The sequence below is a fragment of the Carcharhinus amblyrhynchos genome, chromosome 18 (genome assembly GCF_965287045.1).
Source record: "Carcharhinus amblyrhynchos chromosome 18, sCarAmb.v2.hapA, whole genome shotgun sequence".
Lineage (NCBI taxonomy): Eukaryota > Metazoa > Chordata > Chondrichthyes > Carcharhiniformes > Carcharhinidae > Carcharhinus > Carcharhinus amblyrhynchos.
In genome coordinates this window covers 55,382,923-55,527,101 of record NC_137341.1, presented here as the reverse complement: position 1 = coordinate 55,527,101, position 144,179 = coordinate 55,382,923, and the positions used below count along the sequence as shown (strand labels likewise).

The 144,179-nt window shown below is 43.1% G+C and overlaps 1 protein-coding gene and 1 long non-coding RNA gene across 2 annotated transcripts; one reads left to right on the top strand and one right to left on the bottom strand.

Annotated features, from left to right (window-relative positions):
• Positions 1-33,477: 33,477 nt before the first annotated feature.
• Positions 33,478-54,148, bottom strand: LOC145355142 (uncharacterized). The gene is made up of 3 exons (XR_013888926.1): positions 54,066-54,148; positions 46,329-46,387; positions 33,478-34,908 (listed from the first exon to the last, which is right to left on the bottom strand). It is a non-coding gene; the product is annotated as an uncharacterized LOC145355142 (long non-coding RNA).
• On the top strand, positions 54,029-140,849 carry tmc7 (transmembrane channel like 7). The gene is made up of 16 exons (XM_080207053.1): positions 54,029-54,142; positions 79,200-79,422; positions 83,681-83,823; positions 89,627-89,794; positions 93,931-94,013; positions 98,046-98,191; positions 100,833-100,980; positions 103,295-103,468; positions 115,004-115,161; positions 115,743-115,860; positions 123,029-123,126; positions 124,830-125,013; positions 125,816-125,946; positions 131,081-131,236; positions 136,878-136,956; positions 139,275-140,849. Exons 1-16 carry the CDS (start codon positions 54,100-54,102, stop codon positions 139,362-139,364), a joined length of 2,142 nt encoding a protein of 713 aa, XP_080063179.1. The 5' UTR covers positions 54,029-54,099; the 3' UTR covers positions 139,365-140,849.
• The last annotated feature ends 3,330 nt before the right edge of the window (positions 140,850-144,179 follow it).

Below are 144,179 nucleotides of genomic sequence, written 5' to 3'. Positions count from 1 at the left end.
AATGATCTCTGGTGGAAATGGACATCCCTGAACCACCCCTTCCCCTCAGTATGCCTCCCCATCCACAATGTGGCCCAATTATTCCTCCTGGCCATTAGTTTTGTTTAGGCTGTTTATTGCATTTCCATGGGAGATGTACTGGTAATTAAATCTGACTCAGCCTGTAGTTTCATTCATTAGAATGATACACAGAGTAATAAATAATCTCAGCTCATGGATGGTGTTGATCTGAATAGGTTCTTGATTAATAAGGGGATCAGGGGTTATGGGGAAAAGGCAGGAAAATGGGGATAAAAAAAAAATCAGCCATGATAGAATGGCAGAGCAGACTCAATGGGCCGAGTGGCCTAATTCTGCTCCTATGTCTTATGGTGTTATGAATCTTTCAGAACAATTCCCTCTATAATTCTAATAGGAATCCAAATGTTAAAGTTAAATTAGAATTACACTTAGTATTAATTAAATCAGTATTACACTTGATAAGTTACACTGCGGCAAAATCATTCATTGAGAATGGGAAATGTACGTGAAAGGAAAACTCCTGATTCATCTAAATATTCAATCAACAGTAAAACAGCTGATCACAAGAAACAATTGTAAATAAATCACTCTTTATGTTATCACATTGACACTTCTCCTCTTCCAACCTTCCCAGTTCATTCTGGCTACAACTGGCACCTTATTCTCTAATCCCACCTGGCATGTTCTTTACCACAAGTTCAGTTCAAGCTAGTGATTATCTTTCACCTTATTTCAAACACACATGTCCCCTCATCCTCTGAGGGTGTCGTTCATCTCTCCCCTCCTCCCCAGTTCAAAATGATGCCCAGTTTCCCAAGCACCCACTGAGTTTAAACTGGAATGTATTCCCTCTTATCCACCCCAACTCCCCAGATTCATATTTATATAGAGTCAGACGTTTACAGCATGGAAACAGGCCCTTCAGCCCAACTTGTCCATGCTGCCCTTATTTTTTTTTTAAAAACCCTCTAAGCTAATTACAATTGTCTACATTTGGCCCATATCCCTCTATATCCATTGTATCCATGTAATTATCTAAATGCTTTTTAAAAGATAAAATTGTACCCGCCTCTACTACTACTTCTGGCAGCTTGTTCCACACACTCACCACCCTCTGTGTGAAAAAATTGCCCCTCTGGACACTTTTCTATCTCTCCCGTCTCACCTTAAACCTGTGCCCTGTAGTTTTAGACTCCCCTACCTTTGGGAAAAGATATTGACTATCTAACTTGTCTATGCCCCTCATTATTTTATTGACCTCGAGAAGGTCACCCCTCAGCTTCCTACACTCCAGAGAAAAAAGTCCCAGTCTATTCAGCCTCTCCTTATAACTCAATCCATCAAGTCCTGGTTGAATGCTACTAACTCTTTTCTGCACTCTTTCTAGATTAATAATATCCTTTCTATACTAGAATTGCACACAGTATTCCAAGTGTGGCCTTATCAATGTCTTGTACAACTTCAACAAGACGTCTGAACTCCTGTATTCAATGTTCTGACTGATGTTTCCTCCCCTCAGTTAATGCTGGTGTTCAGCATTCTCTCTCATCCAAAAACACCGCTCTCATATTCTAAACCCTGCCCTCTTGTCTTCGTCATCTCCTTTTTGCTTCCCTTCATTATCACCCAAAACTATTCATTCATTTCCTTCTCTGCCACCTTCTCATTGCTCATTTCTTTCCCCACTTCTCATTTTTCCTATTTGGAATTCTGTAAGTGTATCCAAGAGAGTTTTATTTTAAGCCAGCATGTGGAAAATCCTACAGGAGAGGTACCGGACCTGATTTTAGGGAATGAAGCCAGGTAGGGGGTGTCAGTGAGGGAGAATTTCGGTGAGTGACCATAAACTCAATAAGGTTTAAGGTGGTCATGGGAAAGATGGACCAGAAATAAAGGGGCTGAATTGGGGGAAGGCCAATTTTAATCAGAAAGCTGGATCCAGACAAAGTGGGAGAAATTACTTGCAGGAAAATCCACAACAGAGCAGTGGGAATAAAGCAAAAAGAAAATAGGGAGAGCACAGAGCCAGTGGGCCTGATTTTACCAACAATCGGCTGCCGTCGGTGGTGGTGGAGGCGAACTCACTGGGGTCTTTTAAAAGACTTCTGGATGAGTACATGGGATTTAATGGGATTGAGAGATATAGATAGGCCTGATAGGTATGGATATGATCGGCGCAGCTTGTGGGCCGAAGGGCCTGTTTGTGCTGTAGTGTTCTATGTTCTATATTCTAATTTGCACCTGTTTTCAGGTGTGAAATCGTGATAAAGTCAGGTGTGAGGCCTTTATCACGATCTGCACCCGAGTCCGCGCAGATTGCGACTTCACCGAGTCCCAGCAATGGCGGGGATCCGTTCTGCACCCAAATTGGGTACAACGATGATTTAAATGTATTTGCATGCATTTAAATTGAATTAATGAACTGCCCGCCCAACACTATCAGCATTTCCCCCTTTACTGCCGCATTTACCAATCCGAAACCGTGCTTTTATGGACATAGAAACCATAGAAAATTACAGCTCAGAAACAGGCCTTTTGGCCCTTCTTGTCTGTGCTGAACCATTTTTTGCCTAGTCCCACTGACCTGCACTTGGACCATATCCCTCCACACCTCTCTCATCCATGAATCCGTCCAAGTTTTTCTTAATGTTAAAAGTGAGCCCGTATTTACCACTTTATCCAGCAGCTCATTCCACACTCCCACCACTCTCTGCGTGAAGAAGCCCCCCCTAATATTCCCTTTAAATTTTTCTCCTTTCACCCTTAACCCATGCCCTCTGGTTTTTTTCTCCCCTAGCCTCAGTGAAAAAAGCGTGCTTGCATTCACTCTATCCATACCCATCAAAATCTTATACACCTCTATCAAATCTCTCCTCATTCTTCTACGCTCCAGGGAATAAAGTCCTAACCTATTCAATCTCTCTCTGTAACTCAGTTTCTCAAGTCCCAGCAACATCCTTGTGAACCTTCTCTGCACTCTTTCAACCTTATTGACATCCTTCCTGTAATTAGGTGACCAAAACTGTACACAATGCTCTAAATTCAACCTCACCAATGCCTTATACAACCTCACCATAACACTCCAACTCTGATACTCAATACTTTGATTTATAAAGGCCAATGTTCCAAAAGCACTCTTTACGACCCTATCCACCTATGATGTCACTTTTAGGGAATTATGTATCTGTATTCCCAGCTCCCTCTGTTCTACTACACTCTTCAGTGTCCTACCATTTACCTTGTATGTTCTACCTTGGTTTGTCCTTCCAAAGTGCAATACCTCACACTTCTCTGCATTAAACTCCATCTGCCATTTTTCAGCCCATTTTTCTAGCTGGTCCAAATCCCTCTGCAAGCTTTGAAAACCTTCCTCACTGTCCACTACTCCGTGATAATGAAATGAGTGCTCTGTATCTGTGCTCACTGTGGAGAAGGATGATGTGGGGGTTAGAAATCAGGGAGGGGCATTAAACAAATTAGTATTGGGACGGAGGAATATTGACAATTTTAGTGGCCTTAATGTGAATAAATTCCCAGGTAATATGTATCCCAGGCTGCTGTGGGAGGCAAGGGAGAAAATAGACACTAATTTTCAAATCCTTTCTAGCCATAGGAGAGGTAAACACAGTAAAAGTCTTACAACACCAGGTTCAAGTCCAACATGTTAGTTTGGTAGCAAAAGCCACTAGCTTTCGGGACTCTGCCCCTTTGTCACTCACCTGACGAAGGAGCAGTGCTCTGAAAGCGAGTGGCTTTTGCTACCAAATAAACCTATTGGACTTTAACCTGGTGTTGTGAGACTTCTTACTGTGTTTACCCCAGTCCAACACCGGCATCTCCACACAGGAGAGGTGCCAGAGGCATTTGGGGACAGCGAACGTGATATCATTATTCAAGAATGGAATTCGAGATAAACCACGTAATTACAGGCCAGTGAGTCTAACATCAGTGGTCGGGAAATTATAGAAGAGATTTCTGAGCTGCAGAATTAATCTCCGCTTGGATTAATCTAGAATAGTCAGTGTGGCATTGGCAGGGGGAGATCATGTCTTACAAATTTGATTGACTTTTTCTAGGACGTGACTGGGCGTCACGTGGGTGACTAGATGAGGGCAGTGCAGTTGATGTCGTCGACATGGACTTCAGTAAGGCTTTGACAAGGTCCCACATTGCAGACTGATCAAGAAGGTACGAGCCCATGGGACTCATGGCAATTTAACAAATTGGATCCAAAATGGCTGAGTGGCAGGAGGCAGAGGGTGATGGTCAATGGTTGTTTTTGTGACTGCCCAGTGGTGTTCTGAAGGGATTGGTGCTGGGTCCCTTGCTGTTTGTAGCGTGCATTAATGATCTAGACATGAAAATAGGAGGTATGATCAGTAACTTCACAGATGGCATGGAAATTGGTTATGTGGTAATCGGTGAGAAGGGAAGTCTTATATTACAGAGTGCCACGGACGGGCTTGTCAGAGGGGAGGACAGTGGCAAATGGAATTTGGAGGGACTAACAAGGCAAGGGAATACACAATGAACAGTAGGATGCTAGGGAGTACAGAGGATCAGATTGACTTTGGTGTGCATGCCCAAAGGTGCCTGAAGGCAGTAGGACAGATAGATAATTTAGATAAGGCTTTACTGAGCACCTTCGTCTATGCACAATCAGGACCCTGACCTTCCGGTTGCTTGCTATTTTAGCACACGATCCTGCTCCCATGTCCACATATCTGTCCTTGCTGTAATGTTCCAGTGAAGCTCAACGCAAACTGGAGGAACAGCATCTCATCGTCCAGCTGGGCACTTTACAGCCTTCCGGTCTCAACATTGAATTCAACAATGTCAGATGATTTGCCCTACCCCACTGCGACCCCTTTGTGTTCATTCTATTTTGTTTAATCTTTTACTGTTCTCTACCTTTCATTTCTTTATTATCTTTCTTCATCTTTTTCTCCCCCCCCAATCTTTCCCTACTTTATGCCCCTTCCCTTACCTTTTCTCCCCCTTTGCTTCTCCTCTTCTAAATTTTCCCTCTGTCCCTTCCATCCCCCAACACACCCCCCTCTCAAAAGCTTCATTTTCGTTTCTCTACTGTTTGGCCATTCACACCCTTTATTCTCTCTATGGGCTGCCATTAGCAGCCTTTCCCCTGGTTTCTGTGGCTATGACTCATCTTTCATTCCCTCTCCCTGCAGTATAAATATCTTCCACTTTCTATGCCTTTTAGCTTTGACAAAGTTCATCTAGACATGAAACATCAGCTCTTTTCTGTCCTTACAGATGCTGCCAGACCTGCTGAGATTTTCCAGCATTTTCTCTTTTGGAGGTAGATAAGGTGGTTGAGATGACAAATGGGATACTTTACTTCATTAGCTGAGGCATAGAATACAAGAGCAGGGAGGTTGTGATGGAATTGTATAAAACATAGCTGAGGCCACAGCCGGAGTTTTCTGGTCACCACACCATGGGAAGGATATGATTGGAGGGGGTGCAGAGGAGATTCACCAGGATGCTGCCTGGGATGGAGTGTTTCAGCTCTGAAGAGAGGCTGGTTGGGCTGGGATTGTTTTCCTTCGAGCAGAGAAGGCTGAGGGGGGAACCTGATTGAAAATTATGAGGAACATAGATAGGGTAGATAGGAAAGAACCTTTTCTCTTAATAGACAAATCAATAACCAGGGGCAGAGATTTAGAGGGGATTTGAGAAAAAAACCTTTTCACCGAGAGGGTGGTGGGAATCTGGAACTCACTGCCTGAAAGGGTGGCAGAGGAATCCTCACAACACTGAAGAATTATTTAGATGAGCATTTGAAAGGTTATAACATATAAGGCTATGGGTGAAGTGTTGGAAAGTGGAATTAGAATATAGAAGTGTTTGATGGCTAGTACAGGCACAATGGGCCAAAGGGCCCCTTTTTGTGCTGTGACTGTGCAGAGGGACCTCGGGGTCCTTGTGCATGAGTCGCAAAAACCCAGCTTGCAGGTGCAGCAGGTGGTCAGGAAGGCGAATGGGATGCTGGCCTTCATAGCGAGGGGGATTGAATATAAAAGTAGGGAGGTCTTGCTGCAGCTGTATAGGGCATTGGTGAGGCCGCAGCTGGAGTACTGTGTGCAGTTTTGGGCGCCGCACCTGCGCAAGGATATTTTGGCCTTGGAGGGAGTGCAGAGGAGGTTTACTAGGCTGATTCCGGAGTTGAGGGGGTTGAGCTATGAGGAGAGGCTGAATAAACTAGGCTTGTACTCGTTAGAGTTTAGAAGAATGAGGGGAGATCTCATTGAGACATATAAGATGATGAATGGGATGGATAGGATAGAGGTGGAGAGACTCTTCCCGCTCAAAAAAGACAGTAGGACTAGGGGGCACAGCCTCAAGATAAAGGGGGGGCGGTTTAGAACGGAGTTGAGGAGGAACTTCTTCACTCAAAGGGTGGTGAATCTCTGGAATTCTCTGCCCGTTGAAGTGGTGGAGGCTACCTCGCTAAATATTTTTAAGACGCGGGTTGATGGGTTTTTGATAAGAGAGGGGATTAAGGGTTATGGGGAGAGGGCGGGAAAGTGGAACTGAGCCACGACAGGTCAGCCATGATCTTATTGAATGGCGGGGCAGGCTCGAAGGGCTAGATGGCCTACTCCTGCTCCTATTTCTTATGTTCTTATGTTCTTATGACTCTATTGTCTCTTGCCCTCTCGTTTGTGGAACCATCTATTTTCCTTTCATTACTATTGATTCCCACCTCTTTTTATTCACCACCATTCTTCCCCTCATTGGCAAAGTGTTCCCCCTTTTTCTACCCTCATTAAATTGCCATTTATTCCATTTGAGGCCTGCCTGTTCCTGAAATGGATGGGGGGGGGGGTGTTGTGGGGGTGGGGATGGATTTTACACTTCATTCACTGTCAGCAAGAACGGCGACATGGCACAAAATCCTGTGAGAATCACCAGCAAGGTTGCCTTACAAATTTTAATATTATTGTCAAGTCCTTCCCCCACATCATCCCCCCTCACTGAATATTCACACCTCTCTGACATAACATCAAATGGGCGAGGTTTACAACAGGTATATGGAGGCGTGACCCAGTCAGGGGGATCCCCCCGCTGGGGGTGCAATCTGGCACTGGCAGCCTGTGCCAGAGGGAAATGTCAGGCTGCCTGGGAAAGTTTCTACTCTGTTGATCTGGGCACCTCGATTTCCGTGGGGCTAGCTTCGCCAAACTGATGGAGTACAAAGAACAGTACAGTACAGGAACAGACCCTTCGGCCCTCCCAGCCTGTGCCCATCATGATGCCCCAACTAAACTAAAAAATACCATCTGCCCTTACTCAGTCCGTATCCCTCTATTCCCTCCCTATTCATGTACCCATCCAGATGCCTCTTCAATGTTGCTAATGTGTCTGCTTTCACCATCTCCTCTGGCAGCACGTTCCAGGCACCCACCACTCTCTGCATGAGGTAAACTACACCCCAGATTTATTTTTGTCAGAGTGACTCAAGATCTGGTCTGAAATTTGAAAACTCGGCAGTGTGCCTGAAGAGATACACACCAGTTCTCAGTTAAAGCCTGACTTTGACAAGTTATGGGAAAATTCCACCCAGGGCTTCCCCTCCTCAGTGGTATTCCTGTTAACAATGGTAATGACTGAACACTCTCAGTGGGAATTCTTGGTGTCCTGGTCATTCCCTCCTACAATACACACCAGAATCCATTAGCGACATGAGTGAAAGGGTCTGAAACTGACCCATTGGACATGGATAGGGACGGGCTAGGTGCGATACTCAGAGAGGAGCTCACCCTCCCAGAAAGCAGAGGGAAATTGGGACAGGAAAAGTCACAATATTCTGAATAAACAATATTACAACAGTTGAAAGAAAGGGCATCAGCAAAATTGGGCAATTAACGGAAACACCTACGGATGAAGACTAAAGATGCAAGGTTGGTATTTCCTACATATCTCCGAATGCCAGTGTACAACAATACTTTGATGAGGTCAGAGGGTGTGACAAAGGTAAAGTTATTATAACTGGAAATTTTAATAGACTAGAAAACATCAAGCAGCTTACTTTGACAAGCAATAACGTACTGGAAAGTACCTAGAACTGTTTTAATATGGTTTGGAATCAACAAGGGAAAGGCCTTCCGGGATCAATTAATAACCCAACAGCAATGAAACTTCGTGCAAACAGAGGTTATAAAATCGTAACGTTTGACATCAGTTTGTGAAGGAGAGAGGTCAGACACAAGCCCAGGTTTCAAACTGGATCAAAACTGATTTTGAATCACAGAATCGTACAGTGCAGAAGAGGTCCTTTGGCCTATCGAATTCACACCAACACATTAGAAACACCTGAACTCCTACCTAATCCTATTTATCAGCACTTGGCCCATCGCCCAGAATGTTATGATGGGCCAAGTGCTCATCCAGGTACTTTTTAAAGATGTGAGGCATCCCGCCTCCACCGCCCTCCCAGGCGGCGCATTCCAGATCCTCACCGCCCTCTGGGTTAAAAAGATTTTCCTCACATCCCCCCAAACCTCCTGCCCCTCACCTTGAGCCTATGTCCCCTCATGACTGACCCTTCAACTGAGGGGAACAGCTGCTCCTTCTCCACCCTGTCCATACCCCTCATAATGTTCTACACCTTGATCAGGTCACCCCTCAGTCTTCTCTGCTCCAATGAAAACAACCCAAGCCTATCCAATCTCTCTTCATAACTGAAATGTTCCATCCCAGGCAGCATCCTGGTGAATCCCCTCTGCACCCCCTCCAGTGCAATCACATCCTTCCCATAATGTGGTGACCAGAACTGTACACAGTGCTCCAGCTGTGGCCTCATGGAGTTCTATATAACTCCAACATGACTTCCCTGCTTATGTAAACTATACCCTGATTGATAAAGGCAAGTGCCCCATATACCTTTTTCACCATCTTACTAACATGTCCTTCTGCTTTCAGAGATCAGTGGACAAACACACTAATGGCCCTTTATTTCACAGAACTTCTTAGTGTCCTACCATACCTTTTTGTCAAATTACTCCTTCCAAGGTGTATCACCTCACTTTTCAGGATTAAATTCCATCTGCCCATTGGAGCATTCTATCTATATCTTCTAGTAGCCCAAGCCACTTTGTCTCACCGTTAACCACCCAGCCAATCTTTGTGTCATCTGTGAACTTACCAATCCTATCCCCCACATAGTCATCAATGTCATTTAAATAAATGACAAAGAATAGGGGGCCCAACATAGATCCCTTTGGTATGCCACTGGACACGGGATTCCACTCACTAAAGCAGCTTTCTGTCATCACCCTCTGTCCCTTACAACTGAGCCAATTTTGAATCCATTTTATCAAATTATCCTGTATCCCATGTGAATCTGCCTTCTTTACAAGTCTCCCATATGGGACTGTTTACTGAAATCCAGATAAACTACATTGACTGCACCACCCTTGTCTACACACCTGGTCACCTCAGAAAACTCAATCAAATTTGTTAGGCATGACCTCCCTCTGAAGAAGCCATGCTGACTCTCCCTGATCAAACATTGCCTCTCCAAATGGAGATAGGTTCTCTCCTTCAAATGTTTCTCTAATAGTTTCCCTACCACTGACATGAAACTCACTGGTCTGTAGCTCCCTGGTTTATCTCTACAATCCTTTTTAAATAGCAGAATCACATTAACTGTTCTCCAGTCCTCCGGCACCTCCCCTGTGGCCAGAGAGGAATTGGAAGTTTGGGTCAGAGCCCCTGCAATCTCCTCCCTTGCCTCCCACAGCAGTCTGGAGCATAATTCATCTGGACCTGGAGATTTATCCAAATTTAAGGCTGCCAACATCTCCATATTGAAGAATAGGTGTCTTATTTTGAAGAAATATGACACAAAATGAACATGCTATATTATGTTAATCTGTTAATAAGTAAACCTACAGAAACCAGGGGATAGTAATCGAATAATAAAGTTCAATACAAAGACAATACATATTCCTGAAGAACGAGGCTTTGGTCAGTAACACTGAAAGAAGTTGCTCTGATTGGTGTGCTATGAACCTCATTTGCAACTTCAACTTTTCAACATATTTATTAACAACTGGGGTGCTGAAACTGAAGAGATGGAGATCCAAATTTGCAGATAAGATTAAATCAGGAGTGCCTCATGTTACGCAGATAGTGGCAGGCATTGCAAAATGTTCACAGACAGATGTGAGTGGGAGAAACGATAGCAATTGGAGTGTAATTATGGGCAAGTGAAGGGTCGTCCACTTTGGACCCAAGAGAGGCAAATTTGACAATTTTCTAATTGGTGAAGCTGGAAACCGTAGAGGGGCAAAGAGATCCGGGGGTCCAGGTACACAAATCATTAATAGAAGCAACGTAGGCACAAAACACAATTAAAAAAAAAGAAAATGTGGCCCTGATTAGAATAGAGCTGGACTTCAGAAAGGACAGTTACCTTGGAAGGAGCACCGTGCTGATTTCTCAGGATGATACCAGGGTTTCAAAATGTTCAAAAGATGAGGACTGATCGCACAAACTCAGTTTATATTTCTTAGAGTATGGAGGACTGAGGAACATAGGAATTAGGAGCAGCAGTCGGCAAATTCAGCCTTGCGAGCCTGCTCCACCCTTCAATCAGACCATGGCTGATCTCTCCCTGGTCTCAAATCCACCTCCCCACTTGTTCCCCATATCCCTACATCCCATGTTTTATTAGAAAAAATGATCCAGTTGAGGAGTTTTCAATGTTAAAAGCATTTGGTAGAGTAAACATGGAGGAGTGGCACAGTGGTTAGCACTGCTCCCTCACAGCACCGGGGACCCAGGGTGGCACAGAGGTTAGCACTGCTCCCTCACAGCACTGGGGACCCAGGGTGGCACAGAGGTTAGCACTGCTCCCTCACAGCACTGGGGACCCGGGGTGGCACAGTGGTTAGCACTGGGGACCCGGGGTGGCACAGTGGTTAGCACTGGGGACCCGGGGTGGCACAGTGGTTAGCACTGCTCCCTCACAGCGCCGGGGACCCAGGGTGGCACAGTGGTTAGCACTGCTCCCTCACAGCACCGGGGACCCAGGGTGGCACAGTGGTTAGCACCGGGGACCCAGGGTGGCACAGTGGTTAGCACTGCTCCCTCACAGCACCGGGGACCCAGGGTGGCACAGTGGTTAGCACTGCTCCCTCACAGCACCGGGGACCCAGGGTGGCACAGTGGTTAGCACCGGGGACCCAGGGTGGCACAGTGGTTAGCACTGCTCCCTCACAGCGCCAGGGAACCAGGTTCGATTCCTGGCTCGGGTCACTGTCTGTGTGGAGTTTGCACATTGTCCTTGTGTCTCTGTGGGTTTCCTCTGGATGCTCCAGTTTCGTCCCACAGACCAAAGATGCGTGGGTTAGGTGGATTGGCTGTGCTAATGATGGGGACTAGCTAGGGTAAAATGCACGAGGTGATGAGAATAGGGCCCGAGTGGGATTGCGGTCGGTGTGGACTCAATGGGCCAAATGGCCTCCTTCTGCACTGTAGGATTCTGAACTATTTCTATACTGGGTGAATCAAACACAAGGGCCATAATCTTAAAATCAGAACTAAGTCAATTGACAGATCGGCGCATGTGCAGTGGTGCACTCAGCGTTACGCTGCCAGCTTCTCCAGCAGGAATAGGTTCTGTACACCACATTTCAGCGTGAATCACTCTGAGGCTTTCTGCATTGTGCAGTGACAGAGATTCGTTCTGGTAAGTACGCCCAAAACAATGTGTGGGAAATACTCCAGTCTTCCTGCCCATTGGGCACTTAGTTCTGTTTTGGAAGAATCCTGGCCATAATGTTTCAATGATTATTTTCAGATGCTTTGAAAATCATTGATAATAGTTGCAATAAGTCAGTATATTCTATTGTTCATTTTGCTGGTAGGTGAATGCTGAATGATATTGAATTGCTGAAGCTTTGTTTGCTTTAGAAGGATCTTATTCAAGTTGCAGTCCAAATAATCACATTGGAACAAACTGATAGCATTCCACATCTCTCCTGTATTTCAGTTCAGTAACTGGGTCCGAGTGGCTCCCGCTAACAGTTTACAGATCAGCTCAAATTTTCCAAATTTGTCAGTGACTGGTTTTGAGGTTGGCGTGAGTGAAAAATTTGGAATGATGCCAGAAGTCAGATTGTCGCAGGTGGAAAATTGACATTTCCCCTTGCCACTTTCATGGCGGGATGGCGACTGGTCAACTTTCCTGCTGACTTGTGTTGGGAATTCGATTTGCACGTATTAGCATCCCATAAATACTCATTAAAAATACCACCCATCAGAATCACTCTCCCTTCCCATGCCAGACCTGCAGAGACTCAGACAGAGTTGAGAACACAACCGGGTATCAGTGTGAAGCCTTCCACTCTCACCTCACTTGTGATTTTGAGTTATGTGTAACAGTGCTGCTGCCATTCCTCAGTGTTGCCCACACCATGGGGCTGTGGGTTGGGTTGCTCAGTGTGGCTGTCTCTTGCACTGAGCTGGGCTGTTCACCCTGGTTTCCACAGCACTCCAGCAGGACAGCATTGTGCACTAGGAGTGACAGGCAGGGCTACACTCTATAGATCAGCCTGGGCAGAGGCATGCTGGAAGATGACATGAACATGGAAAGAGCTTGGTAGGATTGAGCGGAGGGAAGGAGATACTGACAGAGATACGAGGGCAGAGGGACTGGGAGTGGGGAACAATGGCAGGCAGAGGGAAGATTGGGGTTGGGAAGTTGGAGCCTGACATGGAACAGTGGATAGCAGACAGGTTTGCTGAGAGAGATCTAATAAATTCCATTAGGAAGTGTCACTTTCTTGTGATGACAAAAACAATACAGGCCTCTCCAGGAGACTCATTTTCTCCAAAAAAAATCTCAAACACATTTGCTTGACTTTGAAATGGACTTGTGAATAATAATGGACAGGTCACTTTAATTTCAATATCTACATTATGTGAAGCAATTTGAGTCAGATTAATCTGATACAGGTCCACTGAGGTTATGCTGAAGATTTTCCACCCATGTGTAATTAAACTAAGATTTTTTAATCCGTGTTGTAAGATTCTTATAAAATAATATTGGACACCAAGCCAAATGAGGTGATTTGGGGAGGATGGCTAAAAGCTTGGTCAAAAACGTAGTTTTTAAGAAACATTTTAAAGGGAGATAAGGAGTTGGAGAAACAAAGGCAGGTCATTGCAGAGCTGAGGCCCCAGGCAGCTGAATGCATGGTCATCAATATAGGCGATTCTTCAGGCATTAGAACTAGGAGCAGGAGTAGGCCATCTGGCCCCTCGAGCCTGCTCCGCCATTCAATAAGATCTTTCTGTGGGCTCAGCTTCACTTACCCGCCCAAACACCATAACCCTTAATTCCTTTACTGTTCAAAATTTATCTATCCTTGCCTTAAAAACATTCAATGAGGGAGCCTCAACTGCTTCACTGGGCAGGGAATTCCACAGATTCACAACCCTTTGTGTGAAGAAGTTCCTCCTCAACTCAGTCCTAAATCTGCTCCCCCTTACTTTGAGGCTATGCCCCCTAGTTCTAGTTTCACCCACCAGTGGAAACAACTTCCCTGCTTCTGTCTTATCTATTCCCTCCATAATCTTATATGTTTCTATAAGATCTCCTCTCATTCTTCTGAGTTCCAATGAGTATAGTCCCAGTCAAGCTGTTTTGAACTAAGCCGAAAGAATGTCTGCTAATGCTGTTATTCAGCATAAAACCCGATATGAATGATACCCATATCTGCATGCCTCACAAGTCTCTCCTCATAAGCCAACCCTCTCAACTCCGGAATTAACCTAGTGAATCTCCTCTGCACCCCCTCCAGTGCCAGGATATCTTTTCTCAAGTAAGGAGACCAAAACCATACACAGTACTCCAGGTGTGGCCTCACCAGTATATCGGGAGCTAACAAACGAGTGTAGACACAACCTTCAAAAGCTAGTATTAGAATTAAACTTTCTCAGATTGAAACGGAACGAGATTGAGAATATTCATCAATTTATCTCGATTTATGACATTTCTGCAATTTCAGTTTTTAATTGTATAAGAAGTCACCAGCAACTATTTTTAACCAAAATGGAATAAAGATATAAAACAAAATGTCCCCTTCTCCAAGTACACATTCTACTTCTCGTCAGATCCAAGGAAGAATCATTACAACTTGAAACGTTGACTCTATTCTGTTTCCATAGAGGCTGTGATGTGGATATGCCGGCGTTGGACTGGGGTAAACACAGTAAAAAGTCTGACAACACCAGGTTGTCTGACCTTCAGGTAAGCATTCTCCAAGGCGGCCTTCACGAGACACGACAGCGCAGAGTCGCTGAGCAGAGACTGATAGCCAAGTTCCACACACATGAGGACGATCTCAACAGGGATCTTGGGTTCACGTCGCACTATCTGTAACCCCCGTGACTTGCCTGGGTTTGCAAAACCTCACTCACTGTGCTGTCTGGAAACAATACACATCTCTTTAACCTGTGATCAGTGCTCCTTCCACACACATTGTCGGCCACTTTAGGACTTGAACAGCAGGTTAGGTGTAAATATTCGCATTCTAAGCAGTAATCTATAAACTGTCTGTGCTTTATATGCTCTGTCTGAGGCCAGAACTCTCCATTCACCTGACGAAGAGGGAAACCCCTCGAAAGCTAGTGAGTTTACTATCAAATAAATCGGTTGGACTAAAACCTGGTGTTGTCAGACTTTTTACTGTCCATAGAGGCTGCCAGATCTGCTGAGTTTATTCTGCATTTTCTGTTTTTGTTTCAGATTCCAGCATCCACAGTATTTTGCTTTTACTTTAGTGTTTAAGTCACTGCCATTTCTCTTCCACCTGACCCTCCATCTCTATTTTCTTTAATTAGTTTTTAATTTGGGTTTTAATTTTTTTAAATTATTTATCTCCTCATTACCTCAGTCTCAATGCAATTTCTAATCAGTAATTTAAATGGGTTTTCAAATTTAGTACAGTTCCCAGTTAGCCAATCAAATCACAGCCCTCCTGTGGTTAAATTTTTTGTTAGTCCTGTTAGAATTAGATAGTCCTCATTCTTCTAAACTCCATTCTAACTGGCTCAATCTCTACTCATGTTAGTCCTGCCATCCCAGGAATCAGTCCGGTAAACCTTCGCTGTACTCCTTCTATAAGAAGAATATCCTTCCTCAGATAAAAGGACACCAAAACTGCACACAATGTTCCAGTTGTGGCCTTGCCAAGGCCCTGTATAACTGCAGCAAGACACACCTGCTCCTGTATTCGAACCATCTCTCTATGAAGGCCAACACACCATTTATCTTTTTTACTGCTTGCTACACTTGCATGCTTACCTTCAGCGACTGGTGTACGAAATAAAGTTGGAGAGAGACAGGGAGCAGAAAAGAAAAGCAAAGGCAAAACAATGGAAGACAGATAAAAATGACAGCAATTAGAGATCAGGAAAGAATGAGAGACACGTGCAAGAAATGACAGACTTTTTTAAATCTCCTTGAGTCACATTTTAGGGCATTAACTGTGTCATAAATTACAGATTGGATACAATAATCCTTCTATGGTCATAGAATACTGAATCACCATAAACAATGTTACAGATCGTTTCTAATCCTATCACGCCAATTATAAAACCTTCTCAGGTTACTTCCTTATTATTACCCACCACCTAATCCTTTCTCCCTCCCAACTCTACTTCCTGTTGCTTCTCCCCGAGGGAAAAATCTCTCTCTCAAATTACTTACATCATAACTTTCAAATTACTGATTGCAATTTGTCCCGTGATCCACCACATTGATAACTGTACAAACTATCTGCTTAATCACATTCTCATCTCCACCTTTGGTGACGCTGTCTCCAATAAAACCATTACCTTCCCTCACCTTGGTTGTTCCTCTGGTGCAGTTCTTAAATCAAAGGAATGGAGACTTGAACACGTGTATTGGATGGTTGATTTGTCCATTCTTCACCAGAACTGCCACCAGACACAGTTGGGTTAGCACCGCTGCCTCACAGCACCAGGGACCCGGGGTCAATTCCCGGCTTGGGTCGCTGTCTGTGTGGAGTTTGCATGTTATCCCCATGTCTGTGTGGGTTTCCTCTGGGTGCTCCAGTTTCCTCCCACTGTCTGAAAGACATGCTGGTTAGATGTATTGGCCGTGCTAAATTCTCCCTCTGTGTCCCCAACCAGGTGCTGGAGTCTGGTGACTAGGGGATTTTCACAGAAACTTCATTACAGTGTTAATACAAGCCTCCTTGTGACTAACAAATAAATAATAAAATACAATTGGCTGCACACAGAAAGCACTGTCAGGTCAAAACCTCCCCCTCCCCGCTAAACTGCTCCTAATCTGAGATCATCCCGGATACAGAGATAATTCTTGGCTGCTCCTCAATGCTACAAACCAGCTTCTTCAGTCTCTTCCCCCGCCTCCTCCATCTGTGGGGGGTAGGACCAGGGTGAGGGAGAGGGGGAGTGGGGGGAGGGCGAAGCTGGCATGCAGGAAAGTATGGGGGGAGGGTGTAAGGGGTGTCCTGTGCAGGGTTCAGTCTCGCTCTTTCAAATATTACTCTGAAATTAGAATTTTTTTTCTACCTCGTTCAGAGTAACTATGAGGGTAAAACTGGTAGAGCCATTCAAACTCATGATACCAACTAAACTTGTTGGACTTTAACCTGATGTTGTGAGACTTCTTACTGTGCCCACCCCAGTCCAACGCCAGCATCTCCACATCAGAGCCAGCCAAATGGGCAATTTAAATCCCAGCCCAGCACCACTCCATCTGCTCCAAGGGAAGGTTAGCTCTTCTGGACAACTAACTGCTGAGTAAACCCCTAAGTGGGAATTTCCAATTGGGATTCCCCAGGGCATCGCTAGGGTACCCCCAAATGCGATGTTGGGGGCCGGGAGGTTATGGGCTTACTAGTCAGCCGATCTCTCTCCCTGGGGTCCTCAGTCTCTACCTTCAAATATCTAACCTGGGGAATCTCACCAAAAGTCATTCCAATTGAGGTGGCATCACCACCTTAAAGGTTTCAATCACATTTCCTGAGATTCCATTCCCCAAATATACACTCAACCAACTCACAAACACAACTCCAGCTTTTCAGCTGCATTGAGCAGAATACTGCAGCGTCAGAGTGGAACCTGGGTCCCAGCGGCCTGCATCACAGTGTCACTATCCTTTGACTGCCTTCCTGCATCTTCAGGACTTCTCCCGAGACTTCTTCACTTCTCTTCGCAGCTCTTTTCCTCTTTGGAATCTGTTACTCTGCTACTTCCCTTTTACCTGAGCTGGGACCTCTTCCTGTCCTTGCCCAGTCTTTGGGTCCTCTCCCTTGTCTGGGACACTTGGCTGAATTGGAGCTCTACACCTGGTCACATGACCCAGGTTTTCTCAGCTATTTTTGTTTTTTCTGTACAGGTGCCCTGGGCTTGAAGAGACTGCTCTGTAGGACTGCACATTGGAAAAGCTCCAAGACCCACTGGCAGTTCTCGACTTCCAATGAGCTAGGTATCATTTTCAAAACTGCTAATGAGACATCCAGAAGGGTGGAATATTCTTATTGAGGAATTGCATGTCTTTCACAGAGACAAATACAGAATCACAACTCATGATTACCATCCACAATCCAACCTGTAACATTAACAATCACATCAACAGTGATCTCACCATGTTAGATTTCCCCAAGGTTTTTGAACCACACATGAAGCTTTTAAATAAACTAGACCATTATGACATTGGAGGAAATATCAAGTAATGGATTAAATCATTTCTTATCAAATAGGAAGAAAGAGTCACTGTGAATGGGGGAACCTCAAACTGGGAAGCAGCATGCCCCAAGATCCCTCCCTGGGCCCATATTAATTCCTCTCTTTCTAAATGAGTCAAATCAGACTCTTTATAGATGATTGGCTCAACTATAGAGCCATTAGTGAAGCAGCAGATGAGGTTAGCCTTCAAAAAGATCTAAATAATCCCAGCAAATATGCCAATACTTGGGGAAAGAGATTCAACACAGAGAAATGCCTCATCATCTAAATCGACTGTACCCTGTTGTCCACTAGCACCCCATTATACTGTGCAGCAGTTCCTCCCTTCAGTTAGTAAATGATGCCATTAATTAGGAACCTACACCAGAATAGTTTAAAGAGGAATGTTCAAAGTCAAAGTCAAATGTTCAGAATCACACCTCATGCTTACCATCTCCAATCTGACCTGTAACATTAACAATCACATCAGCAGTGATCTCGCTGTTAGATTTCCAAGATTTTTGACAGTACACCACACACTCAAGCTACGAGAAAACTGGGTGGCCAGTGAGGTAGGGAGCAAACCACTTGTTGGTGCTGCATTTGCTACAAGATCTTTGCATTGCTCTATATTATGGATGGCCTTGTTTTTGACGCAGCAATGGACTGCAGAGTCACTGACACTGACATTACACACACGGCTGTGTGTGTGCTGAGTGAGTCCCCACTGCAAACAACTGTAAAGTCTGCACTCTCTTGTTTCCTTCTCTATGAACGGTATGCTTTATCTGTATAGCGTGCAAGAAACAATACTTTTCACTGTATGTTAATACATGTGATAATAAATAAAATCAAATAAAGGAAGTGCTGTATACGACATTGGCTCGAACACTCTCAGAGCACAGCTTGCCTGCTTGGGATATATCAACTGTTTAAATGATTGGTCACATCACTCACAGGCAGTCTCCAGAACAAAAGAAAAGCCCATTGTTTGAAATGCCTTTATAAAATATATAAATATACTGAATGAATAAATCGATATTTTTAAACAGCACCTTAAAGTGACTGAGCTCCCAGAGTTACTGTTTAACCGGGTCACTGTTTCTGATAAGGGGTCACCCACTTAAGACAGAGTTGAAGAGAATGTTTTCTCTCTCAGTGGGACTTTGAAACTTCCTTCCTCCAAAGGCCATTGAAGCAGATTCTGAATATTTTTAGGGTAGAGGTAGATAGATTCTTGTTAAACACGGGGCGAGAGATTATCGGGGGGAGGGCGGGGGGACTACAGTGAAACCAGTCAGGGTCTAATTAAATAGAGGGGTAGGTTGGAAGGGCCGACTGGCCTATCCCTAATCTGTATGTAGATTGGTATGTTAGTTAACAGGCTGACCGTAAACAGCCGGATATTCTCCAACCCTCCGCCGCTCCCCCCCGAACAGCTAAGGACTGGAGCAATCTTCCCCCATCTCCGAACTTCACAGCAGCTCATGAATGTGAGCAAGGGGTTTATTCAGTGTGAGTTTCCTGTGTGTGCTGGAGGGGAGGGGTGCAGGTACACAAGTCCAAAGGCAGCCCCGAACATTTCAATAACCTCAGCTTGTACTTAGCTGCTTGCAAAGGGCAGATTCAGAGACTTTCTCTGAACAGATTCCAGATAAATCTTGGTGCAAGTAGATAAGTTTCGGTGTAGATACTAACATCGGCTGATTAATAACCACAGGAATGTGTTTATTCCCCTGACAGATACACGGATCCGTGAGAAGATTCCGATGTACAATCCCCAATATCCCCAATCTCATCATCACTAACTGACTGGATTTCAGATGAGTAGAGAAATAAAGAGCAGTGTTACCTTAAACCTTCATTCCCCGGCTTGAAGTTACTATTTCCACTCGCTCCTAATCGCGCTACAGTTTAACACAGCAGCTCCGGCACTTTGGAACTAACCGGTTGTTGAGGAGATTCTCCTCCCCCCCGGAACACAGTCCATCCTCCTCCACCTGTGCAACATCTCCCTGCCCTGCAACACACCGAGCTGGAGAAACACACAACAGCAATTACAGATTGTTTCAGGCAGAAAATTCAATCCATTTGCACTAACTGTATTTAGTATATACAGCGCCAGGGACCCGGGTTCGATTCCCGGCTTGGGTCACTGTGGAGACTGCACGTTCTCCCCGTGTCTGTGTGGGTTTCCTCCGGGTGCTCCGGTTTCCTCCCACAGTCTGAAAGACGTGCTGGTTAGGGTGCATTGACCATGCTAAATTCTCCCTCAGTGTACCCAAACAGGCACCGAAGTGCGGCGACGAGGGGATTTTCACAGTAACTTCATTGCAGTGTTAATATAAACTGACTCGTGACACTAATAAATAAACTTTAAACTTAAACTTAGGTGAGTACTGGAAATATCATAACATTCAAAGATATGGGACAAGGGCTGGAAAACACAATCAGCCATGATTGTAACACTACATTCTGCACCCTCTCCTTTCCTTCTCTATGAATGGTATGCTTTGTATAGCACACAAGAAACAATACTTTTCACTGTATGTTAATACATGTGACAATAATAAATCAAACCAAATCAAATCAAGTGTGACTTTAGTGGTAGTTATTGTTGGTGCAGACTCAATGGGCCGAAGGGCCTTTTCTGTGCTAAATAACTCTATGGGTGGGATTTTCCAGATGTGGCGATGCATACACATCTCTTTGACCTGTGCTTAACCCTCTCTCCACTCATATTGTCTGCACCTTTAAGACTTGATTATTTTGTAAATTGAGTTTGTGTCTTTATATGCCCTGTTTGTGAACAGAACTCGCATTTACCTGATGAAGGAGCAGTGCTCCGAAAGCTAGTGGCTTGTGTTACCAAATAAACCTGTTGGACTTTAACCTGGTGTTGTGAGACTTACTGGGATTTTCCAGCCATGGTTACCCCAAGACCAGAAAATGCTGCCCAAGATCAGTGGATCTTTGTATGGTCCCTGTCCCACCCAGTACGAGTCCTGTGGTGGACAGGACGGGAATATTCCATCCTATAACTCTGACTCTGTGTTACTGCAGGAGGAAGGTCAAGAGAAGGATACAGTTTATGTGTGTGTGGACATTCTCCTATCTGAGTTGGAAAACTCACCTCTCCACTTCTGTCATCTCTTCTCTTTGCCCCATTTGATTCTTTTCCCAATATTGCTCTGCATCTGTTTGTCGTCTTTTTCTTCTTATTGACCTTAAACAATAATCCAACATGAATATCAATCACCTAGCAGAGAGAAAATGTTCCAGTTGTGTTTTATTTCTGACAAGTTGAGTATGAAATAAATGTCATTGTCATTCCCAGACCCTTTGACGAGAATGGATTTATCAGCATGTATCGTTCCAGCCTCCTTTTACATAAGAACATAAGAAATAGGAGCAGGAGTAGGCCATCTAGCCCTTCGAGCCTGCCCCGCCATTCAATAAGATCATGGCTGATCTGTCGTGGCTCAGTTCCACTTTCCCGCCCTCTCCCCATAACCCTTAATCCCCTAGCTTATCAAAAACCCATCAACCTGCGTCTTAAAAATATTTAGCGAGGCAGCCTCCACCACTTCAACGGGCAGAGAATTCCAGAGATTCACCACCCTTTGAGTGAAGAAGTTCCTCCTCAACTCCGTTCTAAACCGCCCCCCCTTTATCTTGAGGCTGTGATGTGCACGGTCTGACAGCAGATTCTACTAACACGATGGACTGACTTTTCCAATCAGACGCAGACCACGCAATGGTCCATTGACCCTGCGAGGGATTTTTTGGTCTTGGGGTGAGTGGTGGCAGTAAAATCTCACCCGATATATCTGTTGCAAATTAAACCTGCATTTGTACTGCTACACTGAACCAATATAATCAAGATTTGCAAAACTGACTCTGATTGGGATAAATGCCCTAATTGTAGTAATGCACATTGATACACAATACAAAAACAGATTATGCATGTCCAAAGTAAACAGAATACTGGGACTCAGCAGATCTGGAAGTATCTGTGGAGAGAGAGACAGACAGCCAAATTTTCCCAACAAATTTCTCAGTGTCATAACAGCAATAATGATGGAATGATCTGTGCGGGTCTCTCAGATGCAATCCTCACCGCAATCCTCCCACACTCAGTCACTCCTTTGGGGAGTGGGGAGTTGGGAGTTTCATTCCACTATTGGGGGTGGGTGGGAGGGGCGGGGGGAGGTGCAGGGCCTGAACACACAGGTGAGCACAGCTTCAGAGTGCTCTGTGCTGTTCTGCAAGGTGCCTCGATTTCACAGCACAATGGGACACCCCTTCCCACCCCCATGGACATCAACATTCCCCTTATTGGTGAAAGTTTCTCCACCTCTCCCTTAACATGGGTCATCAGCATCAGGGTGTCGGGGTCCTCCCACTGCCTGACCCCTGATATACCCTCCCCATCATGACCCCCAACAGAGTCCACCCCTGCATAACCCACGCCCACCCACATAACCCCCCATCATAGCCCCGCTCATCCCCTTGGCATTGCCCTGCCACACTGGCAGTATCTAACTGGCACTCTGGCTGTGTCCAGTGGCCACTGTTGGGAGACACTGCCAGTGTGTCAGATGGGCATCACCAGGTGGACTCTGCCCGATGGATACTGCCCAGCCAGCTGGGAGCTTCAATGGTTTCTGATCTTCCCAGTATGACCATCACACCAGGTCTCTGCGGAGAACAGCGGTGATTTTCGCCATCATTGCGCCCGAAGGCCGGTGAACTGCACGCACAGGGATTTAAATGGGATATGCATATTTAAATGCTATTTTAAATATACTAATCGGCTTTGTGCCGTTCCTGGGTGTGATTCAGTTCGTGCTATTAGGAAGGGGCCAGGAGACTCGCAAAGGTTTGGAGTCGTTTTATACATACTGCTACTTCTGGTTTCAGTAGCTTTTTCACTACTTGAAGAGTAGCTTGCAGGGTGACATTAATCTTTGTCTGGACTACTCTTCCTGCCTTCAGTCAGTCTGTTCTTCTGCACAAGGATTGCCTTGTTTATATCTCTGCCGGATTGCTCGAGTACCCGACGAACCCTTTGACGATTTCCAGTGCTGCTTTAGCCTTTCCATTCATCTGGGGATAGTGCAGAGATGATGTACAGTGTGAATCTCCCAGTCCTTTATGAAATGGCTGAATTCTTCACTCATGAACTGAGGGCCAATGTCACTCATCAGAATGTCTGGAATGCCATTGCAAACACAGCGTGCTTTCAGGCATCCTAATATTTCTCTCATTGTTGCTGAGGTCAGCTAGTCTAACTCCCAATAGTCAGGATAGTAGCTTACCATGACAAGAGAATCAGTCCCTGCCAAAGTGAAATGGTTTACTCCCAGCTTCATCCATGGTCCGTCCAGGATGGTGCTCCAGCTTGTTTAGCTAGCTACTCATTAAAGGCATTGTACTGGCAAATGTGATCTTGAAGGGAGTGCAGAGGAGGTTTACTAGGCTGATACCGGAGTTGAGGGGGTTGAACTATGAGGAGAGGCTGAATAAACTAGGCTTGTACTCGTTAGAGTTTAGAAGAATGAGGGGAGATCTCATTGAGACATATAAGATGTTGAATGGGATGGATAGGATAGAGGTGGAGAGGCTCTTCCCGCTCAGAAAGGACAGTAGGAGTAGAGGGCACAGCCTCAAGATAAGGGGGGGGCAGTTTAGAACGGAGTTGAGGAGGAACTTCTTCACTCAAAGGGTGGTGAATCTCTGGAATTCTCTGCCCGTTGAAGTGGTGGAGGCTGCCTCACTAAATATATTTAAGACGCGGGTAGATAGGTTTTTGATAGGTAAGGGGATTAAGGGTTATGGGGAGAGGGCAGGAAAGTGGAACTGAGCCACGACAGATCAGCCATGATCTTATTGAATGGTGGGGCAGGCTCGAAGGGCTAGATGGCCTACTCCTGCTCCTATTTCTTATGTTCTTAACTTAATTGCTCGTGTTTAGCCAATGGAATAGCCCCTCTTTAATCTTTCTCATAGTCAATTTAATTTTTTTCTTCATCTGTGGGACATGGGCCTGATTAGCTGGCCAGCATTTATTGCCCATCCCTAGTTGCCCTTGGGGGAGGCTGTTCAGAGTCAACCACATTGCTGTGGCTCTGGAGTCACATGTAGGCCAGACCAAGTAAGGATGGCAGATTCCCTTCCCTAAAGGACATCAGTGAACCAGATGAGTTTTTCTGACAATTGACAATGATTTCATGGTCATCAGTAGATTCTTAATTCCAGATTTTTTAAATTGAATTCAAATTTCACCAGCTGCCGTGGCAGGATTTGAACCTGAGTCCCCAGAACATTAGCTGAGTTTCCGGGTTAATAGTCTAGTGATAATACCACAAGACCATCAGCTCCCTTTAATTCCTTAATGACTTGTTTGGATGTGTTCCAGCATCTTTCCTCTCATCTCCTTTGGGAAGACAACTCTGGTTCCATTGTACAAGGTGCCAGATTGGGCTGCTGATTCATCTCAGTATGCTCAAGATGCTCTTGTGACCACAAGATTGTCCTACTCTCAGGCCATCCTTTCATCATCGTGCTTGTGAACTTGCATCTTGTTGGGTAGTTTGCTTGGCCTGAGCAAGGTGCGAGTCTGTCAGCTTTCATGCCTTGGCTGGGTTAATGGTTTCCACATCACATTGAGCTGCAGCTTCAGGTTGAATCCGGAAGATGTTGCATTCTTTTGCAGCCTCTTCAGGGGAAGCACAGCTTTCTATAGTACGGCTGCAATGTGCATCTGTTTCCCGTGCTTGTACATCACCTGCAGATGATATTTTATAAATGAAGTGACACTCTTTGTCGTCAATTTGGAGAAGATGGGATTGCAAAGTCCAAATACTTTATTTCCATTGCCTTTTCAGGAAGAGTTCCAAAGACTCACAGCCTTTTGAACAGAAAATCAAATCTATTCTCCATTTTAAACCGTTTATTTTTAAACAGCGGCCCTCAGCTTAGTCTGAAATGATCTGTCCCTTATCCTGAGACTGTGCTCCCACATTTTAAAATGCCAACCAATAGAAACAATCTCTGATCAATCATCCAACACATCAAGCTCCTTCTTGTGTGTTTCAATGAGATCACCTCATTAAGTTACAGAGAAAATAGACCCAATTTGCACAGTCTCACATTATAGGACAAACTCTTTGTCCCCAGGATCAAATGAGTGAACATTTTCTGTACTGCCTCCAATGCAGGACATTAGGGAAGCAGATGGGTTTTTCCGACAATCAACAATGGTTTCATGTTTATCAGTAAATTCTAATTCAGATTTTTTTAAAATTGAATTCAAATTCCACCATCTGCCGTTGTGGGTTTTGAACCCAATTCCCCAGAACGTTAGCTGAGTTTTTGGATTAACAGTCTAGCGATAATACCACTCGGCCATTGTTTCCCCATTTCTGGTGCATCAAGTTTACACCAGACTTGATTGCTTTTGTGTGGCAATCACGAAGTGTTCGTGCATATACCATCAAAAATGTGTCTTTTACGTAGACTAGTGAATCTCCCAGAACATTGTTCTGAGGTTGTGCTTTAAAAAATAAATCACTGCAGGATATACATGTCCGTTTCACCCATACGGCTGCTGGTAATCTGAGGAATTTTCTATTCCAGTGCACTACTGATACTCAGTCATTTTCAAGACAGAGATTGATAGATTTTTAAGTGTAAGATATATTTCCATGATCCTCATGGAGACAGATAACTTTTTAAAAGATTCCCAAATGGCCAAAGGAATGAGCCAGGCTGTGGAATAATGACGTGGAGATGCCGGTGTTGGACTGGGGTAAACACAGTAAAAAGTCTGACAACACCAGGTTTAAGTCCAACCGATTTACTTGATAGTAAACTCACAAGCTTTCGAGGTTAAGCTCTTCTTCAGGTGAATCAAGAAGAGCCTGAAGAAGAGTTTAACCTCGAAAGCTTGTGAGTTTACTACCAAATAAATCGGTCGGACTTAAACCTGGTGTTGTTAGACTTTTTACTGTGGAATAATGGGCAGGGGAGAGGGAGGGGGCAGGGAATTCAAACATCTCCCTCTCCCACAACCCACTCCATCCCAAATAAAGACCAACATTTTCTGCTCGAGAAAAACAAATCTCTTCTCCGTAAGATAAGATTTCACATTTTAAGACTTTTACTGTAACAAAGAAACACAAATCGACAGAAATCAAGCATAATTGCTCAGTCAATTAATATACTGAACTAAAGGAAACATATTTTTGCATTAAAAAGCCAACATAATTGAGATATGTTTTGCAGCTCTTTATGCTGGCAGACGTACAGCATTCCAAGACCAAATCCAAAGTTACTGCCCTGTCTTCAGCAGGGTCATTTCGCCTGCCATACTGAATTAAACTTCTGGAGGAACTTCTTCACTCAAAGGGTGGTGAATCTCTGGAATTCTCTGCCCAATGAAGTGGTGGAGGCTACCTCGCTAAATATATTTAAGTCACGGGTAGGTAGGTTTTTGACAGACAAGGGGATTAAGGGTTATGGGGAGAGGGCGGGAAGTGGAACTGAGCCACGACAGATCAGCCATGATCTTATTGAATGGCGGGGCAGGCTCGAAGGGCTAGATGGCCTACTCCTGCTCCTATTTCTTATGTTCTTATGGTGTCCTTTGAAAATCATTCCCGTCAGGTTTTTGAGTCTTCCTGATCCGACTTCCACCAGTCATAAGAACATAAGAACATAAGAAATAGGAGCAGAAGTAGGCCATCTGGCCCTTCGAGCCTGCCCCGCCATTCAATAAGATCATGGCTGATCTGTCGTGGCTCAGTTCCACTTTCCCGCCCTCTCCCCATAACCCTTAATCCCTTCTCTTATCAAAAACCCATCAACCCGCTTCTTAAAAATATTTAGCGAGGCAGCCTCCACCACTTCAACGGGCAGAGAATTCCAGAGATTCACCACCCTTTGAGTGAAGAAGTTCCTCCTCAACTCCGTTCTGAACCGCCCCCCCTTTATCTTGAGGCTGTGCCCCCTAGTCCTACTGTCTTTTTTGAGCGGGAAGAGTCTTTCCACCTCTATCCTATCCATCCCATTCATCATCTTATACGTCTCAATGAGATCTCCCCTCATTCTTCTAAACTCTAACGAGTACAAGCCTAGTTTATTCAGCCTCTCCTCATAGCTCAACCCCCTCAACTCCGGTATCAGCCTAGTAAACCTCCTCTGCACTCCCTCCAAGGCCAAAATATCCTTGCGCAGGTGCGGCGCCCAAAACTGCACACAGTACTCCAGCTGCGGCCTCACCAATGCCCTATACAGCTGCAGCAAGACCTCCCTACTTTTATATTCAATCCCCCTCGCTATGAAGGCCAGCATCCCATTCGCCTTCCTGACCACCTGCTGCACCTGCACGCTGGGTTTTTGCGACTCATGCACAAGGACCCCGAGGTCCCTCTGCACCGTCGCCTGCTGCAGTTTTTCGCCACGTAAGTAATAGTCCTTCCTACCATTCTTCCTACCAAAGTGGACCACCTCACACTTGCCAACATTAAATTCCATTTGCCATTTCCTGGCCCATTCGCCCAGCCTATCTAGATCCTTCTGCAGACTCTCCACACCCTCCGCACAATTTGCCTTTCCCCCAATCTTGGTGTCATCAGCAAATTTCGACACCCTACACTCGGTTCCCTCCTCCAGATCATCTATATAAATGGTAAATAGCTGAGGCCCCAGCACCGACCCCTGGGGCACCCCACTAGTCACCAACCGCCAATCCGAATAGCACCCATTGACCCCCACTCTCTGCCTCCTATTTGACAACCAATCCTCTATCCACGCTAACACCCTACCCCCAACTCCATGTCCTCTGACCTTCTGCAGTAACCTCTTGTGAGGTACCTTATCAAACGCCTTCTGAAAATCCAGAAAGACCACATCCACCGGCTCTCCTCTATCCACCGCCCTAGACACATCCTCATAGAACTCCAGTAAATTTGTCAGACACGACTTCCCTTTAATGAAACCGTGTTGCGTCTGCCCTATCAAGCAATTCCCTTCAAGATGCCTCGCAATTTCCTCCTTAATGACGGATTCTAACATTTTACCTACCACAGACGTTAAACTAACCGGCCTGTAATTCCCCGCCTTTTGCCTGGCACCCTTCTTAAACAACGGCGTAACATTAGCCGTTTTCCAATCCTCCGGCACTTCCCCGGAATCCAGCGACGTCTGGAAAATAACCACCAAGGCATCCACTATCACCTCCGCCATTTCTTTCAGAACCCTCGGATGCATTCCATCCGGTCCTGGGGACTTGTCCACAATCAGCCCCTCCAGTCTGTTGCGCACCACCTCTCTAGTAACAGTAATGTCATTAAGACCCTCCAGTCCTACCACCTTTCCATCGCTAACACCCGGCAAATTATTCACGTCCTCCTCCGTGAAGACAGAAACAAAAAAGTTATTCAAGACCTTAGCCATATCCCCATCCCCTACCACTAGGTCCCCTTTCTCATCCGCTAAGGGACCAACGTTCACCCTAGCCAGCCTCTTCCTTTTTATGTATTTATAAAAACTCTTGCTATCCTTTTTTATATTAAGCGCTAGCCCAGCTTCATAGCTTCTTCTACCCTCCTTTATCAACTTTTTTGTCAATCTTTGTTGACATTTAAACCTCTCCCAATCCTCTTCTCGCCCACTGCTCTTAGCTACTCTAAATTCCTCCGCTTTTAATTTAACACTTTCCTTCACCTCCTTCGTTATCCACGGCTTATTACCTCTCTTCCTACTGTCCTTTTTAACCATCGGAATAAGTCACCTCGATGACTCCTTGTTCTTTCAATTTCTAGAAGTCTTGTTAGTTCTGTCCCCTTCCTTTCAATTTTCCAACTTTCATCAGCATCCTGCTTATCTTTTAACACAAACAGTTCTTCTCTGAACAACACAGCAGCTGGTGCTTTGATGATCCATATAGCAGTAGTTACTTTGTCTCTTTCTCTATGATTCACACAGTGGCTGTCTCTTTACTGTGAATTACTATGGAAGCTTCACTTTATATTACAATAGACTTCTGGTTGAATTATTTCCCTATGACAGCTCTACTACAAGCGCCTGTCTCTGAATAGAGACAGAACAGGGGGGTTGACCTCACCAACCCCTTTCCAGATGTTCCATTGACTCTTAAGTTAAGAGGTGGAGATGCTGGCATTGGACTGGGATGGGAACAGTAAGAACTCTCACAACACCAGATTAAAATCCAACAGGTTTATTTGGTAGCACAAACTTTCAAAGTGCTGCTCCTTCATCAGATGAGTGAGGAGACATTTTAAAACGTAAACACCTTGTAAAGTCTGGTATTTGTGACAATTGGTATAGGGAAGGAAAATAGAATTGACGCAGATGCTCATTCATAACCTTACTGAGTGACGCAGCAGGTTTAAGGAGCTGTAGGACTTTGTGGTTGCTCCTCTTTCTTGTGTTCTTGTGCTGGCTGTGCCATTGAGAAGGTGGTGGTAAACCTTTTACCTGAATTGCTGCTGTCCCGAGTGGTGAAGGTACTCCCATCGCACTGTTAGATAGGATGTCTCAGGATTGGGACCCAGTAACAATGAAGAAATGACAATAGAAGCTGTATGACTTGGAGAGGGACCTCCACACACTGCTGTCCCCTGCACCTGTTGCCAGCCATATAACTAGGGAAGTAGAAAAGGTTTTAAACTAAAGTGTGGCGCAAGGGATCAAATTTGAGATGATATGGTAAACCAAAGAATAGACACAATGGCAAGAGGGAAAGGTATGAATATGGAAAATAATAAACAGACAGGGAGGAACAGAGAGTATAAAATTAAAAGGCTCGATATTTGAGTGCACACAGTATTCAAAAAACAAACAGAGCGCAAATAGAAAATAAGTAAGCGATAATTGTTACACAGCATGGCTACAAAATGGCATAGATTGGGACTTGAATACTGAAAGGTGGGTGAAATTTCAGAAGGACAGAAAGTTAGGAGAAGGTGCAGGGTATTTCTGTTAATTAATGATAGCATTAACACATTACAGAGGGAAGACCAAAGTTCAGAAAACCAGGAAACCAGGACGTCGAAAGAAGTTTAGGTTGAAATGAGAAATGATAAAGGCAAGAAGGGAGTGGTATACAGACCTTCACATTGTAACTAAATTGTAGGACAGAGCATAAGTGGGAGCTTGTCAGAAAGTTACGGTGATAATCTCCATATAGACTGGAATAATCGGTTGGGCAAAGGTAGCCTAGACAAAGAGTTGACTGAATGTTTTCTGGATAGTTTCTTAGAACAACATATTCTGCAGCCAACCAGAGAACAGGCTATACTCAGCCTGGTACTGTGCAATAAGAATGGATTAATCAATAACAGTGTCGATGATGAAGGCACCCCGAGGTCGCAGCAATCATAAATACCATTGAATTTTACGGTCAGTTAGAGGAAGAGAAGAGTGGGTCCAAGACTTTAAAATTTAAATCAGGGCAATTATGAACGCATGAAAGCAGGAAAAGCTAAAGTGAACTCACAAATCAGATTAAGGGATTGGTCAATAGCGAGCAAGTGGCAGAAATTTAAAGGGAGAATTCAGCATATGCAGAATAGATACATTCCAATGAGAAAGAAAAAGATTCACCAGAGGAAGACCCATCACTCATGGTTAACTAATAAAACTGCAAAGGAAAAGCATGTACGTGTGCAAAAGGGGTGGCAGGTCAGAAGACTGGACAGAATATAAAGAACAGTAAATAATGACAAAATCATTACTAAGGAGGGAAAAATTAGAGTACAAGGAGAAACTTGCTACAAACGTAAAGATGGATAGAAGGAGTTTCTATATATATTTCAATTAAAAAAAGTTAACAAAGTGAGTCTGAGGAATTAGTCATGGTAAATAAGGAGATGGCAAATAAATTGAAGAGGTATTTTGCATCGGTCTTCACTATAGAGGAGACAAGTAACATCCCAAAAACAACTGTATGTTGGGAAATGGAAGGGAGGGAGTGACAATGTCAGAAATGTGAGTCCGTTTAAGAATAAATCAGGTCTTGTTTCAGAGTGAAATGCTCATTGAATTTTTTACTTGAGGTTTGGATTTTTTCCCAGTTGGAGTTGTGCTTCTGGAAAGTTGTGAACCTTCAACATTTCTTTGACTGTCTAATTCAGTAAATGGATAGTCACTGTTTAACCTGAAGGCAGAGAATTTGAAGCAACTCATGAGACAGACAGTTCTGACCATGAAGATGATAAGAAAGAACAGCAGAGAGACAAAAACTTAACGCAGTCCATGAGTATCTTGGTTGCTAATTCATTTAATTGTGCTGTAGTAGATAGTGACTGAGCCTCAACAGTGTCGAGGGTTGATTGGCTAAACTGTTATTTGGAAACACTTGACACAAAGCAGACAAAAAGAGTCAAGGAAAATGAAAGCACTACCTGCTTCCACATCAGGGAAGATACCCTATCATCTTTAAAGAGAGTTGTCCACTCTGAAATTGTGGGAATGTGTCATTTCATTAGCACTGATGTGGTTCAGAATGACATACCGTTATTATTCAGTACGATGCATTTGGACATGGAGAATGATAAAACATTTGTCTTTGGTAAAGTGGTGAATTTATAGTTCACTGGATCCAGATATTACTGTATTCTGCTGAGGAAACCAGGAGTTTCCTGTCCAAAAGCTCAAGAAGTACTGTTGACCTCTGGGGTTGAGAGAATCATCTGGAAATTGCATAAAGTTTGTCCATCCTACATCACAGAGTTAAAGCTATTGCTACAGGCTGCTGGATTTGTGGATAAAGAATTTGGATCCCTTGTAGAACAGATCACAATGTGACATGTGTATTAAATATCAGAAGACACTGCCTCGCCTGGCTGCAAATGTCCTATTAGTTCGAGAATTTGATGAAGTGGTAGCCATGGACCTGAAGATGTGGGACAAAGATTTGAGTATTTCTCAGTCTATTTTGTAGCTGTGGCAGCCAGGCTCAGCATGTCAACAGCAATATACAACAAGGACAATAGTGGGTAACATCGTGGAAACATGAGTCAGCACAAATCTTGGGTCACCAACAAAATCCTGAATAGATAATAGAAGTGAATTTCTGAATGAAGAGTTTAGGGTCATGTCGTAGAGTCATACAGCACAGAAAAGGCCCTTCCGCCCATCAAGTCTGCCCCAAAAATAACTACCACTAAACATAAGAACATAAGAAATAGGAGCAGGAGTAGGCCATCTAGCCCTTCGAGCCTGCCCCGCCATTCAATAAGATCATGGCTGATCTGTCGCTGCTCAGTTCCACTTTCCCGCTTTCTCCCCATAACCCTTAATCCCCTCTCTTATCAAAAACCCATCAACCCGCTTCTTAAAAATATTTAGCGAGGCAGCCTCCACCACTTCAACGGGCAGAGAATTCCAGAGATTCACCACCCTTTGAGTGAAGAAGTTCCTCCTCAACTCCGTTCTAAACCGCCCCCTTTTATCTTGAGGCTGTGCCCCCTAGTCCTACTGTCTTTTTTGAGCGGGAAGAGTCTCTCCACCTCTATCCTATCCATCCCATTCATCATCTTATACGTCTCAATGAGATCTCCCCTCATTCTTCTAAACTCTAACGAGTACAAGCCCAGTTTATTCAGCCTCTCCTCATAGCTCAACCCCCTCAACTCCGGTATCAGCCTAGTAAACCTCCTCTGCACTCCCTCCAAGGCCAAAATATCTTTGCGCAGGTGCGGCACCCAAAACTGCACACAGTACTCCAGCTGCGGCCTCACCAATGCCCTATACAGCTACAGCAAGACCTCCCTACTTTTATATTCAATCCCCCTCGCTATGAAGGCCAGCATCCCATTCGCCTTCCTGACCACCTGCTGCACCTGCAAGCTGGGTTTTTGCGACTCATGCACAAGGACCCTGAGGTCCCTCTGCACCGTCGCCTGCTGCAGTTTTTCGCCACGTAAGTAATAGTCCTTCCTACCAAAGTGGACCACCTCACACTTGCCAACATTAAATTCCATTTGCCATTTCCTGGCCCATTCGCCCAGCCTATCTAGATCCTTCTGCAGACTCTCCACACCCTCCGCACAATTTGCCGTTCCCCCAATCTTGGTGTCATCAGCAAATTTCGACATCCTACACTCGGTTCCCTCCTCCAGATCATCTATATAAATGGTAAATAGCTAAAGGCACACTAATCCCACATTCCTGCATTTGTCCCAAATCCTTGAATGTTAGGATATTTCAAGAGCTCATTCAAATATTTTTTCAAGGTTGGAAGGTTTCCAGCCTCCACTCCTTCCCAGGCAGAACATTCCAGATATCCACCACCCTCTGAGTGAAAAGGTTTTTTCTCAAATCTCCTCTGAATCTCCTGCTCCTTATCCTAAAACTCTGCCCCCTCGTGATTGACCCCTCAACCAAGGGGAACAGTTGCTCCCCACTCACCCTGTCCATAGCCCTCATAATCATAATGATGTGGAGTTGCTGGTGTTGGATTGGGGTGGGCATAGTAAGAAGCCTCACAACACCAGGTTAAAGTCCAAATAAACCTGTTGGACTTTAAACTAAAGTGTGGCACAAGGAATCAAATTTGGGATGATGTGGTAAACCAAAGAATAGACACAAGTCAAGAGGGAAAGGTATGAATATAGAAAATAATAAACAGACAGAGAGTATAAAACTGAAAGGCTCTATATTTGAGTGCACACAACATTCAAAAAACAGACAAACTCAGACTCAATCTGACACTGTTCCCCGTGATTTTAACCCCCTGGTGAAACTAGTTTCTGGCACTGAGCAACAATTCTATCAAAATGTTCAGTTAAATATGACAAGCACACACATGGTTAATGTCCATCCTGGCTGGTCTTCATCGATCTCACTGCTATAAACCAGCAGTTTCAGTGCTGCAGAAGGAACTGTATTCGGCAGCAGCACAGATAACACGATTCTGCTTAGTGTGATCTTTCCAGCAGGGGTCGCTGGTGGCAATCAAGAATGGAAATCCTGGCTGATTTTCTTTTAGTAAGAAGTCTCACAACACCAGATTAAAGTCCAACAGGTCTATTTGGTACCACAAGCTTTCGGAACTCTGCTCTGAAGATGTTCATCTTCATCAATGTCATGTTGAAGGCTTGGAGAAGATGTTGTAGCTTCTCTGCGCCGGGGAAGTGCTGGACGATGAAGGGTACTCTGTCCACCGTGTCCCGTGATTTTCTCCTGAGGAGGTTGGTGTGGTTTTTCGCTGTGGTGCATCGGAACAATTGATCAATGAGTCGAGTGCCATATCTTGTTCTTATGAGAGTGTTTTTCAATATTATCCACATCATGACTTTATTTTACCATTCCAACACATGTTGGGGGTACAGTCTTTGTCATTTGACTTGGGATGTCTAACTAAGCCTGGGGGATCTAAACAGGGAACTTCTGTGAAAGCATCACACTGATCTGGTTTATCCAGCAATTCATGAATGGTAGCCTGCATATCTGCCCGTGTTACCCAACAGACGATGCCAATATCAGCATCCTGTAAAACAGGAAGTACTGCTATGCATTGTTTCGGCTATACTGCTTTGATTCTTGTAACTAAATGTAGTTACATTTTGACTTTACCTTTACAGCTCAGGGATCTAACTGGGACACATCATGTTAACTATATTTAAATAAATACAGGTGGGGGGAATTAACTGGAGATTCATTCAGTCAAAAAGGAACAGATTGAAACTTGTTTTTGGACAAGAGTGGACATGTTTGTAATGCATTTCTTTGTAAAATAAATTTCGATAGAGGTTTGTAAAGATTAGCTCCATTTCCGGATTTCACCACCTGGCTTTCTGGATTATAACAATAGTATCTGTAATATTTGGAGGTGACTTGATGTGGCTCCAACAACAAGAAGGGTTTATTAAACTATATCAACTATTAAGGGGCTGACAGAACGTATGCACAGGTCTTCTGTCTTCTCTTCCCAAGCTCCAACTGAGATTCTCCCAGTCCCAGAACGTGTGGCCTTGCTGCTGACTGGCTTGGCTTCCCTCACGCCTGTTCTATTGGGCCTGGCCCAATCATATAGCCCCGCATGGGAGCCCCGCTTAAAGGGACCACATTACCACTCTCCATCCCCCAACAAGAGTCCACCTATGCACGAAAACAAAAGAGAAACAACATCACACACAGGCACACAGACACAATAACACATTAGGGAGACCAAAGGAAAATCCATTCACAAAGTCAGTCGATCTGGAGACTCCTGGACTGGAATGCTGCAACTCAATACAGGATGCCTCAGCAACCACTGAACCCAGACCGCCAGAGGCAAACATCAGCTCAGGGTCCGCATCTTTCCCGATGGCTTCTCCCTCCTTGGCTACAGAAGCCAGAGGCTGCCTCAGCCCCACACAAGTTGCGGGTATCCCTGGTTCCATACCTGGTAAATGAGTCTGCAGAGAGAACGCCCCTTTGGTTCACTGGATCAGGCTCAGCTCCCTTCCTCAAATAATCCACATGGTTTTTTTTACAGTGACCTTGTACTTCTAACGTGTATGAAACTAGTCTCATTCTCTCTACAATTCTTCCTGACATCCAGGCCGGTCCATTGCCAAACGTTCTCATCATAACAAGATCATTGACCTCAAAGGCTCGGTCTCCGGTCTCCCAGTCATGGTCCATCTTCTTTCTGGGAGATTTGTCCAGCCTCTTTTCTCCCTGATAAATCTGGAAACATCAAATCCAAGTGGGTTTGTGGGCATCGCCCTCATTAATAATTCAGCTGATGTAACCCTGGTGGTCACATTCAGAGCAGTATTATAGAACAAGAAACCTGCCAAGTATAAAGTTAGTGTCCTCTGAGTTTGCTTCTTCAGAGAAGCTTTAAATGTCTGTACGGCTCGCTCTGTTAAGCCATTTGAGATTGGGTGTTAAGGGGTTGATCAAACATGGCGTATCCCATTTGACCTGACAAACTGGTGGAACTCCTCAGCTGTAAATGTTGTGCCATTGCTGGACACTAAAGGTAAATGACCATAGGCTAGTCTCCCCTTTGAAGGGGATAGCTGACTGGTTGTGATTTAATCTGAGGATTACCACACCTCAGAAGAGGGGCAGGACCTTCATGAATAACCTCAGCCGGTATGGGAATTGAACCCATGCTGGTGGGGTCTCACTGTGTCATAAACCAGCTGTCCAATCGACTGAGCTAAGTCAGACACTCAGACATTACAGCTGCGATCTTTTGACCTCGTCCCATCTAAATGTCAGCAAGGCAAGGTGGTAAGATCGGGTGGAAGGCAAAAATTCAGAAATGCGCCCAGTTTTCCGACTCTCCCAATCTTATCGGCTTTGTTTTGTTGCTGAAATCAGCCCAGAAAGAGTGTCAACCAACTTAAATATTAATGGCATAGTTTACATGTCATTAATGAGTCGTGAACACACTCACTCAGTCTGTGTGTGGGGGGGAGGAGGGTGGGGGAGGAAGGTGGGGGGGAAGAGTAGGCAGATTCCCTTCCCTAAAGGACATTAATGAATCAGATGAGTTTTTCCAACAATTGACAATGGTTTTATGGTCATCAGTAGATTCTTAATTCCAGATATTTTTTATTCAGTTCAAACTCCACCATCAGCCACGGCGAGATTCAAATCTGGCTCCCCAGAATATTAGCTGAATTTCTGGATTGATAGTCTAGTGATAACATAGAAACTAGAAGCAGGATTTATGTGAGAATGGTATTGGAGAAAGAGTAGAGGGAAATGGATAGCAGTCAACAGGAAAGGATGGAGAGGAAGGTCATTTAAGTTAAGTTTTAAAAAATCAGGGAAAGTTAAAAAATTAGAAAAAGCTAAAGACTTTATGTGAAGAGGACTTGGATTTTTTTGGCACAGCCATAAAAACACAGAAACCAGAAGCAGGAGGCCATTCGGCCCTTCGACCCTGCTCCACCATTCATCTTCATCATGGCTGATCATCCAATTCAATGTCCTAATCCCCTCTTCCCCCCCATATCTCTTGATCTCTTTAGCCCCTTTAGCGATATCTAATTTCTTCTTGAAATCACACAATGTTTTGGCCTCAACTACTTTCTGTGGGACTGAATTCCACACATCCACCACCCTCTGGGTGAAGAAATTTCTCCTCACCTCAGTTCTAAAAGGTTTATCCCTTATCCTCAAACTCTGATCCTGTGGTTCTGGGCACCCCCACCAATGGGCACATTCTTTGTGAATCTACCCTGTCTAGTCCTGTTAGAATTTTATAAGTTTCTATGAGATCCCTCTCACTCTTCTAAACTCCAGTGAGTATAATCCTAACCAATTTAGTCTCTTCTCATATGACAGACCTGCCATCCCAGGAATCAGCCTGGTAAACCTTTATTGCAGTCCCTCAGTAACAAGCACATCCTTCCTCAGATAAGGACACCAAAACTGCACACAATACTCCAGGTGTGGTCTCACCAACACCCTGAACAATTGCAGCAAAACATCCCTATCTCTATACTCAAATCCTCTCGCTATGAAGGCCAACATACCATTTGCCTTTTTTACTGCCTGCTGTACCTGCATGTTTTCAGTGACTGATGCATAAGGACACCCAAGGTCTTGCTGAGTATCCACCTCTCTCATTTGCACCCATTCAAGTAATAATCTGTCTTCCTATTATTGTTACCAAAGTGGATAACCTCACATTTATTCACATTATACTGCATCTGCCATGCAGATGTCCACACACTCAGCCTGTCCAAATTACACTGAAGCATCGCTACATCCTCGTCACAGCTCACCCTCCCAACCAACTTTGTACCATCTGCAAATTTGGTGAAAATACATTCAGTTCCTACTTCCAAATCATTAATATACAACGTGAACAGTTGGGATCCGTGCACAGATCCCTGCGGAACCCTATTAGTCACTGACTGCCAATCAGAAAAAGACCCATTTATGCCAATTCTTTGCTTCCTATCTGCTAACCAGCTTTCTATCCATCTCAAAACATTACCTGCTATCCCATGTGCTTTAACTTTACATGAAGATCATTGTTCGCATTAGCCAAAGGCAGAATTCCACAAGGTATGATGGTAAAGGGCATTCAGAAAGAACCACATTCTCAGGGAATAATAAAACCTTGGAAATATGTATGTTTTATCAGCAGAGTATCTAATGGTGTAACACTCAGGGCAACTTTATGAATAGGCTTATTCACTGTCTAGATAAGATGGATGCATGCCTGGATGTGGGATCATGTGTTAGTTTGAGTTGACAGTGACCTGAAGGGAAATTTGTGGGAATGTTAATTTTGAACTTAGTGCCCAGGCATCTGGTTACTAAGGGATACAAGATGTTGAGTTAGCCAAAATGGGAAATTACATCTGGATTTTATAGCAAAAGAAATACCATTATACCAGAAGATAAGGTGCAATTGGCTAGAGTATATGACGGACATTATTGTTGATTTGTGTACATTGAACACGAAAACTAATGAAACTAATGAAAGGCAGATGTATCTGATAAGAAAATATACAATTGATCTAAGTTGAACTGTATACATCAGAACTTATTAGAGACATCTTGCTACTCTGCGTCTCAAGGGGCCTAGGACTCTTTGATAATTTCTCCCTATAATCGTTAAAGGAAGTCATGTTTTTAAAATGAAACACTTGCTTTCATGAGTTTTGTAACGTCAGAAATTTCGGCAATACCTGGCTACCTTACAAACCCCCTATAGGGACCTACATTCTTTTTTGGCAATCTTTTTCTCCTTACATACCTATAAAAATTTTATAATCTATTTTTATGTTCCTCGCTAACTTACTTTCATACTCTATTTTTCCCTTCTTAATCGGTACCTTGGTCCCCCTTTGCTGAATTTTAAACTGCTCCCAATCCTCAGACCTATTATCTTTTCTTGCCAATTAGTATTAGATTCAAAGAAGAAGCATACTATCTCTAATTTCCCTTGTAAGCCATGGTTTGGCCACAATTCCCTTACCACTCTTGTGCCAACCAGGAATAAACAGCTTCTGGAGTTCACCTATTTGTTTTTTAAATGCCTGCCGTTGCCTGTCCACTGTCTTTCCTTTCAGTAATGTTTCCTAGTCCATCACGGCTAATTCATGCCTCATACCATCATAGTTACCTTTATTGAGATTCAGGACCCTGGTCTCAGAATCAACTACATCACTATCCACCTTGACATAGAATTCTACTACATTATGGTCACTTGTTCCCCATGGGTTCTCTCACAACTAGATTGCCAACTAATCCTTTCTCATTGCATAATAGCCAGTCCAAGATGGCCTGCTCCCTTGTTGGTTCCTCAGTATTGCTCCAGAGAACCATCCCGTATGCATGGATCTGGCTTGTGAGCTGGTGCTGACCATAATCCAGAACCCCAGAGAAGGAATCTCAAAAGGCAAGACTGAACCCTGTGGATGGACCATTATTAAACCTCTGAGAAGGAGTGAATTTTTATTGCAAATTCCAAAGCAAGATCTCCAAAGGAGATTTGAAACCCTTGTGAAAAAGACAAAGTCACACTGGGACTAACACCTGGGTGATTTGTTGAAAAATCCATGGTTGCATCTGTCATTTATTCTGTCATATGATGTGTCCATTTCTGCAGCTGTGTGGATGATAACCAGCTTTTCTCCACCCTTTTCATGTAAGACTGCTTATCTGACAATCAATGCATTGGTGTGGTTAAATCTGACGGCTATACGTACAAGGTTTTCAGAAGCTGAAGTGGCAGAGGTAAACAATGTCATTCAGGCAAAAGTAGGCTGGCTTTATGATTGAAAGAAGATGGGATCAGAAACTCAGTTCTGGGTTGAATAAAGTAATATGCTTGTAAAGAATCTGATGCAACCTGACAGGCTCATTGTGGAGGTTTGAAGGAACAGAACTTTTTGCCGGAGGTAGAGACCATGATCTTGGGCTTCTTAATATTTAGTTGGAAGATGCTAAGTTGCAACAAATCTACAGTGTTTTGACAAACTCGAATTTTCACAGCACTTTTCCAAGAATGACTATGTTGGAAAATAAGAACTTCATAGGCTACAAAATCTCTGAGATATCCTGAGGTCATGGAATATTGTACATAAATGAAACTTCTTTCCTTCCTTAACCCTATATTTTCCATTTTAGCCCTTAAAATTCATGGTGCTACATCATCCCTGTGTTTTCTTCTGAGCAGAAGAGTTACAAGATCAGAAGAGGTGGAAACCCAAATGAGGGGAGAGGCAAAGCAATCATCCAAAATGTTGGCAGCTTTATTTCAGAACATGGTGTTTCCTTATTGTAGGGAATGAAGGAGACAGAGCCAAGAGTATTAGACACAGGAGTATTAGCATGGATAGAAGTTTGGCTATCTAACAAAAAACAGAGTGTAGAGATAAACAACTCATTTGAGAAGTGACGGGAGGTATGCCACAGGAATCAGTACTGGGGCTTCAACTCTTTTACAATTTATATAAATAATTTAGATGAAAGTAAATTGTGAAGAAAACCAAGAGTCTGCAAAGGGATTTAGATAGATTAGTTGAGTGATAAAGATCTGGCAAATCATATAATTGCTACAGTGCAGAAGGAGGCTATTTGGCCCATTGAGTCGGCACCGACCACAATCCCACCTAGGCTCTATTCTCATAACCCCTCACATTTACCCTGCTTATCCCCCTGACACGAGGGTCAATTTAGCATGTCCAATTAACCTAACCTGCACATCTTTGGACTGTGGGAGGATACCAGAGCATCTGGAGGAAACGCACACAATGTGGAGAACATGCAAACTCCACACAGTGACCCAAGGCCAGAATTGAACCAAGGTCTCTGATGATGTGAGGCAGCAGTGCTAACCATTGTGCCACGATGCCACCCACAGAGTATAATGTGGGAAAATATGATGATGCCCATTTTGGCGGGATGAATAAAAAAAGGGTCATGTTATCTAAACAGTGAGAGATTGCAGAGTTCTGAGATGCAGGGGGATCTGGATGTCCTAATTCATGAATCACAATAGAATGCAGCTGCTGCATACTGGGGAAGCAGTGGCATAGTGTTAATGTCACTGGATTAATAATCCAGGGCAACGCTCTAGGGACCTGAGTTCGAATCCTACCATGTCTGACAGCAAAATTTGAATTCAATAAAAGTCTGGTATTAAAAATCTAATAAGGACTATGATTTATTGTGAAAAAACCTACCAGGTTCACTAACGTCCTTCAGGGAAGGAAATCTGCCATCCTGAAGTCATATGGAATCCATGGTGAACTGGTAAGATGGATACCAAACAGGCTTGGGCAGAGAAAGCAGAGAGTAGCTGTAGAAGGATACTTTTCTAACTGGAGGTCTGTGACAAGTGGTGTTCCACAAGGATCAGTGTTGGGGCCTCTATTGTTTGTAATATGTATAAATGATTTGGGGGAAAATGTAGGTGGTCTGATAAGTAAATTTGCAGATAATACAAAATTGGGGAGTAATGGACAGCAAGGAGGATTGTCAGAGGATATAGCAGGATATAAATTGCTGGAGACCTGGGCCGAAGGATGGCAGATGGAAATTTAACCTGGACAAATGTGAGATGATGCAATTTGGAAGGTCTACTGCAGAAGGAAAGTACACAGTAAATGGTAGAACCCTTAGAAATATTAACACACAGAGGGATCTAGATGTGCAGATCCACAGTTCCCTGATGGTGGCAACTCAGGTGGACAAGGTGGTCAAGAAATCGTATGGCATGCTGGCCTTCATCGGTCGGGGCATTGAGTATAGGAATGGGAAAATCATGTTCCCATTGTTCCTGAGGAGCAGCATCGAGAGGCAGCGATTTTTGAGCGTGTGAGGAGGCCGCAAGAAAGGTACATTTTCTGTTTATATTTTTTAACTTGTTATTTCTAGTTTAAAGTCGCGAGTATCGGCGGTTTTTTTTAAAATTAGTTAGAAACCGGAAGTCGTCACTAGGACGCTTACCGGTAGTTGTAGTTTTTATTTCTCGGGTCCCTGACCCTATAAATTAGTGCAGAGAGGATACCCGATCCTCTACACTGGTAGAGAATCCCACCCTCCCACCTCCTCTAACCTATTTATAAGTGTGTGGGAAGTTTTTTTTTATTTTTTTTTCTGCTGGTAATTGTTTCAGGGATGGCAGTTCGGGCAGTAAGCTGCATCTCCTGTGGGATGTATGTAGTGAGGGACACCAGTAGTGTTTCTGGTGATTTTACCTGTAGGAAGTGTGTTCGATTGCAGCTTCTGGAGGAGCGTGTTAAGGAGCTGGAGGTGGAATTAGAGGAACACCGCATAATTTGGGAGGCAGAGGCGGACATCGATAGGAGTTATAAGAAGACAGTCAGTCCTAGAAATGAGTCTTGGGTAACTGCCAGGAAGAGGGGAAAGAAGCAATTGGGGGGACAATCCCCTGGGGCTGTTCCCCTCCAAAATAGGTTTTCGGTCCTGGAGGCTACAGTTGAGGAGGAATCAACTGGGGATAGCCAAAGGGAGCAGGTCTCTGGAGGTGAGCCTGTTGTGAAGGCTCAGGTGGTTAGGGGATGTAAAAGATTGGGTCTAGTGATTGGGGACTCCACAGTTAGGGGGACAGATAGGAGAGTCAGAGGTAATGGTAGGGACCCAGGGCTGGTGTGTTGCCTCCCAGAAGCTGGGGTCCGGGATGTATCGGAAAGGGTATTCAGGACTCTTAGGGGAGAGGGAGATCAACCCCAAGTTATAGTTCATGTGGGGACGCGTGACATAGGGAGGTTAAGGGAAGGGGATATTAAGCAGAAATTTATGGAGTTGGGGTGGAAACTAAAGGCCAAGTCAGAAAGAGTGGTTATCTCGGGACTCTTGCCTGTGCCACGGGATAGTTTAGAGCGGAATAGAGAGAGGGAAAGTTTGAACTCGTGGCTGGGGGGATGGTGCAGGAGGGAGGGGTTCAGGTACTTGAGCAATTGGGGCTCATTCTGGGGAAGGTGGGACCTCTACAGGAGTGATGGTCTACACCTGAATCAAAGGGGGACCAATATCCTGGGGGGTAAATTTGCAAAGGCTATGCAGGGAGGTTTAAACTGATTTGGAGGGGGGGTGGGATCCTGAGTAGAGGGGGTGAAAGTGAGGGGGGCATAGATGGGGACTGCAATGCAAGGCATCGTGGGGGTGGGGCGGAGCAGGGTTTGAAATGCGTATACTTTAATGCGAGGAGTATTCGCAATAAAGTGGATGAACTTGCAGCGTGGATCAGTACCTGGGACTTTGATGTTGTGGCCATTTCAGAGACATGGATAGAGCAGGGTCAGGAATGGTTGTTGCAGGTTCCGGGGTTCAAATGCTTCAGTCGGAGTAGAGAAGGAGGTAGAAGGGGGGGAGGGGTAGCATTATTAGTCAAGGATTGTATCACAGTGTCAGAGAGGAAGTTTGATGAGGACTTGTCTGTTGAGGTAGTATGGGCTGAGATTAGAAATAGGAGAGGAGAGGTCACCCTGTTGGGAGTCTTTTATAGACCTCCTAAAAGTTCTAGAGAGGTTGAGGAAAGGATTGCGGAGACGATCCTGGTTAGGAGTGAAAGTAATAGGGTAATTGTTATGGGGGACTTTAATTTTACTAATATTGATTGGAATTGCTATAGCTCTAGCTCGTTAGAGGGGTCAGTTTTTGTACAAAGCGTGCAGGAAGGTTTTTTGACTCAGTATGTAGATAGGCCAACTAGAGGTGAGGCTATATTGGATTTGGTGCTGGGAAATGAGCCAGACCAGGTGCTAGACTTGGAAGTTGGTGTGCATTTTGGTGATAGTGACCACAATTTGGTTACGTTCACCTTAGTGATGGAAAGGGATAGGCATGAACCTTGGGTCAGTAGTTTTAGCTGGGGGAAGGGTAATTATGAGGCTATTAGGAGAGAATTAGGAAGCATAGGTTGGACTAGGAGACTACAGGGACTGGGAACGTCCGAAATGTGGAGTTTTTTCAAGGAGCAGCTACTGCGAGTCCTTGATAGGTATGTCCCTGTCAGGCAAGGAGGAATTGGTAGAGCTAGGGAACCGTGGTGCACTAAAAAAGTTGATTCGTTGGTTAAAAAGAAAAAGGAGGCTTATGTTCGGATGAGACTTGAGGGCTCAGGTAGTGCACTAGGAAGTTTTGATTGGCTAGGAGGGAGTTGAAGAGTGAGTTAAGAAGGGCTAAAAGAGGACATGAGAAGACTTTGGCTGATAGGATTAAGGAGAATCCTAAGGCATTCTATAGGTATGTTAAGAACAGAAGGTTGGTTAGGGCAAGATTAGGGCCAGTTACAGACAGCAGAGGGAAGTTGTGTGTGGAACCGGAAGAGATTGGAGAGGCATTGAACCAATATTTCTCTTCGGTGTTCAGGCAGGGGGACATGAATGTAGCTGAGGAGAACACTGGGTTACAGGGGTGTAAACTAGACAGTATTGCAGTTGATAAGGGGGATGTGCTGGATACTCTTGAGGGTTTGAAAATAGATAAGTCCCCTGGTCCGGACGGGATTTACCCTAGGATTCTCTGGGAGGCAAGAGAGGTGATTGCAGAGCCTCTGGCTCTGATCTTCAGGTCGTCGTTGGTCTCAGGTATAGTGCCGGAAGATTGGAGGATAGCGAATGTTGTCCCATTGTTTAAGAAGGGGAACAGAGACTTCCCTGGGAATTATAGACCGGTGAGTCTTACTTCTGTTGTGGGCAAGGTTTTAGAAAAAATTATTAGGGATAGGATTTATAGTTATTTGGAGAGTAATGAATTGATTGGAGATAGTCAGCATGGTTTTGTAGCGGGTAGGTCGTGCCTTACTAACCTTATTGAGTTTTTTGAGAAAGTGACCAAAGAGGTGGATGGGGGTAAGGCAGTTGACGTGGTATATATGGATTTTAGTAAGGCGTTTGATAAGGTTCACCATGGTAGGCTTCTGCAGAAAATGCAGATGGGATTGAGGGTAATCTAGGAAATTGGATCAGGAATTGACTAGCAGATAGGAGACAGAGGGTGGTGGTTGATGGTAAATATTCGTCATGGAGTTCAGTTACGAGTGGTGTGCCTCAGGGATCTGTTTTGGGGCCACTGCTGTTTGTAATTTTTATTAATGATCTGGATGAGGGTATAGTTGGGTGGATTAGTAAATTTGCTGATGACACCAAAGTCGGAGGTGTGGTAGATTGTGAGGAAGGGTGTCATAGTTTGCAGGGAGACTTAGACAGGTTGCAGAGCTGGGCCGAGAGGTGGCGGATGGAGTTTAATGCGGAGAAGTGTGAGGTAATTCACTTTGGTAGGAATAACAGATGTGTTGAGTATAGGGCTAACGGGAGGACTCTGAATAGTGTGGATGAACAGAGGGATCTAGGTGTATGTGTACATAGATCCCTGAAAGTTGGGAATCAAGTAGATAAGGTTGTTAAGAAGGTATACGGTGTCTTGGCGTTTATTGGTAGGGGGATTGAATTTAGGAGTCGCAGCGTCATGTTGCAACTGTACACAACTCTGGTGCGGCCGCACTTGGAGTATTGTGTGCAGTTCTGGTCCCCACATTATAGGAAGGATGTGGAGGCTTTGGAGAGGGTGCAGAGGAGGTTTACCAAGATGTTGCCTGGTATGGAGGGGAGGTCCTATGAGGAGAGACTGAGGGATTTGGGGTTGTTTTCGCTAGAAAGAAGGCGGCTGAGAGGGGATCTTATTGAAACATATAAGATGATTAGAGGTTTAGATAGGGTGGATAGTGATAGCCTTTTTCCTCGGATGGAGAAAGCTAGCACGAGGGGGCATGGCTTTAAATTAAGGGGGGGTAGTTATAGGACGGATGTCAGGGGTAGGTTCTTTACCCAGAGGGTGGTGAGGGATTGGAATGCCCTGCCTGCTGCAGTTGTAAATGCGCCTAGTTTGGGGGCGTTTAACAGATCCGTGGGTAGGTTTATGGATGAAAAGGGATTGGTTTAGGTTAGAGGGTCATTGTTTTTTAACTGGTCGGCGCAACATCGTGGGCCGAAGGGCCTGTTCTGCGCTGTAATGTTCTATATTCTATGTTGCAGCTGTATAAGATTTTGGTTAGGCTGCAGTTGGAGTATTGTGTACAATTCTGGTCGCTGCGCTCGCAGAAAGATGTTGATGCATTGGAAAGAGTGCAGAAGTGATTTACCAGGATGTTGCCTGGTTTGGAGGATATGGACTATGAAGAAAGTTTGGATAAACTTGGATTGTTTTCACTGGAACATCGGAGGATGAGGGAGGACCTGATAGAGGTTTACAAGATTATGAGAGGCTTGGATAGGGTGGATAGTCAGTCTTTTTCCCAGGGTCAAAGGGTCAAATACTAAGGCGCATAGGTTGAGTGAGAGGGGGAAAGCTTAAAAGAAATGAAAGGGGCAAGTTTTTCCACACAGAGGGCGGTGAATGTCTGGAACGCACTAATGGAGGAGGTGGTGGAAGCAGATTCTATAACAACATTCAAAGAGGCATCTGGATAGATACATGAATAGGCAGAGAATAGAGGGATATGGACCACGTAGAGGTGAGGAAACATTCAATACGAGACTTGGTGGGCCAAAGGGCCTGTTTCTGTACTGTTCTTTGTTCCTTACCTGATCTGGTCTACATTTGACTCCTGGTCCACAGAAATGTGGCCGTTACTGTATTCCATCTGAAACCCAGTTCAAGAGCAAGCAATTAAAATTGGGCAATAAATGCTGGCCCAGCCAGTGATGCCCACATCCTATCAATAAACTAAAAAGTAATTAACAAAGTTAATAGAATGCTACTGTTAATTGTGAGGGAGATTAAATACAAGAGTGGACAGATATAGGGGAATGGTAAGATCACATCTGGAGTGAATACAGTATTGGTCTCCTTATTTGCTTCTGAGCTGTAAATTTTCTATGGTTTCTAGGAAAGATGTAAATGAATTTTGAGCAGTTCGGAGAAGGTTTACTAGATTTTTTGGAAGGCTGAAGGGAAGCTCGTTTAAACCCTTTCTGCCAGCGAAGTCTGTGTTTCTCTGGAGTCTGCATGTTTAGTTGAATTCAGTGTTTAGCTGTAGCCAGTATGTTTTTAGCTTTTGATTTGATTTATTATTGTCACATTTATTGGTATACAGTGAAAGTTTTTTTTTGCACACTATTTAAAGCATACCATTCACAGAGAAGGAAAGTAGACAGTGCAGAATGTAGTATTACAGTCGTAGCTAGGGTGTAGAAAAAGATCACTTTAGTTGAGGTAGGTCCATTCAAAAGTCTGATGGCAGCAGGGAAGAAACTGTTCTTGAATTGGTTGGTACACATCCTGAGACTTTTGTATCTTTTTCCCAATGGAAGAAGGTGGAAGACTATGGCCAGGTTGCATGGAGTAGTTAATTATGCTGGCTGCTTTTCCAAGGCAATGAAAGTATAGACAGTGTCAATGGGTGGGAGGCTGGTTTGGGTGATGGACTGGGCTTTGTTCATGACCCTTTGTAGTTTCTTGCAATTTTGAACAGAACAGGAACTAGAGTCCCAGGTCAGCCACATGGACTCCCGCCAACTATGGCAAATTCTGCAAGACATAACAGGCGTTATGAAGGTGTGTAATATCGCCAGCTCCAACACACCTCTCCCTGGTGAGCTCAATGCATTCGATACCCATTTTGAGCAAGAGGTCAGTGAGAACACGCCCTCGGCCCGAGATGAACCTGTATGAGGTTATCATTGCAGATGTCAGGGCAGCTTTCTCGAATGTCAACCCACGGAAAGCAACTGGCCTGGATGGGGTACCTGGACAAGCACCCAGATTCTGCACGGATCAGCTGGCAGGGGATTCGCAGACATCTTCAACCTCTCTTTACAACAATCTGAGGTCCCTATCTGCTTCAAGAAGGCAATCAGGATCCTGGTACTAAAGAAAAGCCAAGCAGTGTGCCTTATAACATAGAATACAGAACACAGCACAGTACAGGCCCTTTGGCCCTTGATGTTGTGCCAAGCTATGTCCGAACCCTAGATCAAGCTATTCCACTCCCTATCATTCTGGTGTGTTCCATGTGCCTATTCAATAACCGCTTGAAAGTTCCTAAAGTGTCCGACTCCACCATCACAGCAGACAGTCCATTTCACACTCCAACCACTCTCTGAGTAAAGAATCTACCTCGGATATCCCTCCTATATCTCCCACCATGAACCTTATAGTTATGCCCCCTAGTAACAGCTACATCCACCCGAGGAATAGTCTTTGCACGTCCACTCTATCAATCCCTCTCATCATCTTATAAACCTCTAAGTCACCTCTCATCCTCCTCTGCCCTAAAGAGAAAAGCCCCAGCTCTTTCAACCTTTTCTCATAAGACTTACCCTCCAAACCAGGCAGCATCCTGGCAAATCTCCTCTGCACTCTCTCCAATGCTTCCACATCCTTCTTACAGTGAGGTGACCAGCACGGCACACAATATTCCAAATGTGGTCTCACCAAGGTCCTGTACAGTTGCAGTACAACCCCATGACTCAACTTCAAACCCCCTGTTAATAAACGCTAACACACAATAAGCCTTCTTCACGACTCTATCCACCTTCAGAGATCTGTGGATATGAACCCCAAGACCTCTGTTCCTCCACATTCCTCAGAACCCTGCCATTGACCCTGTAATCTGCATTCAAATTTGTCCTACCAAAATGAATCACCTCACACTTATCAGGGTTAAACTCCACCAGCCACTTTTCTGCCCAGCTCTGCATCCTATTAATGTCTCTTTGCAGCCTACAAGAGCCCTCCACCTCATCCACTACTCCACCAATCTTGGTGTCATCAGAAAAATTTACAAACCCACCCTTTAGCCCCCTCTTCCAAGTCATTGATAAAAATCAAAAATAGCAGAGGACCCAGCACTGACCCCTGTGGTACACCGCTGGTAACTGGCCTCCAGTCTGAAAATTTTCCTTCTACCACCACCCTCTGTCTTCTATGAGACAGACAGTTACTTATCCAATCCGCTAAATTTCCTTCTATTCCACACCTCCTTACTTTCTTCATGAGCCTACCATGGGGAACCTTATCAAACGTCTTACTAAAATCCATGTATATGACATCAACTGCTTTACCTTTGTCTACACATTTAGTTACCTCCTCAAAGAATTCAATCAAATTTGTGAGGCAGGAGTTACCCCTCACGAAACCATGCTGAGAATCCCGGATTAAACTGCATTTTTCCAAATGATCATAAATCCTATCCCTCAGGACCCTTTCCATTAACTTACCAACCACCAAAGTAAGACTAACCGGCCTATAATCACCAGGGTCATTCCTGTTTCCTTTCTTGAAGACGGGAACAACATTTGCCACTCTCCAGTCCTCTGGCACAATCCCCATGGACAGTGAGGACCCAAAGATCAAAGCTAAAGGCTCCGCATCTCATCCCTTGCCTCCCAAAGTATCCTAGGATGTATCCCATCTAGCTTTATTGACCCTCAGGTTTTTCAAAATTGTTAATACATCTTCCCTCAGAACATCTACCTCCTCCATCCTATCAGCCTGTATCACACACTCATCCTCAAAATCATGGCCCCTCTCCTTAGTGAGCACTGAAAAGTATTCATTCAATGCCTCACCCATCTCTTCTGACTCCATGCACAAGTTCCACGACTATCCTTGACTGGCCCTAACCTCACCCTGGTCATTCTTTTATTTCTCACATAAGAGTAAAAAGCCTTGGGGCTTTCCTTGAGTGTCAATGGGTGCTATTCGGATTGGCGGTTGGTGACTAGTGGGGTGCCCCAGGGGTCGGTGCTGGGGCCTCAGCTATTTACCATTTATATAGATGATCTGGAGGAGGGAACCGAGTGTAGGGTGTCGAAATTTGCTGATGACACCAAGATTGGGGGAAAGGCAAATTGTGCGGAGGGTGTGGAGAGTCTGCAGAAGGATCTAGATAGGCTGGGCGAATGGGCCAGGAAATGGCAAATGGAATTTAATGTTGGCAAGTGTGAGGTGGTCCACTTTGGTAGGAAGAATGGTAGGAAGGACTATTACTTACGTGGCGAAAAACTGCAGCAGGCGACGGTGCAGAGGGACCTCGGGGTCCTTGTGCATGAGTCGCAAAAACCCAGCCTGCAGGTGCAGCAGGTGGTCAGGAAGGCGAATGGGATGCTGGCCTTCATAGCGAAGGGGATTGAATATAAAAGTAGGGAGGTCTTGCTGCAGCTGTATAGGGCATTGGTGAGGCCGCAGCTGGAGTACTGTGTGCAGTTTTGGGCGCCGCACCTGCGCAAGGATATTTTGGCCTTGGAGGGAGTGCAGAGGAGGTTTACTAGGCTGATACCGGAGTTGAGGGGGTTGAGCTATGAGGAGAGGCTGAATAAACTAGGCTTGTACTCGTTAGAGTTTAGAAGAATGAGGGGAGATCTCATTGAGACGTATAAGATGATGAATGGGATGGATAGGATAGAGGTGGAAAGACTCTTCCCGCTCAAAAAAGACAGTAGGACTAGGGGGCACAGCCTCAAGATAAAGGGGGGGCGGTTCAGAACGGAGTTGAGGAGGAACTTCTTCACTCAAAGGGTGGTGAATCTCTGGAATTCTCTGCCTGTTGAAGTGGTGGAGGCTGCCTCGCTAAATATTTTTAAGAAGCGGGTTGATGGGTTTTTGATAAGAGAAGGGATTAAGGGTTATGGGGAGAGGGCGGGAAAGTGGAACTGAGCCACGACAGATCAGCCATGATCTTATTGAATGGCGGGGCAGGCTCGAAGGGCCAGATGGCCTACTTCTGCTCCTATTTCTTATGTTCTTATGTTGATGTGTCCTGCCAAGGACTTCTCATGCCTCCTCCTAGCTCTCCTAAGCCCTTTTTTTAAACTCATTCCTAGCTACCTTGTAACCCTCAAGCGACCCAACTGAACCTTGTTTTCTCATCCTTACAATATGCTTCCTTTTTCCTTTCAAAAAGGCATTCAACCTCCTTTGTGAACCATGGTTCCCTCACTCGGCCATTTCCTCCCTGCCTGACAGGGACATACCTATCAGGGACATGCAGCATTTGTTCCTTGAAAAAGCTCCACTTTTAGTTTGTGCCCATACCTGAGTTTCTGTTTCCATCTTATGCTCCCTAGTTCTTCCCTAATTGCATCATAATTACCCCTGCCCCAATTATAAGCCTTGCCCTGCCGTGTGACCCTATCCCTCGTCATTGCAATAATGAAGGACACTGAATTGTGGTCACTATCTCCAAAGTGCTCCCCCACAAACAAATTTAACACTTGGCCCAGTTCATTACCCAGTAGTGAGTCCAATGTAGCTCCACCTCGTTGTCTTATCCACATATTGTGTCAGGAAACCCTCCTGCACACTCTGTACAAAAAGGTCCCATTCGAACTATTCAACCTATAAAGGTTCCAATCAATATTTGGAAAGTTAAAATCACCCATGATAACTACCCTGTGACCTCCACACCAATCCATTATCTGCTTTGCCATTTCCCCCTCCACATCTCTAAAACTATTTGGAGGCCTATAGAAAACTCCTGACAATGTGACCGATCCTTTCCTATTTCTAACTTCAGCCCATATTACCTCAGTAGACAGATCCCCCTCGAAATGCCTCTCAGCAGCTGTTAAACTATCCTTGATTAACAATGCTACTCCTCCAGCTTTTTTTAAATACCTTCCCTACTCTTACTGAAACATCTATACTCCGGAACTACCAACAACCATTCGTTAATGACTGTTGTCTGGTGGCTCTGACATCCATCACTACGGATTGCTTCAGAAGGTTAGTTGTGGCACAAATTAATTCCAGTCTCCCAGACTGCCTGGACCCACTACAGTTCAATTAGTGCTGCAACAGGTCCACAGTTCTGCACCAACCCTGGAACACGTAGATAACAAAGACCTATGTCAGACTCCCATTTATTGACTAAAGCTCAGCTTTCAACACCATTATTCCTATGAAACTCATCTCCAAACTCCATTGCCTGGGCCTTGGCTCCTCCCTCAGCGACTGGATGTTGAACTTCCGAACTTGCAGAGCACAAACAATAAGGAGAGGCAACACCTCTTCCACGATCATCCACAACACCAGTGCCCCACAAGGTTATGTTCTCAGCCCCCAACTATATTCTTATACACCTGTGTGTGACCAAATTCCCCTCCAACTCGATATTCAACTGTGCTGACAACACCACCGTAGTGGGTCAGATTGCAAACCATGACAAGACAGAGTACAGGAATGAAATAGAGAATCTGATGAATTGGTGCAACGACAATAATCCCTCCCTCAACGTCAACAAAACAAAGGAGGTTGTCATCAACTTCAGGAAGTATAAAGGAGAACATGCCCCTGTCTACATCAATGGGGACGAAGTAGAAAGGGTCGAGAGTTTCAAGTTTTTAGGTGTCCAGATCACCAACAACCTGTTCTAGTTCCCCCCATGCCGACGCTATAGTTAAGAAAGCCCACCAATGCTTTTACTTTCTCAGAAGACTAAAGAAATTTTGCATGTTACTTCCAACTCTCACCAACGTTTACAGATACACCACAGAAAGCATTCTTTCTGGTTATATCACAGCTTGGTATGGGCTCCTGCTGTGCCCAAGACCGCAAGAAATTACAAAAGATTGTGAATGTAGCCCAATCCATCACGCAAACCAGCCTCCCATCCATTGACTCTGTCTACATTTCCCACTGCTTGGCAAAGCAACCAGCATAATTAAGGATCTCATGCACCCCGGACATTCCCTCTTCCACCTTCTTCAGCCAGGAAAAAGATACAAAAGTCTGAGGTCACGTACCAACAGACTCAAGAACAGCTTCTTCCCTGCTGCTGTCAGACTTTTGAACGGACCTACCTCGCAGTAAGTTGATCTTTCTCTACACCCTCGCTGTGACTGTAACACTACATTCTGCACCTTGCCCTTTTTACCTTTGGGTAATGAACCAGACCAGACCAGGTGTTAGACTTGAAGGTAGGTGAGCACTTTGGTGATAGTGACCACAATTCAGTTACGTTTACCTTAGCGATGGAAAGGGATAAGCATATACCGAAGGGCAGAAGTTATAGCTGGGGAAAAGGTTTAGTCAGTGTGAGGTACAGTGAGTGTGAGTTGAGTCGGTGTGAGGTACAGTGAGTGTGAGTTTAGTCGGTGTGAGGGACAGTGAGTGTGAGTTGAGTCGGTGTGAGGTACAGTGAGTGTGTTTAGTCGGTGTGAGGTACAGTGAGTGAGTTTAGTCGGTGTGAGGGACAGTGAGTGTGAGTTGAGTCAGTGTGAGGTACAGTGAGTGTGTTTAGTCGGTGTGAGGTACAGTGAGTGAGTTTAGTCGGTGTGAGGTACAGTGAGTGAGTTTAGTCGGTGTGAGGGACAGTGAGTGTGAGTTGAGTCAGTGTGAGGTACAGTGAGTGTGAGTTGAGTCAGTGTGAGGTACAGTGAGTGTGAGTTTAGTCGGTGTGAGGGACAGTGAGTGTGAGTTGAGTCAGTGTGAGTTTAGTCAGTGTGAGGGACAGTGAGTGTGAGTTGAGTCAGTGTGAGGGACAGTGAGTGTGAGTTTAGTCGGTGTGAGGGACAGTGAGTGTGAGTTGAGTCAGTGTGAGTTTAGTCAGTGTGAGGGACAGTGAGTGTGAGTTGAGTCAGTGTGAGGGACAGTGAGTGTGAGTTTAGTCAGTGTGAGGTACAGTGAGTGTGAGTTTAGTCGGTGTGAGGTACAGTGAGTGTGAGTTTAGTCGGTGTGAGGTACAGTGAGTGTGAGTTTAGTCAGTGTGAGGTACAGTGAGTGTGAGTTGAGTGGGTGTGAGGTACAGTGATTGTGAGTTTAGTCGGTGTGAGGGACAGTGAGTGTGAGTTGAGTCGGTGTGAGGTACAGTGAGTGTGTTTAGTCGGTGTGAGGTACAGTGAGTGAGTTTAGTCGGTGTGAGGTACAGTGAGTGTGAGTTGAGTCGGTGTGAGGTACAGTGAGTGTGAGTTTAGTCGGTGTGAGGGACAGTGAGTGTGAGTTGAGTCAGTGTGAGTTTAGTCGGTGTGAGGGACAGTGAGTGTGAGGGACAGTGAGTGTGAGTTGAGTCAGTGTGAGGTACAGTGAGTGTGAGTTTAGTCGGTGTGAGGGACAGTGAGTGTGAGTTGAGTGAGTGTGAGGGACAATGAGTGTGAGTTGAGTCAGTGTGAGGTACAGTGAGTGTGAGTTTAGTCGGTGTGAGGGACAGTGAGTGTGAGTTGAGTGAGTGTGAGGGACAATGAGTGTGAGTTGAGTCAGTGTGAGGTACAGTGAGTGTGAGTTGAGTCGGTGTGAGGGACAGTGAGTGTGAGGGTCCGGAGCGGTTGTGAGCCGCTGTTCTCGAGCTGACCGGAAAAGGGCGGCTTCACCTGAGCACCTACCTGAGGGAGAGGGAGCGGATCTCAACCCGGCGCCATGCAGGGCAATCAGGGCCCCTCAAAGATCGGCAAGAGCTCCGGTGAGTGAGGCGCCGGGCGGGGGGGACTGGCCGGAGTGAGCGGGGGGGGGACCGGCCGGAGTGAGCGGGGGGACCGGCCGGAGCGGGCGGGCGGACGGACTGTCCCGGGCCTGGGCCTGGCGGCAGGAAGGTTCTGGAAGCGGCCTGGGCGAGCGGGAAGCGCCGGCCCGGGAAGGAGTTGAGGAATGTTCCTCCCGGAGGGAGGGGAACTCCGGGAAAAGTGTCCCTCAGCATTCCCCAAATCCCGGGGAATAACCACCGCCTGGGCAGGGAATGTTCTCATGGAGCTTCCCTCAAACTCCAATCCAGTCTGGTCTCAGTGTAAATTACTTCAAAATTCGGGGATTAAAACCAGTCAGCAAGAGTGTTTGATCAGCACTCAGTGCTGAATAACATCTTTCAGCTTGTCTGTGGTTAGTGGTAAACAATTGGCATCATTAGAACAACATTTAAAAAATCCCCTCTGGGATTTTATTAAACTGTTAAAACAAACACAGGGTCTGGGAGCTGTGTGTGTGTGAACAATACCAACATCTTTAATCTATATTAAACACAGGGAATGGGAGCTGTGTGTGTGTGAACAATACCAACATCTTTAATCTATATTAAACACAGGGAATGGGAGCTGTGTGTGTGTGAACAATACCAACATCTTTAATCTATATTAAACACAGGGAATGGGAGCTGTGTGTGTGTGAACAATACCAACATCTTTAATCTATATTAAACACAGGGAATGGGAGCTGTGTGTGTGTGAACAATACCAACATCTTTAATCTATATTAAACACAGGGAATGGGAGCTGTGTGTGTGTGAACAATACCAACATCTTTAATCTATATTAAACACAGGGAATGGGAGCTGTGTGTGTGTGAACAATACCAACATCTTTAATCTATATTAAACACAGGGAATGGGAGCTGTGTCTGTATGAACAATACCAACATCTTTAATCTATATTAAACACAGGGACTGGGAGCTGTGTGTGTGTGAACAATACCAACATCTTTAATCTATATTAAACACAGGGAATGGGAGCTGTGTGTATGAACAATACCAACATCTTTAATCTATATTAAACACAGGGACTGGGAGCTGTGTGTGTGTGAACGATACCAACATCTTTAATCTATATTAAACACAGGGACTGGGAGCTGTGTGTGTGTGAACAATACCAACATCTTTAATCTATATTAAACACAGGGAATGGGAGCTGTGTGTGTGTGAACAATACAAACATCTTTAATCTATATTAAACACAGGGACTGGGAGCTGTGTGTGTGAACAATACCAACATCGTTAATCTATATTAAACACAGGGAATGGGAGCTGTGTGTGTGTGAACAATACCAACATCTTTAATCTATATTAAACACAGGGAATGGGAGCTGTGTGTGTGTGAACAATACCAACATCTTTAATCTATATTAAACACAGGGAATGGGAGCTGTGTGTGTGTGAACAATACCAACATCTTTAATCTATATTAAACACAGGGAATGGGAGCTGTGTGTGTGTGAACAATACAAACATCTTTAATCTATATTAAACAGAGTGACTGGGAGCTGTGTGTGTGTGTGAACAATACCAACATCTTTAATCTATATTAAACACAGGGAATGGGAGCTGTGTGTGTGTGAACAATACCAACATCTTTAATCTATATTAAACACAGGGAATGGGAGCTGTGTGTGTGTGAACAATACCAACATCTTTAATCTATATTAAACACAGGGAATGGGAGCTGTGTGTATGAACAATACCAACATCTTTAATCTATATTAAACACAGGGAATGGGAGCTGTGTGTGTGTGAACAATACCAACATCTTTAATCTATATTAAACACAGGGAATGGGAGCTGTGTGTGTGTGAACAATACAAACATCTTTAATCTATATTAAACACAGGGACTGGGAGCTGTGTGTGTGTGAACAATACCAACATCTTTAATCTATATTAAACACAGGGAATGGGAGCTGTGTGTGTGTGAACAATACCAACATCTTTAATCTATATTAAACACAGGGAATGGGAGCTGTGTGTGTGTGAACAATACCAACATCTTTAATCTATATTAAACACAGGGAATGGGAGCTGTGTGTATGAACAATACCAACATCTTTAATCTATATTAAACACAGGGACTGGGAGCTGTGTGTGTGTGAACAATACCAACATCTTTAATCTATATTAAACACAGGGACTGGGAGCTGTGTGTGTGTGAACAATACCAACATCTTTAATCTATATTAAACACAGGGAATGGGAGCTGTGTCTGTATGAACAATACCAACATCTTTAATCTATATTAAACACAGGGTCTGGGAGTTGTGTGTGTGTATGAACAATACCAACATCTTTAATCTATATTAAACACAGGGAATGGGAGCTGTGTGTGTGTATGAACAATACCAACATCTTTAATCTATATTAAACACAGGGAATGGGAGCTGTGTGTGTGTGAACAATACCAACATCTTTAATTTATATTAAACACAGGGAATGGGAGCTGTGTGTGTGTGAACAATACCAACATCTTTAATCTATATTAAACACAGGGTCTGGGAGTTGTGTGTGTGTGAACAATACCAACATCTTTAATCTATATTAAACACAGGGACTGGGAGCTGTGTGTGTGTGAACAATACCAACATCTTTAATCTATATTAAACACAGGGAATGGGAGCTGTGTCTGTATGAACAATACCAACATCTTTAATCTATATTAAACACAGGGTCTGGGAGTTGTGTGTGTGTATGAACAATACCAACATCTTTAATCTATATTAAACACAGGGAATGGGAGCTGTGTGTGTGTATGAACAATACCAACATCTTTAATCTATATTAAACACAGGGAATGGGAGCTGTGTGTGTGTGAACAATACCAACATCGTTAATCTATATTAAACACAGGGACTGGGAGCTGTGTGTGTGTGAACAATACCAACATCTTTAATCTATATTAAACACAGGGACTGGGAGCTGTGTGTGTGTGAACAATACCAACATCTTTAATCTATATTAAACACAGGGAATGGGAGCTGTGTCTGTATGAACAATACCAACATCTTTAATCTATATTAAACACAGGGTCTGGGAGTTGTGTGTGTGTATGAACAATACCAACATCTTTAATCTATATTAAACACAGGGAATGGGAGCTGTGTGTGTGTATGAACAATACCAACATCTTTAATCTATATTAAACACAGGGAATGGGAGCTGTGTGTGTGTGAACAATACCAACATCTTTAATTTATATTAAACACAGGGAATGGGAGCTGTGTGTGTGTGAACAATACCAACATCTTTAATCTATATTAAACACAGGGTCTGGGAGTTGTGTGTGTGTGAACAATACCAACATCGTTAATCTATATTAAACACAGGGAATGGGAGCTGTGTGTATGAACAATACCAACATCTTTAATCTATATTAAACACAGGGACTGGGAGCTGTGTGTGTGTGAACAATACCAACATCTTTAATCTATATTAAACACAGGGAATGGGAGCTGTGTGTGTGTGTGAACAATACCAACATCTTTAATCTATATTAAACACAGGGACTGGGAGCTGTGTGTGTGTGAACAATACCAACATCTTTAATCTATATTAAACACAGGGACTGGGAGCTGTGTGTGTGTGAACAATACCAACATCTTTAATCTATATTAAACAGAGTGACTGGGAGCTGTGTGTGTGTGAACAATACCAACATCTTTAATCTACAATTAAACACAGGGAATGGGAGCTGTGTGTGTGAACAATACCAACATCTTTAATCTATACTAAACACAGGGACTGGGAGCTGTGTCTGTGTGAACAATGTAAGATGTCTCACAACATCAGGTTAAAGTTTGTTGTGAGACTTCTTACTGTGCTTACCCCAGTTCAACACCAGCGTCTCCACGTCATGTGTGAACAATACCAACATCTTTAATCTATATTAACCAATCTGTATTCAGACACAGTCTAAATCTGAAAGTATGAACTGGGATATCTATTCATGCCAAACCTGCGCAACAAAGAGAGGAAATGAGAGATATTGTTATGAGGCACAAAGGGAAAAAAATCCTGAAAGTAATCTCGATAGGCTGGGCGAATGGGCCAGGAACTGGCAAATGGAATTTAATGTTGGCAAGTGCGAGGTGGTCCACTTTGGTAGGAATAATGGTAGGAAGGACTATTACTTACGGGGCGAAAAACTGCAGCATGCGACGGTGCAGAGGGACCTCGGGGTCCTTGTGCATGAGTCGCAAAAACCCAGCCTGCAGGTGCAGCAGGTGATCAGGAAGGCGAATGGGATGCTGGCCTTCATAGCGAGGGGGATTGAATATAAAAGTAGGGAGGTCTTGCTGCGGCTGTATAGGGCATTGGTGAGGCCGCAGCTGGAGTACTGTGTGCAGTTTTGGTCGCCGTACTTACGCAAGGATATTTTGGCCTTGGAGGGAGTGCAGAGGAGGTTTACTAGGCTGATACCGGAGTTGAGGGGGTTCAGCTATGAGGAGAGGCTGAATAAACTAGGCTTGTACTTGTTAGAGTTTAGAAGAATGAGGGGAGATCTCATTGAGACGTATAAGATGATGAATGGGATGGATAGGATAGAGGTGGAGAGGCTCTTCCCACTCAGAAAGGACAGTAGGACTAGGGGGCACAGCCTCAAGATAAAGGGGGGGGCGGTTTAGAACGGAGTTGAGGAGGAACTTCTTCACTCAAAGGGTGGTGAATCTCTGGAATTCTCTGCCCATTGAAGTGGTGGAGGCTACCTCGCTAAATATTTTTAAGACGCGGGTTGATGGGTTTTTGATAAGCGAGGGGATTAAGGGTTATGGGGAGAGGGCGGGAAAGTGGAACCGAGCCACGACAGATCAGCCATGATCTTATTGAATGGCGGGGCAGGCTCGAAGGGCTGGATGGCCTACTCCTGCTCCTATTTCTTATGTTCTTATGTTTATGTTCTTATGTTCTAATAATATAGATGATCTGGAGGAGGGGGCTGAGTGTAGGGTGACAAAATTTGCTGATGACACGAAGATGAGTGGGAAAGCAAATTGTGCGGAGGGTGTGGAAAATCTGCAGAGGGATCTGGATAGGCTGAGCGAGTGGGCGAGGACCTGGCAGATGGAGTATAATGTTAGCAAGTGTGAGGTTATCCACTTTGGCAGAAATAATAGTAGGAGGGATTACTGTTTAAAAGGTGAAAAGCTGCAGCATGCTACAGTGCAGAGGGACCTGGGGGTCCTTGTGCACGAGTCGCAAAAACCCAGTCTGCAGGTGCAGCAGGTGATCAAGAAGGCGAATGGGATGCTGGCCTTTATAGCGAGGGGGATAGAATATAAAAGCAGGGAGGTCTTGCTGCAACTGTACAGGGCACTGGTGAGGCTGCAGCTGGAGTACTGTGTGCAGTTTTGGTTGCCGCACTTGTGGAAGGATGTATTGGCCTTAGAGGGAGTGCAGAGGAGGTTCACTAGGCTGATACCGGAGATGAGGGGGTTGGCCTATGAAGAGAGACTAAATAGACTGGGTCTGTACTCGTTGGAGTTTAGAAGGATGAGAGGGGATCTTATTGAGACGTATAAGATAATGAAGGGGATGGATAGGGTAGAGGTAGAGAGATTCTTCCCGTTTAGAAAGGATAGCAGGACTAGAGGACACAGCCTCAAGATCAGTCGGGGGGCAGTTTAGATCGGAGTTGAGGAGGAACTTCTTCACTCAAAGGGTGGTGAATCTCTGGAATTCTCTGCCCATTGAAGTGGTGGAGGCTACCTTGCTAAATATATTTAAGTCACGGGTAGATAGGTTTCTGATAGACAGAGGAATTAAGGGTTATGGGGAGAAAGCGGGAAAGTGGAACTGATCCACTTCAGATCAGCCATGATCTTATTGAATGGCAGGGCAGGCTCGAAGGGTTAGATGGCCTACTCCTGCTCCTATTTCTTATGTTCTTATGACAATCTGAAGGAATGGCACTTCCACACTTGTTAAATTTCAGTGCCAGTGAAGCTATTTGGCAATAGTTATTGTGGTGTTGAGAATTAGAGAGTCATAGAGGTTTAGAGAATTAGAGAGTCATAGAGAATTAGAGAGTCATAGATAAGGTTGTTAAGAAGGCATACGGTGTCTTGGCGTTTATTGGTAGGGGGATTGAATTTAGGAGTCGCAGCGTCATGTTGCAACTGTACAAAACTCTGGTGCGGCCGCACTTGGAGTACTGTGTGCAGTTCTGGTCCCCACATTATAGGAAGGATGTGGAGGCTTTGGAGAGGGTGCAGAGGAGGTTTACCAGGATGTTGCCTGGTATGGAGGGGAGGTCCTATGAGGAGAGACTGAGGGATTTGGGGTTGTTTTCGCTAGAAAGAAGGCGGCTAAGAGGGGATCTTATTGAAACATATAAGATGATTAGAGGTTTAGATAGGGTGGATAGTGATAGCCTTTTTCCTCGGATGGAGAAAGCTAGCACGAGGGGGCATGGCTTTAAATTAAGGGGGGGTAGTTATAGGACTGATGTCAGGGGTAGGTTCTTTACCCAGAGGGTGGTGAGGGATTGGAATGCCCTGCCTGCTGCAGTTGTAAATGCGCCTAGTTTGGGGGCGTTTAAGAGATCCGTGGATAGGTTTATGGACGAAAAGGGATTGGTTTAGATTAGTGGGTCATTGTTTTTTAACTGGTCGGTGCAACATCGTGGGCCGAAGGGCCTGTTCTGCGCTGTAATGTTCTATGTTCTATGTTTACAGCATGGAAACAGGCCCTTCGGCCCAACTTGTCCATGCCACCTTTTTTTTAAATCTCTAAGCTAATACTAGTTGCCCCCATCTGGCCCATATCCCTCTATACCCATCATATCCATGTAACTATCTAAATGCTTGTTAAAAGACAAAATTGTACCCGTCTTTATTACTACCTCTGGGAGCTTGTTTCAGACACTCACCACCCTCTGGACACTTTAGGATCTCTCCCCTCTCAGCTTAAACCTATGTCCTCTTATTTTAGACTCCCCTACCTTTTGGAAAAGATATTGACTATCTACCTAGTCAATGCCCCTCATTATTTTATAGACCTCTATAAGATCACCCCTTAGCCTTCTACGTTCCAGAGAAAGAAGTCCAGTCTACTCAACCTCCTCTTATAACTCAATCCATCAAGTCCCGATAGCATCCTAGTAAATCTTTTCTGCACTCTTTCTAGTTTAATAATATACTTTCTATAATAGGGTGACCAGAATTGCACACAGTATTCCAAGTGTGGCCTTACCAATGTCTTGTACAACTTTAGCAAGTCGTCCCAACTCCTGTATTCAGTATTCTGACCAATGAAACCAAGCATGCCAAATGCACTCTTCACTACTCTGTCTACCTGTGACTCCACTTTCAAGGTGCTATGAACATGTAGTTCTACACGGGCACCACAACAGCTCAGTGACTATCACTGCTAGCTGTGCAGATACATGGATTTGGGCCAGTGTCTGTGGGAGTTTGTGCATTCTCCCTGTGGTTGCGTGGGTTTCCTCCGGGTGCTCCGGTTTCCTCCCACACCCCAAAGATGTGCTCTTAGGCTGATTGGTGTACCAAATTGACCCTACACTATTCTCCCCTGAATCTGGTTACAATAGGGGTACCATTCGCATACACGCGAGGCAAGGTAGGTGTAGGAAAATGCTTTGTTAAGATGGCGGCACGGGCTTGTTGGGCCGAAGGGCCTGTTTCCCGTGCTGGGTTGTTCTTTGTTCTTATGTACCCCTAGATCTCGTTGTTCTGTAACACTGCCCAACGCCCTACCATTAACTGAGTAAGTCCTGCTCTGGTTCAGTCTACCAAAATGCATTATCTTGCATTTGTCAAAACTAAACTCCATCTGCCATTCATCAGCCCACTGGCACAATTGATCAAGATACTGCCGTAATTGGAGATAACTTTCCTCACTGGCCACCATGCCACCAATCTTGGTGTCATCTGCAAACTTACTAACCATGCCTCCTATATTCTCATCCAAATCATTAATATAAATGACAAATAACAGTGGGCCTAGCAGTGATCCCTGAGGCACATCGCTGGTCACAGGCCTCCAGTTTGAAAAACAACTCTCTACAACCACCCTCTGGCTTCTGTCAATAAGCCAATTTTGTATCCATTTAGATACCTCACCCCTGGATCCTGTGAGATTTAACTTTATGCAACACCTACCATGCGGTGCCTTGTCAAAGGCCTTGCTAAAGTCCATGTAGACAACATCAACTGTACTGCCCTCGTCTATGTTCTTGATTACCCCTTCAAAAAACTCAATTAAATTTGTGAGACATGATTTTCCACTCACAAGGCCATGTTGACTGTTCCTAATCAGTCCTTTAATCTCTAAATTCCTTTATACTTGAATGGACAAGCTTTTAGCTTCTTTCTGACTTGTTGAATGTTTGTGTTGTGCGAATGCCAGAAATTCATCATCTTCCAAGGAATTTGCATGTCTGAGCATAATTTTTATTGTGAACCTTGTCCAGAAGTGGAGCGACTTCCTGATTTCAACTTTTAACTATGTAGTGCAAAAGTTATCCAGTTTATTGCTTGATCCTCACCATCATTCTTATCACAAAAAAATGGGTCAGTATATTTTCAGGATTTTTTTTCTTTGTGCCTCATAATGACATCCCTCATGTCCTCTCTTTGTAAATCCATGCTCCTTATACTCTTTGAGATGCTGCACAGATACAACCAGACCAACTGAGTTTTTTGAAAATTTTCTGTTTTCTTTGATCCCCTATAAAAGTGAATACAGTTGTGAGGTCACATTTATTGTTCTCCAACATTGTAGACATTTCAAACACAAAAACAGAAAATGCTGGAAACACTCGGCAGGCCTGACAGTATCTGTGGAGAGAGGATAGAGCCAATGTTTCGAGTCAGGTTGAGCCTGCTTTCAGACCTGCTAAGTTTTTCTAGCATTTTCTGTTTTTGTTTCAGATTCCAGCATGCGCAGTATTTTGCCTTTTTTGTAGATATTTCATCCTGGCAACGTATCAATGACTTTGGGAGGAAAAGGAATGAGGAAAACAGACTTTAGGGAGCTAGGAAGGAGTTTGAAAAACAGGATATCTAAAGCAATAATCTCAGGTTTATTCCTAGTCCCATATGCAGGCGAGTCTAGGTAAAGGAGAATTGAGCTGGTGTGGGAGAGATGGCACCAGAATCTAAGGCATTGGACCAGTTATGGGGAAGGTGGGACCTGTACAAGCTGGACTCTGGCTATGACTGTAACACTAAATTCTGCACCCCCTTATTTCCTTCTCCCCAATGTACTCTATAAGTAGTACATTTTGTCTGTTTAGCGCACAAGAAACAATACTTTTCACTGTACCCCAATGTGTGTGACAAATTAAAACACTACACCGGAATTACATTAGGGGGCCAACGTCCTTGCAGATAGGTTTGCCACTGCTGTCGGGAGGAGTTTAAGCTAGTTTTGCAGGGTGAGGGAAACAGAGCATTAGTAAAATCGTGACGCATCATGATAGAGTAAAGGAAGCAAGTCAGAGAGTTCAGTTGTGTGTCAGGAGAGTAAGGCAAGGCTGGATGGTCTTTACATTAATGTTAGGAGTGTAATGACGGTGCAGAGGGACCTCGGGGTCCTTGTGCATGAGTCGCAAAAACCCAGCCTGCAGGTGCAGCAGGTGGTCAGGAAGGCGAATGGGATGCTGGCCTTCATAGCGAGGGGGATTGAATATAAAAGTAGGGAGGTCTTGCTGCAGCTGTATAGGGCATTGGTGAGGCTGCAGCTGGAGTACTGTGTGCAGTTTTGGGCGCCGCACCTGCGCAAGGATATTTTGGCCTTGGAGGGAGTGCAGAGGAGGTTTACTAGGCTGATACCGGAGTTGAGGGGGTTGAGCTATGAGGAGAGGCTGAATAAACTAGGCTTGTACTCGTTAGAGTTTAGAAGAATGAGGGGAGATCTCATTGAGACGTATAAGATGATGAATGGGATGGATAGGATAGAGGTGGAAAGACTCTTCCCGCTCAAAAAAGACAGTAGGACTAGGGGGCACAGCCTCAAGATAAAGGGGGGGCGGTTCAGAACGGAGTTGAGGAGGAACTTCTTCACTCAAAGGGTGGTGAATCTCTGGAATTCTCTGCCCGTTGAAGTGGTGGAGGCTGCCTCGCTAAATATTTTTAAGAAGCGGGTTGATGGGTTTTTGATAAGAGAGGGGATTAAGGGTTATGGGGAGAGGGCGGGAAAGTGGAACTGAGCCACGACAGATCAGCCATGATCTTATTGAATGGCGGGGCAGGCTCGAGGGGCCAGATGGCCTACTCCTGCTCCTATTTCTTATGTTCTTATGTTCTTATGTAATAGGTAAGACCGATGAGTTAAGGGTGTGGATTGACACAGGGAAATGTGATATTGTCACTATCACAGAAATGTGTTGAGGGAATGGAATCTCAACATTCTGGGGTATAGGATATTTAGGCAAGACAGAGGAGAGTGTAAAAAGGGTGGTTGTTAATATTATTAATTAAGTCAGTTACTGCAATAAGGGAAGATGATCTCTTGGAAGGGTGTTCAAACAAGGTTTTGTCGATAGAATTTAGGAATATAAAGGGGGTGTATATTATTGGCCCCCACAGAGTCAGCAGGAAATAGGGGAGCAGATGTGTCGACAATTCACTGAGGTGTGTGAGGATAATATTTGGATAATTATACTATTCAACTTCCCCTACATTAATTGGGATAGTCATTGTGTAAAGGGTCCCGAGGGGAAGATTTCTTGAAATGTACTCAGGGGAGTTTTTTGCTGGAAAATCTACAGCAGAGCAATGGGGGCTGTAGGAGCTTTTCATCGACCTGTGCATTCTGCTGGCTTGCATGTGAGAGATTTCCCTTTATTAATTACAGCTCAGCTAACACAAAGGACTGACGGATACAGTAATTCTGGTTGAGGAAGTACTTTATTGTTGCCCAGGCTGGGATCACACGCGTAGGAGAACAATTTGGGGCAGCCCAAGTTATTCTGAATTGCATTATTATCGGTAATACAGTGATAATTTTTCAAAAATCATTTGCCTATCTCTGCTCATCCGAGCCGGATGTGAGCCAATCAGTTTAGAATGAATCATTTACCTTGGCCAATAACATTTCATGCTCTGGCAGCATGAGAAGATATAAATTTGTAGAGTTGAAAAGTTCTTTTCTGGCTGTCCACTCAGCAACCCTTTATCAGGAAAACATAAGATAAGAAACAGGAGTAGGCCATCTAGCCCTTCGAGCCTGTCCCACCATTCAATAAGATCATGGCTGATCTGAAGTGGATCAGTTCCACTTTCCCGCTTTGTCCCCATAACCCTTAATTCCCTTGTCTATCAGAAACCTATCTACCCGTGACTTAAATATATTCAGCGAGGTAGCCTCCACCACTTCAATGGGCAGAGAATTCCAGAGATTCACCACCCTTTGAGTGAAGAAGTTCCTCCTCAACTCCGAACTAAACTGCCTGCCCCCCCCCCCCCCCCCCCCCTCCCTCCCTTATCTTGAGGCTGTGTCCCCTAGTCCAGCTATCCTTTCTAAGTGGGAAGAATCTCTCTACCTCTACCCTATCCATCCCCTTCATTATCTTATACGTCTTTATACGATCCCCCTCATCCTTCTAAACTCCAACGAGTACAGACCCAGTCTATTCAGTCTCTCTTCATAGTCCAACCTCCTCATCTCCGGTATCAGCCTAGTGAACCTTCTCTGCACTCCCTCCAAGGCCAATATATCCTTCTGCAAGTGCGGCGACCAAAACTGCACATAGTACTCCAGCTGCGGCCTCACCAGTACCCTGTACAGTTGCAGCAAGACCTCCCTGCTTTTATATTCTATCCCCCTCACTTCTAAGCCAGCATTCCATTCACCTTCTTGATCACCTGCTGCACCTGCAGACTGGGTTTTTGCGACTCGTGCACGAGGACCCCCAGGTCCCTCTGCACTGTAGCATGCTGCAGCTTTTTGCCTTTTAAATAGTAATTCCTCCTACTATTGTTTCTGCCAAAGTGGATAACCTCACATTTGCTAACATTATACTCAATCTGCCAGGTCCTTGTCCACTCGCTCAGCCTATCCAGATCTCTCTGCAGACTTTCCACACCCTCCACGCAATTTGCTTTTCCATTCATCTTCGTGTCATCAGCAAATTTCGTCACCCAGCCCCCTCCTCCAGACCATCTATATAAATGGTAAATAGTTGAGGCCCCAGCGCCGATCCCTGCGGCACTCCACTAGTCATCAACCACCAATCAGAATAGCACCCATTGATACCAACTCTCTGCTTCAGATTAGACAGCCAATCCTCTACCCACGCTAACACCTTACCCCCAACTCCATGCGCCCTAACCTTCTGTAGCAACCTTTTATGAGGCTTGAATCATTCCATTGAATCATTCCATTGAATCATTCCATTGAATCATTCCATTGAATCATTCCATTGAATCATTCTATTGAATCATTCTATTGAATTATTCTATTGAATCATGAGGCTTGAATCAAATTGAATCATTCTATTCATTCTACTGTTTGGGAACCTTGCACTTTCTTGGTCTTAAGATAAAGGAGCAGAATTAGGCCATTCAGCCCATCGAGTCTGCTCTGCCATTCACTCATGGCTGATATGATTCTCATTCCCATTCTCTTGCTTTTCCCCTTATCCTTTGATTCCCTTATTGATCAAGAACCTGTCTCTCTCTGTCTTAAAGACACGTGGTGACCTGCCCTCCACAACTCTTTGGCAGTGAGTTCCACAGATTCACCACCCTCTGGCTGAAGAAAGTCCTTCTCACCTGAGATTTAAAGGTGCGCCCCTTCGCTCTGAGGTTGTGCCCTCGAGTTCTAGTCATTCCCACTAGTGGAAACATTCTCTCCATGTCCAGTCTGACCAGGCCTCTGTGTATTCTATAAATCTTGATTGGATTCCCCCTCATCCTTCTGAACTCCACCGAGTAAAGACCCAGACCCCTCAACCGCTCTTCATATGACAAGCCCTTCATTCCTGGGATCATTCTTATGAACCTCTTCTGGACTCTGTCCAAGGCCAGAACATCCTTTCTTAGGTTTGGTGCCCAAAACTGCTCACAATATTCCATATGTGGTCTCACCAGAGCCTTATATAGCATAATCCCTGCTCTTGTATTCTAGCCCTCCAGAAATGAATTTGCTTTCCTAATTGCTAACTCAACCTGCATCTTAACCTTGAGAGAGTCTTGAACCAGGACTCCCAAGTCCCTTTGTGTTTCAGAATACTGAAGCCTTCCTCCATTTGGAAAGTGGTCCATGCCTCTATTCTTTCTACTAAAGTGCATAACATCACACTTTCCCACATTGTCTTCCATCTGCCACTTTGCCCACTCTCCTAGCCTGTCCAGGTCATTCTGCAGTCTCCCCATTTCCTCAACATTATCTGTCCCTCTACGTATCTTTGTATCATCCGCAAATGTAGCAACAATGCCCTTAGTTCCATTTTCCAGATCACCAATGTATATCGTGAAAAGTTGTGTTCCCAACACTGACCCCTGTGGAACACCACTAGCGAAGGTACCCCTTCTCTCCACTCTGTCTTTTGTCTGTCAGCCAATCTTCTATCCATGCATTCTATCCATAAGGTCCCCCACAGTAAGCTATTGCAGAAGATACGGAGGCATAGGATTGAGGGTGAAAAAGCAGTTTGGATCAGAAATTGGCTAGCTGTAAGAAGACAGAGGATGATGGTTGATGGGAAATGTTCATCCTGGAGTTCAGTTACTAGTGTACCGCAAGGATCTGTTTTGGGGCCACTGCCGTTTGTCATTTTTATAAATGACCTGGATGAGGGTGTAGAAGGATGGTTTAGTAAATTTGCAGATGACACTAAAGTTGGTGGAGTTGTTGACAGTGCAGAAGGATGTTGCAGGTTGCAGAGGGACATAGATAAGCTGCAGAGCTGGGCTGAGAGGTGGCAAATGGAGTTTAATGTGGAAAAGTGTGAAGTGATTCACTTTGGAAGGAGTAACAGAAATACAGAGTACTGGGCTAATGGTAAGTTACTTGGTAGTGTGGATGAGCAGAGAGATCTTGGTGTCCATGTGCATAGATCCCTGATTGATAGGGTTGTTAAGAAGGTGTATGGTGTGTTAGCTTTTATTGGTAGAGGGATTGAGTTTCGGAGCCATGAGGTCGTGTTGCAGCTGTACGAAACTCTGGTGCGGCTGCAGTTGGAGTATTACATACAGTTCTGGTCACTGCATTGTAGGAAAGATGTGGAAGCATTGGAAAGGGTACAGAGAGGATTTGCCAGGATGTTGCCTGGTATGGTGGGAAGGTCTTATGAAGAAAGGCTGAGGGACTTGAGGCTGTTTTCGTTAGAGAGAAAAAGATTAAGAGGGACTTAATAGAGGCATATAAGATGATCAGAAGATTAGATAGGGTGGACAGTGAGAGTCTTTTTCCTTGGATGGAGATGACTAGCACAAAGGGATATAGGTTTAAATTGAGGGTGATAGATATAGGACAGATGTTAGAGGTAGGTTCTTTACTCAGAGAGTAATAAGGACGTGGAATGTCCTGCCTGCAACAATAGTGGACATGCCAACATTAAGGGCATTTAAACGGTCATTGGATAAACATATGGATGATATTGGAATAGTGTAGGTTAGATGGGCTTTAGATTGGTTTCACAGGTCGGCGCAACATTGAGGGCTGAAGGGCCTGTACTGCGCTGTAATGTTCTATGTGCTGTGTTCTATGCCAATACCTTGCCTCTAACACTATTGGCTCTTAGCAGCCTCCTCTAACGCACTTTGTCAGACGTTTTGGAACTCCAAATAAATCATGTCCACTGGCTTTCCTTTGTCTAACTTTTGACAAGCTAATAGTTCTCAGAAGCTGTATTGTTCTCAGGGAATATGGTTCTTCTTGCTCAGCTGTATCCCATCATGCCCTTGAGTGTCATTAGCCAAAGTTTATGCCTTTAACACAATACAGTATGTTTTTAAAAAATACACATTTACATTTTCAAACAATGGTTATATGTTGTTCTATGCAAACCTTTGTGACTACAGGTACTTTGTACTTTTTCTAATACTATATTTATTCTAAATTAGTTTGTCTTAATCCATTAGTCTTTTTAGTCCCAGGTTATCCTAAACCCCTCTAATGGGGCATTCAAAAAGGAATTAGGGAGAATACAGGTCCAATATGTTCCTTCTAGGGGGAAATGTACGAGCAGTAAGCTCAGAGAACCCTAGATGTCTAGGACAATTCAGGACTGGATAAGGAAAAAGAGAAATGCTTTTAGCAAGTCCAAAGGGAGCAATTCAGTTGCAGTCTGAGAGGAATATAGGAAGCGTAAGAGGGAATTTAAGAAAGCAAAAAGGAGCATACAAAAGTTCTTGCAAATGAGATTAGGGAGAACTCTGAGATATTCTATAAATAATTAAGAGAAAGAGGTTAACCAGGAAAAGAATGGGACCCATTCGAGACCAGAGTGGCAATCTGTGGGTGAAGTTGTAGGATATTGGAAGGGTGTATATTGCATACTCCATATCGCTCTTCACTCAGGAGAAGGAGAATGTAGATACAGAATTCAGGAAAAGGGTCTGTGAAGACCTTTGAGCAGTTGGACATAGAAAGTGAGGAGGTTTTGATGGGGTTTAAAAATGGACAAATCCCCAAGCTCTGCTGAATTACATGCCAGGCTGTTGTGGGAAGGGAGGCGGGAAATTGCTGAGAATCTGACGCAAATTCTTAATTCCTCTCTGGCCACAAGGGAGAAGTGATGTGGAGTTGCTGGCATTGGACTGGGGTAAGCACCGTAAGAAGTCTCAAACATTAGGTTAAAGTCCAACAGGTTTATTTGGTAGCACAAGCTTTCGGAGCGCTGCTCCTTCATCAGAGGAGTAGGAGTTGTGTTCACAAACAGGACATATGTAGACACAAACTCAATTTACAAGATGATGGTTGGAATGCGAGTCTTTACAGGTAATCAAGTCTTAAAGGTACAGACAATGTGAGTGGAGAGCGGGTTAAGCACAGGCTAAAGAGGTGTGTATTGTCTCCAGCCAGGACAGTTAGTGAGATTTTGCTAGCCCAGGCAAATTGTGGGGTTACAGATAATGTGACATGAACCCAAGATCCCAGTTGAGGCCGTTCTCTTGTGTGTGGAACTTGGCTATCAGTCTCTGTTCAGCGATTCTGCATTGTCGTGTGTCGTGAAGGCTGCCTTGGAGAACACTTAACTGAAGACCAGAAGCTGAATCCCCATGACTACTGAAGTCTTCTCCGATTGGAAGTGAACACTCATATCTGGTGATTGTTGAGCAGTATTCATTCATCCGTTGTCCTAGCGCTTGCATGGCTCCCCAGTGTACCATGCCTCGGGATATCCTTTCCTGCAGCGTATCAGGTAACAATGTTGGCCGAGTCATAACTGTATCTCCAGATGCAATTCTACAACTCATCCGCTTCATCCTGGACCACAACGTCTTCACCTTCAACAACCAGTTAATCATCCACACACACGGATCTGCCATGGAGACCAAATTCACATATGCCAACATCTTTATGCATAGGTTCGAACAAGACCTCTTCACCGCACAGGACCTTCAACCAACACTATACACGAGATACATTTTCTTCCTTTGCCCTCATGGTGAACAATCATTGAAACAACTGTATGATAACATCAACAAGTTCTATCCCACCATCAGATTCACCATGGACTACTGTCCAGAATCGGTTGCATTCTTGGACACACGCATCTCCATCAAGGACGGTCACCTCAGCACTTTACTGTATCACAAGCCCACAGATAACCTCACAATGCTCCATTTCTCCAGCTTCCACCCTAAACACATTAAAGAAGCCATCCCCTCCGGACAAGCGCTCCGTGTACACAGGATCTGCTCAGATGAGGAAGATTGTGACAGACACCTACACATGGTGAAAGGTGCCCTCACAAGAACAGGATATGGTGCTCGACTCATCAATGGACAGTTCCAATGTGTCACAGCGAAAAACCGCACTGATCTCCTCAGAAGACAAACATGGGACATGTCGGACAGAATACCCTTCATCGTCCAGCACTTCTCCAGAGTGGAGAAGCTACGACATCTTCTCCGGAGACTTCAACACATCATTAATGAAGATGAACATCTCGCCAAGACCATCCCTACACCCCCACTTCTTGCCTTCAAACAACTGCACAACCTCAAACAGACCATTGTTCGCAGTAAACTACCCAGCCTTCAGGAGAACAGTGACCACGACACCACACAACCCTGCCACAGCAACCTCTGCAAGACACGCTGGATCATCGGATGCCATCACCTCATGTGAGAACACCATCCACCAGGTACACAGTACATACTCTTGTGACTTGGCCAACGTTGTTTACCTGACACGCTGCAGGAAAGGATGTCCCGAGGCATGGTACGTGCTACGACAACAGATGAATGAACTCCACTCGACAATCACCAGGCAGGAGTGTTCCCTTCCAGTCGGGGAATACTCCAGCAGTCATGGGCATTCAAGGTGGCCTTCATGACACATGACAATGCGGAATTGCTGAACAGAAACTATATAGCCACATTCCGCACACATGAGGATGGCCTCAACTGGGATCTTGCGTTCATGTCGCAATCACGTTACTATCTGTAACCCCCCAACTTGCCTGGGCTTGCAAAATCTCACTAACTGTCCTGGCTGGAGATAATCTACACCTCTTTAATCTGTGCTTAACCCTCTCTCCACTCACATTGTCTGTACCTTTAAGAATTGATTACCTGTAAAGACTCGCATTCCAACCTTCATCTTGTAAATTGAGTTTGTGTCTGTATTTGTGCTGTTTGTGAACACGAGTCCTCATTCATCTGATGAATGGGCAGTGCTCCAGAAGCTTGTGCTGCCAGATAAACTTGTTGGACTTTAACCTGGTGTTGTGAGACTTCTTACTACACAGAGGAGAAGTGCCAGAGGACCTGAAGATCGCTAGCGTGGTTCCACTTTTCAAGAAGGGTTGGTAGAGATGAATTACAGACCAGTGAGTCTCACATCAGTGGTAGGGAAACTGTTGGAGAAAAATCTCCACTTGGCACTGATAATCAACATGGCTTTGTCAGAGAGAGGCCATGCCTAACAAATTTGCTAGAATTTTTCAAAAAAGTGATTGTGTGTGTGTAGATGAGGGAAGTGCAGTTGATGTAGTTTATATGGATTTTAGCAATGTCTTTGACGAGGTCCCACATGGGAGGCAGGTTGAGAAGTTTGAAGCACACGGAATTCAGGGAAATTTGGCGAGACGGATCTGAAACTGGCCTAGTAATAAGACATAAAAGGTAGTGGTATAAGGCTGTTAGTGTGACTAGAGGCCGATATCCAGTGGCGTACCATGGGGATCAGTGCCAGGCCTCTTATCGTTTGTTATACACATTAATGATGTAGATGAAAATTTGAGGGAATGATAAGTAAGTCTGCAGATGACACCAAAATTGGTAGGGTGCTTAATAGTGAAGAAGAAGGTTATATGTTATAAGAGGATATGGATGGGTTGGTCAGATGGACAGGGCAGTGGCAGATGGTATTTAACCTTGATAAATGTGAGATGATGCACTTTGGAAGAGGAAACAAGATAAGGGAGTATTTAACAAATGGCAAGGTACTGGGTAGCTCAAAGGAACAGAGGGATTGTGGAGTACTTATTCACAGATCCCTGAAGGCAGGAGAATAGGTGCTCAAAGTGCTAGATGGCCTACTCCTGCTCCTATTTCTTATGTTCTTATGTTCACAGGGTAGCTAAAGAAGGCATATAGGACACTGACTGTTCTCATTCATGGCATAGAATATAAAAGGAAGGAATTTATGTTGGAGCTGGACTGAACATTGGTGAGGCCACAGCTGGCATACTGTGCGCAGTTCTGATCACCTCACTGTAGGAAGGTTGTGATATCAGTAGCGGGGTTACCGAGGAGACTCACCCGGATGTTGCCTGGGATGAAGCACTTGAGCTATAAGGCGAGACTGGATGGACTTGTATTGCTTTCTTTAGAACAGAGAAGGCTGAGGGGGGACGTGATTGAGGTGTATAAGATAATGAGGGGTATGGATAGGGTGAATGGGGAATAACTGCTTCCTTGGTTGAGGGGTCATAGTTTTAGGGTGAAGGGCCGGAGATTAAGATTTGAGAAAAGAAACAATTTATTGACTGTTGAGAATCTGAATGCACTGCCTGGGAAGGTGGTCACAGCTGGAAACCTTACAACCTTCAAAAAGTATTTGGATGAGCACTTATATCATAATATTCAAGGATGCAAGGGCAGGAAAATGGGATTAGCGTGCCTTTAATGGTAGTTATTGTCGCTGCAGACTTGATGGTATTGGAGCTACTGTACGTTAAAGGCATTTTAAATCATGTTCTCTGCAGTTATAAGCAGGCATTGAGATGTCTGCTTAGAAATCCTTTTATTGCTGCTTAAATGTTTTAAATGGGGATTTATTTATTTTTATTCAGGCAGTGTCCAGCATTTTATGACCTTTTGAATTGTTAGGGGGAAGAATGATTGACAGGTCAGGTGACAGGAGTTATTTTCTTTTCAGTTTGGTTCAGAATCAGAGGCTATCTCGGTTTTCAAACTACAGGCAAGTTTTCTTTCTTTCTCTGGTATTATAAATTCTGCTGGCTAGCTGGAAGCAGGTCTTCTTGCCTTCCTGGAGTGAACATTCTGCTGTTGGTGTTTGTTGGCTGAAAGCTGGAGGCCAGCAGCAGCATTACCTCTACCTCGAGGTCTGCTGGCGGTTAGGCGCTTTTAATTTCATGCTGGATACAGTGTTCTGTCTCTCTCTACCCAGTGTTTTGGGAAGCTGTTCTGATTTCAAGTTTGTCTGGGTGAGTGTGTCAAGACAGCTAAAAATCCAACCAAAGGACTAAGTTCCAGTAAGTGGCAGGGGTATTAGTTTATAGGGCTTGTTTAGTTGAAACAGTATTTAGCTGTTAAGGTTTATACACTTATGTTGTTAGCTTTTCTTGTCACAGCTGGAAACCTTACAACCTTCAAAACGTATTTGGATGAGCACTTGAAATATCATAACATTCAAGGATGCAAGGGCAGGAAAATGGGATTAGCGTGCCTTTAATGGTAGTTATTGTCGCTGCAGACTTGATGGTATTGAAGCTACTGTACTGTGCTAGCAATAAAGTTATTGCTAATTTTCTTTCTACATATATAAACTGTATTCTTCAATAAATCTCATTCGATAAAAACTCCCTATCAGGTCATTTCAATCATACCAGCAGTGAAGCATCTCACGCTTACCCTTGCCAAATTCACGTTGCAAATCTTATGATCCAGATGGACTTCATAAAATACTTTGGAGTTTTTAAACTTGGATTATAACAATGGGCTGAATGGTCTTTTCCACACTGTACAACTCTGATTCTGAACAGGACTCAGGTGACCATCCTCTCGGAGAGATTTGCTAGTGCTGTTTCATGGCAGTGGGATGGGAACCTGAGGGCAAATTTAGAGCAGGAGATGGGAGAAGAAGAATTAGTGAGTAATTCTGAAAGACAGAAGCAGCACAGGTTAAAAAGTGTACAGCATAGGAATTTGGCAGTGTTAAAAGGTGTAAATGTAAATGCAAAGAGCATAGTGAATGAAACCAATGAGCTGAGGGCACAGACACATGGCAGCGTGATGAAAACCTGGCTTAAAGAGGGTCAAAAGTGTCAGCTCAACATCCCTGGAGATGGTTTTCAGGTAGGTTAGGGAGGGGGAGAATAAAAGGTGGGGTGTACTTTATTGGTTAAAGAATCAATTATAGCTATGAGGAAGATTGACATATTAAATGAAGCCAGATGGGTTGAGCTCAGAATAAAAAAAGGGGTAGCCACACTGCTAGGTCTGTACCAAATAATAGAAGGGCATTAGAAGAGCAAGTAGGTGGACAGATTTCTGAAAACAATGTGGCAGTAATTGTCGGGATTTCAACTACCTTAATATCAATTGGGATATGAAAAGTGAGGGCGCAGAGGGCAGAAAATTCTTGAACTGCTTTTTAGCCAGCACGTAACAATGTCAACGAGAGAGAGTGCAATTCTAAATTTAGTCTGAGGAAATTAAGCTGGACAAATGGATGAAGTAGCAATGGGGAGCATTTTGGAAGTAGTGACCATAATATAGTTTGATTTAGCACCATTATAGAGAAGGACAAAGACAGGACAGGAATAAAAATTGTAAATTGGTAGAGGACAATTATTGGGTTTCAGAGTGAGGTGTTGTCTTAGAACATTGTACACATTTGTGAATCTTAGGGTGGAGTGAAGGAGTACTGTGTTGTAGTGGGGAATCCTATTTTGGTAGCTGGTTTACTTTAGAAATACTAAAAAGTAATTCTGTTTGATAACTTTTGCAAAGGTGAATGAAACTCGGATTTAAAGCGTACTTAAATTTAATTCCAAAACTGGTGTTGTTAGAAAACATAAGAACATAAGAAATAGCAGGAGTAGGCCATCTAGCCCTTCGAGCCTGCCCTGCCATTCAATAAGATCATGGCTGATCTGATGTGGCTCAGTTCCACAGTCCCGCCCTCTCCCCATAACCCTTAATCCCCTCGCTTATCAAAAACCCATCAACCCGCGTCTTAAAAATATTTAGCGAGGCAGCCTCCACCACGTCATATGCAAACAATACAAAGAACAAAAGACATACATTAGACAAATACAATGGTAGAATACTTTGATTGAAAGGGAATCTGGTGATGTGACAGCACCTTAAGTTTCCTCCGCAGATCTTAACTTTTGTGCCAAAAACCTGAGCAATTTTATTCAATTTGGTTATCTTAGATACAGCCCAGCAATTAACTTAAATGATTTCATTTAATATTCAACTTGTCAATCTATTCATGACAACATTCTCAAATCAAGTTATGATCTGACACCTTAAATAATGGTTTGCCATTTGTTCATTCAACTATCAGAAGTATATTTGTCAATAAAAAGTCACTTAGCAATACAAAGCTATATTTTTAACTTATTGGGCACTTTTGTGAGATGGTTAGAACTGGTATTTCTGCTGGATGTGGGTGCAGTCATCTGGCAGAATTTCCAGACAGAGCTCCCTGTTCTTGAATACAAATTTAATACAAATTTATAGAATTGTTCTTTTAAACAATGCATGGCTTCATAACTGTACCATGTTTAAGTTACATTGTAATTGAGTCTTCATGTTTTAGTCAATTCACTGATACAATTAATCCTTGGGTTCTACAATTAATTATTGGCAAACCTATTAGTTTTACATTTACGATTCTAATGCCTATTTATTTTCAAAACCTTGTATTAAAATATTAGCTTGGATATTTGGGTATTATATGATTCATTTCCCTTCATCTTTTGTCACAATCAAACTGTTCATGTTTTGTTTATTTTTTGTTGTTAAACTAATTAGCAGTCCTGGGACTCTGCTCCCATATATATTTTTTTTAAAAAAGTAGAAGTTGCAGTCTTGGTTTGTTCTGGAATGTTCTTGTCCAGTAGTGACATCAACTCAGATAGTAACAGTACGACTTTCTGTCTCCTCCTTTTCTTGAATATAGGTGATACATTTGTGGTTTTCCAATCTGCTGGGACCTATCCAGAATCTAGTGAATTTTTGAAAATTATAACTAAGGCCTCCACTATCTTTGCATCCATATCTTTTAACACCTGCAAATGCAGGGCATCAGGTCGATGGGACTTGTTAGTCTTTAGCCCCATTAGTTTCCTTAGTACTTTTTCTCTTGTGATCGTAACTATTAAAGCTCCTCCCATCCCCGTCAGCTTTCTGCTGCTTGACTTTCTATTATTTCTCATTGGTCTTTGCATCTTTTACCATGAAGACAGATATAAAATATGTGATTCTGCTTTCCATTATTAATTCCCCAGTCTCATTTCCTAAAAGATCAAAAATAGTAGCTTTTGCTATATTTTTATATACTTGTAGAAACTCTTATAGTCGAATCTACTTTATCACTTTTCAATTCTTTTTATATTACCTTTTTTAATACCTAAAATTTTCCCAATTCCCTGGCCTGCCCACCACTCTTTGCAGCATTTTATATCTTTCCATTCAATTTGCTACTACCTTTAATTCCCTTATTTAGCTATGGATGATGCATCCTTCTCATTAGCGTCATTCTTTCTCAATGGAATATATCTTAGCTCCTTAAATATCTGTTTCTTACTGTCTTACCTATTTTCATATTCCGTTTTAGGCAAATCTGTCTACATACCTTTCTAATTGCCTTAATTTAAGTGTAAGCATGGTATGATTACTCTTGTCCAGTGGATCCTTTCTGATGAGGTAATTAATATATCTCTGCATATTGCTAGGTCGAAACAGACTGTTCCCTGGTTGGTTCCAGAATGTATTGTTTTAAGAGACTGTCCCAAATGTACTCTATGAACTCTTTCTCCACACTATTTTTGCCAATTTGATTTGTCCAATCGAATCCAGAGCCAGCACAGAGAAGCTGAGTAGAATGATGTTTCTATATCCAATAAGCCAAACAAAAATGAAATTTGCCAATTCAAGTATAAGTGAAGTTTTAATGATGTGATCAGATTTATTTACTGTGATACAAACTCATTGCCCGTGAAAGCTCATTTTATGTTTGTGGAATGTCTCATTTTTCAATTGTGCAAAAATTCTACATTTTAAAATGACTGTTTTAGCTTCTATCCTAATCCAATTATGATGTATTTCACAATCTGAAAAGTAAAATTAAAAGTGAAAAGATGCTTTCAATTTACTGGTTTTCTCTCTGAGGATACTTCAGTGTGATTGGGTGCTTTGTCTTGCTTGTTGGTAAACTACCACCGAATACCTGGAACCATAGAATCCCTACAATGAGGAAGAGGCCTCCAGCTCATTGAGTATATGGCAACCCTCCAAAGGAGCATCTTACCCTGGCCCATCCTTCTACCCTATCCCCATAATCCCACTTATTTGGGGTGGCACTGTGGCACAGTGGTTAGCACTGCTGCCTCATAGCGTCAGGGATCCAGGTTCAATTCTGGCCTCGGGTCAATGTCTGTGTGGAGCTTGTGGTAGATACGATGTGAAGATGCTGGTGTTGGACTGGGGTAGACACAATAAGAAATCAAATCTCACACACCAGGTTAAAGTCCAATGGATTTATTTGGTAGCACGAGTTTTCGGAGCACTATTCCTTCATCACGTGACTCACCCGATGAAGGAGCAGAGCTTCGAAAGCTTGTGCTACCAAATAAACCCATTGGACTTTAACCTGATGTTTTGAGACTTCTTACTGTGTGGAGTTTGCACGTTCTCCTCATGTTTGTGGGGATTTCCTCTGGGTGGATTGGATCTATTTAGCATGGCCAATGTTAGGGGGATTAGCAGGGTAAATGTGTGGAGGTACAGAAATAGGATCTTTGTGGGATTGTCATCGATGCAGACTCGATGGGCTGAATGGCCTCCTTCTGCACTGTAAGGATTCTATGATTCTATTTACCCTGCTAATCCTCCTTAACTACACATCTTGGGACACCAAGGAGCAATTTAGCATGGCTAATCTACCTAACCAGTTCTTCTCTCGGACTGTGGGAAGAAACTGGAGCACCCAGAGGAAACCCACGCAGACATGGGGAGAACATGCAAACTCCACACAGACCGTCATCCAAGGCTGGAATTGAACCTTGGTCCTTGGCTAGTGAAACACACTCCCGACTGCAATCCAGTCAACACTGATAGAAATACATTTTACAGGGCTTGGGTTAGAAAGCATTTGGCTTGACTGTGGTATGCATTTCTTTGTTTTTCCATCTGTTTGCTGTAAAAACTCATGGACAGGTGAAAGGAAAGGGAGCTGATGACTTATTCAATCCATTTTTCAGTTGCTGATGTGTACTCAGATACCTAACTTTAAAACTGTATTTTAAAAAATGGCCTTTATGGCATTTGATTTTGAAATTAACCAGTTGACTGATGTTTCACTTTGAGGGAGTAGTTTATAAGTACATCATTTATTTCTTTTTAACACCTTTCTTCTTCCTTTTATTGTAGCTTTCTTTATCACCATCAACCCACTCTTGCGTGAATTGCCTAGTTATATGTCATTGCATAGAAGGTCTTCACTTGGTGCAACGACACATAAACGGAGATCAGTCAACACCACTCGTTTATCTTTTTCACAACGTCTCAGAAGATCTGATTCAGATGACTACGAACAGTCCATTGTGCCATTGCGGGAGCTGCCTTTTAGTATTGAAGAGAAGAAAAGAATCAGGTTAGACTGTCTGTATTATAGCATAGAAAACTACCATCGCATGTGGAACTTGATGATGCCTAATCAGTTAACGTGCGTAGCATTAACTGAACTGGAGCACAATGCAAAACCGCTGAACATACCATTTAGATTTTGATGCTTTAGTGCTATAGTTTTTAGACTGCTACAATCAATCAATTAAGAAGAAAGAAGCAAACTTGTCTTTATAGGGGATGTATCAGATGGCATGATGACACAGTGGTTAGCACTGCTATCTCACAGTGCCAGATCTGGGTTTGATTCCCAGCTTGGGTCACTGTCTGTGCGGAGTTTGCACGTTCTCCCCACCTCTGTGAGGGTTTCCTCCAGGTGCTCCGGTTTTCTTCCACAGTCTGAAAGATGTGCTGTTAGGTGCATTGGCTATGCTAAATTCTCCCTCAATGTACCCGACCAGGCGCCAGAGTGTGGCAACTAGTGAATTTTGACAGTAACTTCAGTGCAACGTTAATGTAAGCCTACTTGTGATAATAAAAAAAATTGTATTCTCCAATGTCCTAAAGTATTTCAGAGCTATCTAGTTAGTTTTGAAACACCTTCATTGCAGCTTTGTGGATAAGTGCAACACAATAATTTTCTCACACAGACCCACAGAAGAGCAACTGAGATAAATGACTAGAAATCTGGTTTCAGTGATGTTGGTTCAGAGATGGGCCAAGGATAGCTCTGTACTCTGAATAGTGATACAAGGTTTATAATTGAAAAGGCATCAGACAGGTGGCACTTGAACAGTACAAATCTTCCACAGTACTCCACAGATTTGTCAGTCTAGTTTATGTGGTCATGTTCAATGACATTGCATCCATTGTTTACTTGTACAGAGGTGAACATATCAGCTAATGAGCTGGCTATTGTTGTAAATATCTGAAATAAAAGATTGTTGATTTAATGGGGGGTGCACCATATACCCGATTATGGGAGAGAAGTAGAAGAAAAAGATCTCCGAGAAGTTGAAGGATAGAAATAAGAAAATTACAGTTCCAGCAGATTTTAAATAACTGCTCTTTGAGGGGTTCAGGTAAACAGAGAGGTGAATGGAATTACTTAAATTAATTTATTCTATTTGCTGTAACATTCTCCCTCTTGCACTTTGAATAACATTCCTATTGTCATTAGAAGATTGGTAGTTCTCTTGCCCACCACAATATCTAATTCAGTCCACTGCAATAGTTGTCCCTCTTTCTCATGCTTTACATATCTCTGTTCAGCTCCTACAATTTTCTTTTTGTTGTTTTGACCAAGTTTCTTCTGCATTAATTGTTTCTTTCTTTCGGTCAAACGGTTGAGTATTTCATTGCTGTGCTTTCCATAGTTCCCTGAAAGGCCAGATGGTTTCTGGCTTTCAGTAGAATTTTATGTTATAACGGAAACATTTAAATATAGTCCCTTCCCTTGGCTTTGTTTGATTTCATTCAAAATAATATTATTTGCTTAGCTCATAGCTTTCAATGAATTCTTCCTTCAGTTGTAGCAACTGGTTTTGTATCTTTTCAGTTCTGCTTCTGATTCCTTTTCCTTTCATCCTCATCAAAGTCTGCAAAAGCAAAATATTGCAGATGCTGGAAATCAGGGTCCAGAACTCCCATGGAATGGCAATCAGCATCAGATTACCACTCTGTTCCTTTTTACTTACCCGAGTCTGGAGCTGCACAGTTCTGCCTGGGCCTGGTGAGAAATGTGCAGTGCAGCAGTTGTGAGGAGTCTTTCCAGTCCAGGGCAGCAGCATCGGGGGAAATGAAGCTACAGTATCTTTTTATAGCAACAGCTGTTGTAAACTGGGCAGGTTTAAAGATACCAGTCACTTTGACAGGAGAGTATGTAAGTGAGGAGGAGATGGGTGGATAGTCAGGGGACTCAGTGCGGGGTTTTTGGAGGGTGAATGGCCTATGCTGTGGTTACCCAAGAGTTAGAAGTGGCTTTGATCCTTCTAAATTTTTCTAGGTAACAATTCTGTTCAGAGAGTTGAACCATTTCAAAGTCTCCGATAAACTTGATGTTTCATAGGGTTATTGTCTGTTAGAAGTTAAAACTGCCCAGGCAATTCCTGTGCAGTCCATGCGTGAGTGACATCTGGGGGCTCCCGCAATGCATCTTCTGGGGTACCCCTGGAGAATGGATCTGGGCCCTGAAATTAAAAACAGAAGATGCTGGAAATACTCAGACATCATCTGTGGATTGAAGAGGAGTGGATGTTTCATCTCTGTGACTTTTCATCAGGACACAGATTCTGAATTGGGAAGTTCCTTTTTGCACCATCTTTTCTATATTTCCTGTTCCTTCAGCCTCTGACTCATTTACTGAGATTTCTTACTCGTCTGTTTATCTGTCATTTACTTTAGGTTCAGCTGGGTATTTTTTCAACTGTCTTTTCAATAGTTCTTGGTCTTTGTTAGGTTCCTTTTCTATCTCCTTTTTTCCCTTATTTACATCACCCTTCCCTTCTACAGGGGATTCTAATTTTCTTCTCCCTTCTTTACATTATTTTCTGTCAGATTCATCATTAAATTTAGTTTGATTGTCATTCCTGTGGTCTGCTTCTTTGCTTCTTTCTCTGCTTCTTGAATTTGAATCAAGGGTTTTCAGATTTCTTTTTTAACTTTTCCACTGGCTTTTGTAACATGATATGCAAGCTTTTTTTTAACTTCGATTGTCTGCATTAATTCTAGCATTGTACACCATTTCTGTTCTACATTTCTGTATCTTTCACTGTCCAAAATGACCAATAGATCTCGAGTAAATACAACTTCATTTCTACACAAATTTAATCCGCCCAATCCCTCATAGCTTTCCTGTATTAACACTTTGGTTATATTTTGGTGAGGATAATCCTTTTGGGTTGAATATACGTAGCGTTTAGTGAGAGACCATAAGATACAGGAGTGGAATTAGGCCATTTGGCCCATCGAGTCTGCTCTGCCATTCAATCATGGCTGGTACATTTCTCAACTCCATTCTCCCACCTTTTCTCTGTAACCTTTGATCCCCTTACCAATCAAGAACCTATCTATTTCTGCCGTAAAGGCACACAATGGGTTGGCCTGCACAGCCTTCTGTGGCAATGAATTCCATAGATTCACCACCCTTTGGCTGAAGAAATTCCCCCTCATCTTGGTTCTGAAGCTGTGCCCCTGAATCCTAGTCTCTCCTACTAATGGAAACAACTTCTCCATGTTCATTCTATTCAGGCCTTTCAGTATTCTGGAAGTTTCAATGCGATCCTTCCCTCGTCCTTCTCAAGTTCATAGGAAATCTCCCACAATAGTAGTTTAAAAAGTTTATTTATTAATGTCACAAGTAGGCATACATAAACACTGCAATGAAGTGAAAATCCTCCATACCTTTAATCAATATTGCAAAGTTGAATTTGATAACAAAATATTGTCATTTAATTTCTCCTTCACACACAGTTTCTGTGACTCTCAATCTGTTGCTGGTCTAGAGATGCTGGTGTTGGCCTGAGACAAACACAGTAAGAATCTCGTAACACCAGGTTAAAGTCCAACAGATTAACTTGGTAGCAAAAGCCACTAGCTTTCGGGCCTCTGACCCTTTGTCAGGTGAGTGGAGAGCTCAGGACTTTAACTTGGTGTTGTGAGACTCTTACTGGTCCAGAATCACAGGCTACAATGGAACAATCACAAGCCCCTGAGATCGAATAGGTTTTCAGTTGGTTGTCTTGTTCTCTGCTTCTGACTCATTGAACTAAGCCAAGGGATATCTGGTTGTTTAAAACAGATTTTGAGTTAGGTAGTTTTGAAACGGCAATGTACTACTTCCACTTTGACATCCTCTCCTTTATGTCCTAAGATGAAAAGCTGCCTGTGGTGGCACTGTGATTATTGAGCTTCAGAGCATGTTATTGTCACTCAGGATTTCTGCATATCCTTCAGCCGAAATAGACAAGTTTAAAGAAAAGTTTATTAAAAATAACTACGGGTCCGAAGTTTCACCTGTTCCTCTGCTGTCATTTAAACAGAAATGCAGTGAAAGCTTCATTGATGTGTGTACATTGAGTGCTGCTCATGTTTCCAGCGAATTTACAGCCATGAAGGGAACAGCTCTGAGGAAATTTTTGGACTAGATCTCAACATAGCCCTCATACAGCAGCAGAGGCAGCATTAAACCTAAACAATTACAGGATTAGGCCACATTTTCAATAGTTCATCTAATTTCACACCTGTTAATGTGTTTCTAATGTTTAATTTGATCACTTTTCTATTAGAGCTGGCCCAGATTATCAAGCATACATGTCAACAAAGCTTGATCAAAGCCTTCTGTTTAGAAAAAGGGCAAGATTTTTTCAAACGATCAAGGAGCGTTTATCCAGCCTGTATCTTTGGAAAAAAGATATTCATGATATAGAAGGTGAGAAAATTTGAATGGTTGTTCAGCTAAACAACAGAATTAATTTGTTTTAAATCATTAAAATATCTAGTTTGCCAAAATGTTAATAGCTATTTCTTTCTAATTTATAAATTTTTGAGTTCTCCATTGGGAAAAGAGAAGCAATGCCTCTCCATCCTTGAGACCAGTCCATTTGTCCAATAGTTTACTGGAGGTTGATGGATAAAAGAGAACAAGCATTTTTGATGAGGAAGTGACTGGGGTTTGATTGGGGAATACTTTACCGTATCATATTGCAATTCTGTATTTATTATGAAATGTTGGAGATTTTTATTCTGCTAAAGGAAGAACACAAAGGATGTAAATTAAACAGTTTACGTACGCAAATGTGTTTTAGTTGAAGATGGCATGGAAGCAGAATCAGAGATGTATATAGCATGGAAACAGGTCCTTTGGCTTAACTTGTCCATGCCGATCTGGTTTCCCTAACAGAACCAGCTCTATTTGTCTACACTTGACCCATATCCCTCTGAACCTTTCCTATTCATGTACCTGTTCAAATATCTTTTAAATGTTGTAATTGTATCCACCTCTACCACAGTCTCTGGCTGCTCATTCCATATACATACTACCCATTATGTGAAAAAGTTGCCCTTCAGGTCCTTTTGAATCTCTCCCCTCTCACCTTAAACTTAGGTCTCTAGTTCTGGGCTCCCCTACCTGGGGAGAAGACCTTAGCTAATCATCTTATCTATGTCCCTCATGATTTTATAAACAGCTGTGAGGTTACTCCTCGTTCTCCTACCTCCAGGGAAGAAAGGTTCCAGCCTATCCAGCCTTGCCTTATAATTCAAACCTTCCAGTCCCAGTACTATCCTCGTAAATCTTTTTTGTATCCTTTCCAGTTTAATAACATCCTTCCTATAGCAGAATGACCAGAACTGTATGCAGTACTCCAAATGTGGCCGTACCAATGTCTTGTACAGTTGTAACATAGCACCCCAACCACCCTATCTACTTGTGATACCACTTGCAAGAAACTATGTACCTGCACCTTTAGGTGTCTCTGTTCAATACTATTTCCTAGAGCCCTACCATTAACTGTGCAAGTCCTGTCCTAATTTGTCTTAACAAATTGCAATACTTTGCATTTATCTGAATTAAAATCCATCTGCCATAACTTGGCCCACTGGCCCAGTTGATTAAGAGCCCATTGTATTCTTAGAAAACCTTCTCACTGTCCACTACTCTACCACTTTTGGCATCATCCACAAACTGATTGACCATGTTTCCTATATTCTTATCCAAATTGTTTATATAAATGCCAAACAACAGTGGACCCAACTCTGATCACTGCGGCATGCTGCTGGGCACAGGCCTCCAGTCTGTAAAGCAAACTTCTAGTACCCTCTGTCTCCTACTGGCAAGCCAATTTTGTATCCAATTGTCTAGTTCTCCTTGGATGCCATGTGATCTAATCTGACTGACCAGCCTAACTTGCAGTTGAAGGCTTTGCTAAACTCCTCGTTTATTTTCTTTGTCACCCCTTCAAAAAAATTCTATCAGATTTGTGAGTATTTAATAATGCATACCGGATCCTAGCTTCATCAGTAGCAGCACAGAGTATAAAGGCAAGGAAGTTACGGTGAACCATTATAAAGCACTGGCTTATCCTTGACTAAAGTATTGTGTCCAATTTTGGTCACTGAATATGGAAGGATTTTTAAATTCATTTCCAGGATATTGGTGCTGTTAGGAAGGAAGTTCCATGATTTTGACCCAGCAATAGTGAAGGAGCAGTGATTATAGTCCCAAGTCAGTATGGTGTGTGACTTGAAGGGGTGCTTGCAGATGTAGGTATTCCCATGAACCTGTGCCCTTATCCTTGTAGATGGCGGAGGTCACAGGTTTGGAAGGTGCTGTTGAAGGAACTTTGATGAGTTGTGGCAGTGCACCTTGTAGATGGTACACACTGCTGACAGTGTCAGTGGTGGATAGGTGGCCTTGGCCAAAATCTTTGTATTCTTTTTAGCCACGGGTAAGGCATCAGAGGACTGGAGAGTAGTTAGCATTGTTCCTCTGTTTAAGAAGATCAGAGGAAACAATCTGGGAAATGACAGGGCTGTGAGCCTTACATCAGTAGTGGGGAAATTATTGGAAGTGATTCTTAGGGACAGGATGTACTCACATCTGGAAGGGAATAGGTTTATTAGTGATAGGCTGCATGGTTTTCTGAAGGGGAGGTCATGTCTCACAAACTTGATTGTGTTCTTTGAGAAAGTGACAAGAAAAATTGACCAGGGCAGGGCAGTGGATGTTGTATACATGAACTTTAGTAAAACCTTTGACAAGGTTCCTCATAGAAAAAAAATGGAAAAACTATAGCATAAACAGGCCCTTCGGCCCTCACGTCAGGCTGATACTGAAGCTGAAGTCATACGCGATCCGAGATGAGCTGGTAAGATGGATACAAAACTGGCTTGGGCATAAAAAGCAAAGCTGTAGAGGGTACTTTTCTAACTGGAGGTCTGTGACTAGGAGTATGCCACAAGGATCAGTGCTGAGGCCTCTGTTGTTTGTAATATATATAAATGATTTAGAGACAATGAGGGGTCTGATTAGTAAATTTTCAGATGATACAAAAATTGGGGAGTAACAGATGGGGAGGAGGATTGTCAGATGATACAGCAGGATATAAACTGGCTGGAGACCTGGGCCGAAAGATAGCAGATAGAATTTAACCCAGACAAATGTGAGGTGATGCAAGTTGGAAGGTCTACTGCAGAGGAACATATACAGTAAATAGTAGAGCCCTTAGAAATATTAGCATACAGAAGGATCTAGGCATGCAGATCCACAGCTCCCTGAGGTGGCAACTCAGGTAAACAAGGAGGTTGAGAAGGTGGTCGTATGGTATGCTGGTCTCCATCTGTCGGGGCGTTTAGTATAGGAATTGGAAAATCATGTTGTGGCTATAAAAGACTTTGGTTAGGCTGCATTTGGAGTATTGTGTACAATTCTGGTTGCTACATTACCAGAAAGATGTTGATGCATTGGAAAGAGTGCAGAAGAGATTTACCAGGATGGTGCTTGATTTGGACGATACGAACTATGAAGAAAGGTTAAACAAACTTAGATTGTTTTCACTGGAGCGTCAGAGAACGAGGGGGAACCTGATAGAGGTTTACAAGATTATGAGAGGCTTGGATAGAATGGATAGAGTCAAAGAGTCAATTACTCAGGGGTATAGGTTGAGAGTGAGAGGGGAACAAAAAGAGATGCAAGGGGCAAGTTTTTCAGAGGATGGTGAATGCCTGGAACGCGCTGCTGGAGGAGGTGGTGGAAGCAGATTCTATAACAACGTTCAAGAGGCATCTGGATAGATACATGAATAGACAGAGATTAGAGGGATATGGACCACATAAAGGCAAGAAAATATTAGATTAGAGAGGTATCTGTGTCAGCACAGATTTGGTGGGCTGAAGGGCCTGTTCCTGTGATGTACTGTTCTTTGTTCTTTGGTAATGCCATTGAATGTATGGGGTGATGGTTAAAATTCTTTTGTTGGAAATGTTCATTGCCTGGCACTTTTGTAGCATTATTTTTACTTTCAACTCGTCAGCCGCCTGCATATTGTCCAGGTCTATGACTACATATCGCCATAGATTGCTTCAGTGTCTGGGGAGTCCTGAATGGTGCTGAACGTTTTGTGCAACCTGTAAGTGTCCCCACTTCTGATGTATGATGGAGCGAAGGTGGTTGATGAAGCTGCTGAAGATGGTGGGGGCCAGGGACACTGCCTTGGGGAACTCCTGCAGTGAAGTTCGGTAACTGAGATGATTGACCTCCAACCACAAGAACCATTTTCCTTTACACCAGACATGACTCCCAACTAGTGGAGAGCTTTCCTCTGATTTCCATTGACATCAGGTTAAATGATGCCTTGATGTCAAGGGCAGTCATTCTCGTCTCATCCCTGGAGTTCAGCTCTTTTGTCCATGTTTTAACCAAGGCCGTGATGCAGTCAGGAGCTGAGTGACCTTTGGTGGAACCCAAACTGAGTATTTATTAGCAGATTATTGCTGAGTGAGTGCTGCTCAGTCAGACTGTCCATAGAATCCATACAGTGCAGAAAAAGGCCACTTGCTCCATCGAGTCTGCACTGACACCCTGACAAAGCATTTTACCCGGGCCCATTTCCCCACCCTATTCTTGTAACGTCACGCAATTTCCATGGCTAATTCACCTAACCTGTACATCTTTGGACATATGGGAGGAAACCAGAGCACCCAGATGAAACCCATGCAGACACAAGGAGAATGCACAAACTCTACACAGATAGACACCCAAGGCCCCTCACATCTCCCTCTCTCACCTTAAGTGCATGCCCCCTAGTATTATACATTTTGACTCTGGGAAAATGATTCTGATTGTCAACTCTATCTCTGCCTCTCATAATTTTATAGCCTCTGCCACTGCAGATAAAACAACCAACTTTTGTGCAGCCTCTCCTTATAGTTCAGATCCTCAGATCCAGGCAGCATCCTGGTAAACCTCTTCTGTACTCTCTCCAAAGCCTCCACATCCTTCCTGTAATGTGGAGACGAGAATTGAATGCAATACTCTTAAATGTGACCTAACCAAAGTTGTATAAAGCTGCAACATGACATCCTGACTCCTGTACTCGATGCCCCGACCAATAAACACATGTTTGCCGTATGCCTTCCTTACCACTCTGTGGCCACTTTTAGAAATGAACTTAAACCCCAAGATCCCTTTGTACATCAGTGTTGTTCAGGGTCCTGCCATTAACTGTAGCATGGATCATTATAAGCCAGCAGTGTAGAATTTGGAAAGGCATTTGTATAATTGCAAAATTGAATTTTGAACACAAGCATTTTAACAGCCTTCTAAACTGGATACACGCTGAATGCAAAGTTTTGTAAAATTTAACTATTAGTGTCACAAGTAGGTTTAAACCAACACTGCAATGAAGTTACTTTGAAAATCCCCTAGAATGTAAGAGGATACTTTTAAGGCTTCTCTAAAATTATAGAGAAGTTATCACTCAGAAAGAGACCATTCAGCCCATTGTGTCTGCACCAGCCAAAAGAAAAATTAGCTGCGCATTCTAATGCCACCTTCCAGCACCCAGTCCATAGCCTTACAAGTTTAGTACTTTAGGTGCAGATTCTGGTACCTTTTAAATAAGTTGGAGTTTCTGCCACCATCACCAAACCAGACAGCAAATTCCAAACTCCCACCAGCTGCAGGGTGACAATGTTTTCTCTCATGTCCCCTTCCAATCCCTCTATCTATCACTTTAAACCTGTGCCCCTTGATAAATGACCTCTTTGCCAAGGAAAACAGTGTTAGGAAGGCCCCACGTAATCTTGTACATCTCAGTCAAGTCATCCCTCAGCCTCCTCCGTTCCAAGGAGAACAACCCTTGCCTGTGCAAAATTACAGGGATGAGATGGGGGAGAGGGTCTGGATAAGATACTCTGTCAAAGAGTCTTGATGGGCTGAAAGGCCTCAAATGCACATAGGGATTCTATGATTTGTCTTTCCAATCTTTCCTCAGAACTGCAGTTTTTAAGCCCTGGCAATATTCTTATAAGTCTTGTAATTTCTTTAGAGCAAGCGATGACCAGAACCGCGCGCACAACTCCAGCTGCGGCCCAACCTGCATTCTATATATTTCTATGATTACATCCCTGCTTCTGTATTCAGAGCACTGTGTGTAGCTGTGGTCACCCAGCCACAGGAAGGATTGATTGCACTTGATTCTTGAATTATTTTGACTTTTCTTTTTATCTTTCAGGCAAATTTGGCACCGGAATCCAATCCTACTTCTCCTTTCTACGTTTTCTGGTTTTGTTGAATTTTGTGATATTTCTATTGGTGTTTATTTTTGTCACACTTCCGATGATCATTTCAACCCATGGAGGTGTTAACATTACGCATGCCGTTGTTCACAACTTGGATGTAGGTAATTAATGCACGTTAAACTTGGGAATGCAAGATTTTGTTTTTGGAAACTTGAGATAATCACAGCGCTCACTAGACACTTGATTCCATCAAAAGCGACAGCTAATGGGTCAGTTGGTACGAGAACAACCTGACATATTTTTCAGTCTTCACATATGGATAAGATGTTGCTGACTTCTCAGAGGAAAATGAAATGAATGAGAGACACAGAAAATGGATGCCATTGGTCTGCTGGGATCTTTTACGCTCTATACTGTATGCGTTCCAATTGTAGCCCAAACCTTCCATTCTTCTTGTGCTGTCACAAACTGACATATAAATGTTTTTCCTTTTTAAATAAATATAGTACAGATGCTACCATCTGGGGATATTTCTGCAGCAGCCGTTCTGTCTGTTGCCTCCCATGCCTCAGTTCTAGTGGAAACAGAACAATGGATTGGAAAATTGCTGATGTAACACCCTCACTCAAAAGGAGAGGGATGCAGAAAATAGGACACTATAGACCAGTTAGTTTAACATCTTTTGATGGGACACTGTTAGAATCTATTATTAAGGAAGTAATAACAGGACATTTGGAAAGTCAAGAGGCAATCTGTCAAAGTCAGCATGGTTTTACAAAGGGTAAATCATGTTTGACTAATTTGCTAGAGTTCTTCAAAAATGTAGCAAGCCACGTGGATAATGGTGATCCATTATATGTAGTATATCTAGATTTCAGGAAGGTGTTTGATAAGGTGCTGCACAGAAGGTTAATGTAAAAGGCAAGATCACATGGAGTTGGGATTTATTAGTTTGGCTCGAAGACTGGTCTACTGACAGAAGACAGAGAGTCGGGACAAATGGGTCTTTCTGGTTGGCAAGATGTAACTAATGGTGTGTCACAGAGTTCGATCCTCAGCTATTTACAATCTATATATTAATGACCTAGATATAGGAATAGAAAGTAGTATAGCCAAATTTGCAGATGACACTAAAAAAGGTGGGACAGTAAGTTGCAATGAGGAAGTGAGAAATTTACGAATGGATAAAGCTAGGTGAGTGGGCTTCAATGTGGCAGATGGGGTTTAATGTGGGTAAGTGTGAGGTTATCCATTTTGGTTGGAAAAATGACAATACAACTTACTACTCTCTAAATGTAGAAAGAGTTGGGGTACTTTGGTGCAGAGACATCTGGGTGTTCTCATGCAAGATTCGCAGAAAACTGTTTATGAGGAAAGCAAATGGAATTTTGGTGTTTATAGCTAAAGGAATAGACTATAAAAGTAGGAAGTGTGTTGCAACTGTACAAGGCATTGGTGAGACAATACCGTACAGTTTTGATCTCCTTATTTGAGGAAGGGAGCAGTGGCATTAGAGGCAACTCAGAGGCAGTTCACTATGTTGATTCTAGAGGTAAGGGGTTTTGTGAAGAGAGATTGAGTAGGTCAGGCCTACACTCTCTGAGTTTAGAAGGATGGAAGGAGGTGAGATGATAAAATATATTGACAGACTAGATATAGAGTGGATGCCTCCTCTTGTGGGACAATGTACAACAAGAAGTCATCCTTTTAGGATAAGGAATAGCATATGTGAAACAAAGATGATGGGAAATTACTTCACTCAGGATGGTGACTCTGTGGAATTCAGTACCCCAGAATGCAGTGGATACTGGGACATTGAGTAAATTTAAGGAGGAATAGACAGATTGCTAGTTAGTAATTAGTTGAAGAGTTATGGAGAACAGGCAGAAAAGTGTTGAGGCTGAGAGGATTTGTATTGAATGGTGAAGTAGGCTTGAGGGACTGAATTGCCTACTCCTGCTCCTAGTTCTTGTGTTCCTATAATACAATACTCCTTCACTCTCCCCTTAGCTTTAACAAATACACACAGGTTTTGAGGTTAACATGGATTACCAAGTATATTCAGAATTATAGTGGTCTCATTAGCAGACAAGTTTGTGGATTCTTCCTCAGAATTTTCTCACATAATTTTCAGAGGTGAGTTTTCACTTCACTTTTAAGCAGTAATTCCTCTCAGGATTTGAATTGATCCTTTTTTGTTTCCTCTGCCTTGATTGGCTTACTGTTTCTTCTCACTGCCAGTTGCTTCAGCTGCAGCTTCTTAATAGAATTACTTCATAACTTTCAGTTGCCTCTGAAAGTTTCATCCTAACTACACATCTGGTTAAACAGAATGGCTTCTTTAACTTCCTTAACTCTTGTTTCTCTGTGATTCTTCTGGAGCACAGCATATTCTGTATTCATTTAGCTCAGTGTATTTCTATCACAGTTCTCTGGGTCTGTTGAGCTGGTTTATTTAGCTTCAATTTACTCCATCGAGCTGAAAGAGACACCGCCCCCCCAAGCTCCCTCACAGCCCTCAAAAAAATCACTTACACACTTTACTACACGTACGAGTACAGAATGTTCCGGTCCCACTCTTTCAGTCTGATTTCTAAACTTGATGCTGAAGTTCCTCCTCAACTCAGTCCTAAATTTGCTCCCCCTTATTTTTAAGTCTATGCCCCCTAGTTCTAATTTCATTCACCGGTGGAATTAACCTCCCTGCTTCTATTTTATCTATTCCCTTCATAATCTTATATGTTTCTTAAGATCTCCCCTTATTCTTCTGAATTCCAATGAGTACAGTACCAGTCTACACAATCTCTCCTCGTAAGCTAACTCTCTCAACTCCGCAATCAACCTAGTGAATCAGCACTCCAGATTGCCCTCACTTACATTGCTCCAATATTACCTTCCTGTTTTTAAACTCCATCTCTCTAGCAATGGAGGATAAAAATCCATTTGCCTTCTTAATTATCTGCAAACCAACCTTTTGTGATTCTTGCACAAGGACACCCAGGTCCCTCTGCACAGCAGCAAGCTGCAATTTTTTACCATTTAAATAATAGTCCATTTTGTTGTCATTCCTGCCAAAATTGATGACCTCACATTTACCAACATTGAACTCCATCTGCAAGACCCTCGCCCACTCACTTAAACTATATATCCCTTTGCAGACTTTCAGTGAGCTCTGTACACTTTGCTGTACACTCATCTTCGTGTCACCTGCGAATTTTGACACACTACACTTGGTATCCAACTCCAAATCATCGATTTAAATTGTAAGCAATTGCGATTCCAACGCAGATCTCTATGAGACATCACTGATCGCCAACCAGAAAAACACCCATTTAGCACCACTCTTTGCTTTCTGTGAGTTAACCAATCCTCTATCCATGCTAATACATTACCTGTAACACCGTGCACCTTTATCTTATGCAGCAGTCTTTTGTGCATCACCTTGTTGAATGCCTTCTGAAAAACCCAGATACACCACACCCGCAGGTTCCCTATTATCTACCATGCTCGTAATGTCCTCAAAGAATTCCAGTAAATTAGTTAAACATGACCTGCTTTTCATGATCCCATGCTGGTCCTCCCAATAGGACAATTTCTATCCAGATGTCTCACTTTTTCTTCCTTGATGATAGATTCAAGCATTTGTTCCCCTACAGAAGTTTAAGCTAACCGGCCTATAGTTATACGCCTTTTATCTATCTCCTTTTTTAAACAGTGGCGTCACATTTGCTGTTCTCCAATCTGCGGGAATTTTGGTAAATTACCGTTAGTGTCCCTGCCATCTCTTTTAGCACCCTGGGATGCATTCCATCAGGACCAGGAGACTTGCCTACCTTTAGTGCCGTTCGCTTACCTCACATTGATCCTTTAATGATTATTCCTAGGTCATCACCTGCCGTAGCCGCTTTGTCATCAATGTTTGGCATGTTATTTGTGTCTTCCACTGTGAAGACCAACACAAAGCACATTGAACATAATGCATATTTATCTACCTTTTCTCTGACAGAACAGCAACATCTAATGTGAAGATTGAGGTTCTCTGAAAAAATGGAAACCATGTCTATAGTGGACCTTTCTAACAATTTTATTCTTTAGAAGTTGATTAAATAAATTTGTATTCAGCAACACAAAGTGACTGCATGAATCTTAAATTTACTGTGCAGGATAGCCATTTTAAATGAAAAATATTTGTTTTCCTATTTTCTTTCTTGCTTCCTGATTTCATCATAGTCCAGTGAGAAAAAAATGATGTGATTGCACAATTGAGATGAGTTAATTCCTGTCTTTTTTTATATAGCTGAAGAATGCACAGCGTATGAACAGCCTAAAAACAAGCTAGTCCTTTTCTATAGTTATGTGATTAATCTTTTCTCAGGAACGGTAAGTATTTTCGGATTTTGTTATGGTAAAAGTTTAGGAATGTTATGAGGATGTAATTATCTAGACATCTGACTACATTTCTTTTGGACCTCCCATTATCTGTTTGTAAATTTGTGATTGTAGGCCTGCATTATTGTATAACTGCATGCAGCATGAATATGTGGTGTATTTTATGCTTTACACCAGATTTTGGGGTAGAATTATCAGTCAGGCTATCTGCACCCACCATTATTTAGGAGTAAATCGGATAGAAACTTTCAGAGTTTGCACAAGTACAATTGCACAATTAATCATGAAAATCAGGATGTTGTACAAGTAGATATGTTGTTCCAGAATTATTTGCTGCAACAATATTGTGCAGAGATCAAATGCTGAAGGGCATAGAGTCTTAGAGGTTTACAGTATGGAAACAGGCTCTTTGGCCCAACTTGTCCATGCTGCCCAGTTTTTACCCAGTTGACCATATTTGACCCATATCCCTCTATACCAGTCTTAGCTGTGTAACTGTCTAAATGCTATTTAAAAGACAAAATTGTACCTGTCTCTACTACCTCTGTAAAAAGTCTGACAATGGTGTTGTCAGACTTTTTACAGAGGTAGTAGAGACAGGTACAATTTTGTCTTTTAAATAGCATTTAGACAGTTACACAGCTAAGACTGGTATAGAGGGATATGGGTCAAATACAGTCAATTGGGTAAAAACTGGGCAGCATGGACAAGTTGTGTTTACGCCAGTCCAACGCCGGCATACCCACATCATGTCTACTACCTCTGGCAGCTTGTTCCAGATACTCACCACCCTCTGTGTGAAATAATTGCCTCTCTGGTCCCTTTTGTATCTCTCCCCTCTCTCCTTAAACCTATGCCCTCTAGTTTTAGACTCCCCTACCTTTGGGAAAAGATGATGACTATCTAGCTGATCTGTGCCCCTCATTATTTTATAGACCTCTATAAGATCACCCCTCAGCCTCCTACACTCTAGATAAAAAAGTCCCAGTCTATCCAGCCTCTCCTTATAACTCAAAACCATCAAGTCCCTGTAGGATCCTAGTAAATTTTTCTACACTCTTTCTAGTTTAATAATATCCTTTCTATATTAGGATGGCCAAAACTGTACTCAGTATTCCAAGTGTGGCCTTACCAATGTCTTGTACAACTCAACAAGGCATCCCAACTTCAGTATTCAAAGCTTTCTTAAAATCCAAAAACACCACCACATCCGCTGGTTCACCCTTTTCTATTCGGCTAGTTAAGTCCTCAATAAAATCTCCAGTAGATTTATCAAGAATGACTTCCTTTTCATAAATCCATGTTGACTGTCAATTGCTGTTGATATTTTCTAAATGTCCTCTTATCACATCCTTTATTGTAAACTCTTAGCATTTTCTCTCTGACTGATGTTAGGCTAACCAGTCTATAATTCCTGTTTTCTCACTCTCTCATTTTTAAATAGCAGGGTTACATTTGCTGTCCGCCAATCTGCCAGCACTATTCCAGAATCTATACAATTTTGGAAGATTATAAGCAACGCATCCAGTATTGCTGTTGCCACCTCTTTTAGTGCTCTGGGATGTAGATGATCAGGCCCTGGGGATTTATCAGCTTTCAGTTCCATTAATTTTTCTCCAACACTTTTTTTTCTTCAATTTCTTCTTCTCATTGGCTTTTGGTTCCTCAGCATTCTGAGAAGTATCTAAAAGTCTGAGGTCACAAACCAACTGACTCCTTCCCTGCTGCCATCAAACTTTAGAATGGATCTACCTTATATTAAGTTGATCTTTCTCTACACCCTCGCTATGACTATAATACTACATTCTGCACCCTCACGTTTCCTTCTCTATGTGCGGAATGCTTTGTATAGCACGCAAGAAACAATGTTTCTCACTGTATACTCATATATGTGACAATATTAAATTAAATCAAATATGTGTCTTCAGCGAAAACCGAATTAGAGTTGTTATTTAATTGCTCTGCCATTTCTTTATTTTTTATTATAACTTCTAAACTGTAAAGGATCTACATTTGTTTTCAGTGTTTTCTTTTTACATACTTGCTGAAGCTTTAATGTTGCTTGCAAGTTATTCTTGTACTCTATTTTTCTGCTTGTAATTAATTTCTTGGTCTGCCTTTGCTGTTCCTGATCCTCTGCCTTGCTACTTTTTTTAGCAACTTTTATATTTTGGATCTAATGTTATTTTTAATTTCTTTGGTTGGGCCACTTTTGTCTTTTCACTTAAAAAAGGAAGGTGTAACTGCTGTAATGCATACATTTGCTCATGCTTTTTAATGAGATCCCACAATCTATGTTCACCAACTCGCACCTCATACCTTTACTGTTTCCTCTGTTTAGATTTAGATCCTGAGTTTTAGAACAGACCTTTTCACTTTTTCTACTCTAATGGAAAAATCATTACTAAAAGTGTCTGTATATTGTTTGGATTTACATAGATTCAATTCTATGTCCAGTTATTTTCAATAACATTTCATGGTTTAAACTTTGAAACTTTGAAGATATGTGAATAGCAGTGCATGATTGCATGTTTCTATTGCATAACCTTTGCTTTTTTTTTTGAAACCATTGAAAGAAATTATGGTTAGTTGTGATGTTAGTGTACCTTTAAGAGATTTTTTTTAAAATCATGATCTCTGCAGCTCTCAGTCAGTGTTTCTCAGTTCACAGCCTTAGCTGATGTCATTATGGTACTGGCTAGTCTGGAGATGTCCTTTTATTGCTGCTGAAACGCGTTTTGTTTATTTTGACAGGAATATTTTTGACTCTGCATTGTTAGAAGGAAAAACTGGTTGGCAGGTCAGGTGTTTGGAGGTTTTTTTCCAGTTTGGAGCTGCAGATTAGAGTTGAATTTTAGAAGGGACATCAAGCTGAAAAGAAATCTCTCTCTCTCTCTGTCTCCCTGGTTTTGAAAATTCTGTGGGTTAGCTGAAAGCAAGGTCTTGCCTTTCTGGAGGGAGAGAATTGGCTATTGGTGGCTTGCCTAGAGTTCCTGGTGTTTTGGGAAGCTGTTCTGACCTTAAACTGTCCTGAGTCTATCCAGAGAACTACAGATTTCATCCAAAGGTCTCAAGTCCGGTATTACATGAGCATTAGTATTTGTGTGTAAAACCTGTGAAAAGGGTCTTTTGGCTATGGGATTGGTTTCATTAGGACACATTAGATATATTTGTTAAGGGTTATACATTATGGTGGTTGTTTTGTTTCTTGTTTGTAATTGGTAAACGTTCTTGCTAATTTTCTTATCCTACATGTTAACTGTATTCTAAAATACATTTTGTTTGATAAAAGCTCCCTAGTAGGTCATCTGAATCATACTTGAAATGAAACTTACCATGCTTATCCTAGCCAAATTCAAGATGCAAAACTTATGATCCAGATGGGCTCCACAAAACACTTTCAGACCCGAACCATAACATATTTAGGGGTGGCATATTTGGGGCAGCATGGTAGCACAGTGGTTAGCACTGCTGCTTCACAGCTCCAGGGACCTTGGTTCGATTCCTGGCTTGGGTCGCTGTCTGTGTGGAGTTTGCACATTCTCCTGGTGTCTGCGTGGGTTTTTTCCGGGTGCTCCGGTTTCCTCCCACAGTCCAAAGATTTGCGGGTTAGGTTGCTTGGCCATGCTAAAATGACCATAGATGCATAGAGAGGATTAGTGGGTAAAATATGTAGCGATTGGGGGTAGGGCCTAGGTGGGATTGTGGTAGGTGCAGATTCAGTGGGCCGAAGGGCCCCTCTCTGTACTGTTCTATGATTTTCTATGGTATTTAAAAGAATTAGCATTTCAAAAGTAAACCTTTGACACTTGTGTTTGCTAATGGGGAACTCATGTAAAATGCCTTCCATACTTAGGGAGCTCATATTGCCTGTGTTGCCGCCATTCCTCCCACCCCCACTTGACTGTGTGCGACTGTTACACTTGGAAGATACATAATTTAGGTATAATCCTGTGCTCATTCTTTTTGTACTGACTCTGTAGGAATATCTGCTGATCATTTACAAGTATATTTTGTTTTTAGGGATTCCTGGAGCATACGTATCTATTTTATGGATATTACAAAATTGATCAGTTGGGTTCTGGCGATTTGAAATATAATCTACCACTTGCATACTTCCTGACAATGGTTTCCTATATCCTCCTGAGCCTCTTCTGGATCGTGAAAAGGTAATTACTTCATAGAAATCATAGAAACCCTACAGTACAGAAAGAGGCCATTTGGCACATCGAATCTGCACCGACTACAATCCCACCCAGGCCCTACCCCCTTATCTCTACATATTTACCCACTAATCCCTCTAACCTCCGCATCTCAGGACACTAAGGGGCAATCTTAGCATGACCAGTCAAGCTAACCCGCACATCTCTGCACTGTGGGAGGAAACCAGAGCACCTGGAGGAAACCCAGGCATATACGAGGAGTATGTGCAAACTCCACACAGACAGGGACCTAAGCTGGGAATTGAACCCAGGTCCCTGGGTTCAATGGCATTACCATTGTTGAAGATGCAAAACTTATGATCCAGGTGGGCTCCACAAAACACTTTCAGACCCGAACCATAACATATTTAGGGGTGGCATATTTGGGGCGGCTGAAGCGGCTGTGCTAACCATTGTGCTACCGTGCCGCCCAATTCCTACTTCTATTCCTGTTCCAGATTTCAGTCTGTTAAATATTCTTTCAGGGGATGTTGGAGTTGCTGGCTGGGCCAATATTTATATTCTATCCCTAATTGCCTTTGAGAAGGTGAGCTGCTTCTTGAACTGCTGTGGTGTAGGTATATCCACTGTGCTGTTTGAAAGGGAATTCCAGAATTTTGACCCAGCAACAGTGAAGGAACGGTGTTTTAATTGGGTGCATTGGCCATGCTAAATTCCCCCTCAGTGTACTGGAGCCAGTGCCTGAATGTGGCAACTAAGGGATTTTCACATTAACTTCATTGCAGTGTTAATGTCAACCTTCTTGTGAGATTAATAAATAAACTTTAAAAAATGTATTGTTCCAAGTCAGAACTTGCAGGTGGTGGTGTTCCATTGCATTCACCTGCACTTTTTAGACGGTAAGGTCATGGGTTTGGAAGTTGATGTAACAGCAGCCTTGGTGAGTTCATAGAATCATATAATCCCTCCAGTGCAGGAGACCATTCAGCCCATTGTCTGCACTGACCACAATCTTGCCCAGGCCCTATTCCCTAGGCCAATCAACCCAATCTGTACATCTTTGGAGTGTGGGAGGAAACCGGAGCACCCAGAGGAAATCCATGCAGACACAGGGAGAACGTGCAAACTCCACACACACAATGACCTAAGCTGGGAATTAAACCCGGATCCCTAGCGCTGTGAGGCAGCAGTGCTAACCACTGTCCTGCCCCCATACTTTCCCCCAGTTGCTTCATTGCATCTTGTAGGTGGTTCACAATGCTGCCGCTGCGTGTTAATGGTGAAGGGCATGAATGAATATTTAAGGTGGTTGTGGTGCCAGTCAAGTGGGCTGCTTTGTCCTGGATGGTGTCGAGCTTCTTGAGCAATGTTGAAACTGCTTCCATCCAGGCAAGGGGGAATATTCCATTACACTCCTGACATATGCAGTGTAGATGGTTGACAGGCTTTGGAGAGTCCAGAGGTGAGTTAGGTGCTGCACGGTTCCTGCCTCTGATCTGCTCTTAATGCCGGCATCTCCACATCATTTGTATGGTCGGCTGTTTCAGTCTCTGGTCACTGGTAACCTTCAGGGATTCAACAATGGTAATGCCATTGACTGGCAAAGGGAAATGCTCATTGCCTGGCAACTTGCGTGGCATGAATGTTAGTCATCAGCCCAAGCCTGAATTTTGTCCAGATGTCGATAGCTTCAGTGTCTGAGTCACAAATAGTCTTCAACATTTTGCAGCGTCAGTGAACATCTCTACTTTTGATATTCTGATGGAGGGAAGATGATTGAAGCAGCTGGAGATGGTTGGGCCTCAGACACCATCCTGAGGAAGTCCTGCAATGATGTACTGGGGCTGAGGCATTTATCTCCAATAATCACAGCCATCTTCCTTTGTTATGATTCCAACCAGCAAACTTTTCCCCCGGTTCCCATTTGACGCAAGTTTTGCTAAATTTCATATAATTTAAATAAATGTCTGAAAGAGATATGTGCGTTGTTGTACAGTGCATTTAATTTCTAATACATTGTATAAATATATCCTTGATTTGAATATCCTTGGGACTACAAGATACTCTGATCAGTTTTCATGATCATGTGAGATCTCATTCACGAGTTGTTCTAGATTAAATGTGATTGGAGCAATCCCTTTTTCAATTTAGCCAGATTCAGAATAATATTCAGTTTAGTAAGTGTGGAGGAATCTTTCGGGCACCTGTTTTGTAATATTTAAATGAACTACAAGACAATGCATCTTTTGCTCCAACTGCCAGTTTATGTTAACATTATAAATCCTGCCAGCCTTTCATTCAAATGGTGAAAATTATTGTAGGAAGAAATGATTCATATCCTTAAATAACCTTTATTGCAGGAACTGTAAGTAAAAGTGAAGTGAATAAGACAATGCCATCTCTTGGGCAGGTGCAATGTAAGTTCTGCAACAACATATGATGTATATATAATCTGACTACATTCTCCATGTTAATTCAGAATGTTCAACATTAAATGCTTCGTCTTGTATTTGCCTTATTTGATTGCATCTGAAGTGTAAACAAACTGAAATTGTGTGTATTTTGGCAGTTTCAAAAGTTATTTGGAAAGTACAAGTACATTTTTGTTACCATTTCTATTGTTTTTTATCTTATCTCAATCTCTTAGAGCTGTGGAAGGTTTCAAACAAAGCTTCATCAGATCTGAAGACCGATTTCAGAGCTTTTGTAATAAGATTTTTGCAGGTTGGGATTTCTGCATTACAGATCAGCGTGCTGCAGAGCTGAAACATAGCTCTCTACAGTATGAGCTGAAAGTGAGTACTTTTTTATATCTTCTTCGTATCTCCCCTTACTCCAGACAAACACCTTCCTAGCCTGCCTGATCCTATCTCGTTCCAATGCAATTGTGAAGGAGATAGAATTATGATCACCATTCCCAAGATGCTCTCCTACCGAGAGATCCATCACCTGCCCTGGTTCATTCGCCAGTACCAGGTCAAGTACAGCCTCTCCCCTCGTAGGCTTATCCACATACTGCATCAGGAAACCTTCCTGAACACACCTAACAAACTCCTCCCCATCCAAACCCCTTACCCTAGGGATATTCCAGTCTATGTTTGGGAAATTGAAGTCTCCCATCACGACAACTCTGTTATTAATACATCTCTCCAGAATCTGTTTCCCTATCTGCACCTCAACTTCCCTGTCACTATTGGGCGGCCTATAGAATACACCCAGCTAAGTTTTCGACTCTTTGCTGTTCGTAACTTCCACCCACAGAGACTCTGTAGATAGTCCCTCCACGGCATCCTCCTTCTCTGCAGCCATGACACTGTCCCTGATCAACAGTGCCACTCCACCACCTCTTCTGCCACCCTCCCTGTCCTTCCTGAAGCATCTGAAACCTGGCACCTGAAGTACCCAGTCCTGTCCCTGAGACATCCAAGTCTCCGTAACGGCCACCACATCACATTCCCAAGCAGCAATCCACGCCCTAAGCTCATCTACCTTATTCACTACACTACACTATGTTAATTATGTTAATGTTATTGAGATTATGTTATTATGTTATATTATTGTTATTAATGTTAATGAGATTATGTTAATTTAGACAGCACTTCTCAGTTCATTAATTCTAAAGTGCTTTCTCAAAAGTGCAGCTATTCAGACTGAGCCCATTTTTTTTAAAGGGAATTTTTTTCAGTTCTCAAGTCCTTCGTAGAAAGCATAGGTGTACAGTCTGAGTTTAATTTTTAAGGGAATTTTTTTCTCCCTCTGATGCCTGAACCAGCATGTGTTCACTCTTTACCAGGGGCTGGTTTTAACCAAGACAAGCAACTGGCATCACTCTGTCAGCAAATGCAAGGGTTTGTCAATGAGGATCTTCTTGCAGCTACTGTTGAATTCTCTAGATAGATGTGATGACCACGCCGGGGCTCAGAGGCCATGGTAGTCCCAGATTGTCAGGGACATGACTGGATAGTGCTCACCATATCTCAGGCGAGGGGCAAGGTTGAGAAGGCAGGCCTGCATGAATCTGCACTGTGGGAAAAAGTCCGGTTTCCACCATTATGTTTAGAGTTTTAAAGCTTATTAGCCATAAGTAAGCTTACATTAAGGAGGGGGTAGAATTAAAGTAAGACAAATCAATGGAAGAAATTAAAATAAACTTTAAAAAAATACATTTTGAAAAAAATGATTGAAATGAGGTCATGGTGGAGGAGAGAGTTTACAACCTAAAATTGTTGAACTCTGTTCAGTCTGGAAGGCCATAAAGTGCCTAATTGGAAGATGAGGTGCTGTTTCTCTGGCTTATGTTGGGTTTCAGTGGAACATTGCAATAGGCCAAGGATGGACATGTGGACATGAGAACAGAATGGTGTGGAACCCGGGACCAAGTTTGATTCCAGCCTTTGGTGGCTGTCTGTGTGGAGTTTGCATGTTCTACCTGTGTCTGCATGGGTTTTCTCTGGTTCTTCTCACGGTCCTTAGATGTGCAGGTTAGGGAGATTGGCCATGCTAAATTGCCCCTAAATGTGCCCAGATGTATAGGTTAGAGGGATTAGCAGGGTAAATACTGGGGATAGGGCCTGGGTATGCTGTGTCAGAATCGGTGGAAAACTCAGTGGGCCTGATGGCTTCATTCTGCACTATAGGGATTTTATGATCCTGGTTCGGGGAGGGGGGTGAGAGCAGGGAGGTGGGTCAGACAAGATTGAGAGCTCTGTCAACCACGGTGGGTGGGAAACCGCGATTAAGAAAGAAGCAGTGAAGAGTCACCCAGATTCGCAACATTGGCTCTGTTCTCTCTATTCTCGCTCCACATATTCTTTCTCCTTGGATGCTATCAGACCTGCTGAGAGTTTCCAGCATTTACTGTTTTGCAGCATTATAAAATTAGAAACATGGTAACATGAGGGCATTTGGAAAGGTGATTTTGAGTTGTGTGCTATTGTTAAAATTTACATTATTTGAATTGTTGCTGGAGTACAATCTTAACAATTAAAATGTGCAATTTATTTCCTAAATAAATGTTTACTTCGGAAAAAACTGACTTTTGATAAGTGCAAAGTCAATTATTTCTACTATAATATCAAGAAATGAAAAATTTTTTTTTAATGGCAACAGACTGACTTGGATGAAGAAAGAATCAAGCAGAAGATTGCAGATCGGACCAAGAGGGAAAAGTGCCGAATCTACCTCTTGAGAGTTTTGCTGAATTTGGTCGTTGCATTGATATTGATCGTTTGTTTTTACTGCATTTACAGAACTACTGTTTACTCTCAAGAGTATCATAAATATGTGAGTATTCATTTTGTTATTTGGGTAGTGTGCTAGTCGTGCTATTACTGTGAAGAGTTAAATTAAAAATGCTATTGTGTGACGATGATGTCTTTTAACCATTTGGAAAATATGCTTTATTTTGTTCTTGCAATGCACTGATGAAACTAGAAAGTGTAGATACTGTTTAACATCTGCAGAACATTTTGAGGACCTAACATATTCGTTAAACTCATATTTGCATCCAGTTTTACATTGGTAATTATTTTCTCCTGCATTTGGGAAGTCTAAGAAACTGTAGTCTCTGTAGACCCAATCAAGTCCAGTCCTCCGTTGCCAAACATGTTGTCATTGGTTACCCCTTGATTCAAGGATGATGTGTATCCAGCGTTGCGTGTTTCTGCCATGGATCTTCATGTGACTGAGAGGCTGATTCTCAATACACAGATCTGTGGGCAGATGGTCAGGCCATTCCATAGATCTTGGGAGTTGGATTGCAATTTTGCTTCCTATTAATTCTTTCTCTGTTGGCACTCTGCATCATTACAAGACTAAATTATGCTTCTTAATGTGTACATCACATCATTCTCCTTTGGGAGAGAATGCCACATTCAGAATCACTGGATTAGTAATTGAAAGGCCCAGGCTAATACTCTGGGGCATGAGTTTAAATAGAATTTAAATTCAATTAATAAAATCTGGAATTATATAGCTAATCTTAAGTGATTATGAGAATAAAACTATCATTGATTATTGTAAAAATCCGAATAGTTCGTTAATGTCCTTCAGGTCAGGATATCTGCCTTTCTTACGTGGATAGGGTTGGGGCATAAAAGTCCATGGGTGGCCTTTGCATCAGCCTTTCATCTGCACCACAGATTTCTGCAATTTTACATGGGGAGGGAAGATCTATCCTTGGTATAATCGGAGCACTTTGGTGATCAATTTTGAGTCTGGGAGGAGGAGTTCAGGGACAGGATAAAGCCCAGCAGGTCACCCTGCTTGGGCCTCAGGGTGGGTTGGGGAGGCATGGGGGGGTGGTAGCCTCCTTCAAGGGTCCCCATTTCTTGCTGAATGCCCCTTCCCAAGGTCCACCTCCCTCTGTGGCACCTCTCTATCAAAGCCCTACACACTCTTCCAGACTCTCACCCTTCTACACACTTTAGGCTTCACCTTGCCCTGCTACCAACCGCTGGCATTTGAGCACTGTTTGAGCCCTAGTGTTGGCTATTGCTAATGCTGCTGGGACCACAAAACTGATTGTCAGCAACTCTGAGGCAGGGCCTCTACCTAAGCAATATGTAAATGGTGGTGGGGACAGGTTCCCATTGCTCTGTTTACATGGTAGAGTGAGAAATCCCGCCAGCTGAAAAACCCTGCCCATTGCTTTATATAATGATATAATATAATCATCAAATATCACAACACAACTGCAAATAGTATAATGAAGGGAGGTATTGACCAAGACAGCAAGATACAAATTGTTTAGTTCAGTCTGAGAGAGGAACTAGGAAGGTGAATAAAATAATAGTAAGGATGTGGCATTTGGAACAGAGTTCAAGATGAGAACTTTAGCTGTCCAGTATTTAAGAACTTGGAGCAGTAGTAGGCCACTCAACCCCTCAAGTCTCTTCGTCCATTCAATACAATGATGAGTGACCCAATAACCTTTCACCCTCTTTATTGAGTTATATTTACTTTACTGTGATGATAGCAGTGTATTGATGTATATAAATTGTGTATGTTAATTTTTGTTTATGGAGAATATTTTAAAAATCAACTTTATTCTACAGGCAATGGGTATGTCAGGAACTTAGAACTTAGAAGCTGGGGGAGCAGGATAATTATTCATTTTAGCCTTGTCAGTGGTTATGTTAAGAACAGTTAATAGACTTGTGTTTGCTTTAATTCCCCAGGGATTTTGGATTAGAATGATTAACAAGGTTATGTGGTTTTGTGCAAAGAAGTAAACAGTTTTTGCAGAAAGGAAGCGGAGTTTGGCTGTTCTGGTTGAAGTTCAGAGAACTTTACAGGCTTCTAAAAGCTCTAAATCTCTGAACTCCAAGGCTGCCTACCCTTATAGCAAGTATATTTATGATTACTAACTATATTTAAAGTGGCATTTAAGTCTGTAAGAGGAATGTTGCTTATTTGGAACTGAAGCAGTGATAAGTTAGAAATTAAAGATGTTTCTTTTTAATTTTTAAATATTGCTCAACTGTTAATAGTTAAACTGTTTCATTTGTTAGAGTTCAGAGTTTATATTTAAACTGTTACTAAATAAAGTTTGTTTTACTATAAAAAATCCCTACTTCGTCATGGAATCATTCCTGGAAGGAAATATCATTTCCTCACAAAACAGAAGAATTGTTAGGATACAGACTAGCTTCCTTATATATGTTGGGGTTCTGATCCAGGGCCCTAATATTATTGAGAAATTCGTAGAATCCCTACAGTACAGAAGGAAGTCATCCAGCCCATTGAATCTGCACTGACAACAATCCCACCCAGGCCCTATCCTTGTAACCCCATGTAGTTCTCTGACACTGAGGGGCAATTCCACCCAGACGTGTTCCCTGCAACCCCAAGTCTTTAACCTGCTAATACTCCTAACCTACACATCTTGGGACACAAAGGGACAATCTAGCATGGCCAATCCACCTAACTTGCACATCTTCGGACTGTGGGAGGAAACCAAAGCATTGGAGGAAGCCCATGCAGACACAGGGAGAATGTGCAAACTCCACACAGACAGTGATCCAAGGCCAGAATTGCCGGTGCTATGAAGGCAGCAGTGCTAACCACTGTGCCACCTTGCCGCCCCAACAGATCTGTTGAACATGATTTTTCTTTCATACATCCACGTTGACCCTGCCAAATTTACCATTCTGTTCTAAATGTCCAGTTATCACATACTTAACAATAGATTTTTACAAGGATGTTACCTGGATTGGGTAACATGGCTTATGAGGATAGGTTAAGAGAGTTTGGTCTTTTCTCCTTGGAGAGACAAAGGATGAGAGGGACCTGATAGAGGTGTATAAGATATTGAGAGATATAGATCGGATGGATTCTCAGAGGCTTTTTCCCAGGGCTGAAATGGTGCCACAAGAGGACACAGGTTTAAGGTGCTGGGGGGTAGGTACAGAAGAGATGTCAGGGATAAGTTTTTTACGGAGAGGGTGGTTGGTGCGTGGAATCGGGTGCCGTCAGTGGTGGTGGAGGCAAATTCGTTAGGGTCTTTTAAGAGACTTCTGGATGAGTACATAGGACTTAATAGGATTGAGGGTTATAGGTAAGCCTAGTAGGTAGAGATATGATCGGCGCAACTTGTGGGCCGAAGGGCCTGCTTGTGCTGTAGTTTTTCTATGATTCTATTCTAATATTTCCCTACTATTGACAGGTTTGATTTATTATCGTCACGTATGAGTATACAGTGAAAAGTATTGTTTCATGCACACTACACAGACAAAGCACATAGTTCAAAGAGAAGGAAAGGAGAGAGTGCAGAATGTAGTGTTACAGTCACAGCTAATATGTAGGGAAAGATCAACTTAGTGCGAGGTAGGTCTATTCAAAAGTCTGACAGCAGCAGGAAAGAAGCTGTTCTTGAGTCGGTTGGTACCTGACCTCAGACTTTTGTATCTTTTTCCCGATGGAAATAAGTCAGGGGTGTGTGGGGTCCTTAATTATGCTGGCTGCTTTTCTGAGGCAGCAGGAAGTGTAGACAGAGTCAATGGATGAGGGGCTGGTTTGATGATGGGCTGGGCTTCGTTCACAACCCTTTGTACTTACTTGTGATCTTGGACAGAGTAGGAGCCATAGTAGGAGCCATACCAAGCTGTGATATAACCAGAAAGAATGCTTTCTATGGTGCATCTGTAACAGTTGGTGAGAGTCATAGTAGACATGCCAAATTTCCTTTACCTTTGAAGAAAGTAGAGGCGTTGGTGGGCTTTTTAACTATAGTGTCGGCATGGGGGCACCAGGACAGGTTGGTGATCTGGACACCTTAAAAAGTTGAAGCTCTTGACCCTTTCTACTTTGTCTCCATTGATGTAGACAGGGGCATATCCTCCATCACAATTCCTGAAGTTGATGACTATCTCCTTTTTTTTGACATTGAAGGACAGATTATTCCCATCGCACCAGTTCACCAGATTCTCTCTCTCGTTCTTGTACCCTGTCTTGTCATCGTTTGAGATCCTACCCACTACGGTGTGTCATCAGCAAACTTGAAAATTGAGTTGGAGGGGAATTTGGCCACAGTCATAGCTGTATAACGAGTACAGTAAGGGGCTGAGGACAAAGCCTTGTGGGGCACCAGTGTTGAGGATGACCATGGAGGAGGTGTCATTGCCTATCCTTACTATTGTGATCTGTGGGTTAGGAAGTCTAGGATTCAGTTGCAGAGGGAGGAGCTGAGCCCGAGGCCATGGAGTTTGGAGATGAGGTCTGTCATGATCCATTCTCCCATTTCCCACTTTCCTAAATGTCTTAAAAATACTCAAGACCTTCCTTCCACTGCATTTGATTGAGAAAGTTCCAAAGACACTCAATCCCCTGTGGGAGAACATTTCTCCTCATCTCCATCTTAATCGTAATTTTTAACCAGATGTTCCTAATTCCACTTCTCCCCTAATCACCCCCCCCCACCCCGCATCTCCAACACTAGTGCAAACATCCTGTTCATATTCACCTTGTCAAGATTCCCTGATCTTAGAGTGAGGTATCTAAGTGGATATAAAATTGGCTTCTTGACAGAAGGATTGGCTTCTTGACAGAGGATTGTTTTTCAAACTGGAGACCTGTGACCAGCAGTGTGCCTCAGGGATCATTGCTGGGTCCACTGTTGTTCATCATTTATATTAATGATTTGGATGAGATTATAGGAGGCATGATTAGTAAATTTACAGATGACACCAAGATTGGTGGCGTAATGGATAGTGAAGAAAGTTATCTCTGATTGCAATGGGATCTTGATCAGTTGGGCCAGTGGGCTGATGAATGGCAGATGGAGTTTAATTTAGATAAATGTGAGGAGTTGCGTTTTGGTAGATTGAACCAGGGCAGGACTTACTCAGTTAATGGTAGGGCACTGGGGAGAGTTACAGAACAAAGAGATCTAGGGGTATGTGTTCATAGCTCCTTGAAAGTGGAGTCACAGGTGGACAGAGTGGTGAAGAAGGCATTCAGCATGCTTGGTTTCATTGGTCAGAACATTGAATACAGGAGTTGGAATATCTTGTCTAAGTTGTACAAGACATTAGTAAGACCACACTTGGAATACTGTGTACAGTTCTAGTCACCCTATTATAGAAAGGACATTATTAAACTAGAAAGAATGCAGAAAAGATTTACTAGGATGCTACCAGGACTTGATGGATTGAGTTGTAAGGAAAGGCTGGATAGACTGGGACTTCTTTTTTCTAGAGCTTGGAAGACTGAGGGGTGATCTTATAGCGGTCTATAAAATAATGAGGGGCACAGACAAGGTAGATAGTCAATATCTTTTCCCAAAGGTAGGACAGTCTAAAACTAAAGGGCATAGGTTTAAGATGAGAGGGGAAAGATACAGAAGTGTCCAGAGGGTCAATTTTTTCACACACAGGATGGTGAGTGTTTGAAACAAGCTGCCAGAGGTAGTAGTAGAGACGGGTACAATTTTGTGTTTTAAAAAACATTTAGATAGTTACATGGGTAAGATGGGTATAAAGGGATATGGGCCAAATGCGGGCAATTGGGATTAGCTGAGGAATTTTTTTAAAAAAAGGTGGCATAGACAAGTTGGGCCAAAGAGCGTATTTCCATGCTGTAAATCTCTATGATTCTTAAAAGTTTCAATCAACTTGCCTCTTACTTGTCTGAACTCCAGTGGATACAAGCCTTTCCTCATAAATATTGGCCTAGTAAACCTTCTCTGAACTACTTCTAATACTTTTACAGCGTCCTTATGCAAATAATCCAATATTGTACATAGTACTCCATATGTGGTTTCACCAATGCCCTGTACAACTAACTATACCTCCCTACTTTTATATTCAATTCATTATCATTCTATGGGATTTTCTAATTATTGTTGTACCTGCATACTCATCCTTTGTGATTCGCCGTGGCTGTTCTGCCGTCTCAGTGTTTGGATCATCTGCTTTTTTTATTCTTCCTGCCAAAAAGGGTAGGTCGTGCCTCACAAACCTTATTGAGTTTTTTGAAAAGGTGACCAAAAAGGTGGATAAGGGTAAGGCAGTTGACATGGTGTATATGGATTTTAGCAAAGCGTTTGATAAGGTTCCCCGTGGTAGGCTACTGCAGAAAATGCAGATGCATGGGATTGAGGGTGATTTAGCAGTTTGGATCAGGAATTGGCTAGCTGATAGAAGACAGAGGGTGGTGGTTGATGGGAAATATTCAACCTGGAGTTCAGTTACAAGTGGTGTACCTCAAGGATCTGTTTTGGGGACACTGCTGTTTGTCATTTTTATAAATGACCTCAATGGGGGTGTAGAAGGATGGGTTAGTAAATTTGCTGACGACAGCAAAGTTGGAGGAGTTGTAGACAGTGAGGATGGATGTTACAGTTAGCAGAGGGACATAGATAAGCTGCAGAGCTGGGCTGAGAGGTGGCAAATGGAGTTTAATGTGGAAAAATGTGAGGTGATTCACTTTGGTAAGAATAACAGGAGTACAGAATATAGGGCTAATGGAAGGACTCTTTGTAGTGTCGATGAGCAGAGAGATCTCGGTGTACATGTGCATAGCTCCCTGAAAGTTGGCACCCAGGTTGATAAGGTTAACATAGAACATAGAACATTACAGCGCGGAACAGGCCCTTCGGCCCACAATGTTGCGCCGACCAGTCTTATTTTTAAAAAAAAAACATTGACCCACTAATCTAAACCACTCCTTTTTCGTCCATAAACCTATCCACCAATCTCTTAAACGCCCCCAAACTAGGCGCATTTACAACTGCAGCAGGCAGGGCATTCCAGTCCCTCACCACCCTCTGGGTAAAGAACCTGCCCCTGACATCCGTCCTATAACTACCCCCCCTTAATTTAAAGCCATGCCCCCTCGTGCTAGATTTCTCCATCCGAGGAAACAGGCTATCACCATCCACCCTATCTAAACCTCTAATCATCTTATATGTTTCTATAAGATCCCCTCTTAGCCGCCTTCTTTCCAGTGAAAACAACCCCAAATCCCTCAGTCTCTCCTCATAGGACCTCCCCTGCATACCAGGCAACATCCTGGTAAACCTCCTCTGCACCCTCTCCAAAGCCTCCACATCCTTCCTGTAATGTGGGGACCAGAACTGCACACAGTACTCCAAGTGCGGCCGCACCAGAGTTGTGTACAGTTGCAACATGACGCTGCGACTCCTAAATTCAATCCCCCTACCAATAAACGCCAAGACACCGTATGCCTTCTTAACAACCTTATCTACTTGATTCCCAACTTTCAGGGAACATACACCTAGATCCCTCTGCTCCTCCACTCTATTCAAAGTCCTCCCGTTAGCCCTATACTCAACACATCTGTTATTCCTACCGAAATGGATTACCTCACACTTCTCCGCATTAAACTCCATCCGCCACCTCGCGGCCCAGCTCTGCAACCTGTCCAAGTCACCCTGCAAACTTCGACACCCTTCCTCACAATCTACCACACCTCCGACTTTGGTGTCATCAGCAAACTTACTAATCCACCCAACTATACCCTCATCCAGATCATTAATAAAGATTACGAACAGTTACGAAGGTTGTTAAGAAGGCGTACAGTGTGTTAGCTTTTATTGGTAGAGGGATTGAATTTTGGAGCCATGAGGTCATATTGCAACTGTACAAAACTCTGGTGCGGCCGTACTTGGAGTATTGCGTGTAGTTCTGGTCGCCGCATTATAAGAAAGATGTGGAGGCATTGGAATGGGTGCAGAGGAGGTTTACCAGGATGTTGCCTGGTATGGTGGGAAGGTCTTACGAGGAAAGGCTGAGGGACTTGAGGTTGTTTTCGTTAGAGAGAAGAAGGTTAAGAAGTGACCTAATTGAGGCATACAAGATGATCAGAGGGTTAGATAGGGTGGATAGTGAGAGCCTTTTTTCTTGGATGGTGACGGCTAACACGAGGGGACATAGCTTTAAATTGAGGGGTGATAATTATAGGACGGATGTCAGAGGTAGGTTCTTTACTCAGAGGGTAGTAAGGGCGTGGAATGCCCTGCCTGCAGCAGTTGTGGACTCGCCAACTTTAAGGGTGTTCAGATGGTCAGTGGATAGGCATATGGATAACACTGGAATAGTTTAGGATAGAGGGTCATTAGATTGGTTCCACTGGTCGGCGCAACATCGAGGGCCGAAGGGCCTGTACTGCACTATAATCTTCTATGTTCTGTGTTAAAATGGCCAATTTCATATTTGACCAGATTATACTCCATCTTTATCAACGCACTGAACTGCCCTATGTTCCTTTATAGCCTCTTTATGTCCTCTTCTCAACTAACTTTCCTACATGTCTTTGTTGTCAGTAAGTTTGGCCAGCAAACCTTCTGTTCTTTCGTCCAGGTTATTTACATAAATTGTACAAGGTTGCAGTCCCAGTACTGACGCCTGTGGCACACCACTCATTACATCCTGCCGACCAGAAAAAGATCCATTTATGCCGTCTCTCTTTCCTGTCAGCTGGCCTCCTCTAGCCATGCTAATATGTTACCCCCTACACCATGAGCTTTTTTCTACAATAACCTTTGATGTGACACCATATCAAATGCTTTCTGGGAATCTAAGTACAGTGCATCCTTCGATTTCCCTTTTAATCATAGCACATGTGACTCCTTCAGATAACTCCAATAAATTGGTTAAACCTGCTTTTTCTTTCACATAACCATGTTGACTCTGCCTCTTTGCGTTGAATTTTTTATAGTGCTGTTTTGTAACTTCTAATACTGTGTCTGTGCGAGATGTTAAGCCAACTGGTCTGTGTTTTCCTGCTTTCTGTCTCCCTCTATTTTTGGATAAAGCAGTTAGATTTGTTATTGCCCAATCTAAGGGAACCTTTTCAGAATCCAGGGAATTTTGGAAAATTAAACCCAGCTATCTTAAAAAAAAGCTGGAAAATCTTAACAGGTCTGACAGCATCTGTGCAGAGAGAATAGAGCCACAATTTTGAGTCTAAATGAACCTTCGTCAGAGTTGAGGACAAAGAAAATAAGAGATTTACGCTGTTTTGCCATTTACATGTTCCCATCTCAATGGGCTGCTATTAGCACCAATCTGAGTCTTTACTATCACCGTTTACATTCACTTCGTTTTTTTTGTCTGAGATCTTGTCAATTTCACTTCCTCCCTCACCCTTACAGTCTAAATCTCGTCCTAAAAATCATAGAATCATAGAAACCCTACAGTACAGAAAGAGGCCATTCAGCCCATCGAGTCTGCATCGACCACGATCCCACCCAGGCCCTATCCCCATATCCCTACATATTTACCCGCTAATCCCTCTAACCTATGCATCTCTGGACACTAAGGACAATTTTGAGTATGACCAATCAACCTAACCTGCACATCTTTGGACTGTGGGAGGAAACCGGAGCACCCGGAGAAAGCCCACTCAGACATGAGTCAGAATAACCTCACAAGAGGTTATTGCAGAAGGTAAGGGGGCATGGAGTTGGGGGTAGGGTGTTAGCGTGGATAGAGGATTGGTTGTCAAATAGGAGGCAGAGAGTGGGGGTCAATGGGTGCTATTCGGATTGGCGGTTGGTGACTAGTGGAGTGCCCCAGGGGTCGGTGCTGGGGCCTCAGCTATTTACCATTTATATAGATGATCTGGAGGAGGGAACCGAGTGTATGGTGTCGAAATTTGCTGATGACACCAAGATTGGTGGAACGGCAAATTGCGCGGAGGGTGTGGAGAGTCTGCAGAAGGATCTAGATAGGCTGGGCGAATGGGCCAGGAACTGGCAAATGGAATTTAATGTTGGCAAGTGCGAGGTGGTCCACTTTGGTAGGAATAATGGTAGGAAGGACTATTACACGTGGCAAAAAACTGCAGCAGGCGACGACGGTGCAGAGGGACCTCAGGGTCCTTGTGCATGAGTTGTAAAAACCCAGCCTGCAGGTGCAGCAGGTGGTCAGGAAGGCGAATGGGATGCTGGCCTTCATAGCGAGGGGGATTGAATATTAAAGTAGGGAGGTCTTGCTGCAGCTGTATAGGGCATTGGTGAGGCCGCAGCTGGAGTACTGTGTGCAGTTTTGGTCGCCGTACTTACGCAAGGATATTTTGGCCTTGGAGGGAGTGCAGAGGAGGTTTACTAGGCTGATACCGGAGTTGAGGGGGTTGAGCTATGAGGAGAGGCTGAATAAACTAGGCTTGTACTCGTTAGAGTTTAGAAGAATGAGGGGAGATCTCATTGAGACATATAAGATGATGAATGGGATGGATAGGATAGAGGTGGAGAGACTCTTCCCGCTCAGAAAGAACAGTAGGACTAGGGGGCACAGCCTCAAGATAAAGGGGGTGCGGTTTAGAACAGAGTTGAGGAGGAACTTCTTCACTCAAAGGGTGGTGAATCTCTGGAATTCTCTGCCCGTTGAAGTGGTGGAGGCTGCCTTGCTAAATATTTTTAAGACGCGGGTTGATGGGTTTTTGATAGGCAAGGGGATTAAGGGTTATGGGGAGAGGGCGGGAATGTGGAACTGAGACACGACAGATCAGCCATGATCTTGTTGAATGGCGGGGCAGGCTCGAAGGGCTAGATGGCCTACTCCTGCTCCTATTTCTTATGTTCTTATGAGGAGAATGTGCAAACTCCACACAGACAGTGACCCAAGCCGGGAATTGAACCCAGGTCCCTGGAGCTGTGAAGCAGCATTGCTAAACACTGTGCTACCGTGCCACCCTATTTTCTTTGACTTATATCCAGCACTTTGTTTTAGTTGAAGTGTCATTATAACATTTCTGTTTGTGGATGTTTTCTGTGAAAAGTTATAACTGACCACACATTTGGCCTATACTCTCTTGACTTTAGAAGAATAAGAGATCTAATTGAGATGTATAAGATAAGGGGATTGACAAAATAGCCGCGGACGGTCTAGAACAAGAGGTCATAGTTTTAGGATAAAGGGGGCAGATTTAAAAATCTCAAAAGGGTGGTGAGTCTGTGGAATTCACTACCCTAGAGTGTGGTGAATGCTGGGACATTGAGTAAACTAAAGGAAGAGGTGGACATATTTTAATTAGGAAGGGTCTGAAGGGCTATAGTGAACGGACAGGAATGTGGAGTTGAGGCTGACATGAGATCAACCGTGATCGTTTTAAATAGGTGGAGGGCTAAACTGCTTACTTCTTGTTCTTGCGGTAAGAAGATGCTGGAGACGTCCTGAGGTTTGAAAAGTGTGAATTAAATGTGAGTTTTTCTTTTTCCATTCTATGAGTATTTAAAATCTATAGATAGACACAGAACCACCGCCCACCCTATCCACCCACCCTACTTTTATGAAGTTTTAGATTCTAGATTTTTACAGTGACATGGGCTTAATTTGATGATAATATTTTTATCAGTCAGATGATGTTGAAGACTTCACATTGAGTCTGATGGTTGAGTACTTGCCATCGATTGTCATCACTGCAGCTAACTTTATCACTCCGCACGTGTTTGAAGTTTTAATCCAATTTGAAGACTATTCACCGGCTTTTGAGATAAAATTTATACTTATCAGGTAAGAATGGATATATTTATCTGATGTAAACATGATAGAGTATATTTTTGTGATTGTGATTGATAATACATTATGAACCTGTAAATTTGAGACAGTAAGTTATCCAAAAGATTTGTGTGATTGTAACCACTGCATTTTGTGCCACGTGGCTTAATTATTTGAACTTAATTATTGGAATACAATTTAAAGGTGCTTAGATTCAAATTGTTGCCGAAGAAATATGCAAATAACATTGAATTTGAAAAGATCTGCAGAGGTTCATTCACGATAAAATTACAGTTATTTGCAGATGGCCCTGTAAGCACAATGCCCTGGTGCTAATTGAGCCATGTAGACAAATATTACCATTCCATGCACCTCCCCTTACACCACCACCACCACCACCCCCCCCCCCCCGCCAGTGTATCACTGAGCCAGATATCAGACTGTAATGCTTCCAGCCCTAACTCTGCTCTCAATCACACTTTTTAAGTGATTCATGGATATTCAAATTCAGTCTCGTTCCATGCTATCTCATATCCCCGTTGTGTTCTTCCTTAAAGAAAATCAAACTATAGCTTACTAACTGAACTTTTCTCCAGGTCTGTTTTTGTGCGCTTGGCTAATATTATCGTTCTCCTGGTGAGTTTGTGGTCACGAATCACTACCTGTGGAGATGGTGAGTGCAAAACCTGTGGCTACAACAATGAATTATACCCAGTGAGTACATAGATAAATTCTGCATTTATAAACAAACTAATTGGATTGAAAATGGGTTTAAAAGACTCAGGGTGGAATTTTACAGCCGTCCTGCAGTGTATTTTCCAGTGGCAGAGGCAGCTTGCAATTGGCCACTGGCAGAATCATCCTCTCACTGATTTTTATAGCGTTTTGTGTACCTTGCTCATCCTGCTGCCAGGGAACTGGCTGTGGGATGTGCCATCAGTGGGACTGGAAGATCCCGTTCGTGGGATAGGCCAGAAAATCCATCCCTACCATTTTCAATTTACTTGGAGCAGAAATGAAATCATTGAATGTATTCAAGAGGCAGTTAGATATAGCACTTGGGGCAAATGGGATCAAAGGTTATAGGGAGAAAGCAGAATTAGGCTATTGAGTTGGACAATGAGCCATGTTCTTAATGAATGGTAGAGTTGGCTCAAAGGATCAAATAGCCTCCTCCTGCTCCAGTCTTCTATGTTTCTATGAACATATTTACGAAATAATTGAATAAACCAAAGCTTTATGCATTTGTAGAATGACAGCTTACAATACTCAACACACTTTAAATTATTTTGGAAATCATTGCAGTTAAGCTTGCATAAAAATGGATAACATGCCATTAGTATTTATAGTTTAATGAAGAACAAAAGATTTCTATTTAACTTGTTTTTTTAAGAGCATTTACTTTTTTTTGTTCAAATTAATTTTCTAATTGATTACAGGAGCTAGCATAATTTGCACTGAACACAAATTATTTTGAGTATATTCGATATGAAAGGAATTGTCTAAATGTTTCTGTTCGTGTAACTATTAAAAATGAGAACACTGCCACTAGTAATATTGAAGGATTCCATGAGTGCATGAAAATGAATGACCAAACCTCGAATACCTGATGTCTTTCACCAAGTGTTTTTACACTACTTGAATTGTTCCTAGATTCAAAACATTTAAGAAGCAAAGTGGCAGAGAAGAACTGGAGGATTTGATTTGGTTTGATTTGATTTGATTTATTATTGTCACATGTATTAGTATGCTGTGGTAAGCATTGTTTCTGGCGCGCTATACAGACAAAGCATAGTGTTCATAGAAAAGGAAAGGAGACAGTGCAGAATGTAGTGTTACAATCATAGCTAGGGTGTAGAGAAAGATCAACTTAATACAAGGTAGGTTCATTCAAAAGTCTGACAGCAACAGGGAAGAAGCTGTTCTTGAGTTGGTTGGTACGTGACCTCAGACTTTTGTATTTTTTTCCCGATGGAAGAAGGTGGAAGAGAGAATGTCCGGGGTGCGTGGGGTTGTTAATTATGCTGGATGCTTTGTCGAGGCAGCAGGAAGTGTAGACAGAATCAATGGATGGGAGGCTGGTTTGCGTGATGGATTGGGCTACATTCACAACCTTTTGTAGTTTCTTGCAGACTTGGGCAGAGCAGGAACCCATACCAAGTTGTGATACAGTCAGAAAGAATGCTTTCTATGGTGCACCTGTAAAAGTTGGTGAGAGTCAGAGCTAACATGCCAAATTTCCTTAGTCTTTTGAGAAAGTAGAGGCATTGGTGGGCTTTCTTAACTATGATGTCGACATGGGGGATCCAGGACAGGTTGTTGGTGATCTGGACACCTGTCTTGTATGTGAGGGGCACATGAGAGGTTCAAGTTTTCTAATCATGGAATGTGATTCTGTGAAAGGCCAGGACAAAAGTCGGAAATAACTATGGCCTACATGCAAATAAGAAGCAGGAGTAGGCTATTCAGCCCCTTGAATCTGCTGTGCCATTTCACCTGATGAAGGGACAGCACTCTGAAAGTTTGTGATACTTGGACTTTAATCTGGTATTGTGAGACTTCTTACTGTGTCCACCCCAATCCAACACTGACATCTCCACATCATGGCTACCATTTACTAAGACATGGCTGATGTGATAGTAATCTCAGTCCTGCATCCTGCCTACCCCTAATATGAATCACCCCCTTGCTTACCAAACATCTGTCCACATCTGCCTTAAAATACACAATACTAATTGTTCCCATCTCATTCATCATGCCCAAAGAAGAGAACTCTTAATTTTATGAAGAACAAGATAATTTGATTGGGGGAACGTCTCAAAGTGAGAATGCATTTATAACATGTGTGCTTGTATATAGTTTTAATTTTTCTTTTCCCATTCTTAATCTCCTACTTCTGGTAACCCATATAGGAGCAACTTTTTAATTTGCCTATGCTATATTTATGTACTTTTTCCTGCATGTCTTCCAATCTTTTTGAAAGATTCGGGTCACAGCTACGTCAACGTGAAATGCAACTCTAAACTTAACAGTGTAATAAATTTATTTTTGTGTTGTCGGTGTAGTGGTATTGTCACTGGACTAGTCATCCAGAGACACAGGGCAAGATTTGGGCACTTGGGTTTGAATCCCACCATGGCAGATGGTGAAATTTTAATTCAATAAAAATCTGGAAATTGAAAATGGGCATTTTGTGTCAGTTTAAGCAAGTAATAGTAACCTATTCCTGAATAAACTTAATGAATAAAAATGAACATATCTTTTAAAAGGATTGCAGGAAATGCATATAAATGTAACAAAAGCAAAACCCTAAATAAAAGTTCAAAAATGCATCAACACGAAAAGGTAGTAGATTAAGAAAGTGATTCAGAATTTGAGTGTTACTGAAAAAGGATATTTTTTTGAAGCTTGTTTGTCAGCATAATTTTTAGCACATGTTGGGGGACCAGATCAGAAACTCCAAGTTGCATTATGAAGTTAACCTAGACCCCAACTTTTACTTTTGATTTTGGCATTAGGGTGAGAGTGAGGTGTTTCACTCCAGGGATGATTCAAGTGACCCACTAGAGAGTTTTATTTAAGAACACAGAATATAACAAAAAGAGTATTACTTTTACCAAACGTGACACAGTGTAATTCTTAACAGCTAGCTAACTCCATTGTTCCAATTTAGCAGCATCCCCCATAGATCCTTTAAAACAAGTTAGCACCAAGAGCAGATATGCTTACATGGATACTAGATTTCCAACCTTTTAACACCTCTGCACAAAAGATCCAGATAGCGGTCTCCAGCGAAGGATGTATCCTCAAACAACAGAACTTCAGAGACATAAACCTTGTCTCTGGCAGCTCCCAGTCTCCAGACTTCAGAGATAGAAAGGGATACCTCTATTTGTAGCTTCCAAACAACAGCTCTGATACAGCAGAATCTCAGCAAAAGATCCATTCCCATAAAACAGAATCTCAGAGGAAGAGACTTATTTCTGGCAGACTCCTATCTCAAACTTCAGTGAGGGGAAACATAGAACATTACAGCGCAGAACAGGCCCTTCGGCCCACGATGTTGCGCCGACCAGCTTTTTTAAAAAAAAAACACTAACCCACTAATCTAAACCAATCCCATTTCGTCCATAAACCTATCCACAGATCTCTTAAACGCCCCCAAACTAGGCGCATTTACAACTGCAGCTGGCAGGGCATTCCAGTCCCTCACCACCCTCTGGGTAAAGAACCTACCCCTGACATCAGTCCTATAACTACCCCCCCTTAATTTAAAGCCGTGCCCCCTCGTGCTAGCTTTCTCCATCCTAGGAAAAAGGCTATCACTATCCACCCTGTCTAAACCTCTAATCATCTTATATGTTTCAATAAGGTCCCCTCTTAGCCGCCTTCTTTCCAGCGAAAACAACCCCAAATCTCTCAGTCTCTCCTCATAGGATCTCCCCTCCATACCAGGCAACATCCTGGTAAACCTCCTCTGCACCCTCTCCAAAGCCTCTACATCCTTCCTGTAATGTGGGGACCAGAATTGCACACAATACTCCAAGTGCGGCCGCACCAGAGTTGTGTACAGTTGCATCATGACGCTGCGACTCCTAAATTCAATCCCCCTACCAATAAACGCCAAGACACCGTATGCCTTCTTAACAACCTTATCTACTTGATTCCCAACTTTCAGGGATCTATGTACACATACACCTAGATCCCTCTGCTCCTCCACACTATTCAAAGTCCTCCCGTTAGCCCTATACTCAACACATCTGTTATTCCTACCGAAATGAATTACCTCACACTTCACAGGGAAAGGGAGGCACTGCTCTCTAACAACTCAAAGCAGCGTCTGACTTGATTCTTCTGTGTAAGCCCAGTTCCATTCAGTCATATGTGTATACCTGTCGATCAACCTAATCAAGTCTTACTCTGCAAAACCTCAGGGGAACCGTTAAAAACAATAGAACAGCATTAGTCCAGATTAAAACAAACATTCTAGCAATTAGAAGCAATTATGCTGTCGCAATAACAATACAGAGCTGCTGGATGTAGACAAAATAGTATCACTAATCAAAAAATAAACTGCCTAAACAGATGCTGCACAAGAAACATAAATACATTTCTTAAAGAGAGATCATCATCACACACACACAGGATCATTCACCAAATGTTCTCCAATTGCAGATTCACATCAAATATTGGGCACATGTTCAACAGTGCCTCAACAGTTAACTGTCAGTCACCATTAACTGGTGCATTCTCTCTGGCAATGCCTGAATGCATTCAGAGTCCACTTGCCAATTAGTCAGCACTCTCTCATCCAGTGTAAAATTGATGTTTTCCTCTGACATGGGTATTCTTGTGATGCATGGCTGATTGATTGTAACCTCAATGCTACCTTTCTCCCTACCCCAATAGGTAGCCTCCATATTATCAAGAATCTGTTAAGCTCTGCCTTTCAAATATTCAGACTCTGCTTCCACTGCCTGTCCAGGATGGGAGCTCCACAGACTCTCATCCGTCTTGAATGAAAAAATTCTCTCATCTTCATCTTAAATGGGCTACCCCTTATTTTTAAACAATGACCCCTAGTTCTAGATTCTCTGACAAGAGGAAATATCCTTTCCACATCCTGTCAATGGCCCTCAGGATTTTAATGGTTTCAGTCAAATCACATCTTACCCGTGTAAACTCTAGTGGATACAAATCTAACCCCTCCAACCTTTCCTCATAAGACATCCCACTCATTCCTGGTATTAGTTTAGTAAACCTTCTCTGAAGGGGCAGCATGGTGGCACAGTAGTTAGCACTGCTGCCTCACAGCATCAGAGACTTGGGTTCAATTCCCAGCTGGACTCACTGTCTGTGTGGAGTATGGTCTCCCTATGTCTGCGTAGGTTTCCTCCGGATGCTCCACTTTCCTCCCACATTCTGAAATATTAGATGCATTGACCCGAGCAGGCACTGGACTGTGGTGACTGTGGGAATTTCATAGTAACTTCATTGCAGTGTTAATGTAAAGCCTTACTTGTGATGAATAAATTAATGTTAATTTTTGAACTGCTTCAAGTGCAGTCATATCTTTCCTTAAATAAGGAGATCAATAACGTACACAATGTTTCAAATGTGGCCTCACCAATGCCATAAGATATAGGAGCAGAATTAGGCCATTCAGACCATCAAGTCTGCTCTGTCATTCAATCACGGCTGGTAAGCTTCTCAACTCCATTCTCCTGCTTTTTCCTATAACCTTTGATCTCCTTACCAATCAAGAACCCATTACTTGGTCTCCACAACCTTCTGTGGCAATGCATTCCTTAGATTCACCACCCTCAGGCTGAAGAAATTCCTCCTCGTCTCGATTCTGATGGGTTGCCCCTTTGTTCTGAAACTACGCCTTGGAGTCCTAACCGCGCCTACTAATGGAACCATCATCTCCACATCCACTCTATCCAGGCTTCTCAGTATTCTGTAAGTTTCAGTGAGGTCCTCCCTCATCTTTCTAAACTCCAAATACAGACATAGGGTTCTCAACTACTCCTCATAGGTCAGGCTTTTCATTCCTGGGATCAGGCCTAGTGCAACTGAAGCATACCGTCCCTGACTTTTATAATCAATTCCCTTCACAGTAAACAACAGTATTGTCTTTACTTTCCAAATTACTTGCTGTACCTGTATACTAGCCTTTTGTGATTCATGCACTGGGACACCCAGATCCCTCTGCACCTAAGTGCTCTATGAAAGTAGAAGTTATGGCCCTATCCAGATGGAATCATATGAGCATAGGCCTCTTGAACCTGCTCCACCATTAAGTAAGATCATGACTGACCTGTTTGTGTTGAGTTCACATTCCCCATATTCCGTGCACCCCCCCACCGCTGCCCTCCCATAACCTTAGATTCCTGTTTTGCAAGGGATTCAATCTGTCTCTGCCTTAGAAATATTCAGTGACCACCACCTTCTAAGGCAGAGGCACAACCCTCAGAGAAAATAATTCTCCTCATCTCTGTTCTGTAAGGACAACCCCTGATTTTAATAGTGCCCCTTAGTTCTCATCTCACCTAAAAGAGGACACATTGGCCTTGATTTTACTGGCACAGTTGCCCGAGACTCGTAAGATTGCACTTGAGGCCAACAGGGAATGCCGTTCTGCGAGCCTCACCTGCCCCGATTTCAGGACGGCTGTGCTGATAAAATCACGACCGTTGTTTCCACGCCCACCTTGTTGAGACTGTTTAGGATATTATATACTCAATCAGGTCACCCCTCACTCTTTTAAACACCAGTGGTAAAAAGCCCAGCATTTCCAACTGTCTTCATAAAACAATCCACTCATTCCAGCCATCAATCTAGTAAACTTCTAAACAGCTTCCAACACATTTACATCTTTCTTTATATAAGGAGACCAAAACTGCACACACTAGTTGAGATCTGCCCTGTGTCACTGAAGCATTACATCTTTACTTTTATTTCCAATTCCTCTCATTATAAAGAATCAAACTGAGAAGTAATAGGAGATGAATAATGTGATAAATGTTTAACAGTTTTCATATTTTTTCTGGGAGGGGACAAACTATGTATAACCTGTGAAACACACACGGCATAACTACAGTCGGACTTCTCAAGGGATTAAAAGGCAATGGATGGCTGAACAGTTTCCGAGGATCTATGGGGGCTGAGAGAGATTTGAGTATTAGCAAAGTTGGGAATGAGGCAAATGGTCCTTGATTCAAAAACATCATCGGACCGAAACCTACATCATAAAGCTTTAGCATTTAATCCTCACTGAGGTTTTGAGATAAAATATTGTAATGGATAAATGTTCTGTACATTACCAATGACTTTTATTGTGAATGTAAATGAAATATTAATGGTTGGTTCTATATTTCAGTGTTGGGAAACCCGGATAGGACAAGAAATGTACAAGCTGATGATATTTGACTTGATTATAATTTCATCTGTTGCACTGTTTGTGGAATTCCCCAGAAAGTAAGCATTATTCCCCTTTCAACCTTTCTCATTTTATTTATGTGGAAATTGTGAACTGGCACATGATTTAATTTTTTTGGATTTGTGATTAAGCGTATATCATTTTTAGCTTTGAGTGCTGTTTTGGGTCCAAAATGTCATTGACACCATGTGGAAGTATTTCTGGTGCAGGCCGCATTGCATCCTTCGTTTCAGGGATTTTTACAGTAACTTCATTGCAGTGTTAATGTAAGCCTACTTGTGTCACTAATTAATGAAATTAAAACACACTGCACATTTCTTTGAGGAGGTTGTGAGCCTTGGAGTTCAAAGTGTGCACTGGAAATAGAGTTATAGCTTGTGGCATCAATCAGAGTAAAATCGGTATTGCATGCTAACAGTGACCTCAGCACTCAAACTCATGCCTCTTAATCACTGCCATTGAACTTGTTGAGCTCTCTTCCAGTGCTATTTAAAGAAACTGTTAACCACTTTGCGATTAGTTGCTGATTTCCTCTGGCTGTTGCTGAGTTAGCAGCAGTGCATACTGCTGCTTTGAACTGAAGGGAATGGTGTAGGACACTGCAAAGGCCTTCATTCTCATTTTGAAAGTACCATGGTTATGGATTTGCAGTTTCTGTGCTCCTTGGCATATAGCATGATAGGGAGGATTTTTGTTTTAATTCATTCATTCATGGGATATGGGCATTATTGGCTGAGTCAGTACTTATTGCCCATGAACTGAGCCATTCCAGAGGGCATTTAAGACTTCAGTGCTGTGGCTCTGGAGTCACATGTAGGCCAGACGAGGTAAGGATGGCAGATTTCCTTCCCTAAAAGACATTAGTGAACCAGATGGGTCTTTACAACAACAACAATGGTTTCACAGTCATCATTCGACTTCTGATTCCAGATTTTTATTGAACTCAAATTTTACCATCTGCCTTGGAAGGACTTGAACCAGAATGCTCCCCTGGTCACTTGATTACTAGTCTAGTGACAATATCACTACACCACTGCCTCACCTAACTAATGAATAGAGGCAAAACTGAGAAGGACATGCTGCTCAAAGAGGGAAGAGAGAGGGGCTCTGAACATGAGGCCATATCCACCCATACTCTTGAGAGAGCACTTCTACCTTAATCTCAGTGAGGAAAAAGTATATATAACATCTCCGTTTCACTGAAGGAAATACAGAAATATGCCATCTCTTGTAGGCAGGCAGGTGTGTAACAATTGAATTTTGAGATTATTGAACTGTGTGTTTTAACAAGGGATGCACTATGTTGAAACTGTAGGCCATTCAGCCCATCATGTCTGTGCCAGCTGAAGAAGAAAAATAGAAAACCTAGCTGCCCATTCTAATCCTACCTTCCAGCACTAGGTCTGTAGCTTTGCAGTGTGCAGCCCCTCTGATGCAAATCCAGGTAGTTTTTAAATGAATTGAGGGTTTCTGCCTCTGTCACCAAACCAGGCAGCAAATTCTAAACACCCTCACTCTCTGGGTGAAGATTTTCCTCAAGTCCCCCCACTAATTAATGTCTCCATAAGGAGGAAACAGTCTGTCCTGTCTGTTCCATCTAGGCCTCAGCCTTGTATAACTTAATTAGGTCACCCCCTCAGCCACCTCCATTCCATGGAAAACAAACCTAGCAGTCTAACCTAATGACCTCTCTTATTTGCTTTGATAATGTAATTGCTCCTTTTATTTCTTTGTTTTTCAGGTTAATTGTAACCTATTCTCCGTGCCAGATTTTCAAGTGGTGGGGTCAACAGCAGTTTGCTGTTCCTAAAAATGTATTGGAAATTGTTTATGGTCAGACAATCTGCTGGATTGGAACATTTTATTCACCCCTACTCCCTGGAATAGCAACCATCAAGTACATCATCATATTTTATATCAAAAAGGTGTTATTTTACATAATATACCAATGAAAGCATAGAACGTAGAACACGACAACACAAACAGGCCCTTTGGCCCACAAGTTGTGCCAATCATATCCATACCTACCAGGCAAAGCAAACTTGTTTATTTTTAATTATATAATTAACGGTTTAATTTTTACCTAATTATTCCTGGCTAATATTTTAATAAGATGTGCGATCATTAGAGGACAATCAAAATAGATGTTACTTTATCTGTGGTAGACTTGCTGAAATTAGATTTCACGTTTCCACTGAGGTACTCTTGGCGCAAGATTTCTCTAGCGAGTCGCTGAGCACAGTAAGAAGTCTCACAACATCAGGTTAAAGTCCAACACGTTTTTTGGTAGCACGAGCTTTCGGAGCTTGTGATTCCAAATGAAGTGTTGGACTTTAACCTTGTGTTGTGAGACTTCTTACTGTGCTCACCCCAGTCTAAAGCTGGCATCTCCACATGAGTGCTGATACAAAAACTTACCTTTAGTTAGCATCTTTAGCAGTCAAAAGTTCCATGGTATTTTACACATTGAGAAAATACAGATTAAGATTAGATTCAGGTCAGGTTGTGAAGGTCCTAGATTAAATTCTCTGCTTGTTAATGAATTAATTAATCTCAGTTTAGTAAGTGCTTTGGGATACCACAGTTTGTCTCCATAATCCAAGGGTTGGGAAAATTAAATTTGAATGATATCCAGTAATATGTAGATATTGGCCAAGAACAAAATCGGCTTTGGTTTGCTGTCCCATTACTCCTCATAAAAAGCATGATGTCTTCTTAATTTTCCAGATATCTTTGATGAATAATTGTCGCCCTTCCACCAGACCCTTTCGGGCATCGAGTTCAAACTTTTTCTTCCTGGCAGTTCTGTTAATTGGACTCCCATTAGCCTGTGTTCCCATCCTCTTCAGTGTTGCAGTGTGAGTATGATTATTGTTTTCTAGTTGCACCATTCAAATTATGCATCAAGGCCGTAGTTGGTTATTTACAGCAGAGAAAGAGGCCATTCACTTCACTAAATCCATGCTGGCTCACCATTTAACAGTCCAGTCAGTCCCACTCTCCTGTGGCCCTGCAAATTTTGAATGCCCTTCCAATATCTTCTTGAGATTGTCTCTGCTTTCACCAACTTTGTGGACTGCATGTTCCATGTTGTTACCACTTGCTGTGTAAAAATGTTCTTTCTCACATTCCCCCTGTATCTCTTACCTAAAATTTTAAATCTGCATCCCCAAATCCTTCAGCCATCAGTTAATTGGAAGCGTGTCTCCTTGGATTACCCCATTTAAATCCATCATAATTTTGTACATCTCCATCAAATCTGCCTCAGTCTCCTTTCTCTCCAAGGAGAATGAGCCTAGGTTTTCCAACCTAATCTTATAATTAAGATCTCTCATCCCTGGAGCCAGTCTGATAATCTCTTCTCAAGGCCCTACACATCTTTCCCAAAGTGTGCTGACCAGAAATTGATGTAATACTTTGGTAGTGGCCTAACTAGAGCTTCATACAGGTTCATTGTAACTTGCTTTTGCAATCTGCTTCTATTTATGAAACCCCAGATGCTTCCCTAATCACATTCTGAATATACCCTGCCACTTCAAAGATCGATGCCCGTGCACCCCAAGTCCCTTTCCACATATTCTTCAGGAATTGTCCCATTAAGTCGATATTGCCTCTCTCTATCCCTTCTGCCAATGATTCATCTTGCATTTTTCTGTATTAAATTCCATCTGTAATGCTGATTAAATAATTAGTCTCTATTTATGCAATTATTTCATCTATCTGATGGTTAATTCTTCATTAATTCAAATAAAGAACTAGTTTTGCTTCAATTCCCTGCAGTTAGAAAGAGTACAGAAAAAATTTACTTGGATGCTACAGGATTTGATGGATTGAGTTATAAGGAGAGGCTGGATAGACTAGGACTTTTTTCTCTGAAGCGTAGGAGGCTGAGGGGTGATCTTATAGAGATCTATAAAATAATGAGGGCACAGGTCAGCTAGATAGTCAATATCTTTTCCCAAAGGTCAGGGGGTCAAAAATTAGAGGGCATAGGTTAAAGGAGAGAGGAGAGACATGCAAAAGGGTCCAGAGGGACAATTTTTTTCACACAGAGGGTGGTAAGAACAAGCTGCCAGAGGTAATAGTAGAGGTGGGTACAATTTTGCGTTTTAAAAAGGGTTTAGATAGTTACATGGATAAGATGGGAATAGAATGATATAGGCCAAACACAGGCCAGTGGGACCAGCTTAGTGGTAAAAACTGAGGGGCATGGACAAGTTGGGCCGAAAGGCCTGTTTTCATGCTGTAAACCTCTGTGATTCTAATCCACTAAGATTCCTTTGACAACACTTTCCAAATCCACACTGCTACTATCTAGCTGGGTAAAGACAGTCGATGCATCAAAACACCATCAGCTGCAAGTTTCTCTCCCAAGCGATATGCTACCCTGACTTGGAACTGTAACACCATTCCATCACTGTTGCTAGGTCAGAATCCTGATGCTCCCTTCCTGACAGCACAGTGGATGTCCCTCATCTACATGGACTGCATATGTTCAAGAATGTGCCACATAATGCCTTTCTCAAGGATAATTGGGAATGGACAAAAAAATGCAGGCCCGGACAGTAACGTGAACATCTTGTGAACAAATAAAATGGTAACATTTTATCGGCATGTTTGCACAGTGGTTAGCACCACTCTTTCACAGCGTCAGGGACCCAGGTTCAATTCAGCCTTAGGTGATTGTGCAGTGTTTTCACATTCTCCCTGTAGAACATAGAACATTACAGCGCAGAACAGGCCCTTCGGCCCACGATGTTGCGCCGACCAGTTAAAAAACAATGACCCTCTAACCTAAACCAATCCCTTTCCATCCATAAACCTATCCACGGATCTCTTAAACGCCCCCAAACTAGGCACATTTACAACTGCAGCAGGCAGGGCATTCCAATCCCTCACCACCCTCTGGGTAAAGAACCTACCCCTGACATCCATCCTATAACTACCCCCCCTTAATTTAAAGCCATGCCCCCTCGTGCTAGCTTTCTCCATCCGAGGAAAAAGGCTATCACTATCCACCCTATCTAAACCTCTAATCATCTTATATGTTTCAATAAGATCCCCTCTTAGCCACCTTCTTTCTAGCGAAAACAACCCCAAATCCCTCAGTCTCTCCCCATAGGACCTCCCCTCAGTACCAGGCAACATTCTGGTAAACCTCCTCTGCACCCTCTCCAAAGCCTCCACATCCTTCCTATAATGTGGGGACCAGAACTGCACACAATACTCCAAGTGCGGCCGCACCAGAGTTGTGTACAGTTGCAACATGACGCTGCGACTCCTAAATTCAATCCCCCTACCAATAAACGCCAAGACACCGTATGCCTTCTTAACAACCTTACCTACTTGATTCCCAACTTTCAGGGATCTATGTACACATACACCTAGATCCCTCTGTTCATCCACACTATTCAGAGTCCTCCCGTTAGCCCTATAGTCGACACATCCGTTATTCCTACTAAAGTGAATTACCTCACACTTCTCCGCATTAAACTCCATCCGCCACCTCTCGGCCCAGCTCTGCAACCTGTCTAAGTCTCCCTGCAAACTATGACACCCTTCCTCACAATCTACCACACCTCCGACTTTGGTGTCATCAGCAAATTTACTAATCCACCCAACTATACCCTCATCCAGATCATTAATAAAAATTACAAACAGCAGTGGCCCCAAAACAGATCCCTGAGGCACACCACTCGTAACTGAACTCCATGACGAATATTTACCATCAACCGCCACCCTCTGTCTCCTACCCGCTAGCCAATTCCTGATCCAATTTCCTAGATTACCCTCAATCCCATACATCTGCATTTTCTGCAGAAGCCTACCATGGTGAACCTTATCAAACGCCTTACTAAAATCCATATATACCACGTCAACTGCCTTACCCCCATCCACCTCTTTGGTCACTTTCTCAAAAAACTCAATAAGGTTAGTAAGGCACGACCTACCCGCTACAAAACCATGCTGACTATCTCCAGTCAATTCATTACTCTCCAAATAACTATAAATCCTATCCCTAATAATTTTTTCTAAAACCTTGCCCACAACAGAAGTAAGACTCACCGGTCTATAATTCCCGGGGAAGTCTCTGTTCCCCTTCTTAAACAATGGGACAACATTCGCTATCCTCCAATCTTCCGGTACTATACCAGAGGCCAACGACGACCTGAAGATCAGAGCCAGAGGCTCTGCAATCACCTCTCTTGCCTCCCAGAGAATCCTAGGGTAAATCCTGTCCAGACCAGGGGACTTATTTATTTTCAAACCTGTGTCTGCATGGGTTTCCTCACATTTCCTCCTACAGTCCAAAAGTGTGCAGGTCAGTTTGATTAGCTGTGGTAAATTGCTCCGTAACGTCAGGCAAAATAATAGGATAAATACATGGGGCGATGGGGGTAGGGCCTGGATGGGACTGTTGTTGGTGAAGGCTTGATGGGCCAAATGGATTCTCTCTGCATTGTAGGGATTCATTGATTCTATGATTTTATGTTGGATCATAGAGTAACTTAGTAGTATTCAATCTAAGCAAAGCCAACTTTTTATAATTTATGGGATGCAGGCGTCACTGTCTGGCCAGCATTTATTGTCCACCTCTGGTTTCCCTTGAATAGGTGGTGGTGAGCTGCCTTCTTAAACCGCTGCAGTTCCTGACGTATAGGTACACCCACAGTTCTGAGAGGGAGGGAATTCCAGGATTTTGACCCAGTGACAGTGAAGGAATGCCAATCTGTGACATAATGCATTTTAGAAGGTCTAATACAGATAGGAAATATACAGTAAATGGCAAAACTCTTATGAGTATTGTTAGGCCAAGGGATCTGAGTGTACAGGTACACAGGTCATTGAAAGTGGCAATGCAGGTGGAGAAGGAAGTCAAGAAGGCATACGGCATGCTTGCCTTCATTGGCCGGGGCACTGAGTTGAAAAATTGGCAAGTCATGTTGACGCTTTATAGAACCTTAGTGAGGCTGCACTTGGAATATAGTGTTCAATTCTGGTTGCCACACTTCCAGAAGGATGTGGAAGCTTTGGAGAGGGTACAGAAAAGATTTACCAGGATGTTGCCTGGTATGGAGGGCATTAGCTATGAGGAGAGGTTGGAGAAACTTTGTTTATTCTCAGTTGAATGCCGGAGGTTGAGGGGGTGACCTGATAGAAGCCTACAAGATTATGAGAGGCACGGACAGAGTGGATAGTCAGAAGCTTTTTCCCAAGGTGAAGAGTCAATTACTGGGGGCACAGGTTTAAGGTGTGAGGGGCAAGGTTTAAAGGAGATGTACAAGGCAGATTTTTTACACAGAGAGTAGTGGGTGCCTGGAAGTTGTTGCTGGGAGAGGTAGTGGAAGCGAATACAGTAGTGACTTTTAAGGAGTGTCTTAACAAATTCATTAATAGGTTGGGAATATGGTCCCCGGATGAGCAGGGGGTTTTAGTTAAGTCGGGCAGCATGGTCGGTGCAGGCTTGGAGGGCTGAAGGGCCTGTTCCAGTGCTGTAATTTTCTTTGTTCTTTGTATGTTTCCAAATCAGGATGGTGAATGATTTGAAGGGGAACATCCAGGTGGTGGTGTTCCCAGGTTTCTGATGTCCTTGACCTTCTAGACTGTGGTGGTCATGTGTTTGGAAGGTGCTGCCTAAGGAACCTTGAGAAGTTCCTGCAATGCGTATTGCAGATGGTACATGTTGTTGCCATTGTTCATCGACGGTGGAGGGATTGAATATTTATGGAAGAGATGCAGCCAGTGGACTGTTTTGTTCTGGATGGTGTTGAACTTCTTGTGTTGTTGGAGCTGCACTCATCCGGGCAAGTGGGGAATATTCCATCACACTCCTGACTTGTGCCTTGTAGATGGTGGACAGGCTTTGGATGTCACAGACCAGAGAATCTTGTCCATTGTGTCTCTGAGAGCTGTAATGTGCCTGATTGGAAGGTGAGATGTCATTATTGTATTAGACATAAGCTAACTGTGTATGCTTTTTCCCTTCCTCAGGATCAAGTCATCCAAATCTTGTGGGCCATTCATTAACTACAATACAACATGGGATATTATACCAGATACCATTAGCCATTTCCCAAAGGGCCTTAAGAATCTTATGTATGGCTTGGCATCTGAGGCGTTTGCAGTGCCATTCTTTCTGTTTGTATGGTAAGGAGCATTTGATGGTAAGATGCAACTTTTATTCCCTACTGGACTTTATTTTTCCCTTGTTGACATATGTCCCCGTGATTTTAGTGACACAACAAATAATTTGTAATCTTTTAGAAAAAATATTTAAATCCAGTGTTCACCACAGGTAGATTTAATAAAAATGTACAGAGTTGTTATATCCCTCTTCATGTTCAAGTAGACAACTGCTGGGTTACATACCAGCTGGAATGTTACCGCTGTTCACACCAGTGAGATTTTCCCATCCCACTTCAGTGGAAGGAGATTTGGCTGGGTGCCAAATTCACTGACCTCGCTGCAGCGGGAGCGTGGTGGGACCACTGGTAAGATCACATACATGTACTATTAACCATAATACTAACATACAACAAATTTAGCCCATTTTGTTTGGAAAATTGTTCCAAGGGTGTTCTCACAAAACCCTGCGAAGAAACATCTCAATGGAGGAGAGATCAGGAGTGATTCCCAATGTTTGGTCAAAGTTGCTGATGGCCAGATTGGTGCTGTGCTTCCAAATGTAATTTGTGTTCAAAGCTATTGAATTAGAGAAGATTTACATATAAATGTTCAAACCTATAGAGACTTTGAAAGGTCACAATCAATACCCTCGATTAGGAGCTACAGTTCCTGGAGACTTGTCTATCTTCAGTCTCATTATTTTCTCCATTAAAATTCTTTAAAACCTGCATTAAATATTCTCCATTATTTTTAGTTTTCCTTGCATCCTTTCCTCAATAAAGACCGCACGAAGTAATTATTTAAGCAGTCTGCTAGTTGTGTGTTTCTAATCGCAATATCACCTTTGTCTGCTTTTCAAGGGGTCTGTGTTATCTTTTGCCATCCTTTGTTTGATGGAGACTCAAAACTGCAGACCTGTCCATTGCCTTAGAAACATGGCTTTTAACTTTCTATGTGGCCCAACTAGCCAACAACTTGAATATCCCCACAAAAGTTCATGAACAATGGGTGATCTTTAAGGAAGAGATATTTTGGGTAGACGTTAAATACTTTCCAACAAAACGGAAAGACAGTGAGACCACAGCCAGTGCTCCCCTGGTGACTAGGGTGACACGGGGCCAGGAGTTTTTGGCCCTGTCGTGGCAGGACCCACTTGCCACTGGAGATTTGGCAGCCCAGGGAATGCCTATTGACTTTCACTGGGACTGGATAATCCCAGCCAGAAAATCCCTCCCAGAGACTTTGATGAAGCAAAAAGAGGGTATATGATTTGAGTTGGATTAATTCTTCAAGCAAGAACTAGGTTAAACACAATAAGCTGAGAGAGGAAGTGTAAAAGAAAATAAGACCAATAAACAGTGAATATGAAAATAGAAGGCAGTTAGTATAAAGGGGAACCCAAAAATCTTCCACCAGCATGCAGACGGGCAGTAAGAAGTGAGGTCAGGCCCAGTAGGGTGAAAGAAGATGATATGTGCTCAGAAGATCAGGGCAAGGCTAGAATATGTAATAGGAAGATAGAGCTAACAAAGTATTGATAAAAGTGTAGGTGATAGAGATGAAAAGTGATGAGCAGGTTATATTGGAAGGACTGGCCATGCTTAGAGTGGATAAGTCACCTGGTGCAGATGGCTTGCACCCATGTTACTAAAGGCAGAGGTGGTGGAGATAACAGAAGGGCTTTGCTTGCCATGATTTTTAGTCTTCCCAATGGGGGAGATGCCAGGGGATTGGAAAGTGGAGAATGTGAATCGTTTGTTTAAGAAAAGATGTAAGGGCATTCCTTGTAACTACAGATCAGTCAACAAAATTAGCTTATAGACCTGGAGAATCAGATTCAACTTGGATAAAACATTGACTTAAGGACAAAAAACAGAGACTTGTGGTAGTTGGTTGTTTTTCAGGTTGAAGGATATTTGCCAATGAAGTTCTCCAAGGGTTAGTGCTAGAACCAGCTTTTTGATCAATCTAAATAATTTGGATATTGAACATGATATCAAACCTGGGCCTAAATTTTCCAGTCCCGCTGCTGAGGGAATTGTCATGGGTGGGACGGGAAATTTAATGGACTCGAGAAGTCCATTGAGTTCAGTTGGGAATTTCAGCAAGATCAGAAAATCCAGTCACGGAGCTGTGGCTGAGACTGAGTATGAATAATACCAATTGAATCCGTCATCAAAGAAGAAGTAGCGAGGCACCTAGAAAAGAATGGTTTGATAGAGCAGACGCAGCATGGATTCGTTAAGGGGAAGTCGTGTTTGACGAATTTATTGGATTTCTATGAGGATGTGACTAGTGCGGTAGACAGAGGGGAACCGGTGGATGTGGTGTTTCTCGATTTTCAAAAGGCGTTTGATAAGGTGCCACACAAAAGGTTGCTTCAGAAGGTTAGGGGGCATGGAGTTGGGGGTAAGGTGTTAGCGTGGATAGAGGATTGGTTGTCTAATAGGAGGCAGAGAGTTGGTATCAATTGGTGCTATTCTGAATGGCGGTTGGTGACTAGTGGAGTGCCACAGGCATCAGTGCTGGGGCCGCAACTATTTACCATTTATATAGATGATCTGGAGGAGGGGGCTGAGTATAGGGTGATGAAATTTGCTGATGACACAAAGATGAGTGGAAAAGCAAATTGCGTGGAGGGTGTGGAAAGTCTGCAGAGGGACCTGGATAGGCTGAGCGAGTGGGCGAGGACCTGGCAGATGGAGTACAATGTTAGCAAGAGTGAGGTTATCCACTTTGGCAGAAATAATAGTAGGAGGGATTACTATTTAAAAGGCGAAAAGCTGCAGCATGCTACGGTGCAGAGGGACCTGGGGGTCCTTGTGCATGAGTCGCAAAAACCCAGTCTGCAGGTGCAGCAGGTGATCAAGAAGGCGAATGGGATGTTGGCCTTTATAGCGAGGGGGATAGAATATAAAAGCAGGGAGGTCTTGCTGCAACTGTACAGGGTACTGGTGAGGCCGCAGCTGGAGTACTGTGTGCAGTTTTGGTTGCCGCACTTGCGCAAGGATATTTTGGCCTTGGAGGGAGTGCAGAGGAGGTTCACTAGGCTGATACCGGAGATGAGGGGGTTGGACTATGAAGAGAGATTAAATAGACTGGGTCTGTACTCGTTGGAGTTTAGAAGGATGAGGGGGGATCTTATAGAGACGTATAAGTTAATGAAAGGGATGGATAGGGTAACGGTAGAGAGATTCTTCCTGCTCAGAAAGGACAGCAGGACTAGAGGAAACAGCCTCAAGATAAGGGGGGGACAGTTTGGAACAGAGTTCAGGAGGAACTTCTTCACTCAAAGGGTGGTTAATCTCCGGAATTCTCTGCCCGTTGAAGTGGTGGAGGCTACCGTGCTAAATATATTTAAGTCACGGGTAGATAGGTTTCTGATAGACAGGGGAATTAAGGGTTATGGGGAGAAAGCGGGAAAGTGGAACTGATCCACTTCAGATCAGCCATGATCTTATTGAATGGTGGGGCAGGCTCGAAGGGTTAGATGGCCTACTCCTGCTCCTATTTCTTATGTTCTTATGTTCTTAATTGACTGAATTGGGACATAGGTGGGTAGGCAAGTGGCAGAGGCAGTTTAATACAGAAAAGCGTGAGGTGATGTATTTTGGCAAAAGCGACGGGAGAAGGAACATTATAATTAATGATTCAGTCCCAAAGAGTGTCTAGGAACAGAGAGACCTGGGTGTTCGTATAGATAGATTCTTGAAGTTTGCAGAACATATTGAAAGCGCAGTTACCAGAGCATATTGGATCTTGGGCTTCATAAATAGTGGCATTCAATACAAGAGCTTTTATAGGACTCTGGTTAGGACAGTTCTAGAGAATTGTATCTAGCACCACACTAAAGAAAGGATTGAAGTGTCCTCCAGAGGTTCTAAAGGAGGTTTACAACCATAGGGATGGAAAGATCTTAGTTAGAGGGTCAGGTTGGACAGACTGGAGCAGAGGAGGTTGATGGGAGACCTGATAGCAGTCTACAAGATTTTGACGGGTTTAAAAAAGATAGATAAGGAAATGCTGTTTTTGTTAACTGCTGGTACAAAGACTAGAGGCAGAGATTTAAGGCTTAGGGAGGATTTGAGAGAGAACATTTTATACTCGAGTGAGTGACAGTTATGGAGAACTTGCTGCCTGCAGGTGGTGGAAGCAGAGACAGACGACCGCTGATTTCAAAAGGAAATTGACTCGGCCAATTTTGAGGGAAATAAACCTGTGAGGTCATAAGGACTGAGTGGAAACTGACTAGATTGCTCCATGTAAGGAGAATCAGCATAGATTCAATGGGCCGAATAGCCTCCTGTGCTATAATGACTTTATGACATCTAAAAACAAATAACAAGAACTTGGATAGTTGGAAGCTAGGTCCCCTGTTCACTAAAGCCCTTAATCTCCAGTCAGTAAGAAGAGGCTGGATAGATTGGGACATTTTTCTCTGGAGCATAGGAGGCTGAGGGGCGACCTTATAGAGATCTATAAAATAATGAGGGACACAGATCAGCTAGTCAGTCAATATTTTTCCCGTCTAAAACTAGAGGCCATAGGTTTAAGGTGAAAGGGAAGAGATACAAAAGTGTCCAGAAGGGCAATTTTTTTCACACAGAGGGTGGTGAATGTCTGGAACAAGCTGCCAGAGGTGGTAGTAGAGCTAGGTACAACTTTGTCTTTTAAAAAGCATTTCAACATTTATATGGGTAAGGTGGGTATAGAACATTACAGCACAGTACAGGCCCTGCGGCCCTCGATGTTGCACCGATCTGTGAAACCGATCTAAAGCCCATCTAACCTACACTATTCCAATATCATCCATATGTTTATCCAATGACCATTTAAATGCCCTTAATGTTGGCAAATCCACTACTGTTGCAGGCAGGGCAGTACACGCTCTTACTACTCTCTGAGTAAAGAACCTCCCTCTGACATCTGTCCTATATTTACCACCCTCAATTTAAAGCTGTGTCCCCTCGTGTTAGCCATCACCATCCGAGGAAAAAGGCTCTCACTGTTCACCCTATCTAACCCTCTGATCATCTTATATGCCTCTATTAAGTGACCTCTTAACCCTTTTCTCCCTAACAAAAACAGCCTCAAGTCCCTCAGTCTTTTCTCATAAGACCTTCCCACCATACCAGGCAACATCCTGGTAAACCTCCTCTGCACCCATTCCAATGTTTCCACATCCTTCCTAGAGGGATATGGACCAAACGTGGGCAATTGGGACTAGCTTAGGGGTTTAAAAAAAGGGGCGGCATGGACAAGTTGGGCCGAAGGGCCTGTTTCCACGCTGTAAATCTCCATGACTCTTGTTTAAATTACTGTATAATAGAAATAGCCACATACAGATGTTGTGACATAACTTCTGTCAGAGCAGCAAACTAACCATCACTCTGAATGACTTCTCCATGTACATCTCCCATCCACTCTGGGGGAAATGTTAAAAGCAGTGCTTAAAAGGAATGATGTAGACTTTATTCCAGGAAAAAGAGAAAAGAAACTGAAAACAGTTCCATTTTAAACAAGAGCACACCCAAATTTGCAAATATTCAATCAAATTGAAATGATTTTGGCTCAGTGAGGATCAGTAACGGGAGGGAGAATACCAGAGTTGTACATTTCCTAAACTTCAGCAAATCTGTCCTTTTAACTTTTGTTCTTTCAGCCTCATCCTGTTCTACCTTGTTGCTTTGGCTGGAGCACATAAACGAGTTGTTGTTCAGCTGAGACAGCAGCTGGCTATGGTGAGTGCTTTTAATTCCAGATTTGTTTAATATGAATTTTCAGCACGATTCTGTTGCACTGATTTATTACCGGTTTGTCAGATGGTCCCAATTTTCCTGTCAAGATAAAGACTAGGGTAAAGGTGCTGGCCTGGACTAGTGGGAAAACTGTGCAGTAACTGTAGACAAGGAGCGGACACATGACAGCTTTCTTTGTATGGTGCAAAAGTCATGGCCAAATATTTTTGTATAAATCTGTGGTAAAATGCAAGTTATTTAGAAAATATCCTTCCTGAATGTCAATAACCTTGGAAATTCAGTTCCCAACCCTAGTCATCCTGTAGCCAAGTCTCCATAATGGCAATTATTATCATACCTAAGGTGGCACAGTGGTTAGCACTGCTGCCTCACAGCGCCAGGGACCTGGGTTCGATTCCCAGATTGGGTCATTGTCGGTGTGGAGTTTGCATGATCCCCCCGTGTCTGTGTGGGTTTCCTCTGGGTACTTTGGTTTCCTCCCTCAGTCCGAAAGACGTGCTAAATTCTCCCTCAGTGTACCCAAACAAGCGCCAGAGTGTGGCGACTAGAGGATTTTCACAGTAACTTCCTTGCAATGTTAATGTAAGCCTACTTGTGACACTAATTACTTTTTACTTCAATTTGTGCATTCAAATCATCAACTTTTTGCAAATGCAATGTGTAATTCTGCTTTTTCAACTTGATTCTTCATTCTGATACCATTTCAGGCTTGCCTATGCTTTGCTTGCAGTCAGTTTTTGCCCTCTACTTTCTTTTACCAGTTTTACTTTCCTTGAATCTGAGCTCTGTCTGGGGGTCCTGTCCCCCTACCAATCTAATTTAAACCCTCCCTAACACCAGCAGCAAATCTCCCTGTAGGATAATAGCCTGATCCTGTTAAGATGCAGCTCACTCATCTTGTACAGGTCCCATCATTCCCAGAGCTGTTTCAGCAATCTGCTGCCTTCTCTGCTGCGCTGCTTCTCCTGCCACATGTTTAACTGCATATTCTCCGACTTCTCTGTGCACCGGCACTGGGAATGAACCTGAGATACGACATCAGAGTTCTACTTTTCAATCTCCTCCCTTTCCCTGAAGTCTGCTTTCCATTGGATCTGATGTGAAGCACAGCCTCTGGTGTACCTGCCCCACCCCAACCCCCCACCACCCCCCCACAACCCCCACCCTACCACCGCACCCCCACCCCACACCCACCCCCCCACACCACTCCCCCACGCAACTGCACCGCCCCACCCCCCCCACCCACCCCCACCCATCCACCCACCCCCCCCACCCACCCCCACCCATCCACCCACCCCACACCCCCCTCACCCACCCCAACCACCCCCCCACCCACCCCCCTCACCAACCCCCATCCAACCCCCACCCTCACCAACCCCCATCCAACCCCCACCCTCACACCCCCCACCCCCACACCCACCCCGCTGTTGACAGTGACAGTGAAGGATGGTGAATGACATGGAGGGGAACCTCCAGTGGTGGTGTTCCTATGTACCTGCTGCCCTTGTCCTTCTAGATGGAAGTGGTTGTAGATTTGGAAGGTGCTTTCTAAGGATCCTTGGTGAATTGCTGTAGTGCGTCTAGTAGATAGTACAGACTGCTGCTACTGAGCACCAGTGGTGGAGGGAGTTTTTGTTTGTGGATGTGCTAATCAAGTGTGTTGCTGTGTTCTGGATGGTGTCAAGTTTCTTAAATGTTGTTGGAGCTGCACTCATCCAGACAACTGGAGGGTACTCCATTAAACTCCTGACTTGCACCTTGCAGATGGAGGACATGTTTTGGCAACAGGATTCCCAGCCTCTGAGCTGCTTCTATAGCCACTGTATTTATATGCTAGTCCAGTTCAGCTTCTGGTCAGTAGTAATCCCTAGATTATTGCTAGCCAGGGATTCAGTGATGGTAATGCCATTTAGTATCAAGGGGTGATGATTAGATCCTCCCTTGTTACTGATAATTATCATCTGACGTGTGAATTTATTTGTCACTTGTCTCTCCAAGTCTGGATACTGTCCAGTTCTTGTTGCATTTGGGGAGGGACTGCTTCAGTATCTGAGGAGTCGCAAGTGAGGCTGAACATTGTGGAGTCACCAGTGAACATCCCACTCCTGATCTTATGATGGAAGGAAGGTCATTGATGAATCAGCTGAAGATGGTTGAACCTAGGACACTACCCTGAGGAATATTGGTTATTTAGCCTCATATATCAAAGCAGCATTTGTTGTTTGCATATTCAGTACTCAGTTATTAAGTATGTAAATCTTTGAAAAAAAATCTGTTTACATTTGTGATTATTTTTGCAGCAAGGTCGTGACAAACAATACCTTATCAAAAAACTAACCAGAGAGTCGGTCATTTTGAAGAAATCTGGAATACATGTCCAGCAGAACTGAAACAAGGCTGTTTAGCACATATAACCTTGCAGCAATACAGAGACAAAGGAAGTTACGGCAACTCAAGAACTTTATTTTGTATTTCATAGTTTTACTGAACGCTTTTTCTGGTTGTTTTATTACTGATAAAGGTAAGTTAGCTAGGGGGTAAACATTTTGGGGATTTTTTTCCTCCTGAGGCTTTGCCTCTGCTGTATTGAAAGCCAAATTGTAATTCTGTTACATGGAAACGTTTACAGGCATAGATTCATGTAAATGTTGTTATTGGTTTTATTATATATCACCTGGGAACCATTTTTAAAAAAAAACATTCACCCCTTTTACGTATGTGTTACTCTCTGTACATCTGATAGTTGTTACTTGCTATTTATTAATACATTTGTGTATGTCGTAATGAAGAAATTCCTTAATACTGTGAAGGTTGGAGTAGTGATAATATAACACTACACACTACTAACCAATCTTACCACTCGATGGTTAAAACTTCAACAATCCTATCACTTGTTTTTTTGAATATATTGACACCTTACCCACACCAAAGATTTACGGATTACATTTGTTTATGGTGTTTAAATGATTATTTTACTATACTGTGTGATAGACATCAACTAGTTTACTGAGAGATAGAAAATATTCCTTGAACTCCTGACGCAGTCGGGTGGATAGAGCAGCTGCTCAGGACGTAGAGATTTTAAAATCCCACCCCCACATCCAGGATGTTTGAACTTGAGTATTCTTTCTGAACTGGTATTGGCTGAAGCTATCCCACGGAATAGCTACATCTCAGCCCCAATAGAAATATTGTTCCGTATAACCTCATTTGTGTCTTCTTGCTGTCCGCGTGAGTTCCTGTCAGTCTGCCCTGATTATTTTATTCCATTACCTGGGCATCCTTGCAGTTTATATTTAAAACTGTTGGAAACAAGTCTGCTTGCAGCACCTGATGTAGCTGAATAGCTTCACTCAGGCAGCTTCTGTTTCTAAAAGATCCCAATGAAGGGGTCGCATTTCAATAGGAACAGGGTCTCAATTATCTGCTGTAACTTCATAAACATTTGCCTTCTACCTCTGGCTTTCATTGTGCATTGTAATGGAATGTCTATAAAACACAGGAGATAAATGTACACTTTTTATAATAACTACATTTATCTACCTACTTGTATTGTTTTAGTTTGCACTTCCTGTAATGTAGTTCCCTTCATAGTCTGTTCATTAATAAATAGTCACTTCACTAACTCTGACCAGCATTGCTGAAAATGAAATAAAAACAGAAAATGCTGGAAACACTCAGCAGGTCTGGCAGTGTCTGTGGAAGGAAAAGCAGAGATAAAGTTTTGTGTCTGTGTGACTTTTCAGAGGTCTAATGACATACTCGCAATGGTTTTGCTGCAAAAATATTGTTAACACTGCATGCAATTATTTATGTGCAACTTAGCAAGGTCAGAGTTACTCTGAGACATCCCGAGGGGGAGAGGAGGTGACGGCTTCTGTTCACTGGTAATTGTCAAAGGGAGGAGGAAGAGGCAGCCAATGGCAGAGCAGCTGGAGAGCCTGGATCCTGGGCTGGTCCTGTACTGGAATGGATCATTGCCAGACACACCTTGTGCAGAATCCTGTACGAGGCTCTGCTATCTCATATGAGCCATACAGCCAGTCCCAGGTGTGCAACCTCCAACCAGAGCAGCTTTTAAATGGATCCCATAACTACTCTCCCCACAAAGGAGAGAATCCACATCAGTCACTGTGACTCAGTCACATTGAAATGGCTGAAACTTGCCATCAGAACCATCGACATACCACAGCACACGCGATAGATCTGTCACAGCCTGTCCCTGTCACAAAATGCCATTGCCAGTGAATGAAATGAGACTTTATATCCTCTCCATACTGTTATGATTATGCAAAAATATGCAGGTTAGGTGATTGGCTATGCTAAATTGACTAGTGTCAGAGGATTAGCAGGATAAATATGTGGGGTTACAGGGATAGGGCCTGGGTGGGAGTGTAGTTGATGCAGATGCGACGGGCTGAATGGCCTTTTACACTGTAGGGCTTCGATGATTATGGAAGTCTAGAATGTTCCATGTGGTGCCCACCTCAGAAACTGGATCATTGGCTGGAATGGATGGTGCACAGGTTCTTTCATAGCGGTTGTTACAGAGTTATGGCTCACTCTGCACAATGCCTTACCTGTACGTTTGCTGTCACATACATAGAATCCCTGCAGTGTACAAGGAGGCCATTCAGCCCATCAAGCCTGTGCTGATAACAATCCCACCCAGGCCCTATTCCCATAAATCCCATATATATATCCCACTAATCCCCTGATGCTAAGGAGCAATTTAGCACGGCCGATCTACCTAACTTGCACATCTTTCAGACTATGGGAGGAAACCGGAGCATGTGCAAACTCCACACAAACACGAGGCTAGAACTGAATCTGGCCCCTGGCGCTGTGAGGCAGCAGTGCTTGCCACAGTGCCAACCTTCAACAAAGCACATGCTCTCCTGCCTGGACTGCAACTACTGCCAAAGGAGTGGCAGCAACAGATGAGCAGTATTCCCTATAGCATGACCTGTCAAGCTGCAATGCTTACACCTCAGCCAATGTGTGATACCACTGTCAGGCTTAATGTCTTACACCCAGTTTCCACAAAATATTGTTCTACAAAACCATCCTGAACCCATTCCAAGAATTTGTCTTCTGTGGCATCACTGCCAGTTAATTTTACCCAGTCATAGAGGTTTACAACATGGAAACAGGCCCTTCAGCTCAACTTGTCCATGCTGCCCTTTTTTTTAAAACCCCTAAGCTAATCCCAATTGCCCACATTTGGCCCATATCCCTCCATATCAATCTTAGCCATGTAACTGTCCAAATGCTTTTTAAAAGACAAAATTGTACCCACCTGTACTACTGCCTTTGGCAGCTTGTTCCAGACACTCACCACCCTATGTGTGAAAAAATTGCCCCTTTGGACACTTTTGTATCTCTCCTCTCTCACCTTAAACCTATGCCCTCCAGTTTTAGACTCTCCTACCTTTGGGAAAAGATATTGACTATCCAGATGATCTGTGCCCCTCATTATTTTACAGACCTCTATCAGATCACCCCTCAGCTGCCACTCCAGGGAAAAAAGTCCCAGTCTATCCAGCCTCTATAACTCAATCCATCAAGTCCCGATAGCATCATAGTAAATCTTTTCTGCACGCTTTCTAGTTTAATAATATCCTTTCTATAGTACAATTGCACACAGTAAGTGTGGCCGTACCAATGTCTTGTACAACTTCAACAAGACATTCCGACTCCTGTATGCAATGTTCTGACCTCTGAGATAACGTGCTGTGATCTACAACCTTTAACAATCCTATTGGTTTCCTTCCTCTTAATCACTCTGTAATGCCATGACATTGTGCAGGAGTGAGAGGTCTGGTTAAGGGTCAACTGTGGGCACAACCTTATAAAACAGTGGCAAGACAACAAGTGGATGGGATAATGACAATAACATTTGATTGCCAGAATGTGTACCAGATAATGATGGCAAGATAATGCCAACTCCACACTGGTGACTTGAGAATCTACTCAATGGTTCCATACAGTACACTGGATAGGAAGCAAAAATGAGATTTTTTTCCCCTAGAGAAAGCACATGATGGGTCATCTATTCCAAAGACAGTTAACAGTTTGACAGCCTTTCCAGAATTCCCACTCACCTGACAAGTCAGTGACATCTTCTCCAAGGCACAGGGACTTCAGCATGAACAAAGAACAAAGAAAATTACAGCAGAGGAACAGGCTCTTTGGCCCTCCAAGCCTGCACCGACCATGCCGTCCAACTGAACTAAAATCCCCTACCCTTCCAGGGACCATATCCCTCTATTCCCATTCTATTCATGTATTTGTCATGATGCCCCTTAAAAGTCACTATCCTATCTGCATCTGCTACCTTCCCCGGCAACAAGTTTCAGGCACCCACCACTGTGTAAAACATCTACCTCGTACATCTTTAAACCTTGCCCCTTGCACCTTAAACCTGTGCCCCCAGTAATTGACTCTTCCACCCTGGGGAAAAAGCTTCTAACTATCCACTCTGTCCATGCCTCCCATAATCTTGTAGACTTCTATCAGGTTGCCCTTCAACCTCTTTGTTCCAGTGAGAACAAACCAAGTTTCTCCAATCTCTCCTCGTAGCTAATGCCCTCCAAACCAGGCAACATCCTGGTAAATCTTTTCTGTACCCTCTCCAAAGCCTCTCTCACAAACCTGTGCCCTCTAATTTTAGACTCTCCTACCTTTGGGAAAAGATATTGACTATCCAGATGATCTGTGCCCCTCATTATTTTATAGACCTCAATAAGATCAGCTTCCTATATTCCAGAGAAAAAAGTCCCAGTCTATCCAGCCTCTCCTTGTAACTCAAACCATCAAGTCCCGGTATCATCCTAGCAAATCTTTTCTGCACTCTTTCTAGTTTAATAATAGCCTTTCTATAATAGGATTGCACACAGTATTCCAAGTGTGGAATACTCTGGTAGTGTAGCGACCAGAATTGGACACTATATTCTAAGTGTGGCCTAATTAAGGTTCTATAAAGCTGCAACATGACTTGCCAATTTTTAAACTCAGTACCCCAGCTGATGAACCCAAGCATGCCATATGCCTTCTTGACTACCTTCTCCACCTGAATTGCCACTTTATGACCTGTGTACCTAGACACCCAGATCCCTTTTGCCTATCTATACTCTTAAGGGTTCTGCCATTTACTGAATATTCCCTATCTGTATTAGACCTTCCAAAATTCATTACTTCACATT

What these genes read in the sequence shown, in the direction of transcription:
- tmc7 (XM_080207053.1), top strand. Translation starts at nt 54,100, where the DNA reads ATGCAGGGCAATCAGGGCCCCTCAAAGATCGGCAAGAGCTCCG. An exon ending in AAAGATCGGCAAGAGCTCCG is followed by an intron (nt 54,143 to 79,199) that starts GTGAGTGAGGCG and finishes CTTTTATTGTAG; the next exon opens with CTTTCTTTATCACCATCAAC. An exon ending in TCATATTTTATATCAAAAAG is followed by an intron (nt 125,014 to 125,815) that starts GTGTTATTTTAC and finishes TTAATTTTCCAG; the next exon opens with ATATCTTTGATGAATAATTG.